Source organism: Odontesthes bonariensis, chromosome 7, assembly GCF_027942865.1.
Source record: "Odontesthes bonariensis isolate fOdoBon6 chromosome 7, fOdoBon6.hap1, whole genome shotgun sequence".
NCBI classification, from domain to species: Eukaryota; Metazoa; Chordata; class Actinopteri; order Atheriniformes; family Atherinopsidae; genus Odontesthes; species Odontesthes bonariensis.
In genome coordinates, this window is record NC_134512.1 from 34,146,236 (window position 1) to 34,284,366 (window position 138,131).

At 41.1% G+C, this 138,131-nt stretch overlaps 14 protein-coding genes and 1 non-coding gene across 22 annotated transcripts in view; 9 read left to right on the forward strand and 6 right to left on the reverse strand.

The window, feature by feature from the left end:
- Positions 1–8,565, forward strand: part of slc12a3 (solute carrier family 12 member 3) — a 13,797-nt gene extending 5,232 nt beyond the window's left edge. Inside the window, exons 13-26 of the mRNA XM_075471115.1 lie at positions 226–327; positions 2,032–2,187; positions 2,267–2,366; positions 3,913–4,024; positions 4,115–4,252; positions 5,188–5,294; positions 5,397–5,479; positions 5,686–5,757; positions 5,870–5,968; positions 6,058–6,169; positions 6,848–6,934; positions 7,782–7,920; positions 8,009–8,076; positions 8,221–8,565. Coding sequence (XP_075327230.1) covers positions 226–327; positions 2,032–2,187; positions 2,267–2,366; positions 3,913–4,024; positions 4,115–4,252; positions 5,188–5,294; positions 5,397–5,479; positions 5,686–5,757; positions 5,870–5,968; positions 6,058–6,169; positions 6,848–6,934; positions 7,782–7,920; positions 8,009–8,076; positions 8,221–8,362 — 1,517 coding nt within the window. The 3' untranslated portion in view covers positions 8,363–8,565. The remainder of the gene's footprint in view (positions 1–225; positions 328–2,031; positions 2,188–2,266; positions 2,367–3,912; positions 4,025–4,114; positions 4,253–5,187; positions 5,295–5,396; positions 5,480–5,685; positions 5,758–5,869; positions 5,969–6,057; positions 6,170–6,847; positions 6,935–7,781; positions 7,921–8,008; positions 8,077–8,220) is intronic.
- Positions 8,566–10,164: 1,599 nt separating this feature from the next.
- Positions 10,165–21,666, forward strand: herpud1 (homocysteine-inducible, endoplasmic reticulum stress-inducible, ubiquitin-like domain member 1). The gene is made up of 8 exons (XM_075470641.1): positions 10,165–10,533; positions 12,084–12,161; positions 13,351–13,428; positions 14,573–14,757; positions 15,399–15,509; positions 15,592–15,963; positions 17,868–17,988; positions 19,818–21,666. Exons 1-8 carry the CDS (start codon positions 10,189–10,191, stop codon positions 20,004–20,006), a joined length of 1,479 nt encoding a protein of 492 aa, XP_075326756.1. The 5' UTR covers positions 10,165–10,188; the 3' UTR covers positions 20,007–21,666.
- A 2,281-nt stretch (positions 21,667–23,947) lies between these two features.
- Positions 23,948–35,406, forward strand: cetp (cholesteryl ester transfer protein, plasma). The gene is made up of 17 exons (XM_075471206.1): positions 23,948–24,083; positions 25,513–25,627; positions 25,709–25,840; positions 27,650–27,720; positions 28,486–28,573; positions 28,665–28,734; positions 28,814–28,874; positions 29,018–29,109; positions 29,391–29,490; positions 29,978–30,057; positions 30,153–30,203; positions 30,283–30,435; positions 32,608–32,675; positions 33,889–33,931; positions 34,529–34,601; positions 34,953–35,038; positions 35,129–35,406. The coding sequence occupies exons 1-17, from the start codon at positions 23,948–23,950 to the stop codon at positions 35,204–35,206; spliced, it is 1,497 nt and encodes a 498-aa protein (XP_075327321.1). The 3' UTR covers positions 35,207–35,406.
- A 5,117-nt stretch (positions 35,407–40,523) lies between these two features.
- On the forward strand, positions 40,524–45,581 carry commd9 (COMM domain containing 9). The gene is made up of 6 exons (XM_075471116.1): positions 40,524–40,629; positions 41,160–41,276; positions 41,558–41,697; positions 42,176–42,210; positions 43,625–43,728; positions 45,148–45,581. Exons 1-6 carry the CDS (start codon positions 40,576–40,578, stop codon positions 45,283–45,285), a joined length of 588 nt encoding a protein of 195 aa, XP_075327231.1. The 5' UTR covers positions 40,524–40,575; the 3' UTR covers positions 45,286–45,581.
- A 2,813-nt stretch (positions 45,582–48,394) lies between these two features.
- sycp3 (synaptonemal complex protein 3) lies at positions 48,395–53,792 on the forward strand. The gene is made up of 8 exons (XM_075471118.1): positions 48,395–48,521; positions 48,610–48,691; positions 49,011–49,045; positions 49,137–49,254; positions 50,730–50,829; positions 51,690–51,788; positions 53,355–53,459; positions 53,661–53,792. The coding sequence occupies exons 1-8, from the start codon at positions 48,395–48,397 to the stop codon at positions 53,712–53,714; spliced, it is 720 nt and encodes a 239-aa protein (XP_075327233.1). The 3' UTR covers positions 53,715–53,792.
- Positions 53,793–54,285: 493 nt separating this feature from the next.
- On the forward strand, positions 54,286–61,914 carry LOC142384416 (uncharacterized). Of its 4 annotated transcripts, none has more exons than XM_075470645.1 (12): positions 54,286–54,363; positions 54,462–54,534; positions 54,677–54,902; positions 55,986–56,043; positions 56,126–56,546; positions 56,643–56,737; positions 56,811–56,903; positions 59,190–59,265; positions 59,371–59,462; positions 59,539–59,657; positions 59,742–59,841; positions 61,680–61,914. In XM_075470645.1, exons 3-12 carry the CDS (start codon positions 54,769–54,771, stop codon positions 61,749–61,751), a joined length of 1,260 nt encoding a protein of 419 aa, XP_075326760.1. In that variant the 5' UTR covers positions 54,286–54,363; positions 54,462–54,534; positions 54,677–54,768; the 3' UTR covers positions 61,752–61,914. The 4 variants fall into 4 exon arrangements, with proteins under 4 accessions (XP_075326760.1, XP_075326759.1, XP_075326762.1 ...); XM_075470646.1 differs by having other exon boundaries at positions 54,341–54,363; positions 54,465–54,534; XM_075470644.1 differs by lacking the exon at positions 54,462–54,534.
- lyrm5b (LYR motif containing 5b) lies at positions 61,793–65,809 on the reverse strand. 2 transcript variants are annotated; one of them, XM_075470648.1, is made up of 3 exons: positions 65,715–65,809; positions 64,286–64,351; positions 61,793–62,158 (listed from the first exon to the last, which is right to left on the reverse strand). In XM_075470648.1, exons 2-3 carry the CDS (start codon positions 64,328–64,330, stop codon positions 61,952–61,954), a joined length of 252 nt encoding a protein of 83 aa, XP_075326763.1. In that variant the 5' UTR covers positions 64,331–64,351; positions 65,715–65,809; the 3' UTR covers positions 61,793–61,951. The 2 variants fall into 2 exon arrangements, with proteins under 2 accessions (XP_075326763.1, XP_075326764.1); XM_075470649.1 differs by lacking the exon at positions 65,715–65,809 and adding an exon at positions 65,469–65,688.
- A 119-nt stretch (positions 65,810–65,928) lies between these two features.
- Positions 65,929–79,915, reverse strand: nedd1 (NEDD1 gamma-tubulin ring complex targeting factor). 2 transcript variants are annotated; one of them, XM_075470643.1, is made up of 16 exons: positions 79,834–79,915; positions 74,333–74,476; positions 73,095–73,189; positions 72,423–72,539; positions 72,191–72,331; positions 71,415–71,644; positions 71,006–71,207; positions 70,632–70,752; positions 70,356–70,484; positions 69,930–69,986; positions 69,751–69,840; positions 68,908–69,074; positions 68,641–68,824; positions 68,368–68,509; positions 67,575–67,641; positions 65,929–66,765 (listed from the first exon to the last, which is right to left on the reverse strand). In XM_075470643.1, exons 2-16 carry the CDS (start codon positions 74,466–74,468, stop codon positions 66,661–66,663), a joined length of 1,983 nt encoding a protein of 660 aa, XP_075326758.1. In that variant the 5' UTR covers positions 74,469–74,476; positions 79,834–79,915; the 3' UTR covers positions 65,929–66,660. The 2 variants fall into 2 exon arrangements, with proteins under 2 accessions (XP_075326758.1, XP_075326757.1); XM_075470642.1 differs by having other exon boundaries at positions 70,356–70,487.
- A 393-nt stretch (positions 79,916–80,308) lies between these two features.
- Positions 80,309–80,381, reverse strand: trnak-cuu (transfer RNA lysine (anticodon CUU)). The gene has a single exon. It is a non-coding gene; the product is annotated as a tRNA-Lys (tRNA).
- Positions 80,382–80,712: 331 nt separating this feature from the next.
- Positions 80,713–83,043, forward strand: pclaf (PCNA clamp associated factor). Its single transcript, XM_075471119.1, has 4 exons — positions 80,713–80,852; positions 81,741–81,824; positions 81,915–82,095; positions 82,890–83,043. The coding sequence occupies exons 1-4, from the start codon at positions 80,807–80,809 to the stop codon at positions 82,924–82,926; spliced, it is 348 nt and encodes a 115-aa protein (XP_075327234.1). The 5' UTR covers positions 80,713–80,806; the 3' UTR covers positions 82,927–83,043.
- A 343-nt stretch (positions 83,044–83,386) lies between these two features.
- Positions 83,387–98,293, forward strand: fcsk (fucose kinase). Its single transcript, XM_075470651.1, has 23 exons — positions 83,387–83,783; positions 84,420–84,571; positions 85,201–85,251; positions 85,343–85,468; positions 85,572–85,644; positions 87,203–87,300; positions 87,388–87,468; positions 87,724–87,843; positions 89,190–89,361; positions 89,490–89,596; positions 89,769–89,870; positions 90,721–90,894; positions 91,458–91,531; positions 92,386–92,741; positions 93,558–93,792; positions 93,872–94,038; positions 94,166–94,393; positions 94,478–94,621; positions 95,316–95,435; positions 95,513–95,700; positions 96,254–96,353; positions 96,977–97,200; positions 97,821–98,293. Exons 1-23 carry the CDS (start codon positions 83,705–83,707, stop codon positions 97,896–97,898), a joined length of 3,249 nt encoding a protein of 1,082 aa, XP_075326766.1. The 5' UTR covers positions 83,387–83,704; the 3' UTR covers positions 97,899–98,293.
- Positions 98,294–98,692: 399 nt separating this feature from the next.
- On the reverse strand, positions 98,693–104,696 carry actr6 (actin related protein 6). Its single transcript, XM_075471120.1, has 11 exons — positions 104,481–104,696; positions 103,746–103,863; positions 103,606–103,674; positions 103,380–103,503; positions 101,930–102,065; positions 101,793–101,849; positions 101,618–101,716; positions 101,174–101,252; positions 100,661–100,832; positions 99,724–99,862; positions 98,693–99,136 (listed from the first exon to the last, which is right to left on the reverse strand). Exons 1-11 carry the CDS (start codon positions 104,546–104,548, stop codon positions 99,007–99,009), a joined length of 1,191 nt encoding a protein of 396 aa, XP_075327235.1. The 5' UTR covers positions 104,549–104,696; the 3' UTR covers positions 98,693–99,006.
- A 535-nt stretch (positions 104,697–105,231) lies between these two features.
- Positions 105,232–114,673, reverse strand: LOC142384420 (protein FAM3C). 2 transcript variants are annotated; one of them, XM_075470652.1, is made up of 12 exons: positions 114,355–114,673; positions 114,010–114,111; positions 113,829–113,921; positions 111,581–111,619; positions 111,039–111,122; positions 109,724–109,768; positions 109,530–109,638; positions 109,263–109,321; positions 108,756–108,806; positions 108,601–108,685; positions 107,675–107,801; positions 105,232–107,213 (listed from the first exon to the last, which is right to left on the reverse strand). In XM_075470652.1, exons 4-12 carry the CDS (start codon positions 111,606–111,608, stop codon positions 107,124–107,126), a joined length of 678 nt encoding a protein of 225 aa, XP_075326767.1. In that variant the 5' UTR covers positions 111,609–111,619; positions 113,829–113,921; positions 114,010–114,111; positions 114,355–114,673; the 3' UTR covers positions 105,232–107,123. The 2 variants fall into 2 exon arrangements, with proteins under 2 accessions (XP_075326767.1, XP_075326768.1); XM_075470653.1 differs by lacking the exon at positions 113,829–113,921.
- Positions 114,674–119,219: 4,546 nt separating this feature from the next.
- LOC142384421 (uncharacterized) lies at positions 119,220–134,359 on the reverse strand. 2 transcript variants are annotated; one of them, XM_075470654.1, is made up of 13 exons: positions 133,857–134,359; positions 133,663–133,756; positions 132,107–132,194; positions 130,931–131,267; positions 130,020–130,113; positions 128,894–128,981; positions 128,415–128,721; positions 128,193–128,286; positions 127,889–127,976; positions 127,294–127,612; positions 125,987–126,080; positions 125,806–125,893; positions 119,220–122,435 (listed from the first exon to the last, which is right to left on the reverse strand). In XM_075470654.1, exons 1-13 carry the CDS (start codon positions 133,915–133,917, stop codon positions 121,857–121,859), a joined length of 2,331 nt encoding a protein of 776 aa, XP_075326769.1. In that variant the 5' UTR covers positions 133,918–134,359; the 3' UTR covers positions 119,220–121,856. The 2 variants fall into 2 exon arrangements, with proteins under 2 accessions (XP_075326769.1, XP_075326770.1); XM_075470655.1 differs by having other exon boundaries at positions 130,931–131,319; positions 133,633–133,756.
- A 2,361-nt stretch (positions 134,360–136,720) lies between these two features.
- Positions 136,721–138,131, forward strand: part of kcnj11l (potassium inwardly rectifying channel subfamily J member 11, like) — a 6,707-nt gene continuing 5,296 nt past the window's right edge. Inside the window, exons 1-3 of the mRNA XM_075470656.1 lie at positions 136,721–136,812; positions 137,612–137,774; positions 138,038–138,131. The exon at positions 138,038–138,131 is cut by the window's right edge and continues 146 nt beyond it. Coding sequence (XP_075326771.1) covers positions 137,616–137,774; positions 138,038–138,131 — 253 coding nt within the window. The 5' untranslated portion in view covers positions 136,721–136,812; positions 137,612–137,615. The remainder of the gene's footprint in view (positions 136,813–137,611; positions 137,775–138,037) is intronic.

Consider the following 138,131-nt stretch of genomic DNA (forward strand, 5'->3'; position numbering starts at 1 on the left):
TGTGTATATTTATTAAAGCTATTTGATACATACATTAGGTAGGGCATACCTAATTTATCTTGCTGCTGCAGCAGCTCTTCAAAGGTATTCAAATAACAAAACATGGGATGTTTTTATTGTGAAGCAATAAGAGGAAATTTTCACACAACAAAACACTGCCATGGACTGCTTCTTAAAGATGTGAATATTAGACATAATCATTTTCTCTTTCTCACCTTCTGCCAGCTGAGTTGAACACCATCGCTCCGATCATCTCCAACTTTTACCTCTGCTCCTACTCCTTAATCAACTTCAGTTGTTTCCATGCATCGATCACCAACTCACCAGGTAGAGCATTTGAACATGATCCATGTGGCTTTAATGGACAGACAGATGCTGTGAGTGAATAAATGGGTGAATGTTAAGAAAGCTAAATCAGCGTGTAAAATGATAAACTGCACACATAGATTGGTGACTCATCATCACTCCCACTATGCCATAATGTTGCAGAAATGAGAATTAATTAAATCAAAACTGGGCCAAAACTATTAGCATGTAACTCAAGTGTTCAGGTAAACGATTCTCCTGATGTCGATTAAGCCACTGGAATCCAGCGAATGAAACTTTTAGTGCCAGCACTTACAGTAATAATCCTCAGTGATATTGTACTCTATGGAGTCTATGGAACCATACTTTCTAAGTCACGGCTGCTGCCACTGCTCACGTCCCATCCATAGACTGCACAAAAATGATGAACATGGTCAGTCACTTTAAAGCAGTGCATCTAATGCAAATGATTCTTAAAGTGATGTGCTAGAGATGGATAGGGATGGGAATTGATAAGATTTTTACGATTCCAATTCCATTTTTCTATTCTGCTTAACGATTCCCATTTGGGGAAAAAAGGGACAACCAACAGGTCAATTAGCATCAACTTTGTTTAGTTTAGAAGTAACATGAGTCATGTTAGTTAAACTGTCTCTGTTTGGGGCTTTGTACTTAGGGTTGAGAATCTTTGTCATCTCCCTAGAAAATATATAATGGGAATGAATGACTGAGTGAAGCATCTGGTTAACTTAGAGGAAAACATGCAACTTTGACAAATATTGTGACTTAGCATTGAACACATTCAACTACCGAAATTCAGGGGCGTCCACTGGGGTAAATGTGTGCAAGCCTTTTACCACTAACTTAGTCACTGCTCTGTGACATTCGTTTATCCTGACCTGGGTCATTTTACTCTTCCCTGCTTCGTTGAAAGGAAAAGCTAGAGGTTGAGCCAGTCAGACTCTGTCTCTCGTGATGGTTATCTAAATATAATTCATGAGAAGTCATTAATTTAACGTTAACCATTACTAATAGCAGGTTTTACAATAAGGCAAATGACGCTAACATGATAGGCAGTGTTTGTTAGTTAGTTAGTGACCTGTTGCCGCTGCTGGGTTGAGATTCTCTAACAAGCAGATAGAAAACGCGACATTCATTAATAGTTATTGCATGCTGTGTGCACAAATGTTTCTGCATGTTGGTAGTATTTCCTCCCTTTGATGAAATATCCACTTTGCAAGTATTGCAAGTTGCCCTGTTGTTGAAGAGTTTTAATTCAGCTCTATAAAATGCAGGGACTGCTATACGAATAATATGCAGATGTTTAAAATAGTCCACACGTATATAGTGCCTTTCTAATTCTATATGTATATATGCAGCAATTTTTCTCTACACTCACACGCTGATGAACGTATTGTGGGCACGGTGATGCACCGGAGATCGAACCACATATTATAAATGCAAATCTGTGACATCAACAGAGGACAAAGGGATCTGGGAGACGACATGTCAACAAGTGGATGCAAAAGAAATGCCTGGAGAATGGGGAAAAAAAAAACATGGATATTTTTACTTATAATTGCATCCTTTTGCAGCCAGATTCTCTTTATTTATCTAACTCATGCCCACACAATAACATTTTTCCACCTGTGTCACCAGGAGGAGTATATGTATTATCTTTACGTGTGTGTGTTTGTGCGTGTGTGTGTGTGTGTTTGTGAACAGGTTGGCGTCCATCATTCAGGTTCTACAGTAAGTGGCTGTCGCTGCTTTGTGCTGTTGTTTGTATGGTCCTCATGTTCCTGCTGACTTGGTGGGCGGCCCTCATTGCGATTGGTGTTGTTTTATTCTTTTTGGGATACACACTCTACAAGAAGCCAGGTAAACCTACTCATGGTCACAAAATTGCAACAAGAAGGGTCGAGCCACATTGTTGCTTCATTCTCTTTGCTGTGTTTAGCTGTGAACTGGGGCTCATCGGTGCAGGCTGGCTCCTACAACAGGGCTTTGAACCATTGTGTTGGCCTGAACCTGGTGGAGGAACACGTGAAGAACTACAGGTCAGTGAGGAAATGCTTCAGCTGAAACAGAGTTTTTCTGATTTCTTCTGTTTGGAAACGGAATCACATGTAAAACTTGCCTTGAACATGACAGACTTGTATAGGTCATGATTAAAATGTTCTTAGTGTTTAATGTATATAAAAAATAAGTACTTTTAAATTATCATTAAACTAGGCTTTGGTTTATCAGATGTCAATTTTTGCAAGTTTCTGTATGCAAAAATGACATAATCTCGAGAATCCTTATCTTATTGGTGTTTGAAATCACAAGTATAAAATGCTTTTTTTGAAAGTGTAATGCATGGACATCTAGTGGTATTCATTTATAGTGTTTTTATTAATTAATGGATTGGTTGTAAGTGGCATACATGACCTAAATTTAATACGGGCACAATAGCTTAATTTAGAGAGATTAGATTTGAGTTTTTTTAACCATTAAAAAAAAATAAACTGTGCAAACAATAGTGTCCCTTTTCCGTTACATGATCTGCCTTAACTCAACTTTACTCTTGGGTTTTCTGTTGTAGTTAGTACCTGCTCCCAGGTATTTTTTTTTAGGTATCTACCGAGTGAGCTGAGCTGATCATATGTTAAAACAATCTTTCTTTTTCTTACTATATTAGCAAATTTCACCATTTTTATAAGATTAAGATCAGATTTATTGTGCATACAATGCATACATGAGTGATACACGAAATTTATCTTCCGCTTTCTTTTTGAGTGGCGAATCGAACCGCCAACCTTCCGTTTATTGGACAGCCCACTCTAACCAGGTGCTGTGGGAGACAAATCCAAAACTTTTGATTGATCAGCCAGGTTATTGAACTTGAACAAAGATATTTGATTATCTTCAATAGAAGAGTAAAATATGTGTAATACCTTGAAATAAAGATAATTAAATTAGACAATCTGGTTTATTTTTAGATCTTGATCCTGTTTTAATGTCTTAAGTCGTCTAATTGATTTGCAATTTGCGCTTCAGGTTTAAGCAAAAAACAAGTTGCAATCACAAAAGAGCTGATCTGAATATCCACGGGGTAACTGTCCAGGTTAACCCGAGAGAGCTTGATTTTTCCAGACAACGTTTCTGCCATCATTATGAAAAGATAATCCTGCATAGATAAGATTGTGACATGCAGAAGTAAAGGCTATTATATATATATATATATATATATAGATAAAAACTCCTCTGTCTGTATGCTCTCAAAAGTACCCTTTTATGATGAAAAATACTGTTCCAAGAACAGAGAGACTTACTGCAGACTAAGTGTGAGTCATTTTCTTTCTTTAGCTTGTTTTTTATTGGGAACAATACAGTCAAAAGCATTGCAGAATAACCCCAAAAGGTGCAGACAATTATCCCCACATAGCATGATTATATGATTATAGTTATCTTCTTCAAAATTGGAGCAATTACAAATTTCTCTGTCATGATCAATAATTTAGACCCAAAAAGCTGAGGAAATATGTCACGAAATGAAAAATGTTGACATTTCCCTTTACAAGCTGTCAGGAGCTCTGGAATAAACTGCTCTGATTCTTTCAGACCGCAGTGTTTGGTCCTAACGGGTCCTCCCAGCAGTCGTCCGGCTCTTGTGGATCTCAACAACTGTTTCACGAAACATCTCAGTCTCATGATGTGTGGTAATGTGGTTACTGTGAGTACAGCCTAAAATACAGACTCATCAAAGGCTCATGTTCCACAGCTTTGGACTGCAGCTATTTATTTTTGCTGCTCCGTTTCTCAGGGTGGTTCCTCTCCATCAGTGTTTGAGGAGGCAAGCAGCAGCAGTCACGTCACCTGGTTGAACCAAAGGAAGGTCAGGTCATTCTACAGAGGAGTGGTGGCCACAGAGCTGCGAGCGGGGGTTAACATGCTGCTACAGGTCAGAGTCAGTGTCAGTAAGAAAACTTGAGTTAAAGGGATAGTTCGCCTCTTTTGACATGAAGCTGTATGACATCCCATACTAGCAATATTATTTATGAACATTTTCTTATCCCCTACTGCGTCCTGTGAGCCGAGTTCCAGCCTCGTTTTGGTGTTGACGAAGGTAGTCCGGCTAGTTGGCTGGGGTCACAAAAATAAAGCGTTTCGCTTCTCAAAATAATATGCGTTCAAAAGAGTAATACATTTGCATCACAAAATCGTTCTCCAGGAAAAAGTCAGACCTCACAATCGCTTGGCCCTATTTTCTCTCCCTTCGTATCACTGCGTGCTGCCGCCTGCCGACAGCCGCACCTGTTACGGTGTTTACTGCTCGGAAGCAGGGGACTGCTCGGTCTACTATTTTGTGATGCAAATGTATTACTCTTTTGAACGCATATTGTTTTGAGAAGCAAAACGCTTTATTTTTGTGACCCCAGCCAACTAGCCGGACTACCTTTGTCAACACCAAAATGAGGACGCAGCAGGGGGTAAGTCAATGTTCATAAATGATATTGCTAGTATGGGATGTCATACAGCTTCATGTCAAAAGAGGCGAACTATCCCTTTAAAACCAACCTACAAGGAGCAGGTTTTTTTCAAGATTATGAGCTCCTAAAGGATTCCAAGATGGACAATTATTGAATTGACAATCAAATTTGGTGTTCAGAAAAGCATTACAAAGTACGGTTTCAGTTTAGTTTGCTTTCTGATGCATTTATTCAGGAAACTGAGTCTTAAAACTCAGACATTTGACAAAAAAAAGTGGTGCATTTTATGTTCTCACTGTTATATTTCAATATGTAGAGTGTTTATCTTCCAGATTAATGAGAATCCCACATGGAGACTTACCGTATATCTCTTTCTCCTCCTTTAATGTTGCTGACTGTCCACCAGGGCGCAGGTTTGGGTCGTATGAAACCAAATGTTCTGCTGATGGGTTTCAAGAAAGATTGGTGTTGTGACTCACCTCAGGCTGCACACAACTACATAGGAATCCTGCAGTGAGTACAGTGGAAATAACTACTTGTAAACTATTTTTATAAGCTTAATATTAAAAAAATATTTATCAAAACACATCTCAATACGCTCTTTGTGGGTTTCAGTGATGCATTCGACCAGCAGTATGGAGTGTGCGTGCTCAGAATGAAAGAGGGGTTGGATGTCTGTCACCCATCTCAATCACATGGTGAGAGGCTTTCTTTGTATTAGAGCAGGGTGCACAAACTAAATTAGTTAAACACCGTCAATAAACTCTTGACAGTTGTTGCTTTGTATCTCACTTTTGTTTGTGGTTAACAAGAGGTATTGAGAGAAGTGCAGTCCACATTGATCCATCATCATTTATCTGAATGACTGCAAGTAAAGCAGAAAGTTCTTCTGTTTTTATCTCAGTTAATCAAGGTTTTGATGGAGAATCAGACACTATAAACACCATCTCTTCCTGCATTCAAGCAAGCACTACATGTATGTATACACATGATCAAATCACAGTGTTTCACATATGTTGTGAAAATCTCTATGTATTTTGTGAACATCTGTAAAAATGAACTGATTGATGCATATTGATTTTTTTCAGCTTCGATTGTTACTGAACCCCAGCCTCAGATCAGTACCATATTTCAGAAAAAACAAGGAAAGAAGACCATTGATGTGTACTGGTTGTCTGATGATGGAGGTGGGACTATATTCATCAGTCATCTCCCTAATCACTCACTTCAGGAATATCACAGCAGGTTTCCTCATCTTTACGTGTGTGTTCTCCAGGTCTGACGCTGCTGCTGCCGTACCTGCTGACCCGCAGGAAGCGCTGGGCCAGGTGTAAGGTCCGAGTGTTTGTGGGAGGAGATTCAGACAAGAAGGAACAGCAGAGGGAGGAGTAAGTGCAGGTTTTTTTGCTTATCTTTCAAATTTTTAGAGGGTTTGGGTAAGGAATTTCTTCAGAATGCTTAGAGAGATGAATGAAGATCTATTTCACAAGACATTATGTCTTGTGTAGCAGAACATAGATGGAAAACGACAGGTTTTGACCACTCTTGGGGAGCATAATCAAGCTGTAAAACACACAACAGAAAATGCTGGCAATGCAAACATTTCAACAAATGCACATAATCAGCATTTGTTTGAAATACCAAAATAAATATTAGAGACTAAAAATAACTGCCCTGAAGACATAGAAGATTTTATAAATGTAACCACTCATAGCACGAAGCTGCACTTTTGCACGGCACAGACCCAGAATCAGAAATCGGTTCAGAAATTAGATTTTTTTTTTAAGTCAAGTCATCGGTACAGAAAATGAGCATCCATAATAAGAGTTGATTGTTTTAGCCCCTGCAGTTTGTCATAGTAAACAACAAGTGATGCCATATCTGGAACACCCCACGTTAACCCGACACAGACAACTCCCTCTGCATGTCCACGAAACATTAAGCACTGAGCATTAGTTTGTGATGAAGAAACTTAGGTTTCTAGTTTCCAAATATGAGATTTTGGAGAAAAAAAAAAACATGTCCAAATCTTTATTATATACTACAATTCTACATTCTCTTTTTAGGGTTCTGTCACTGATCAAGAGGTTCCGTCTTGGTTTCCAAGATGTTGAAGTGCTTCCTGACATTTACCAGAGTCCTCAGCCTGAGAAGTAAGACTACCAAAGCATGAGTGGGAGCATGGAGCAAAATAGAAAGAAAAGTTCCTACTGTGATGTCAAACCACTTGTTTGAAGGGCTGGTAAAAGTAAAAAAATGAAAGATCTTATGCTCCTTAAACCGATACTGATCATCACTGACACCTTGAATGAACTGATTGATGTTATATTTCAACTTCTAGTGAATATCGTATTTTAAACACATCCACACATGGTTTCCTTTTCTTTTTTTCTTTTGTGATCCTTTTCTGAATTTATGCACACAACTATGAGCGAAGCTTTTCCAAGTTCTGATCTTTTTTAATGTTTTTTCATCATTTTTTCCCCACAAAAACAATAGAAAATCAGTTAAAAGAATTTTGAGTAGGTAACAATCAGTAAAACGTCTTTTAATCAGATCTTGATTTTGGCTTCAGTGTTTGAACAGCCTTCATATCTGTTAGTGTCTAATCCACCCCTGGTACACTTCATCAGTGCTAAAAAAAAATCACGCATGTCTGACCTGTAGTGGTAGTAAGTAGAAAGACGATTTCATGAGTTATGTGGGACTTTTAACATGTTTTCTTCACTGTAGTTGCTCGTCGCAATGGTGGCACTTAAAGGCTCAAGACTGGTCACGATACAATGCATTATGATACAATATGTCATGACACGATACGATATGATACAGTACTACATGATACGATGCAACACAAGACAATGTGATTAGATACAATACACTTTGTTGTTTCCTTGGGGAAGTTTGCTTTGGGCTCAGATGACTTTCATTTGCACCCATCCCAAGGACACTAGTCTGTAATAATAATCTGAATCTTAACCCCTGCATGTATACTCATTCCAGCATTGCAAAGTTTGAGAACATGATCAGTAGCTTCAGGCTTGATTCGAAAGCCAAACAGGACTCAGACTCTGGGCCTCCAGGACAGCAGGAGGCGCCCTGGATGATCTCTGACCAGGATTTTGAGAGGAACAGAGCCAAGGTCTTACACAAGCTGATCAGACACATTCAAATGATTATTTTCCTCTTGTTCTCCTCTGTTAAAATTACACGCTTTGTGTGGACTTCAGTCTCTCCGTCAGGTCCGTCTAAATGAGGTGCTGCAGCACTACTCCAGTGAGGCAGCTCTTATTATCATGTGAGTGATATATGTCTTTGTTTTCTGCTTTTTTCATAGAATACAGACAATAAAAGGAAAAGGAGTGCATGTGGATGTTTGCAGTTCAGTATTCCAAGCAGAAAATAAACCACATTGTATAATCTTTGCTGTATCTCCTGACAGAACCATGCCAGTGGGGAGGAGAGGAGTGTGTCCCAGCACTCTTTATCTTGCTTGGCTCGATATGTTGTCCCGGGATCTTAGACCCCCTGTGCTATTAGTCAGAGGAAACCAGGAAAGCGTTCTTACATTCTACTGCCAATAAAATGTCAGCCTGAGTTTGTTGTTGATAATGACGCACATCTTACATTCCAGCATCTCCCAATTAATGATCAACTGATCCTGTGACATTTTTCAAATTTGATGTATTATCTCAATCATGTAAAATTTGTAATTTATCATCTTATATGTGCCAATGAAATTATTTCTTTCTCACTCTTAAATTAATTATGTAAATGATGAAATTCCCTGCCCTATCCAGGTCTGAGTTATATCGTTAAAGGAAATTTCTAAAGTATTCAAGCCTGGTGTGTGTCAATAACGTGTCAAATTCAAGTCACTGATGTTAGCCTTAATGGAACGGCTCCCATCTACTTGAATGCTCTTGCACAGGCTTACGTCACGACTTGATCACTCCGGTCAGATCCTACAACACACTTAAGACAATCCAGACTGTCTGACTGGTGTTTTCCTTCTATGTAGCTTATTATTAGCTTTGACGTTAGCTGTAATGTTATATCTTCATTTGCAAGTCACTTTAGATAAAAGTGTCTTCTAAATGCATGCATATAAACATAATAATGACAGAAAAGCACAATAATACCTTAATGATTCATTTACATGCTTATTCCGAGTAGTGCATTTATGTTTTTTGAGTTGTTGATTAACAACTCACTGAATGTCATTGGTAAAATGGTGAATAATCTTGGAGCTGATTCAACTTGTATTGTGTGGCCTTCTGACAAAGGGAAGTATTTTATGTGCAGAAGTGTCTGCAGTGCAGAAGTAATGAATTATATCAACACATTTCTTTTGTTATGAAACCATATTTTTGCTCTCTTTGATGCTGAATATTAATCTTTACTTATAATTTTAACTGGTGCTTTGAGTAGTTAACATGATTTCACAAACAATACAAATGGGGCCCATTTACCACTTTTTGTTGATATTTTAATTAATAAAATGACGTCAATTCAATTTGAATAAAAGGCATCAGTTTTCATTTGTTTTTCTGGCGTTGTGTTTGTTGTTTGTTTTTTCTTTACTTCACATATATGTCATTTTAAAAAATTACATAGAAAAGCTTGAAGTTATGTCACCGACTGGGCTTTTAACTTTTTAGCTCTTAACAGTAGGCTACAGCACTTATTCATACGTACATTATTGTGCTATTTTCTCTGTACATAGGCTCTTATATATTTTGCTTGAGAATCCTCTGATCTCCTGATAGTTGAATAATGTTACAGAATTATGTTGTTTATTTGTTTAGGAAATGTACCTAATTCCATCACGATGTTAATAAGAGATTCAGAGGTCTTCACTCGGTTTAGACCAAAGTTAAAATAGACTGGCTTTGTATCACCGTGAAGAGATCAGTGGAAATAGTGTTGATATGGAAAAACACACATGTATGATAAGTCAGTCTACATCTGATGCAACATTACTTATGTAATAAACAAAGCCCGTCCGAAAGCATCTGTTGTGAGCAGAGAGAATAAAAAAGAGTAAAGGTCTCACTCTGTCTTCTTTTTCCCGGACGGGAAACAGGTGATAGAAAAGTATCCAAAATGGTCAATTCGTTTAAGGAAACGTTTGAGGATTTTTTGTAACTCTGCTGGCTCTTTTACATATTTACATATTTCCTTAGTTTGTGTATCAGGTTTTATAGTTAAGTTGTCAAATTGGTAACGGAGTGTGCAACATCTCTGTTCGTTTTGCTTAGAAAACGATCTTCAACATTGTGGTGTATCACTGCGCATGCTCACAGAGTGACAATTCTGCGAGCCTCCACGTCTGAGCGCGAGCGGACAGTAACCAATCAGGAGCAGCCACAATGTGTTTGGCAACAACATTCCTCCTCTAAGGTCCCGTATGACAACCCGCAGAGACATTTGTACACCCAGCACAGTGCTGGGAGTTTTTCCATCGACCAGACTGTTTTCGCCGACTTTTTTCCCCCCCGTTTTTAGGCTAATTGTGTCAGCAGACTTCTCTGTTTTTGAGCTGCATTATTGTAGCAGTTACCATCCTCAGTTTGAGGCAACAGCGAGTGTGAAAGTGAAAATGGATGTGGGAGATTCTCAACAAAAGACGATCAGTCTTGTCATTAAAACGCCCAACCAGGCTCAGGAGGACCGAACCATCGAGGGGGTCGACCTGACGTGGACTGTAAAGGATCTAAAAACGCATTTGTCGAGTGTCTACTCTAATAGACCGGTGAGTTATGAGGAGTCGGCTAAGTTAGGTGGCTAATGTTAGCGGAACTAGCTGGGGGCTGTGTTGAGGAATGTTATGACACGAACCAGCTGGAAAGGCAGATTCCAGCTAACATCTGTCAGCCATTTCCCTGTTATCGTCCCTCTTTATGTCCCTCTGCTTACACCCTACATGCACAGCTATTACAGGACTTGAAAGGAGTCCCCATGGAGTCATGCTATTGTTTTCTCTACTCTTAAATCAGCTTTAATATAGCTTTATTGAGAGATTATGTTGGGTAAGCCGTCCTCAACAGGTAGTTAACTCCAGAGGAAGTGAAAAACAACTTATAACTGCAAAAATAATGGTTTAATAGGACGTGTATGTGCATTATATACACATATATCTTTACAGCAATGGCCCAGAAGTCAGCAAATATAGGCAAGGCAAGGCATCTTTATAGCGCATTTCATACCACAGGCAACTCAATGTGCTTTACATAAAGACGAGGCATTTAAAAGAACAGCATAAAGCAGCATAAAAACAAGCAATTTAAAGAGAAAAAAAATTGAATAACAATTAAAACACAGTTAAAAGCAATCAAAGAAGAGGGGGAAAAGAAACATAGGGAGAGCAGCACAGGGCACAATGGAAGACAAATAGAAAACAACTATATGGTGATCCCTCTTTAACATCTGTTTCAAGTTGATTCTAAAACAGTTCCAGTCCTGATCCAACTTCAATGTTACTGTATGTAAAGTTCAGACTTTGAACTTGAGCTCCAAACGTGGTTTTTCTGTAATAAACCTGTGGTGTGATCAGATCATCTGAGGCTCCAACACAAGGCTTAAATCAAAGCAGGGTGTAGCTGTTTGATAATGATTTATTTTAAGTCAGGCTTCTCTCATTCTCATCAGAGAGTTGGTCAGGTTTCATCCTCCCTGAGGGCGCCAAACAGCTGAGATGATAGAGAACAAATTAGAGGAGGATCTATGCTTGATTGAGATAAGGGTGTGCAGGCATGAAACTGAAAAAGGTCTCAGTTCACAAGAAAAGTTTCACTCTCAAGTTAATGATTACTGATCAATCAGGTCTGTCTAACCTTTGGGAAATTAGCCATATGTGGTAGCAGGGACATGGAACACATGGCATTTAAACAGCACTGTAATATTAAAATAGAAGATATATTGACATAATTAGGACAACATTGATTCTTTAGTTAGTTTAACACAACAATTTACCCAAAAAAATCACTATTTTTGGTGGTTTTAAAGCTTGTTTACTGTCTTGTTATGTGGAAAAACATCCTTTTAATGAGAATTATAAGTTTTACAAGTGTTTTGGATTAGCTTTATCATAATCATAAAATGCCCATTACTTTTAGAACAGTTTATTCTAACTCTGTCTTTAAACAGTCTTAAACAGATGGTCACACTGTGCCCATATTTGAAGATTTGGGCCTAAAGACAACTGCTACTGACGCTGTCAAGTCATGGGGGATATATGATGTGAAACTGCCTTTACCCTGAAGTTTTTTAATGAACTGAAACCTACTTGTTTGTTTTTCTCAGGCTGTGAGTGACCAGAGGCTGATCTTTGCTGGAAAACTGCTGCCTGATCATCTGCACATTAAAGAACTCTTCAGACAGGTGTGTATGAGAGTGTGCTTTGTGCTCCTGGAAGTTGTCAGTGAAGTTTAACGCGTACTTGATGCACAACTTGATATCTCTGGACATCACAAGTTAATTATACTTCTGCTTTTCTCTCATTGACATTTGTCTGATGTGAGAGAGCCTCAGAGGGATTTCCGTGGGCTGTGAAAGGGGTTTTCATCCTTTATAAAAACCTGGACAGGATAATATTTCGTATGTTTGGCTCATGGTTTTTGTCTGCGAATCCCATTAGAGGCTCATATAGCCACAGATGACACAAAAGCAGCTGTAAGGCAACTCCAGCATCAACAAAGAAGTTAAGCTTTGGAGGAGCATATTTTACAAAACTGAATACCTCCAATATGACTTTCCAATCAACCCAGGTTTCATGATTTCAGTATGTTTAACTAATACGTTCTTTCTCACAAGCTGTCCACCTTACATTAATACAATTAATTTCTTTAAAATACAGATCAGTACTTATCTTACTTGTAAAACAGACAGGAGGGGTGTGCTCACGTTCTTACCCACACACAGATGTTGTGGCATTGTCTCTCCGAGCAGCGACATAGGATGCTATGAGACACAATAATGGCAGCAATCATCAGTTCCCTGTTACAAAGGAGAAATGCAGCAGGTTTGTTTCAGTGTCTTTAAACACGAGCAGTATGCGACAGAAAATAAAACTTTCAGACCTGCTCTGTGGTTTCAGCTCTCAGCTCTCTTTGGTAATCAAATTTTCTTTGGAAATGCAAAGGCCTGCGGTGCAAGTGTTATCCAAACTTTTAACTTCCTGAAGTAAAGAGATGAAAAATCACCCTGTGTGTTTTCAGAAAAACCCAACATAAATAGGCTCAGTTTCACATCTTAGACTACAAAAAAATGCATTTTTCTTGGAAACGGTACATGTTTACCAGAACAAATCCATAACTTTCTGTACACGATTCAGTGTAAACAAATGGAAAGATGTCGTCCCTACAGATATATTACATACAACTGTTACTTGAATCATTTTAAAGACTTCAATTTAGGTGACCATATCACTCACATAACACTCACATAGATTCGCTGTGTTTAAAGTCGTGTTTCTGTTGTTTCTTGCTTTGGTTGAGACCATTTCACATGTAGAACATGGTTCTTACATTCTGTGTGTTTGAACAGTTTGCCTTTATGTTCACGTTTGCAGACTGACTCCATTCCCACTCTGCACCTGGTTTGTTCTATGAGGAATCCACCACAAGGGCCACTGGGAGCTAGACCTAAGGTGAGAAAAACATTCAAGAATAAATACTTCCTTGAATAAGTTTTTTCTCAGAGCCTCATGGTAAATAATGTGGATGCGTTGGCTGTAATCTTCTTTCAGGTTAGGAACGTGCAGGTATTTAGTGTCGTGCACTATGTAATAGATGCAACCTTATTTGATTTACATCAGGAAGCAGGTGTGTTTTGTTTAATCGTATACATCCATGTGTGAGTACAGACCACAGATGGTGTAACGTGAATCCTGTTGGTCACAGCTTGTGTTGAAAGTTACACCCACACACTTGTGTAAACGAAAGTGTGCATGAGACCATTTTATTCATTTCCAATGGCTTCTCTTAACAGCAAACTCGGATAGGGTTGTTCATCCTAAAGTGGATAAGTCTGAAAGCCAAATTCTGCATATTTTTTTCCATTTTTGCCCTTAAAGTTTCTGTTTAGAGAAACTTCTGCAGGTTTTACTTTTGAATTATGAGACTTTGTAAGCAAAACAAATATCTCTGAGTCCACAATGTGTTTCCACTGCTCATCATTTGTTTAGCATATTCAGCTTCCTTATGTGCTGTGCAATAGTCGGCTATTTTATAGCCTCATTTTTTCTTAATGAAGTTGCTTATTCAACTATGTTAGCTGTGAAGTTTGTGACCCCATCTGCTTTTCTAACTAGATTTTATTTTTTATTTGTTTAGATTTTAGAGGCTACTTTCAGTCAGATTTAATTTATTAGGTGAATTCTGCGCTTTATTAATACCAAAGCGGGGAGTTATTGTGTAGCATAAAGAACAAGAAAAACTGTCTTGCTGCGAGGCAGCCTCGGTGTTGTATTTCCAGACCCTGGTATCTGTGTTTCTCCACCATATGTCCATAAACAGGCTTGAACTCTTAATCAAATAAAACCCAAAACAGGTTATCTGGAAAAGCTGGGCAGCAGGTGCACTCCTTCACAGCCTCCTTTGTTACAGCGAAGGGGAACCGTTCCACTTCAGCTGTCGTCTTTAAGAAGTCTAAAGACAACTCACATTAGTTTCATAAACTGCTGTGCTTGAACTAACGCTCCAAAACCTAATCCTATAAAACAAACATCTCTCACAGCTGGTTTTATTGCATCAATCATCACATTTATTTTTAAACTCTGCTTGAATCTGCAGACCAAACAGACAGAGGAGCCACAACCCTCCAGTCCAAGGCCCACGCCATCCTCTGCCCCGCCGGTCCAGACTCCCAGTACACCAGAGCTGAGGCAGAGGAGGCCGACCTCTTCCCCCGCTTCCCCAGCCCACGCACAGACCACAGCGTCTCCACCAGGAACTCCTTCATGGCCTGCTGCTGCAATGTAAGCTGCCAAGGAATGTACGAGTGAAGGTGTATTTTAATCAGAAAACCAGTGTGAAGCTGCATGAAGATTATGTTCAGATTATTGAGCAAAGTGATGCAACCTCTAAATAAGTTAATTACAGAACATTTTTCTGTATGAAACTTCCTCTCTCCGCTTCCCTTCAGGGAATCTTTGTTGCAGACTTCAGTGATTGTCGCACTGAAAACTTTAGTTGGACTGAGTAAACTCAGATTTTAGTGAACAAGGGAATAATATTGCATTTCTTTGTTTGTTTGTTTTTTTTAAATCAAAACCTTTCAAATTCTGAATTTAGTAATAGCAAGCGTTTAGCAATTGAGATTAGCAATTTGAATGAAAGCTGATTCTAGTTTGCATCCAACAGTAGTCTATGTTCGGGCTCTTTAAGGTGCTTTAGCTTCGTGCTCCGTTGATTATAAACTCTGCAAAGATGCTGATTTTATTTTATTTTTTTTTTACTCTGACATTTCAAACTTTACCTAGAAACAAAGTATCTGTGAATTTGAAAAAGCTAAAAGTGACGCATTTTGCTTTTCCTCCCATTCAAACGGTCTCTCATGTTCCTTTTCTTGGACAAAAGTTCAAACACCGAACAGATTTCGTGTGATCTTTCCCTGCAGGGCTGGAGCGCCACAGATGACCCAACCAGCCTTTCCCCCCTACTCCCTGTACAGCCCTCAACAGCTGCTGTGGCTCCAGCATGTCTACGCCAGACAATATTACATGCAGTAGTGAGTTTTAAATCAGACTCTCAACATTTCACGTCACAGTCTTTGTTTTAATGGGTTCTAACGACGATCTTTCCACCAATAGCCATGCAGCTTTGGCAGCAGCAGGCTCTGCTCCTTCCCCGCCAGCATCAACGATCGGCCAGTACCCGCCTGTTCCCGCCCACCCAGTACCTGTCCCAGCTCCCATAGCCAATCAGAACCCAATCGACAACCTGCCAGCGAATCAGAACCCGGTGCAGGACGGCGCTTTCATCAACCCTGGGGAGGCCAATCAGAACATGCGGATGAATGCGCAGGGCGGGCCGGTAATGGAGGATGAGGAGGACATGGAGCGCGACTGGCTGGACTGGTTGTACTCCGCAGCCAGATTCGGTGTTCTGCTTATGATCATTTACTTCAACTCCAACCTGAGTCGCTTCCTGCTGGTGATGAGCACCCTCCTCCTCATGTACCTGTAAGTTCAGCCGGGTGCTTCCTACTTTAACAGCGGCCACTTATTGAACTCGGTTGAGCAACTTGACAGCAAAGTCCGCCCGCCTTTATCAGCTGCTCGTGTTGGCATCAGGATCTTTTCTCAGCATCAAGGCCAATCGCACCTAGAATGAGACGGTTATTTTTAGTTTAAAGTCTGCACAAATCTACACCTTACAGAAACACTTCGTGTTGCATTTTCCTTTTATTTCTGTTTTTTATTTAGCTGTTTTTCTGCCTGTTTGAAACTGTAACAATAGGCGCATTCCCACTGTAGGAACCTTCTGCAGTTCCTATAACCTTTTAATCCACGGGGCCGTTTTTTCCCGCATTCGCACACACAGGAACTCGGGACACGGCCCTCAGTTCCTGGAACCATTTTAGCTCCTTCTCCGAGGCTGGGGCTGTTCTGGTTTCCATAGGAACACATCTGACGGAGTTGTTTGGTGGTCGGTAGCTCCGCCCCTTGTCATGTTGTCACGGCTGAAATGTTTACTCATACGACACAGACACAACCGGCGCGTGTTTAATAAGTTAAACTTACACGTTGTGTCCTTTGTCTGCGGCGCTCTGCTCTCCTTCCTTCATGAAACCAAGAAGTAACTCCTGCCCTCGATTCTTCATCTCCTGACTCTCTCTGTGAGCTCTTCCAGCCTCCATGTGATCGTCCATGATTAATATCACCATCATGCAGACCATGAACACGGTGACCTCCCCGCTCTCCATATTAGCTTCTTTGTGGTGTTTTTTCTTCTCTCCTTACTTTTCGCGGGTTTTGTTTTGTTTTGTTTTGTTGTTGAATGTGGCGCTAAAGTAACACGACGCTGTCGCAGACGGTTGCGTCGCATCAGTCTCTATCAAGGTCCCGACTGTGCGAATGCAGACTGAAACAGTTCCCCTGGGAAAGGGCAGTTATCAGAACGAAATTCGAGGTGGACCGTTCTTAGAACTGCTCTGTCCGAATGCAGCTTATCAATCAACTCACCAGGAGGGGGCGCACAGAAGCAGGTGGCTGTGTGCACATAGTCCAGTCTTCAGGGTATTTGTCCTTCAAACTTGTTGCCGGTAAATCAAAATCTGTGTTTATTCAAACAGCTGAAGGCCATGGAAAAAGGAAATGTGGTCCTTCATCCACATAAGAAAACTGATGGTGCATTAAGCAATCATTATACAATCTTATAAACCACCATAAATATGTCCTGTAGTCAATGTTTTATAATAACAGTGGATAGTTTTGTGTAATCTGACAGATTAGTCCGTTACAAACTCAACAATTATCTTGTAGCTTATTTTAGTTTGTGACGCACAGTGTGAATCAGTCTTGTTCCTACCTGTGTTCATCAGGTAATCATTGTGGAGTGTTTCGCAGAGAACAAATGGAGCCAGAAGGAGAGCAAATATAGGACTCGAGGACTATGCTAAAAACAAAACTGACTTGTGACTTGCATTGCAAAGTGTTTTGAGCTGTTAAACACACTAGAAAAGTATAAATATCATTGCAGCCCGTCTTTTCATGTAATTGACACAAACCTCACCGAAACCACTCATACTGCTGCCTCCTCTCAATTGTCACATCAATGTGTCAGTGCATGCTCACCACTCTGCACCACTGGTTTGGTTTGGTTTGGTTTGGGCTCCTAAATAATGATCCATATTTTCTTTTAAGTCATGCTTTTTGAGCTCTCAACTGTAAAATATTAAGCTTTGTCTCACAGTGGCCAGTGACTCTGACACCAACAAACCTACACAAAAGGTCTGAGGAAGAGGTTTTGGTTTAATTTGTAGTGTCGGGCCCTTTAAGAACCTTCCACAGCACTTGTTTAATCCTGTTTAAATTGTTTTGTGGATTAACAAATGTATTTCCTCTTTTGTCTTCCTCCCCCACAGACACACCGTTGGCTGGTTTCCTTTCAGAAGGCGAGTTCAGGTCCAACAACCCAACAATCTAGAGCCTGCGGAGGTCCAGCACAACCATCAGAATGAGAACAGGGACCCAAACATGAACCCTGTAAGTAACACAGGTTTCTTCCTGATCTATTTTTAAAAAAATCTCACACCATAATGCTGCAAGGCCAGTGCACGACTGGTTTCTGGTCTACTCTCCTATTGGCCTGGTCCTGTTAAATATGCAAATAATGATTATTAAAGAAGCTCAGTCTATTACTAGAGCTACTGAGGCACGTCGGATGGCCGGTTGACGCGCTGCCTGTCCTGGCTTGCTGCTCTCGTACCGTGTTTAAATCAATTTCCACGCCGTCTTTGAAGTTGCCACCAGTGGATTTATTCTCTCATAAGTTTTAACAAACAAACAAACAACAAACAGCGGCATGACGACACATTTAGCTCCTACAATGATAATAAAATGCTTTATTAATCCTGATAGGTGAAGCAGTTTGCCACCGGATCAAAAGTACAATCACAAAACGTCAATAAATAAATAATTCTACCACAAGAGGGCAGTAAAAACATTAAAAAGCCAAAGAGACATAAATAAAACCAATGGGACTAGATTAAATTACATAATTACGCATAAGAAAATAAAAACTGATTAATTAAATAGAATTAATACCACCAGGAAAGCTGTTGTGGGATAATCCACATTCAACATTACTAATGCAATATTCAACAGCTGCTGGAACAAAAGAGCTTCTCAGTCGCTCAGCAGAGCTCTGACGCATCACTAATCGCTCCCCGAGAGAGCTCGAGAGTCCCTTTTAAAAGCACCGTCCATGGGATGGCCTTCAAAGTGCAGGACAGTTTTTAGTTTGAACCTCACGTGAGTCTGGGAACGACCATAAGCTGAGCCAGCCTCCTCCGTGATAGAACATAGAAGACATTTGGAAGCCTTGAGCTAACGTCAAAGGATCAGAGTTTCCTTAGAAAGAAAAGATTCTTAATTAAAATATCAGTGTTCACTTTCCAGCTCAGTTTACTACCCAAGTGGACACTTAAATATTTACATGACCCAACATTTTCTATCTGCTGACCACCATTGGGAGGACCTCATTCTTTTTCTTTCTGAAAACCACCACCAGTTCTTACATCTTTCTTACAGTCAGCTTTAAATATGTTGTGTCCCACCAGCTGGAAAAAGATGGGAACTCCATCTATAGACCCGCTAAAGCAGAATCATCGAATAATTTTTGGACTGACTGTCTGTAGTCAGCGATATATAAAGAGTGACTGAAAAGGGAGGTGACACCGTGCCCTGTGGCGCTCCTGTATTAGTTAAAATTGTGTCAAACTATTTGTTTTTCAGCCTAAGTATATTTAGCCTAAGTACAAAGTATATGTTATATTCTACATGATTTTTTATGAATTTTTATGTTGTAGAGTTGTGAATTTATTTTATCAATGGAGAAATTGAGCAGCTTTGCTTAGTTGTCTACAGTAGTAGATCAACCCTCATCTTACTTTGAAGCTCCCAGATCAAGGAAGTGACGTCGACGCAGCTTTAGCAGCAGAAAAGCTATCAGGCTTGTGTTGATAATAATAAACTCCTGGACTATGTACAAACTTCCAAATGCATCGTTTTGTGAGTACAGACCATATTTGTACTACTGTAGAAGTTTGGTGTCATGGCATGTGATTTTAGTGTGGTCATTTTGGAGATACTGCCAGGGTCCGTTAGCGCTTGTACTAAGCTATTCGGTATAACTCAGTAACTCAGCTGATGTTCAGCCAATATCTGAAAAACTTCAGGTGGGCTACTTGGCTGGATGTCACGGTTCAAATGACCCTAGAGTGAATCTACTCCGAACTATCACTTTAATAAACTAAAGGTGGAAATGTGGTGGAAGTTGTGCACCTTTTCTGAAAAAAAACTTTTTTTTTTAGGCTGACGAGCCGGCTGACAGACAGATGGAGGAACCAGCGGCTGAAGTTGAAGGATCAGAGCAATCTGGGTCGATGACGGCAGTTTTAGTGCCTCCCCACAGGGTGTCGGTCATGTGGACGGCCTGGGTCTTCCTCAAAACTTTCTTCTGCTCCCTCATACCAGAGGTTCCTCAGGGTGTGGCCAACTGAGCTCCTGGGACAGACGACTGATATGGACCACAACAGACTCGTTTTTTTTTTTTTTTTTATTGTTCAGCAGTCTTCAGATGCTGTTTGAAACGTGGGTGGAAGGATTCAGCTGCAGAATGCGTGAAAACAAGGGCGCCACATTAATCTGAGCAACGAATGCAACCTCCGAACAGCCTTCACGCTACAGAGTGACATGATCCTTCTTGTGAGCGGGAAACAGAAAAAGCCAGCATTGTAAAGCAGCCCTTGAATTGCCAAAAAATATCCCATTTCAAGCTACTGACCACAGGTTTAGGCTTTTTTACTCCTCCCGTATGTTTCTTCATCACAAAGCCTTGTAAGAGCTACGCGGTTTTCTTTCATTAAACGACAGTAGGCGGCACCTGAGAGTAAAAAATTAACTCTGCAGATGCAGTTTGGCCTCTTTCTGTGGGGAGGTTTATTGTACACTGTGTTCATTGTATGTTTCGGTTACCTGGATCTGATTTCAGGCTGTCTGAAGGGGTATGTGGGACGGATTTGGTTTTCTTTCTGTGGAAGCATAGGGACCAGCAGAGCGCCAGTGGTCACTTTAAAACATTTTCAGTTTGACAGTTTTATGCAGTTTTCTGTAGGTGATTCCCAAATGTGCCATTTCAGGAATTCTAAGTTCAGCTATTAGTTATAGTTTTTTTTTAAGGAAAAATATGCATTATTTTAACAAAAATGCTCAAAAGGTGACCAAAAATGGGATTTTATGGATTTCTTTTTATTAGTTTGGGGCCCCTGTTTGCTTCCAATTTTGAATAAAACTGAATGAGGAAGACACAATCAAAAGCCAGAAACGGAACATAACGCTGTACCTCTCGTTGTTTCCCAGATCTGTGGTCTGTTTTAGGTGGATTCTCCTCTTTTTAGTGAAGAGAGATTTGGGACCAAATACAATTCTTTCTGCCAAATTAATCTGTAAAATAGAGACGATCGCAAAAAGAAACAAAAAAAGTTTTGTAAATATATTGTATGTACACACAGCACTTTAGAACATTTATCTTATGCAAGCTTTTAAACATGAAGAGGGGTTGTGATTTCTTATTATTACTAAGAATATAACATCCAGAGGGCTCAGAACTGTAGAGATGGACAAAGTTCAAAAAGTCAGAATTAAAGTTAAAGAGTAAGTGAATAATGATAAGATTAAAGTTTATGTCTCAGCTGCTTTTTGTCTTCACAGGTCTTAATTGACATTAATTAATTGACTTCTACCGGCCGTCTTTATCTTTCTTCATCTTAAATCAGAAAAAATAATCAACTTCTGTTGTGAAGTCTTTGGCTTTATGAACCCTGTTCTGTTCTGAGTTCATTAACCGCATGAGATTTCAATCTGTAACAGTAAATAAGTGGATTTAATTGTCTAAAAATGTCTCTGAGAAACCTTTTAAGTAAAGAGAGAAAAGGTAACCCCTCATGCCATCCAGTGTATTCTGCATACAGCATTGAAGCTGTAAAGTTAGCACTCTGGTTCCTCTTTGAGGGGAAGGATGGTAGTTTGTGACATTGGTCACTTTGTATAATAAAAATGTAACTTTTTAATGTCTCATCTGTGCGAGTTGCCTGTGCTGTACAACGATGCGTGTGTTGATAAGGATTTGCAATAACGGATGCAATAAACGTTTGACTTAAAGGTGATTTATTGTGTTTCCTTATGAAAAAAGTTCACTTTTAATTGGTGATGGTACAAAAGAGAAAAGCACAGACAGACAAACCTAGCAGAGTAAATAAACGTAGGTCAGTGGGGGTCATTCTTATCCAAGTACAGGATTCCATTACCGCTCTCCAGATCGTGTCCTTTTATACGCATACAGGCCACACTTTTTAGGTCAGTTTTGTCCATTTATTGAAGAAGTAGTCACATTAAAGAAAGAAAGAAAGACCACATTTATTAATCCAAGTGCATACCGAGTCAACAGTTAAAAGAAGATCATTAAAAACTCTTAAAAGTGCTGTCTCATTTTCTTTGTACAGCGTTTTTACTTGCTGCATAATAATCACCAGAATTATGTTCCTCTGATATATTGTGCAAAAATCATTTCTGATCTTAAAGCACAATATTGAATTAATGATTTTTAATTAATCAATTATCACTTCAGTGAGGCTGAATAACTGGACAGTGCCAGAAGATCTCTGGGAGACCCTCCTACATTTGGCCAGTTCTATCATGCTTTTCCATGGAAATTCTTTCCTATGATCTGAACTTGATCAATGTTTATTCATTCCTACTCTGAAATTCTTATATTAGCTTTTTTTCCCCCCTCCCATTTTAATTTAAAATACAATGTAGAAGTCTCTTTGTGCGACTGTAATAAGTTTTTTGTTAAACTTTCATTTATTCTCGTGCAGATCTTGTGTTTATCTTTATTTTTTTCGTGAGAAACTGTTTCTGCTTCATTTGGGAACAGAAGGTACTACCGGAGGGCGTTGACTCCACATATATGTGTTGGAATATGCTGAAGGTAACAAGTCACTATAGCGCACAGGGGCTGGCATTTTGACCTTCAGTAAACTCAGTGGCTGAAGTGGCCTCTCTGTTGACAGCTGGTGTTAGCAAGGTCCAAATGTTCAAGAACACAGTGGAAATCTCTTTTTTCTTTTTGTTTATCTGGAATAATCAGAAAGTTCAAAGGAGTTCCAACCCGTAGTACCAAACATATGCTGAGTATTTCCTATTATTTATTATTTCTAGCTATCAAAAGCACATTATTGTCCTTCCTATAGAAGGACAGATTTGATGATTTCATGAGCTGTGCCATCTCACCCGCAGGTGCTCGAGGACAGTTTTAAGCCTGCGAATGCGCACAATCAAAAGCTAATGTACTTTAAAAACTAATCAGAAGCGCATAGTTTTAAGGTTCACAAACTTCTCTCGGGTGGTTCCCAGGATACAGAGGGTAGGTCAACTTACCATCCTCGCTAGTTTTCTTAGACTTTACGATGGTTACATAAGTTTTACATGCTTATATTTCATAGCTAAACCCCATTCACAGCAATTTTCCCACCATAGCAGCACAGACTTTCGCTGGGCGAACAGCTTCATTACAGGGATATTTGATGCCAACCATCTGCATACTCTTCATCAGATTCATCAGACCAGAATGTAACTTTTACCGTTTCGATGAACCTCCTGCAGCTGCTTCAGATTTCTGTTCCTGCTCATTTATTTTGTTTGTTTTTAACAACACAGGAAGAACTAATCAATAGTCAGCATATGCTATACGTGTGGTGGCTGTTGCAACACATTAACAAACACAGATACTCCTCTCAGAGCCCTTAATGACATCAGAAGCCCAGCGTTTGTTGTCCTCCCCCTTTCCTCCCCTCAGTCTGTGAAACATTCAGGTTCAATCCAACTCCCCCACCTGGGAGTTCTGGAGGAGAACAATCCCACTCAGTTCCTGCATAAATCACCTGCAGGGAATGAATACTTAGGTTTCAGCTCCTGTAGCTGCTCTTGTTTCACTATGAACCTGCACAAGTTGAGACCTTCTCTGTCAGTGTTGGACCTGAAATAGTGATGTTAGCCAGCTGAGCAGAGCAGGGAGATTAGAATGAAATTTGGAGTAAAAGTGGTCTTATTTTTTCCGTGTTTCTGGTCACTTTAACACATATTTTTGGGGGGGACGAACACTGTAAACTTCAGCCTGATACTAACAGAGGTTCTGCAGCTCTCACATCACACAAAGTTTGCACTTTGACCAGTTTTTTGGTGAGTCAATGTTTGTCCCTCTATTCCAAGTGTGAATGGTACAAGTTGTCTTTCTCTAATTGGATGAAGGAGTTTTTTCACTCAATAGTTGCAGGTTAGTAAACTTTATTTCTCAAAGCAGGGAATCGTACTTTAACAGTCAGTTTTTAGAGTTACAGAAGTAAAAAACAGTCTACAGGGTTTAAAACTTCGACCGAGCACAATGCCTGGTGATGTCTTCCCACTGCTGCTGCTCCTGTCTTTGTTTGGGATGACCCACGGCTGCCTGCAGGACCCCGCTTCGGCCTATAGATATTCTGGGGCTGTGTGCCGCCTCACCTACCCCGCTGCTGTTGTGTGTGAGTTTTGGCTCCTTTTATATATTCAATTGAATTTCAGAAACTACATTTATGTTCACGCAAATGACAAGAAAATGCTTGATTAGAGACTGTATCTTACAGAGGATATCTGCCATCCAGAGGCTTCTTTTGTAGCTCATCAGCATTGGATTCAAACCATGTCAAGTGAATGTGGAAGGTTTTAAAGGTGGAAGTGATACACAAAGCTGACATTGGTAGATTACATCATAAATACAGATGTACTCCAAGTTTTCAGAAGTTTGCCATGAAGCAGAATTGAACCAGTTAATTCTGTGTCTCTATTGTCACAAATGTAGTTCTTTTTGGATCTTCCAAATCAGATTAGAGTTCAGAGAAGAAGCACCTCTTCCCGACCAACCAGCTCTCTTCTACAACTACAGACTGTTGTACTTTATTTTAATCTTCTTGAGGTTTTATACTGAGCTTTTTTCTGTGAAAACAACGATTTTTCTGTGCTGGTTTGGATCTTGTGCTGCTGTAATAACAACTCTGGCAGTTTTTTTTTTTACATCCATTATAAAACTAAACCATTCAAACATGGTAGTTGTTTACATGTGGAAGCAGCTGATTTAACTTTCCAAAATACTAAGTAATACCTGGAATAAGACCCTAAATCCAGATGGGACAAAATGGAAAGCAAGAAAGAGGTAGTTTGGTGTAATCCTGGACATGAAACTGTGAAAGAGTCTCTGCTGCCCAAATGTTGAACTGTCGGCTATGAGTTCCTGTCAATGATGTCTACAGAGAGAGTTTTTGCCTGCCGACACTGTGAGTGACATCACCAGTTTTTACACATGCAAAAAAAAAGTCCAGTCCATTCATGGTGATAACCAAATATTTGTGCATTCATTTTGCAAGAATTCCAGCTAACCAGCTTTCTTTCCTGACTTTGGCTGCAGCAGCTGTGTTGCTTCCAACTTGTATCAAATTCAAATAAAAGCTTTTTCTGCCCAAACTACCTGTTCAGGGTTGCAGGGGAGGTAGAGTCTATGCCAGCTGTCACTGGTTGACCATGGACAGCTTACTAGTCCGTCTCAGCGAAAACAAAGAGACAAATGAGACAAAAAGAAAAAGACATGCTCTCACCTATGGTCTGTTTGGACTGACCAATTATTCTAAAATGCCCATTTTTGGACATTTCAAGCAAGCAAGCTGACAGTGCTAACCACTGTAACACTATGCTGCCCTCTTCCTATATCATATCCAAGAGACGCCTGCTGTTTTGCACATTTGTAAACAGGAAATACAGAAATGTTGTAATTCTCTGTACATGTGTGAAATGTGCTTTTATTTATTTATTTTTATCTCAGCAACATCATTGACTCTAGTAACAGAAACCAAATAAAGCTGTTCATCTCAATGTTTTTCCAGTATCTTTGCCAACATGTCCGTGTTTATCTGTTGGCAGTGAATGAGAAGACCACCAAAGTGATCGAAGCAGCATTTCAACATGCCAAATACCCAAGTATGCAGGGAGAAAAATCTCTGCTCTTCATCGGCAAAGTCACTTATGGCCTGGACAAGTGAGGGAAAACGATTATCAAGCACACGAATTTACACACTACATGCAAATTGTTTTGTAAATTTGTTTTTAACCCTCCCAGTTTGGAGATTCACAACCTGTCAATTGGCCTGAGCAATTTTGAGCTGCGTCCAGGAAAAGGTATTGCCCTGGAGATAAGCAATGTGTCCGCAGTGTTCAAAGGGACCATCCAGTATGGATACGGCAGCTGGCTGTGAGTGCATGAACAGACATTTTTCCTCTTTTTTTTCAGCTCAGAGATATAAACAGACGAGTGCAAATTGTCACTTGTGGGGAAAAGGCAGCAAGACCGATTGTTGCACAGTATTTTACACCTTATAATACATCCATGATCACCACCAAACTTTAAAGAACAGTGTGGTTGCTTTGGTGTAGCAGTAACACTATGGTACGACAACTTAAATAGAAAAAAAGGCCCTGCAGAATTTCCACAAGTGCAAAAAATGCTGCATAATGATTACTTGTATTTTAAGAATGTGATCCATCCGCATTTTGAAAATAATCACATCCGATCACCCTAACCCCACAGAGCCAAAAGCATTGATAAACAGTCTCATTCTGAGTTGAAACAAATGCACTTTAGTAGTGATATGTTAGTAGCTATTGTATTATGGGTTAATTAAATATTCACCAAAAAGGTAAGTGACCACCAAGAGCTTGACATCAGGAAAAGTTTGAGACTGTGGTGGGGTGGTTTGGTAGGACACGGATGCGGACTCAGAGGTGTAAAAAGCAAAACTTGGTTTATTACCAAACAAAGGTTAAACAAAAAACTTAAACTGTGGAATAAATACAATCAAGGTAGGAAAGGAGGGTATCAAGGTAAAGATCTGACAAAGAAACAGGGGAGCCTGGAAACTGGGTGATTGTGAATGAGTGCAGCTGATGGGGAAAACACAGGTGAAGTGAGTGAAACTAATCAGCTGGTAAGTGAAGTGAGGGGAAAAGCAAATGGCAAAACATGAACCCAAGACATAAAACCTAAAACATGATAAAACATTAAAACTAAAAACATAGGGAAAATCCCATGGGCGTGACACACAAAACAAATGGGTTCCTCATTGTTTCAGCCAAAGCTAATCACATACTCCCAAATGCCCAAGACATGCCAAGAATACCCGAAACAACTAAAAATGGCAAACAGATCCCTGCACTCCAGTATCAGAGCAAACATCAATGGCTTACCCACAGATTAAGTCCCTGGATTTCTAGATTAAGGCTATAAGACTGCCACAGTAGGTTAAATGGGGGAGTTACCCAATGGAGTTACCCCCAAAAAAAACAAAAAATATACAGAAAAAAAAAATTGTTAGACCAACTCAAACTGTAGGAACAGTGCACGTGACCCTCAGCAACTATAAAATAAAAATCCAAATGAACAACTTACCATTCTGAGTATTGAGATCATTTTAATGATCACGATTTAAAAACAACCTAAATACCAGCTTTCATATTCATCAGCTGCGACGTCGACATTCGGCAAATCTTGTGTGGCCGCACTGCAATGTCAAAAGAATTATGACATTAAAAAGGAGTACCTGAATCTAGTCTGATTAAGTTCATAAACAGCTTGTTTACCATGCTGACTAAAACAGAACGAGGCTCACATCATCACCAGCCTCAGAAGCCAAGTGGGACCACCCCAAACTTCAGTCTTTAATCTTTTAAGTCCTTTAAATCCTCTAAGTCTTTAATCCTCTCCCAATCAGCCAACAACTGCCAGGTGACACTTGATACACTAGTTGTATGTTGCTGCTATGGTTTCATAAACCTTCTTCCTAATCGTTATGCCTGTAAAGTTAGTTTAAACCCTACAAGTTGAAGGGATTGGTTGGTTTGTTATGTATAAAACCTTACTGCTGGTTAATGCCACAGATACAAGGTTCAAAGTTCACCAAAGTTGCAATAAATTCATGTAACTCTAAGCAAAATCAATATGAGTCGTCACAAATTGATTTGAATTAACTGCCTTTTGTATTTCTTGTGTTTCTCCCGTTTCTAGTGTCAACGTTGCACAGACTCTTGACTTTGAGATTGATTCTCAGATTGATCTTGGAATCAACCCAAAACTTTGTGAGTTACTTTTTTACATGAACTCTTGTACAACTTGAAGTGCTTAGACTTTATACTCTCCTGCGAATGTCTACATTTTTTTTGTCATTTTGAACTACAATTTAGGTTTCAAATTCTTTCCATGTTGAGCAGTGTTGGAGTTGGATGAGGAAAAAAATTCACTTTATTTACCAAAACAGAACAAAAATGCCAGAGAGACTAAACTAAAAATGCAAACTTAGCTTGGAGAAATAACAAAACAAGCACAAACATCAACAGTGTTTGGTAGGAAATCCAACAAATCCGACAAGTCCCAAAACACAAAATCCAAATAGTTTGAAGAACAGAATAAGTAATAAAGCAGACATGCATACAATGCAATGGAAATCTGGGGCGTTTATATACAGAGTGACAAAATGATTACGATCAGGTGTGGAGGGCAGGATGACAGTACGGTAATTAACTAAACACAAAACAGGTGCGAAGCAAATAAACATGGGAAGCAAAAATAACAAAAATGCACAAAGTAGAGCTACTTCAAACCCTAAGCATGACTCTAAAGACAAGCTAATATTAAATACAGAAACTCATAAACCATGACAATAGATTGTTCTGGATGAATCCCATTTTCCCTCAGTCTCATGCCATTTTTTGAGGATGAATGTTAGTCTACTTGCAGCCATCAAGTGGTGAATAATATAGACATATACTCACTTTCTGTCTTTTATCTCCTCTTGCATGGCCTGCTTTCTATGCTCTGTTACCTCCGCCTGCCTCCTTTGTCAGACTGTGGTGAAGGGAAGGTCGCAGCGGACACATCAGACTGTTATCTGAACTTTCACAAGCTTCGCCTTCACCTGCAGGGAGACAAAGAGTAAGTGACTGACGCCATTTAGATGAAGCATCCGCATCACACGATCACCGTGCCTGAGCCTGTTTTTGTGTGTCTGCTTGGCGCTGACCAGGCCGAACTGGCTGAAGAAGCTCTTCACTGACTTTATCACCTTCACTGTCAAGCTGGCCATCAAAGGACAGGTGATGACAGAAGATAACCGTGTTCATGTTCGTCGGTCTGATCAGACTGAAACAATGATAAATGTATCCCTAAATGCAGATTTGCAAGGAGATCAACAAGCTGGCAGATATACTGGCTGACTTCATACAAGACACAGCAGGTGTGTGCGCATATGAGAGGGAGCATTGTTAAATGTACAGCCTCAAGGTCAAAGCGTTTTGGTCAGTGAGATTGATACATGTGCAACATGTGTATTAAAGTGCCATGTATTGTATTACATCTCGGGTTTGTTTGTGTTGACAGCGCACTTCCTCAGTGATGGAGGCATAAGTGTGGATATCGGTGTAACTTCGGCTCCCGTCATCACTGCTAACTACATAGAATCATACCACAAGGTAAATATTACCTGTATATACAGTTTAATAGACAACATTGATGTACTTCTTTAAAATTTGTATCTTTCATTGTGAAGATAAATGTGTTTGTTTAATCAAATGCAAGTGATTTGGTTCAGATGAATAAAAGACTACAGTCACATGTGGTTTGTAGGAGACACATCAAACTTCAGTACATTTTCTTGTATCATATTTTAGGGTCCGTACAGTAAAATCACTGAAGTACTCATCTAATTGTATATTCTGAATGTCTTTCCATCCTATTTGCTTACCGCTTTCAGGGGCTGACCAGCTACGATAACACGACTTCTGTGGTGAATAACTCTGTTTTCCATCCAAGTCAGCTGACTGAAAACAGGATGCTTTACTTCTGGTTCTCAGGTCAGCTTTTGTCATCGTGTTTTGAGATTTTAAAGCGCAACAAAACTTACAAAAAAGTAGTCAAAACTGTTCCTGCTGATCCTACCAACAGCTCAGAATATTAACGTGACAACTGTTTTTCTTTAGTCCAGCCAAAATGCACATCATGATTTAAACCGAGAAGATGTGTCATACCGGTGCAGAAATTCTTCATACAGACTAAAGAGCTGAAGAGAAGACTTTGTGTCCTGAGTCAGACCTGCAACATCAGTGTTTACTCACCTTTTATCCAAGGTTTTATCCATTGGCATGAAGATATTCAACTTTCTTTCCAAAAAAAAGTTGGATGTTGTGAATGAAAAGGCTAAGAATAAAAGATAAGTTCATTAAAAATAAGACCAGATCAACATGAAAAAGTCAAGTGTCTCACTTATTAACCTTCTTCTTTTTGAGTGACTATGTGTGTTTTCACTGTATTTAAATGTAATAGCTTGTGTTTTAACCTCAGATGAGCTCTTTAACCCCGTAATTGCTGCTGCTCACCACGATGGCCGCTTCCAGCTAAACATCTCGTCAAATGAGCTCACTGTAAGTACGCCGCCTTCAGCATGGCCTGTAAACAAGATGTCACAGATGTTTAAACCTGAACTGTTATTTTTCTTATCCGATTAATATAATCTCAGGAACTCTTCAAGACGAGCCTCTCCAGTGTCATGCCTGAATACATTGAAAAAGTAAGAATAAAAACCTCTATGTCACTTATTCTCAAAATAATACATCCGAGCAGATAAATCACTTTGTGTTTGTGTTCAGTGTCTAATGGAATCAGCTTCCCCGGAGCTAAGAGTGTGGAGTTCATCTGTTCCCTTTGTTAACACCTCCACCATGGGTACCTCAGTTTGGGGGCAGGTGTCTGGAGAACTCCGCTGTGGGGGTCAAAGCACGCCGACGCTCTTCTTTCAAGCGGTACTTTACTGACGGGACATTTTCAACAGGCTTTTTTAAAGTTAAAGGAAACTAAATGTTGAGTTTAGCTCTTACGCCACATGATGAGTTAACACGGGGTTAGATTTAAGACAAAGAGAAACAGTTTATCATAATATTGGGGGAAAATTATATGGAAAAGATACTAAAAGCTTGTTGTTGACAGTTAATCAACAATATTCTGAAATAGTAAACAACCCTTTACCGAACATAACTATAATTTAACAGGTAAACAACTCCCATAACTTATGACAAATTTTTTTAGCTGTAAGTGGATCTTTGTCAGGAAGTTTTTTGTTACTGAGTGAAATCAGAGTCAGCTATGATGAGAGCTGTTTGAACTCCTTTAGCACAATAAACACCATTAAAGAAAAGGACATAGTTCTATCCCACAATTCCTGCAAATTTCAAAGTGACGCTCGATTTAATTTATCTGGTCATCCAACTGTGATTTTTGCATGGACAGATGTGAGGACAGGAAGGTGTAAGCAGTCTCTTACAGCAATATATTTTACATTTGTGCTTTTTTCTTTTCTGTTTAAATGACCAAACTTGAAAATAAATTAATATTTTATATTATATCCTTTTTGCTAGTATGATATATACAGTTGTTTAATCATATAGCTCCCATGTAACAACATAACATTGCATTAGATTAGGTATTTAAATCACTTTTTGTGGACTACTGGTTGTCCTCCTAAGGCCTTATGAGTTTATCCTTCCATCTTTCCTTAACCTCATGACGTTTGACAAAGTGACAAATTAGTGATGAAGTAAAGGAAAAGATGATAGGAGGTTATTTCCACCAGACCCTGGCTTCCCCCTTACACCTGGATTTAGTTTGCCAATAGCCGGGTTTCAGTCACGTGATTATGATGACGCGCGAAAGTGGCGCGAATTCAGGTGGAGGGCAGGAAGTTAAAATGGAGAATGCATCTATGTAGGAAACCGTTGCAGAGAGTCCGTATTGTACAGATTTAGAGCCAGTTTTGAGACAACGTTACAAACAAATAATGTGACCAGGACCGTATCTCATGAAGATGAGTGACTTTCCGACAGAACATAAAGATTTGCCAACAATCGAGGCTGTTGACATCACAGCAGCTAGGGCAGCCTAAAAGTCCCAATGAAGTCCATATTAGACTACCGGTAACTATATAATCATTACTAAGTAAATGAGCATTTAACGACAAACTAATGCTATATAAACACAGCCACAAAAACCGAGTTAGCGAGCTAACATACCTCTGACGAAATGGTCGCTGCGGGCATCAGCAGTCTCTGCCCCTTCCGACCGCAGACGTAGGTTTAAAATCCACTTTTTTTTACAGCGTTGTTCTGTGAGCTTTTTACATTTCTCACCTTTGTGAACGACTATCTTCGATACTCTAAGAAAACCTTTTTCCTTTTCTCGGTTAGAACGATTAGAGCAATCAAAAACCACACAACATAAGCATTTTTTCAGAGGGCAGATCCTCAGTTCACTTCCTGCCCTCCATCTGAATTTCCCGCTCTCACGACGCAGCAATGTGACGTCACGTTAAAGCGACCTATTACTACAGCTGCTCTGAGCTGGTCCTTAGCTCACGTTGTATAAATTCTCCCTGGTTTAATTTGTTTAGTTCCAGGCTGTCATTGCTCTGTTGATTCATGCCTCCGTTCATACTTAGTTCGTTTCTGTCAGGTTTTGCTGTCAGTAATTTGGGATTTTCTGTTTTTTTAGACACTTTGTATCAGCAGTGCCTAAAGTTTGGTTGAAAATGGAGTTCATTAGTCTTAACTGACTGATTAATCTTGGTCCTCATCACAGATACACACAACTTCATGTAACATATTTACTTTACTTCCCTTTATTAAAGACACATGTAGGTCCATAGGAAAAAAAAAAAAAAGTCACCCATGAGATAATCACTGAGATCATCATAGAGAAATGTTTGGAAGCATCTGGGGCAAAAGACAGGATTTGTTGAGGAAACTAAAAAAACTCTTTTTTTTAAGTTTAAGAACATGATGAATTTGAGTCAAAATATAATGGTTCTTAATTAATAATGAAATAACATGTCTGTGCTGTTGTTCTGTGATTCTGTACAGACGTAATGGAGGCGGGATCTTCCATGAGGGTCTCTGTTTAATTTGTTTGTTTCTGGTGTCTAGGATGTGGCTGTAGATGTGACGGCTTCCTATGCTGACAAGAAACTCTTCCTGCACAGTAAAAAGAATGAGTAAGACCTTTTTATGTTGATTTCTGGAAGAAAAAAAAAACAGATATTTGACAAGGATATAACAAACACACAAAGCCCAAAAGGCAACATTTCTGGTTTATTTACAACAACTTCCATCTTTAGTTCCATCGCCCTCTTCGCATATGGTCACAATTATGTCATCAATACAAACTAGTCCAACCACATTTAAAGGTAAAAGTGCTTCTAGTTGTTCTCGGTCCCGTCAAAAAGAGCACAGAATAAAGTCCAGTCTTGGCTTATGATGTTGTGGCTGGTTGATATAATGATAACGTTTCAGATAAATTCTCTTTAAGTCATCTCATCTAAATCATGTTGACAATTATAAAATGTATAGCTACTATTCGCTCTAAGATAAGAATACAGGTACCACATTGAGGTAAAAGTAAAACAATAGAAAAAAACGAGGAAAAAAAGGCATTCATCGTAGTATCAGGATAGCACCAGGATTCTATTTCTAAAGGCAGATTCTAATAATAAATCAATAGGAAAACAAAGAAAAATTAATTAGCCAAAACGGTACAACAAGCTCAACCTGATGTTCCAAACACTGGCAGAGCCTCAAGTATGGAGATCTGAAACTGTCAAAAATATATAAATGGCTAAATTAATTATTTTATATGATGATAAATACTACAATAGAATAATAGAATGTGAAATAAATAAATGTTCCTGCTTTAATTTTTAACTACATTCATGTAAGCTTGTGTTAATTTAGCTATTTATTTATTTTGCCTCTCAGTTTTCAGCTTTATTTGGAATATATTTCATTTCCTTCTTTGTTTATTTATCATTTTTGGATCAGACCCGTCAGTCCCCTCGCTTTGAACATGCAGTGTGAAAAGGACGACCAAGAGGGACAAAATGAGCTTATTAAAGCACAATTAAAGGGTAGACTTGCACTTTTCATGTGGTTATATAGACCAGACAGAACAAGATCCCCATTAAAACTAAATCTAGTGTATGGTAAGAAGCTATGGCAGGTAGAGTTACTAAAATCAATATTATGACTGTAGTGAGGCGGGAAAAAGGGCCTTATTTATGGTTTTTGATGAGCCATAGTTATACATTTGAGAAAAGACTAATTGTCTTGACTAATTACTCTTAAAACTTATGTGTACATATGATTTTGGTCAGTTTGTCTTACTGCCATTCTACATTTTACATTAAATACTAACTTTTCCCATCTTCGTAGGATCTTTATATTACACACTGAGCTGCACTCACAGAATCAACAGGTACGTTTTCTTCCATTGACAGTTCAATGTTCAAACATACTTTGTTCAAAGCATTTGTTCAAAGCATAGTTCTGGTGGTTTTTTTTAACCTTATTTCCATTTAAAGTAGCTATTGTTGTCCCAATGGGTTCATCTATCTGCACTGCAAAGAAATCAAGGAAATAAGGAGTCGAGTTACCTGAATTTTTCTTTTAAAATGAACATTATGAAATCATCGTTTATGTTTGACTGACGATAAATACAAAAATCACCCTTGATAAATTATGTTTTGCTTAACGTGTGCTTGGCAACATGTTTATGAGGTCAGCTGCATTGCAATCAGTTAATTACAAACAGATCAAATGAAAGGTTAACACAAATTTATAGGTGCACAGATAAGCGTAATTAAAGTTTGTTGTGCAAAGAATCGGAATAAAGTTTGGAGGTTAGACTCTGGTGCTGCATCAAGGTGAAACAGTAGAAGCAGAAATGGATCATATCTCTGTAACTGAACACTCGTCCGAGCTTCAGTGTGTTTTTTATGATGCAGCTCCTGCAGACAAACATGCAGTGTGTGCTTTCATTAAACTTGTTCAGTCACCTCTCCTTCATTTCTAGCTGCACGATGAGGCACAAATAGAGTTCCTAAGAGAAGCTGTGGAGAAAATAGGCCTTCCTAAAGTCCTGTCGGGTAAGAAACTCATGATCAAACATCAACCCTCTTACACTAGTCACATCTTATTTATACCTTTTATTCAATATAGTTTTTTACAGAATACTAAATTGACTAAGATCACAAATAATCAAGACTATTTAATTACTTAAATTAGTTCCATCTTTTTGATTACAGCAAAACAAATGCTCTTTAAAAGGCGGCTTCTTCATGAGTGTGGATGTCATGTGTCCACCATTCTCTTTCAGTCTCTTTCAGCTGTTCAGAAATGCTTTTTGTTTCTGTTTACATGGCACTGCTCTCCAGTTATAGGAGTGTCGGTACCTTACAGCGCTTGTAATGGCTGCTGAAATGTGGTGTTTGTTTCAGTTCTTGAGGTTGAGATAACCAGGCTGATGGACAAACAGGGGGCCAACTTATTTGACATCATCAACCCTGAAGTGCTTCCTCGGGATGTAAGAGCCGCTCTTTGTCCTCTTTTTGGTTTAGTTTCTGTTGTGTCTGCTTTCACATCATTTCTTTCTCTACCTCTGTCCATGCCGCAGGGCTTTGTGTTGACTCAGATGGACTTCGGCTTCCCTCACCACCTCTTGGTTGACTTCCTCAAGAAGACGCTGCAGTAACCTGGCAGCTAGTTTGGATCTTAACCCAGAACTGTTTTTAAGTCGGGCTAAAAGTGTTTGTTTGGATGAAAATCTAGCCAACAGGCAAGTTTGTCAGGGATGTTCTCAAGTGACCACCTCATAAAAGTTTTAATGGAAACCTAAGCAAGCTAAAACTGACTACACCACGACATAAAGCTGAGGAGTTATTCAGATTCATCATGACAAGCCCATTTCTTTTCATAAAATTATTAGTTATATCAGAGATAATTCATATAATTGATTATGTTACTTTGTCTGGAAATGAAATAAGGATTTTAACAAGAATGGAAAAACTTTTCTTAAAGTTTTTTGTGTTTGTGTAGTTTTGGAAACCCCATTAAAGTTATACTCTACATAGAGTTCCAATTCTTTTGTGTGTGTATATGACAGTAAAGGTGCAGTAAAATGAATTTCTGGCTCCCAGTGGCAAAGCATTTGTCCTGTATCTGCTCAGGGTGGTGAAATGCCAGGCTAAGGTAAAGGCAAACCTACAAACCCAGGTCCAAAAAGAAGTTAGCATGCTGCGTAAAATGTAAATATAAACAGAGAGTCATTATTTGCAAAGCTCACAAACCAATGTTTAGAACTTTTTACTATTTCCATGTTTCCCATTATGTAGCATCCCTTCTTCTTTTAACTACAGTCTGTAAACATCTGGAGATGAGGAGACCAGATGTTGAACCTTTGGCATAGGAATGTTGTCCAATTCTTATCTGTGACTTATTGTAATTTATAAATTACTCACACACTGACTCAGAAACAGTTAAAAACACAACTTAATTGAATGGACAATTTTCATTTTTTTATTTATGAAGTTCAGACATTATAACACACATAATTATTTGATCAAAAAAAGCTTGTTGATCCTGCATTTTTCTCTGTCGAGCACTTTGTGATTTTATCAGTGAAAAGCGCTATACAAATAGATTTTACTTACTTACTTAAAGATGCTTATTCTTCTTAAATATGCTTAGTCATTTTTTTTTAAATGGGCTCTCTTTTCAACCAGTTAGTTCTGAAGAAAAAGGATCAGTAAATAAGTCACTGCAGGATACATTTCTGTAAATAGTTGTTTGGTAAAAGTCCCAAGAAAAAGAGCAAATAAATGCTATTTATTTTTATGCTTAAATTAGTCTTTGCAGGCTGTCTGTTGGTGATATTATTTCCTGGTTTCAGACAGTTTGGAACTTCTGTCTGATATCGTGAAGCAGCTGATTTGTACTCACAGGATGGCATTATTATTAAGAGTGGAATAAAGGAAAGATAGAAAATTGGGTAAAAATGACTCAGGACGATGTGAATTTTGTAATCAACAAGAAGCAATACAACATGATATAGTGACGTGTAAGAAATACGAGACAGAAAGGATAAGGATGATTAAAAAGACTTTGTGAAATAAAAGTGAAGTGTGACCCAATAAACATTTCACAGAACGGTTCAGTTCTGTAATAAAATATAATAATGTTTCATTATCTGGCAGCATCTGAGGTCCGTTTCACAAACATGTCAAGTTCAAGCCTTATCAGTTTGGAGATTTGGTATGGATGGATGATCCCACTACACAAAGAAAGAAACTTGAACCTAACTGGACTGGACCTTACAAAGTCATCCCATCGGATAACGATGGACTTATATACACCCTCTTGGATTTGACACATCCTCAAGCTGCATCAAAAGTGATTCATTATGATAGACTGAAGCCTTATCGTTCCATTTGGGACACATCTTCAGCACCTGTGAATCACCTTGTAGCTCAACTACCTATGACCACTCTCTGAGGTATACTTCATTATCTGGTTCACTCCCCAGACACCCTCGATCATCTGAAACTGAGCAGGCTTCTGCCCCTGCCTGCCCCTCTGTTCCCCTAATGCGCAGACCTTCAGGAAGGATGTCACAAGGCCACTCAAGACAGAACCACAGGACCGACACTGTTCCTGCAGCATCTGCTGAGACACGCTCTGGGGCCCCACCAACAACACGTTATGGACGGATTGTTAGGAGACCAGAACGGTTCATCCTTTGAGCAACCCCTCCTCTGTTCAAGGGACAGATATGGACTGTTTACGAGCATTTATGGGGACGCTGGACATTTCTTTGCTGATTGAGGGTTTGCACTCAACATTTGCAGATGGACTGTGTTTAACCAAAACCCAAATATGAAATAAATAAATAAATAAATTTGCGGTATGTTACTGACTTCTGTTGTGTGTTGAAATACAAAGGTTAGATGTGTTGGTTTCATAATTCAGGTATTTCTGTGTTGAAGTACAAGTGTGAATGTTTATTAAATCTCTGTGTGGCATATGTGATAGCATATGGTACCATTTTCAGGAATTAATAGTAGATGGTTTATTTTTTTCCTCTGTATTTCAGAGTTAGGAAGAGATTTATTTTTCATAAACCTGATAAACTGAAATGAGGACATTTCATCTGAAGAAAGGGAAGAATGTAAGAGGATATTTATTTTGGTGTGAAGATATATTCAGCAGATTGCCTTATTTTCCATTGTTCATTATTTTGAGTCCACATAATTTAACTAATTGTTTCTACATTTATAAATATTATATTTCTTTGCTTAAGTGACATCTGGAACTATATAATATGGCGCACTTTACGTGCAGGTAATCTGAGTGATGATTACAATTGGCGGAGTGATATGCAAGATGTGAGAGTTGACGTTTTGTTTTGGTCGGACATTAAAGTTGATCGAACTATATGGCCGAAGTTGTCCTCGTGCTCCTAATTTAACCACAGTCCTCCGATAGTTTATGTTAGACAATAATTAGAACATCCAAAACCCGGTCTTACCGTAGTAACAGACTCTCTGAACCTAACCTGGTCGGGACCAGGTTTTTCTCAATGAACCTCGTGTTTCTCTCTGTCTCCGCCCTCTTTCAGCCACACACGCCATTTGATTTCCTCATTCGTTCAGTCAGCAGAGCGAGTTTTGGCGTAGCAGCTGGTTCTTCTAGTTCTTGAAGTCGATTTATAATTAGGTACAGTAAGAGGCGACTTGTTCCACGAACATGGCGTGTCCGTTTATCAACGACCCCGTGGATGAAGGTGCAGCATTACTGCGCAGAGAATTAAATATTGGCCGGGAGATGGTTATCAGACCGCGCATAGATGTTTTAGCGTTTCCAGACAAATTCCTTTTTGAGCGGTACCGTTTCACATCACAGTCCATCATTTACATACACAACCTAATCCGTCCTCACATTTGCAACATTACCAAGCGTAGCCATGCTCTCACATCCCAGCAGATACTGTGTGTTGCACTGCGTTTCTTTGCGAATGGAAGTTTTTTAAACAATGTCGGAGATGCCGAGCGCTTGAGCAAGGCAACTGTTTGCAGGTCGGTCAGAAAAGTGTGCCTCGCCCTGAAACGGCTTTTACCCATGTTTGTGGTTTTCCCTGGACATAAACCTGCCAAAACCATCAAGGAGGAGTTCCACAGGATTGCAGGTGAATGATGTAGAGATCTGTTCAATTATTTTAAATTATATTCTGTTAATGACATTGTGCTGCAACCTCAGACTGGGATTAGTAATTGTAGGAGCTATTTGTATAGTTAGTTTTTGGTTCTAGTTGCAAATTTAATTAGCTAATTATGAGTAACTTTATTTGATTAATTTCAGTACTTTATTTAGATTAGATTTTTCTTGCTAATATTCTTTGTTAGTTATTTGTTTTGAATATTTTGCTAATTGGGTCACACTGGGCACCTGGAGTACCAGCATGCACTGGGGTGGGCCAATGGTTTTTACCAGGGAAAGGGAGAGAGCAGCAGGTTTTCTTTGTTCTTTTGTTTGTTTTATGGAAATAAATCATCAGAAAAATGCAATAATTCATTTTGGACATTCATCTTCTTTTGCCTGTGTTAAACCACATCCCCATGGTGCCTTTTGATTTTGTTTGGTTTAAGTTTAATTTTTTTTTTTATGGACAAATGGCCACTACAGTAATTTTACTTTCTTTTAGGATTTCCCAGTGTGATTGGGTGCATAGATGGCACACACATCCCCATCACGGCTCCCTCACATAATGGAGCTGATTATGTGAACAGGAAGTCCATTCACAGCATAAATGTGCAGGTACATACGTAGACCGACTACTATTTCAAGATGTTAAAGACTGCATCACAGTTCCAACATCTCTCGTTCTCTGCACTGTCAAGATCATTTGTGATGCTGCAAACATCATTTCAAATGTGGAGGCCAGGTGGCCTGGGTCTGTTCATGAATCAAGGATTTATCGCGAGTCTAACCTGAGCGACAGACTGCAACGTGGTAAGCAGCCTAAAGATTTGCACAATACAATTCACTCGTCTCCCTCCTTTAATACACTCCAATGTATCCACTGTGCATTACAGGAGAGTTTGATGGCCTTCTGTTGGGTGACAGGGGTTACCCATGCCAACCTAGGCTGCTGACCCCTTACCCTGACCCTGAACCAGGCCCCCAACAGAACTTCAACCGGGCTCACTGCAGGACAAGAGCCCGGGTGGATAGGACCATAGGCCTGTTGAAAGCCCGTTTCCAGTGCCTACGTCACGTCAGGGTGACCCCTGAGAGGGCCTGTGATATAATTGTGGCATGTGTTGTTCTTCATAATATCGCCACTATTAGAGGAGAGCAACACCCTGCCATACAAATTGAAGACGCTGATGATGACCCCATCCAGCTGCCAGCTATCCAGGACGGCAGAGCAGTCAGAGACGCAATTTGCAATAAGCACTTTAAGTTACCATCATCACCACCACAGCAGTCAAATAAAGACATAATATAAATTTCATTTGGTCTTCTCTATTTCCTACAAATACAAGAGTTAGTTCAGTTAATGTGCCAATAGTTAACATAATTCCCCTGTGACCATGCACCCAACTCTAACTTGTGCTCCAGTATTTCAATTTCCAGATCTGTCTTCCTCATCTGGCGATCCAAGTAGAGCATTTCTTTATCAGGTTTTTTTTGTTTTGTTTTGTTTTTTAGCAGGTGAATTTTATAAACCTCTTTTGCCGTCAACTGGGAATACATAAGGACGACAGTAAATTATACAGTTGTTCAGAGTTCAGGAATAGAATCAGAGTTTGTTGAACCTGATTTGTGAAACGGACCCCTGGTCTGATTTTTTTTTTTTTTTTTTTTTTTTTTTTTTTTTTTTTTAATAGTTTTTGTTTGTTTGTTTTCTTTTGTTTCGCTGCGTTTTTGCCTTGCTGGTGGCGGTAATGCGCCAGAACACTGTTTGCCAACCGTCAAACACCAGAAGAAGAAAAGAAAAAAACAGAAGAAGAAGAACACGTGGGGCGTCATGTGTCACATGACTTATCGCAGTCATTTGTAAACATGGCTGCTTCGGTCTCCAACGAAGATTTTACCAATTTACAGCTTCTTTTGAAGGTATTATACTTTAATTTGGATGTTTTTAGACTGAAAAGCATCATGATCTACTTGTTTCATTTGGCTGCTTGTTGTTATAAAAAGCTTAAAAATTGTCAGTTAAGCTTTAAGCTGATCTTTCTTATTCAGTTTACACACTGTGGTTTGGGGAAAGTAAAATTGGGTTTTTGTAAAAGGTGAAAGGTTGTGTGTCTATCCGGACATGATGTGGAGGCATTTGAAGTTAAATTGTTACATTTAAGAACAGTTATTGGCCAAAAATCAAGTCATTTCCCCCCGAATTCAAGATTTTTAATCTTAAATCTGCAGGTTCAAACAGTCCAGACTAATTCAGATAAAACTTTTCTTTAGTTATGTGTTCATTCGCTCGTTTGGCCTGAGTTTTATGACTGCAGCGTTTAAATGACATTTTCTATAAATACACCCTCCATCGTTACCTGTGAGAGGCTGCTGGACAGCAGCAGCGCGTGCACGGTGTTGTTTACCTGTTTATTGTTGTTATTGACTTTGGGCTGCTCTTCTTTCCGGAGGCTCCGTCGAAAGATGCAGTGAGAGAAGTTTGTGTTCAGAGTCACACAGGTCCGAGTCGCCAGCTGACTGAGAGCACTGCAGCAACATTCAACATCCCTGCAGCCCAGGCTGCTCAGGTAACTCGCACACCTGCTCCCGTGTGTGTCTGTGTGTTTCTAATTAATCTGATTTGTTACTCTGAGGACTCAATGTTCATTTGTGGAGATAAAACCACAAAAATCTCAGTGATATCAATAATCAAAAGCCGAATTCATGTTGTATTTACAGAAAAACTGCAATAAATCTGTGATTGCTGCGGATTTACTTAAAAAGAACTTAGTGTGAAAGGACTTGACTCGAGTTTTTAAACAGTTTTAGTTTTCAGTGTGAACATAAACCTTGTTTGTGTGTCTGGCAGCTGGTCCAGTCCCTACACACTCTCTCCCATCATGTCCTCTTCTACAACCTCAACACCCCCGAGCAGATCCTCGCCCTCTTCCCCGAGTCCTTCCACTCCAGTCTGAAGAACTTGATCACCAAGATCCTGCTGGAAAACAGGTCAGCTCCACAGTAACCACCTCATAGTGCTGCTGGTTCAGGTAAAAAAACAAAACCTGCACACTCACAGATTTAACATCGTCAGTGCAACTTAAAGTGGATCTGTACACTGAATGTACACAAACAGATCTCTCAAAGAGCCATACAGAGACAGCTATAAGTATATTTAGGGCTGAAAAAAGGATCAGTTGATCATATAATTCATGTAGTTTCTGTCTCTCAACTGATTGTTGCTGATGTGTCGGACACAGATATTTCTTCTGCGTTATTCAGAAGATGGGAAGTTTTTACTATATTATAGTATTAGAGTGTTATAAATGAAAAAACCACAGAGATATAAAAATATAATGTTTTTATGTTTGTATCACAGTAAAAAATAATATAGAGAGATCTAAATTTATATCTTAAGTATTGGTTAATGCAGGGTGATGTAACAGCTGGGGGTAATGACATCATCACGTCTTCTGCTGTTTTTCAGTCCGGCGTGGAGAACGGAGGCCCTCAGTAATCAGAGTGAGTGTATTTCACTGCAGCTGTACTTTGTGCTGTTTGTCTCTGTGAGGACGGATGGGAATTTCACACGTCTCGTTCTCACTAGCCCCTTTCACACTGAGACCCGCTACCTTAGCGGGTCCAAATTGCACCTTCGACCCACGTCGAGCAATGTGAACGCTTGGCATGTTGGTGACCCGTGTCGCCTGAAGCCGAGTTCAGGGGGCGTTGCCTAGTGGCAGAGCGTCACACGAAACACATAAAATGCTGGGCGTGTACAATGACGTAGGCACAAGCCATGCGTCGGAGGTAGGGTTAAATACAGAGTGGCTTCCTCCCCAGATGGCGTGGCACATGTCAAAATATGGCCAGTCCAATCCCCCTCTGCCACTCCTGCCGTTGTGGTCATTAACCGCATGGAACTTTTTCCTCATGGCCTTTAGTTTGTTGGTCACCTGCGTCTTGCTGCGTGGGAAACCGCGCTCTGTCATCTTTCTCGCCAGCCCTTCCAGCAGAGGTCCATCTTTCACCGTCCCCGACATGTGGCGGTAAATAACGTCCTCTGCTCGGAGGCTGAGGAGCTCGCGGACCTCCTTGTCTCCCCAGTTGGCCATCTTCAAAAATGTCTCGAACTTGATGTAAAACAGAGTAAAACTTGTCCTCACCTGTCGCTGTTGTTCTGAATCAGCTGTCCATTCTGTCTTTTAAACTCCTCACGTCACGCCCACGTCCATCCCACGTCAATTGCGTTCACACCAAACTCGGCTCGGCAAAAAGACTAGGGTCCGACGCGGGTCGAAAGGCGAGTCGAGTTGACACGCCAGCCCGGGTCGTCAGTGTGAACGCAACAGCGGACACGCTAAATTGGCGGATTAAAGGCGGGTTATTCGGCAGTGTGAAAGGGGCTACTGTGAAACCCTCAGTCAGTAAAAACTGTTGCACTGAAATCAGCTCCTGAGCACGCAGATCACAGGCTGCGATGACTGTAGTCACAACCTTTAATAGTTATTTGATTCTGATCGTATTTAGAAAAATGTATATTTGGTCTGTGATCATTAATCCTTAAAGCAGCAGAACAACCTACCGCATATTAGTTGTTTTCCGACTGCATTGAGCTTAGATGGTACATTACAACACCTGGCAAAACATAAAGAATCACTGCTCTTAAAGGATGTTCATTCAGCTGTTTTTTATTTAAAAAAATGTTTGAAAAAACAACACAAAAATGCTTTATTCTGTTTTTTTAAAACTTTCATACATTTTCTATACCCACTTAATCAAATTTAGGGTCACAGAAAATTTAATTAATTTATTCTAATTTCATTTTTGCATGTTTTGAGGAATGCAGAATGTCCTCACAAAGATGGCCATTAAGCATGTGTGATAGATATGGTGTAAATGACTCAGTTTACTGTTTGTGTATATGTGCACGCAGTCTCCCTCCCTCAGCTGAAGGGCTTGGACTGGAGAGTCGACATGGTGATCGGCTCAGACTCGGTCAGTCGGATGTCTGTGCCGACCTGTTTGGTTCAGCTGAAGGTGAGTGGGTGAACCACACCCAGCTGAGGTCATATGACCTCCGAAATGACTCAAAGTGAGAACTGCGTCTGATGTTCAATCAATCAATCAATCTTTATTTATATAGCGCATTTCATACCACAGGCAACTCAATGTGCTTTATATAAAGACATAAAAAAAACAACACAGAAATACAGAGCAGGTAATTTGAGTAAACTAACAAAAGCTAACAAACATGGATAAACTTTCCTCTAAGAGGAAGCATTTAGAAATATAGCTAATAACAGAACGGTTGGTATAATAAATGATAACAGATCTTCAATATATGAATATGACTAAGTTCGCCTCCTAGTGAAGCATTAAGCATTAAAGCGATACTCCGGAGTAGATTCAACCTGGGGTCATTTGAACCATGATATCCAGCCAAGTAGCCCACCCGCAGTTTTTTCGATCTTGGCTGAACATCAGCTGAGTTACTGAGTTATCCCGAATAGCTTCGTACAAGCACTAACGGACCCTGGCAGTATCTCCAAAATTACCACACTAAAATCACATGCCATGACACCAAACTTCTACAGTAGTACAAATATGGTCTGTACTCACCAAACGATGCATTTGGAAGTTTGAAAATAGTCCAGGAGTTCATTATTATCAACACAAGCCTGATAGCTTTTCTGCTGCTAAAGCTGCGTCGACGTCACTTCCTTGATCTGGGAGCTTCAAAGTAAGATGAGGGTTGATCTACTACTGTAGACAACAAAGCAAGGCTGCTCAATTTCTCCATTATTAAAATAAATTCACAACTCTACAACACAAAAATTCATAAAAAAACATGTAGAATATAGCATATACTTTGTTGTCTACAGTAGTAGATCAACCCTCATCTTACTTTGAAGCTCCCAGCTCCAGAAGTGACGTCGACGCAGCTTTAGCAGCAGAGAAGCTATCAGGCTTGTGTTGATAATAATAAACTCCTGGACTATTTTCAAACTTCCAAATGCATCGTTTTGTGAGTACAGACCATATTTGTACTACTGTAGAAGTTTGGTGTCATGACATGTGATTTTAGTGTGGTAATTTTGGAGATACTGCCAGGGTCCATTAGCGCTTGTACTAAGCTATTCGGGATAACTCAGTAACTCAGCTGATGTTCAGCCAATATCGAAAAAACTGTGGGTGGGCTACTTGGCTGGATATCACGGTTCAAATGACCCCAGGTTGAATCTACTCCGGAGTATCGCCTTAATAAGATCAGAAACATGGATAAGCTTTCCTCTAAGAGGGAGCATTTAAGAAGCCGTTCGATGGTCCATAAATTAAATTAAAGGGGACTTGGGTAAAAAACTTTCATCTGAGAGGAAATATTAAGGTTTATACAGTGATAATAGGTCTTAATAAACCATGTTGCAGAATGATCTCACATATATGATGTGTTTTCAGTTGGAGGATCCATGTCCATCAGCAGGCATGGAATCTGTGTCCACGGTGACGGTCGAATTGAGCAGGGAGACTCTGGACACCATGCTGGACGGACTAGGACGCATCAGAGACCAGCTGTCTGTGGTGGCTGGAAAGTGAAGCCATCCAGATGTTTTTCAGTATTATGCTGATGTTTGTGGACCACAGACTGAATACAAGGACAGCATTTCGTCACTTTCACCATCCTCATCTTGATGTACTGTCTTGTTTGGACTGACGGTGCCTCTCGCTGATGTTTTGTGTTGATTACTTTTTGTTTTTTCTTGGATGTGACTCCAGAATTGTTTTGATGATTTACTAAAACCTTTTTATAAAAGCTGAAAATAATAAAGACGAACTTTACCTGTTTTTTGTTCCCCCTTCTACTAATATGAAAATAAACTTCCAACATATGATCTGCATCTCGACATTCATCTGCATTTTAAACTGTAGTCAAAGTTATTAAATGGCATTTTTCACTTTTACCTTTGTGTTGGGATCAAAGGGAGTCGTTTCTCTCCACAGTCGCCTCAGGCACGCTCAGGACGGGAGATTGGACTGAAGACAAGTTTCGGTGCAATCTGTTGGTTTCCTTTGCTCGGAAATTGTTTTTGAATTGGCTCTATATGAACGAATTGGATTATTTTATAAATAATTATGATTACAATTAATTGAATTCCATTTGGCTTGAATTGGACTTTATTATCTAAGTGCCTTGAGATGACATTTGTTGTATTTGGCGCTATATAAATAAAAATGAATTGAATTGAATTGAATCAGGTTTGAACCCAAAGCCTTCCAGCTGTGAGGTGACAGCGTTAACCACTTCATAAAGACACATTCAAACCTTTTCAATCTTGTTGCTGATGTGTTTGGACTGAACCTGCTTAATATTGAAGATCTCTATGTGAGCAATTTCAAATTACAAAATTTCTTCCATTCAATCGTGCACAAGAGACGTTAACTCCTTTAATTTATGTGGTTTTACATATGGGGTCTCCAAAATATTCAATAAATTAATAAATCACCTAGTTCTTTATCAAGTCTTGAAATGAAGTACATCCAACTTCAGATGAACATCAAGATATTGTGTAATTATTTATTGAACAAAAACAGACAAAATGCAGAAGCAGTGTGTGAAAAAACGTTTTCACAGCCAGGTGCTACTGATCAATGCACTGATTAATTGATCAGCAGTAAGTGTGGTTTGGTTAGTTTGCTGCTCTGCAGCATTCAGGTGTGTGTTAACACGATGCCAAGGAGGAAAGACATCAGCAATGATCTCAGAGAAGCAGCTGTTGCTGCCCATCAACCTGGGAAGGGTTATAAGGCCATTTCCAAACTATCTGGAGTCCATCGTTCTACAGAGAGAAAGATTATTCACAAGTGGAAAACATTCAGGACAGCTGTCAATCTTCCCAGGAGTGGACGTCCCAGCAAGGTCACCCCAAGGTCAGAAACCCAAGAGCTACATCTCAGACTCTGCAGGCCTCAGTTAGCATGTTAAAGGTTAAAGGTCATGACAGCACAGTTAGAAACAGACTGAACAGGTACGGCTTGTGTGGAAGGGCTGCAGGAGAAAGCCTCTTCTCTCTAAAAAGAACATGGCAGCACAGCTTAGGTTTGCAAAGCTGCATCTGAACAAACCACAAGACTTCTGGAACAATGTCCTTTGGACAGACCAGACCAAAGTGGAGATGTTTGCTCATAATGCACAGCAGCACGTTTGGAGGAAACCAAACACGGCATATCAGCACAAACACCTCACACCAGCTGTCAAGCACGGTGGTGGAGGGCTGATGATCTGGGCTGGTTCTGCAGCCACAGGACCTGGGCACCTCGCAGTCACTGAGCCCACCATGAACTCCTCTGGATACCAAAGTGTTCTAGAGTCAGATGTGAGGCCGTCTGTCCGACAGCTGAAGCTGGGCTGAAACTGGCTCATCAACAGGACAAAGATCCCAAACACAGCAGCAGATCTACAGCAGAATGTGTGAAGAAGAGAAGAATCAAGGTGTTGCAACGGTCCAGTCAGAGTCCAGACCTCAGCCTGACTGAGATGCTGTGGTGGGACCTTCAGAGAGCTGTGCAGAAACCAGAGCTGCAAACCTCAATGAGCTGAAGCAGCGCTGGAAAAAAGAGTGGGACAAGATTCCTCCACAACCATGTGAGAGACTGATAACGTCACACAGGAAACCGTTACTTCAACCCACTGCTGCTAAAGGTGCTTCTACAAGCTGTTGGATCATAGGTTTCACTTATTTTTTCACACACTGCTTCTGCATTTTGTCTTAGTTTTTGTTAATATAATGAAACAGTGTAAACTGTCAAGCGTCATATTAAGTCCTATTTTTTTTGTGCCAAATTAAAAGAGGGTGCACTTTATTTCTTTCAATTAACTAAACTTCATACATATTTATACAATATAAGTGCTCTGCTATTTTATGTGTCTTAACCAAAAATATTTTAACCATCGTACGATTAAATATTAAGAAATCCGGCAGAAATTTGAAGCCTGGAAATTCAGATTCAGATATACTTAATCAATCCCCAAATATAAATTAGAAGAAGTAATTTTAACAACAGAAATACATACATTAAAAACAATACAATTACACAACTATACAGTAGTTTTGGAAAAATAAATAGTGATATCAAACAATAAATAATAAGAAAAAACTACAAACTAAGTAAAATAGTAAATTAGAAAGTATGTAAACATAAAAACGTATTCATTATATAATCATCAGAAAAAAGTTCATGATGTACAGTAAGTGAATGAATTTCTGTATGATAAAAAAGTTTCCGTCAACCTTAACGACAAAGCTTGACTACTATTTTTCAAGCTACCGTAGTTTAGGTTTGATTTGGTGGTTTCCGCTTGACGGGCAGCCAGTTCTTGACACGAAGACGAAATTCAACGTTACACCTGTTGTGGCGGGAATCCAGCGTAATTCAGCTAGTTAGCCTGTTAGCTTGATTCAGGTTAGTTTAACCGTTTCTAACAGTCTGCTCGCTCACAAAGTTCAGCCAGAAGTCAAAATAGAGGTATGTTTGATCACGAGACTTTGTTCATTATGAGTTGTGTCAGTTTCTTTTTTCAGGTGATACAGTCTAATTTAATTTCTACCGTTCCTTTTAGCATTTTAAGCTAACATCGAATAACTTTTTTATTTTTGCATTAGCTAAACTTGCTAACTAATCTCCACCCACAAAACAGGTTCGGATAATGGCAACAGGGAGAAAACAGATGAAGAAAAAACATATGGAGGATAAACCTGATAAAAAGGTTTTCGATTTTACTCAAGAAGATGAAAAGAAAGAGCTGAGTGGTTCAGAGGATGATGTCAGAGAAGGTTTGTGAGCTAACGACTGGCTTGGTTATATTACGAAAAGCTGCTTTCCAGATACTAATCTTGAATTTCTTATGAATGTTATCCCAAGATGAAACTCCAATAATTGACAAGGTGGCAAAAAAGAGAACCGCTGCTGAATTTGAGGAAGAGGGAGTAGCATGTGCTGTCGGGTACAGTCTCTGTTTCATGATTAATAGACATTTTACAGAGTTACTAAAAATAATTGCTGTAATTTCTAACACATTGAAAAGACACCATTAAATACTCTTATTTTTGACCAACAGATATATTCAGTTAACTATCATGTGACAAAGAAAATCACCAGTCCTCTTGCAGAGGCTCCAAACAACTGATATTTATATGACTTAAGTCATATTAAAGCTTCATACAGCTGTATTGAATGTCTGGTCATGTCGGTGCAATAGATACCATTGTACCGGTCTAATTTAGTTCAATATGACACCAACTTTTCTCTTTTCACTGATTCAGAAATGAGGTGCAGTCTATGTTGGAGAAATTTGGGGGTAAGCAGCTGTTCTTATTTTTTGTTTCTAGCTTTGCTTCTCAGTTTAACAGGATTTTAAAAAAGCAGTGCTGTCTCTCTTGTGGTTTCAGCTGATATTAGCAAGGTGATGCAGACCAAGAAGAAACGCCTGGAGTGTCTGACAAAGAACTACATGAAGGGAAGCCAACACAAACTGGAACAGCTGTGGACCAACTATCATGGACAGAGGTTTCTCCTTCAATAACTTAAGAAAAACTGATGAAAAATATAAAGGATTTGCCCCCTAATTGTCGACTAAGCCTTGGCTACAAAGCTGTATAATCATTATGTATGGCATTGATAAATCTCTATGCCTGTGTTTGAAGCAGAGAAGGGCTGTCCAGCACAGAAAATAATGTGTTTGCTAAAAAAAATTCTACATTATTCAGTAGGTGCTTTCATAAAAGTAAAATCAGTGCTAAAATGGTCTGAAAGAAGTCTCAAAGTCTTTAAATGTTCACTGCGTGATCTAGGGCTGTCAAAGAATATTCTAAATTCAAATAGGTTTTAAAAACAGACATTCTGAGGTGAAAATTAATATTCAAATGTAGAAAAACACATCTGCACATGCTATGCGAGTGGGCTCACTGCATGACGGCGCACTGTCGTCATGCAGTGACGCACTGTCTGGCACAGGGTCACTGCTGAAAGTTGAGTTACGGGAAGATGGCAGAAAGTTCAGAGCCCAACTCGACAGAAAAAGTGATTTTCACCCCCAAAAATATGAAAAGCCCCGTCTGGAAATACTTCAGATTTTGGTCGCTTGATGGAAAAATTGTGGACTCTCGAGACAAAGTCGAATGCAAGCTACAGTTAGCTTATCATTCGACCACCAGCAGCATGAGGTTACATCTTGAAAATGTGCACCAGAATGAGCATAATATATGAAACTCCAACTAAACAGCCACGTCTCGACACATATTTTGCACCGCCCGCCACAAGCTCTTTGTCTGCAGCACGACAAGAAGCCTGCACACAGAAATTAATTCCGTTCATATGTAAGGACATGAGACCGATCAGTGTCGCTAATGGAACAGGTTTCAGGGAGTTCTGTCGAGAACTAGAACCGAGGGACCGTATCCCACTCTCAGTCTTGGCCAGACCATGTTTAAACTTAAATAAACTACCTATACAAGTAGTTATGTCTCGTTGTATTAGTTTGTCATGTTATTTACGTAATGCTGTCATCGCCTGGCAGTCCTGCTGATTGAAAGCCCGCAGATGCAGCGGACGTAACGCACCGCAGGTGCGTAATAGCCTCATTGACATAATGCGCAAATACAGATATTCAAATAGTACGAATATCTGTATTTTTTTTAGAGGGAATATTCAAACGTCATTTTTTAGCAATTTTGACAGCCCTAGCGTGATCTGATTAGCATACCTCTGTGTATGATCATGTATTTATTCAGTGTCTGAAAGAGCGGTGAAGGCACAGCATGCAGCCATTATTTGCGTTGAAACAGCTGAATAACTGTAAATCTATCATAAAAATGCAGCAAAGAGTCGAGTTGTGGCTTTAAATTGCAACTGTTGCTCAAACAAGAAAAGTTTTGGTTGGTGGCGGTCCTATGAAAAAACATAAAAAATGAAAAACTTTTGGCTTTGTGTACTGTAGAAAGTGTATTTATGTGTTTGTGCTAACCGAAACGATGTGTGTGCAGGAAAAAGATGACTCAGCAGTACTCTCAGCATGTGTCCTCTGCACTGCAGCAGTGGGAGACCGAAGCCCAGCGAGCTGAGGAGCAGGAGGAGAAGCTCAATGTCAGTTCACTCTGTTGGTAGTTGGGTTAGATCATTTCCACTACATGATGGGGCTCGACTGCACTCTGCATTAATCTCCACTATAGATTGTACAACCTCAGTATCGGTGGCACTTGTGGCTGATATTCACTGCAGCTCCGTGCAACTGAAAACAATCAAGAACACGAAAGGCGTGATGTGCTTGGTTCTCGGTTGTTGTGAAGCTCTAAGGAGACTAACTTTGTTTTAAAAAAGTAAAGATTTTGAGTATGATTTTATGACCATTTTTGTTTTTCTTAGGATTTTCACGTTACTTTTCAGCATCAGCTTCGCTAGCTTGAAATTCTCAGCCATTCACATCTATTATTCTTTTTGTTACGGAAGTGTATTTAAACGGACTGGTTGCTTGTGAACTCAACACACTTTGTTAAGATAAACCATAACTACAGCGTTGTTGTCTTGACTTTCAAAGTAATTATTCTGATTTCAAACTACTGTGGGTGTTTCCTCATTCTGTGGGCGTTTGGTTCAACATTGTGCATTTTGAACAGTTCACACTCTTAAGATGACAACAGTGGAATATTTGGAAATCTCATTCTGTTATTTAGCATGCACTTATGTCCTGTTGGCATGACAACGGGTAAGTCAAAGTGCTTCAGATTGATCCCACTGTTGCCATCGTGCTTCAGTGTTAGCCGTGTCCCCTGACGGGTTCCACATTCACGATGTGCACAGTGAGGAATCTGTTTTCTGTTTTTAAAGCAGTTGGATCATCCAACAGTACAGATCCCAACAGCTTTCTTCGGTGTTTAATAAGAAAAACCGATAAGGTCTGAGATGTACACTGCGTTGGTGTTACATTTTGCTCTCGGTGTCCACAGAATCTGTTCCGGCAGCAGCAGAAAATCCTGCAGCAGGCCAGAGTCGTTCAGAACCAGAAGCTGAAAACTGTCCGAGAGCTGTATGAGCAGTTTGTGAAGGTGAGGCGTTTCATTACCCATCGGAGCTCTGACAGACACCAAGGCTCACCTGGGAAGCCACATGAATCTAAAACTGTGTTCCTCTCAGTTTGTGTTTTACTGAATTAAAAGAATAAGAAGTCTGAAGAAAACAATACTTCAAAAACCTGTCTTTACTCCACGGACCCCTGAAAGCTCTGTGCAAAAAGTTTAGAAAGTTAAGTGCTCTGTAAACTTTTGTCTTCTGTCTCTTGTTTAACAGACTCCGTCATGTTTAATTGTGTGAAGGTTAGATCCTCTACCGTTGGGTTCTTATACATGTAACATGCAGGATGTTTGTCTTTAAACGTGCATTAAAAATGCCTGCATGTTATTGAGGTTAACAGAATCCTTTATATTGTAAATGGACTGTACTTTATTATCTTTTCGAGTCAAGTTGACAACTCAAAGTGCTTTTACACTCCAAGCTACATTTACCCAGTCACACACACACTTATTCAGCACATCTTAGTCTATACAGTGTTAATACTACATGCTTTTTGTTATCTATCACACACTGTTGGCAACATAGGCAGTCTATGGTTCCAAGGACACTTCAACACTTTGTCCGGGGAAGATGGTAGTCAAACCACTGGCCATCCAATTCTTAGATAATTGAGTATTTTAGGCTACGTGCCCACGACAACGGTAACGACAGATAAACGCAGAACATTTCGACAGATGTGCCTATCTTGCACACGGCGACGGCGTTTTTAGGAGTTCAAAACGGAGAAAACGCAAACGCCCTCCAGAGTGGAGATCTTGAAAACGATCCAACCTCTCGTCGCCGTAGGAACAGTTCAAAACGCAGAAGTGCGTTTTTTGCACACGTTAAGTGGGTAGTTCTCCATGAACGACTCACATATCTCACTATATTTATTTTGGACACTCTCCCAATCCACATTATCCACTGCCTTCCTGGCTTTGTAGTTCAGTGTCGTGTTCAGGAGCAACTGGACCTCATCATCTGTCCAAACAAAGTTTGAAGGCGTAGCCTACTGTTGCCGCCGCGCTTCGCCATTTTCTTCCAACTGACGCGGAGGAAGTAGCCACAAAACAGGCATTTCTCAAATTTATTAATATATAACTCATATAACAATACCAAAGGTATTGTTGCTACTGCCACCTACGTCTGGGGCGTGCATACTACATCGGCAAACTGCGAATTTTATACGTTTTCCCTGTTCCCATGGATAGACAGATATCCACCTCAAGACGCTCGTGAGAACGCAGATAAATTGTGGAGGAAAAAAACGGACATCTGCGTTTATGCTTCAGAGCGTTGTCGTGGGCACGTAGCCTGAGTATTTATGATACAGACATTGTTACCATCACATCCACATTCTGTCAATCTTGGAACGGCTTCTTCTTCTTCATAGGAAGACTGTTTGAGTCCATTTCTTTCTCCAGATGTGCTCCATTGACATACCACATAAACTACCTCAGCTTTTTCTTTTTTGACTTGAATGATATGACCCAGCATGCATCTGTCACCCGAATGTTTAAATGTTAACGTGAAACAGGAAGTCGTCGCTGTGTTTCCTCCAGAACATTGAAGAGATGGAGAAGAGCCACGATTCCTTCCTGCAGGGGGCGCAACAAGAGCTGAGGAAGGAGATGGCCACCCTGCAGAAGAAGATCCTCATGGACACGGTGAGCTCAGTGTCAAATCGTCCTTCATAAAGCAAGTGTTTTAAATTAAATTCAAATTCAAATAATCCAGCTTCAGTACAAAGTTGGCTTGGCTATAAAACAGCAGAGTTTTGGGGATCCACACTGATGCTTCTTCTGTAACATGCATATACGGAAGTTTATGATGCCACATCAAGTCCTATTATTGTTTTGTTTCCACAGCAACAGCAGGAGATGGCAACCGTCCGCAAGTCGCTGCAGTCCATGCTGTTCTAGCCTGCTGTTACCATGGCGAACCCTTCCCGCTTCGTGGATGTTTAATGCTGAATGTTTGTTCTTTATTACAGTAACATTTAATGAGTTCATTCACTTCACGGTTTGTTACTGTTGTGAGTCTAGTGAATATTATGTGTTCATTACTGAGACGAGACAAAGTTTACGTTGCGTAAAAGTCCAACAAACTCCGCAGGGAGTCGCTGAGCTCAATAAATAACAGAGCTACCACCGGTGCTTTAATTTATAAACAACAACAAATAAAAGTCTGGAGGCTTGATCCAAACTTAACTGTGAGTATTTATAAAAACGTTTACATCAAATTCAAATGATTAGAAGTATTTTAAAGGGCCTTGACATTTAAGAAATATTCATATATTATATATTTTCCTTCATAATTTTGCATAAAGGAAAATAAAAGTGTCCACAGAGAATATATTTGGTGTGTGATTTGTATTCATTCTCCTGGTCACAGGATGATAGAATCATATTTAAATAAAGATTCTCATATTAAAACTGAAAGAGATTTCGGTACTTTTCAGACTGGCACCGGAAGTACGAGCTCTTATTTTGAAAGACGCTTCCTGTTGTGACTTCAAACGGCTGTTTCTTTTATGTTGGCTAACAAGTCGGAAATAAAGACCACATTGAGGTAAAGTTGTCTGTTATCGTTTATATAATGTTATTCCAGTTGGAAGCAGTGAAGTTGAATTGATTTCAAGTATTTTTGTCGTCGCGTTTTATTTGCAGCAGCTTCCGTAGCTTTTTCTTTGAGCTAACCGAGCTAACAGTTGAATGGTTTTCACTGGATTCCTGAAGCCGGGTGGGTAAAAACAAGTCTGGTTTTGCTTTAGACGGTGGAATGTTTATCGTGTTTTTTTATTTACTTGAATCTGTAGGTGTCAGCTAGTCGATCCATGTTTTATTTAGTAATAAACTCTGTTAGCTTACCTTCTGTGTTTTAGGTAAGCTGCTCTCATGATCAGGGTGACATGAGTCTGAATCTCAGGTGATTGAACGACTTGGGGTCAGGTGTGAAACGAGGCTGGAGGACACCATGGCTGAGAGGCTCGCAGACAGTCCCTGCTCGTCAGAACCGGACAGTCCCGCAGGTTTAAACCGAGGCTGCCTCCTTGAACACGGGGACGTCCTCTACCCTGATCTCTCAATCATGGTCCCAGAAACCCCCAGGTACTGCGTCAGGTGTTTAAATCAGACATAAACACGAGGTTTAATCACTGTGTGGACTTAATGATACTGATGAATACTGAGAAAATGTGGATGACAAACATTAAGTTGAATTGGGACTTTTCCTCGAATAAAAATAAAATACTCTGAAAAATAATACTGAAATTAATAAGATTAAGGAGCTTCAAAAGTAGCTGAGTGACATAAAGTTAGTTTGTTTAAATACCTGAAGGATACGACAGCCATATGTCAGCCCTAATTTCTTTATATATATCAAGTAAGACAGGAAAAAGATGCAGCAATTAATTGAAACATGGGTAAATGTAAATGCAGTACATGAGGCAAAAAGAGAGTTTGTACAATTCCAACGAGCTTTAAAGTCAATATTTGTTCAACACAGCCTGACCCTCTTAGACAAGCTTTCTGTGGAAAAAGCAGCCAATCTGCAAATAAAAACTTAAGAACTATTTAAAAGATTAGACAAAGCTGCTTGGAAGAATATATAAAGAAACGAGGGCTGGATCGGGACTTTAAGCAGTCTCCAGTGTGAGTGAGACTATTGTTGCTCTTGTACAAAGCTCAGACTTCTTCGTTAATATTGTTTGGTCTGTCAGTCTGTTTTGTTCTTAGTTATTTCAAAGAAAGACAAAAAAAAACTGCATTTGTAAATAGTTGGATAAAGTGAAACAAAGCAGATCAAACTCATACACTGTAAGTAAAGATCGTTTTCCTTTTTTCTAGCTGTTTCACTTTATAACTGCTGTCTGTGTGTGTTCTTTCCTCCACAATTCAAAAGTGTATGTGTGTAAACACAATCTGTTTTGTGCAAAGCTTCAGTCACTCTGTTTCACTTTCAGAGAGGCAGTTTAAAGTTCAGGGACTTCCATGCCACTGACTTCCAGTAACATCAAACCAGAACAGCTTGTTTATTTTCACATCTCATGAACACATTTGTCCATTAGCAGGGAGAAAAGAGGAGAAAAGAGACAAATACTTCAGACACAATTTATCTTGTCTGATAAGTTATTAGTTTTCTTGTATCCCAACAAGCTGTTGTCTTCAGAGCATTTCTGTCTGTTTTTTCAGCCCACAGCTCGGTAAGCGGAGGAGACGTCATCGTACCAAAGAGGAACATTTCAGCCCTGTGAGTCGCCGTACTGCCTACATGCCGTGGTGGACTTCCCGTCTCTGTAGTTGAAAAATTATTGTGTGTTTCTGGTCCTCAGGTGGCGGTCGGTGGCTCTCCAGGACCAAAGCAACAAATCGGCAGTGAACGAGGTTTTGCACACAAATACAAACGCCGGCGGCTGGCTGAGCAAAGCGCCGGCTTTGTTCCAGCTTCCTCTCTGAAGACTTTCCCTCTTGGCACCTGGCTGGAGGCTTCCTCCTCCTCCTCTTCTTCTTCCTCCTCCTCATTCTCATCCTCGTCTACGTCATCGTCATCGTCAACCTCCTACCTCACACCTGTTTCAGTCCTTCAGTTGAAACAGATTCAGACGGCAGCTTCAGTGTCACCCTCAGCAGCAGCAGCATCAAGTTCAGACTCTCTGTCCTTCCTGACAGAAGAGGAGAAGAGGTGGCTGAACGGAGAACAAGAAGACGCCACAGCAGGTCAGGAGACACTTCAGCTGAACTTGATGTCCGGCTGTAAGTGGGAGCTCGACATTCTGATCTTCAGGCTCTGTTGGAGACAGATCTCTCTGCAGCAGCAGTGTTATTTCTGATTGGTCGTTTCTTCTGCAGCGGCGGTGGAGCAGATCATCATCAGCGATGATGAGGAGGCCGTCGTTCGCACACTACAGATGGAGGAAGACGAGGCGCTAGCTCGAAACATGCAGGTAGAAGCCTTTATTACGCAGCTACAGACACGTGTCCAGGTGGAGCCAACTTCATCTTTGTTTCTTCGTCCAGGCTCAGTTTGACCAAGAGGAGTCAGAAAGCAGACACCATCATCACCATCACCATCACCATCATCAGCAGGAGCAGCAGCAGAGCGACCACAGGGTGAGACAGCCAAACTCTGCGGGGTTTCTGAATGAAAATGAAACTTTCTTTACATCTCCCAGGTCCTGATCTTAAACCAGTTCTTAAACATTTAACGGTCAGGTCTGAGCTGGTTCACCCTTCTGAAAACTATCGGTCTGATTTTTCCACAGAGCATTACTTCATTTAAAGGTCTGAGTTTCTGTAGAGCACCACTGTGATGCGAGACATTTTACCTCCACAGATCCGTCTGTTTTTCCTTCCAACTGATGTCTTTACATCACCAGTCTAGTGTATGAACGTGGTTTCAAACAGCAGTCGGCGTTTGTGAATGCTCTCTGCAACGCTGAACTGAATTTATGAACCGTTTTTAAGCAGAATCTATAAACGGCACCTGACGGTGTTTGTGAATGTTGCTTTATGCAGCTCGTTGGGCAGCATTCACAAACATGGCCGCTGATATGAAAACATAAAACAGCTGTAAAAAGAGAGAACACTGAGCTCATGTTCCTCCATGTTGAAGCTCACTTTTTATTCTCTCTGGGATCCGACAGACTAGACGCGACTCGGGCTGGATTTCATTCCTTTGTTCTGTCCCAGGAGAGAGTCGGTGCTGCTGTGGCAACAGTTTTTGAGGGATGGAGTCAGAGCGTTCGACCAAGTGCTCAGCTGGTGTTAACCTAAACTGGTACTGCTTTTATTTTTAGAAAACCCAACTGCTGTAGCAGTGGATCCAAATTAGCAGCAATGTTCCTGGTCTACATCTTAGAACCAGAGATGGGACCAAGTCACACATGTGCAAGTCTCCAGCAAGGAAGACGCAGATATTTTCCTGCGGTTTGGCCTCTCATTTACACCAAAACCCCGTTTTTATCACAGAAAACGATTATTTCTAAAACCTCCGGCCACAGTGGAGATTTGATAACGCCGGTTATGTGTTGCCGTGTCAACTGGGAGAAACGGCGTTTTAGGTTCTTAAACGTCACATTATGCGCCAGAAAATGCTTAACGTCATGCGAGCGCCTTATGTTTACAGTTTGTTTGGCTACTGATCAGGATTATCATGGATGATGTTAAAGTTCTACTAATGTTTACGTTTGTGCAAACGGTTCTGGCCTTATTGCATTTGCCATCCCAAACCTGCTCGCACAGTTCAAAATAGAGGAGCACCACTCTTCCGTGGCCGCTCCTGCGTCCAGTATCCACTGACTGTCTATATTTCCCTCTTATTGCCTTCAGTTTTGTTGTGATATTTGCTCGCGTTATCTCCTCCTTCACATGAGGAAAGTCCTCGATTCTGAGGATTTTGATTGGCTTGCATGGCTTTATTCCTTTCCCTACACTGCCGCCAACAGGTTTGGCATAGTTATTATGGCGCTTGACGACGTATTTATGCGGGTTGACGTAAATGACAAGTTTTTTGAAAACGATGTTGTGTGCACGATGTTATTATTGAAAACGGAGGGGGAGAAATATTCGTTTCTCTAAATACCCGGCTATGTGTAAATGTGGCCTCAGTCTCAAGTCTTAGCTTTCAAGTCCCAAGTAATTTTTTCTTGGGCAAGTCAAGTCAAAGTCACCTTATTATTGCAATTTTACCTGCAGAATCTGATCTTAATAAAGTGAAAAGACAAGATATAAGTAACTGTCAGTAAACATCATTGGCCAATGTGTCCACCCCGTATCATATCAAGCTAACGTTAGCTAACTACCGACTAGGCTAACAGGTTAATATTAGCTAACTTGACAAGCACTTACTGGTTAGAATGGAGCTTCAAATGACGAACAAAGTTCCAAGTTATGCTAGATGCTTAACACTCAAGTCATTCAAGTCATCATGTCTCAAGTCAAGTGCCGAGTCTTTAACTTCCAAGTCCGAGTCGAGTCACAAGTCTTTTTATTTTTTGTCAAGTCACAAGTCATCAAAACAGCGACTTGAGTCCCCATCTCTGCTAAGAACTGCCTACATCACGGAGACCAACTAAAGCTTTGTGACATGTAGGTTTGAAAATCCCGAGCCAGTGTGGCGTCCAGTCTGTCTGGTCCAAGAAAGAATACAAACTGATGTGAAAATGAGGAAGAGCATGAGCTCAGTGTTCCTCCATTTTCCCCAAGTTCAATGTTTTTATAAAACGCCGCCCAATGAGCTGCTGTTTATTAACGCTCAGAAACTCGGGTTCAAACCACGTTTACAGGGATGTTATGATGTGGCTCTGAGGTGGAAAACCAACCTTTTCATTAAGTTAAACTGGAAGCAGAACCATGTTGAAGTGGAGGTGTGGTGACTGCGTGGGTCTCTGTCTGCAGCATTATACCTACATGGAGCCCAGCTGGATGTCTCGGGTGTTGGCTGCCGTCTCACCTCTGGGGGGCATTGAAGATGGTACGATCATGCTCTTCTGCTTTGAATGAATCGGATCACATTTCAATCCACGTGTAATAAAAACTTCCGTTCACTTTAACTGATGCAGCTGCTGTGTTGTCACAGATGTGACGGGTCAGCGCAGGCGGCGGGGGCGGAGCAGGAGGAGGAACGTATTACCCGACCTTTCTGACGACTTTCAGGGAAACGACTACGAGGTGAGGAGGAGGAAACTCTCTGGGTGCCAAATCTTCGTCCACCCACAGAGTTATGGACTTTCTTCTCGTCTTTCAGGCTCTTTTGGCATTTGAGGAGCGACAGGGTGCCGTCGTGTCCAAGAAACTGACCCGCAGGGAAATCCAGAGGTTTCCCACCAAAACCTTCCAGTCCACCAGCAACGCCGGCAACACGCAGTGAGTCCAGCAGCCGGTCTGAACCGGACCTCTTTGTTTAACATCACTTGTTCGTCTCTCACGCCTCTGATGATCGATCTGCAGGTGTCAGATCTGTTTCTGTGACTACACCGACGGGGAGAAGCTGAGGATGCTGCCCTGTTTCCATGACTACCACGTCCAGTGCATTGACCGATGGTTGAAGGTAAGAGCTCACTGACTCCAAACGCCTAAATTGAGTCTCACAAACCCCCAGATTTAGAGCAACGTAACCAACGTGTTTCACCAGGTTTGTTTCTGCTGCACAAAACCTGAAACAAACAAACACTTTGTGGAGTTTCTGTGTGAAGCGGTAACTTCCTGGAGGTTTTATCCCACTTTGATGTAACTTAGCTGCAGAAAACACAAGTTTGAACTTGTGTTTTTTACTATAATAAACATGAGATATATATCAGGGACACATTTATCATTGAATGAGTGGAAGGCATCGTACAGGTAAGGAGAAGGAAGCAGCAACTCTTAAAGGAATGGTTCGGCGTAAATTATAATTTGAGCATCACATGGTCATGCCACATAATTTATATGGGTGATGAGCCTTTCTCCGAAAGACCGCGGCATTCCGAAGTTGGCTATTTTGAAGTGTTTTGTTAGAAACGCAGCCAATGCAACTGTACGGGGCCAATTTGGAAAATATAAGAAATCGGTTGTTTTTCCGCGATAAACAAGCTCAAAAGCGCTACATACTTCAGCTGTGTCATAACAAAGGCCTCGTCAAGCAAACCGAGGCACAGAGAAGTTCATCGGCCCACACAGCCTTTCACTGGCTTGTGTTTTTTGAGGCATCACCGGTAGTTCCAACTCCTAGTCTGACCCGGATGTAGGCCCACTGCTTGAAGTTATCAAAGGGAGGCTGAGACGCAAATGTGGCAGAAGACGACCATAATTTTTTCGAAGACGAGCCATTTGCGTTTGAAGGCCAACCATACTTGTTTGAGCCCAAATATACAAACGAGGAGTTGCGGGAACGGGAGGAACAACAGAGATGTGCGGAGCAAGCGTCAGTGGGCGCTTCTGCTCGGTCGCGTACTGGAGGTACATGGTGGAGTAGCTGCGAGTGCTGCGAGGTGATGCCGTCAAAGGAGAGCTTCTGTTGCCAGGAGTGGGAACTGTTAGGCACAGATATGCCGAATGAAAACACCTGTTTGTCATCTAAAAGACATTTTGTGTCGCTAATAGACAAAGGTGATTTTTTTTTTGTTTTGTTTTACATTGCATTTCTTATATTTTCCAAATTGGCCCCGTACAGTTGCATTGGCTGCGTTTCTAACAAAACACTTCAAAATAGCCAACTTCGGAATGCCGCGGTCTTTCGGAGAAAGGCTCACCACCCATATAAATTGTGGCATGACCATGTGATGCTCAAATTATCATTTTACGCTGAACCATTCCTTTAACTCTGAATGTTGCAGGACTCCTGTGTTTGTTTAGAACATATGTGTCACACTCAAGGTCCGCGGGCCTAATGTGGCCCGCCATGTCATTTTATGTGGCCCCTGAGAGCTTAAAAGGTCTGATTGTCTAAGAATAAATGAGTCAAATACCAAAAAACGACCAAAAAAAGTGACGGCATCCCGCCACTGGACTGCAATGTTTCCAAAAAGCTAGCTTTGTTTGATATTTCAAGTTTTGAAGAAAAGTAAATCTCATAAATTTTTCTTCATCCACTTGGATAGTTTGATCGTTGATTGATGGAGTGATGTGGGTTTCATAACCTGACAAATTAAAAGGATTTATGATATAATAACAGAGCAACAAGCAAACATATTTTTTACATCTATGCAAATATATATGTAATATTTGTAACTTGAATAAGTAATAAATTAAGAGTTATTTAACATTAAGGAGTAGTTACATTTAATTTGCATTTATAAGTTACATCTGGCCCTTTGAGGGCAACGCTTATGCTGATGTGGCCCTCGGTGAAAATGAGTTTGACACCCCTGGTTTAGAATAAGCCTCTAACCCGCCCTCCTCCCCTGACAGGACAACGCCACCTGTCCGATCTGCAGGGTCAACCTGGCTGACGGAGCCTCTCTGGCCCCCCCGGCCCTCTGACGGCTGGAGTTTGTGTTTGAAGGAGGACTCGTCAACTCGTCTTTGTATTTTTTTTATACTTTTATTAAGTCACTATTTTCCTCGGCACTGACGGGACTGAAGCTGCTGCTGTCGTGTTCTGCTGCTCAGACACATTTAGATCAAATAAAGAGGATTTTTCTTTTCTCGTTTTTTTTGTGAGTCTCTGCGGGGGGGGCGGGTCACTCCTCGTAGTATCGCTTCTTCATGGCTCTGTATTTCCTCAGGTAGTAAAGCGCCTCCAGCTCTCGGGACACAAACTCCCCTCGAGCGATCAGGGCTTTGATCTGCTCCGGGTCCTGGACCGACTTGTTTTTAGCAAACGCCGCTCTCAGACGGTCTCTGAAGTAGTCGCCACCTTTGGGGTACTCCCGCCCAAGGTAGAGGAGCTGTGGAGGAAGAACAGGAGGATTATCTGCATGCCACCTGGTGTCTGCTGCACCCTGGTTGGTGGCGGTGTGGCTCCCATCATTCCTCCACTTACATTTGGACATAAAACGTTCAATTTGAGCCGTAATTTAATGCTTTACTCACACTATAGTGTGAATATTAGTATGTGTTTCATACCATTTATACCACTGTTTGTTATACGGTAAAAAAGAACTATACATCTGTATCTTTTTTTACTTCACTGTCCTAAATCAGATGCTACAGATGTCTATGATAGCAGCTAAAAGATGATTTCAGTCTTCTTCATGTGCACCGAGGTCCAAAGTTCAGGGAAGACTCTGCGAGTCGTTGGAAGTGTGAATTGTTTTGTGGCTGCGGTACCGTCGAACCTGGACTAACTAAAAATCTGTTGATGTGACACATTTATGGGTTTTTACGTGTAACTTCATAGAGTTATTCATCGAAGCTCCCACAAACAGACGTGCTACAGCGTTTCGTGCTGTGTCCGTATTATCTGTGCTGCTCGTTTGTTTTAGTGCCGTCGTTGGTCCTTTAGCTCTATTGAGATGAAGTGAAACAAAGTGTTAAGCATTCGATCCACATGTATAATCATCTTTATGCCTTCTAAGCTTTTAGGGGGACCTCACATCTGTCCATCGGGCCGTCTGCAGGACAGAGAGCGACGTGAGGGATACTCTGAAGGTAATAAACGGCCTTCAGAGCAGAATGGGGCTCAGGACCTTATGGTTCATGAGTAACCGAGTGGGAGGTCTGGAGATCATCTCCAGAAACCAAATTAAATTGAAAAATTATTATTTATAGCATATTTTCACTACACTTGTTGCAGGAGGTAAAAACAGTCATAAATGGATAAAAATAGTATTAAAGATGTTTGTGCTTTGACTTATCGGTTTGAGTTTGAAAGTCCCTGAACTCCAAACCTCAGTGGAAACCCAACAGAACCAGGCCTGAAACACATGTTCCGCTCCCGGAAAGAACAGAGAGGACGTTTGATTTCCGAATGCTGTCGGGTGAAATGCACCTTTGGGTTACATCCGTTTTCCCCACATGATTCTGATCCAGTGGTCTTCTGCCCCGTTAACTTTTCAAAAATCAGTCAGTTTGAGCCGCCTCCTTTTAGACTTTCCTCTCTCATTCCCCCACCAGGCACCTTCTTTTTGTACCATTTCCCTATTTGCACATATTCTGTTCCTCGCTTCTTCATCCTTCTCCCTGGGATGCGAGCGGAGGAGGAGAGGAATCTCCTCAACAGGCTCAACCTTCGGGTCGTCTCTTTGAACAAAAGTCCTAACAAAGCAGCATCGTCCGTACTCTTTCTGCTTTATTGTATGAGCTCCGTCAGACTAGTTATTTATTAACGTCTTATTTAAACTGAAAATGGGACGTCACAGGTACTAAAACACAAGGAAGTATCCTCTTCATAGCTCCTCCCACATCCTCCTCTCGCTTCGATCTTCTCTTCCAGCTGCCTTTTAGGAGCTGAAACATCCTTTTTGTTTTAATAAAATAAATTTCTGGGTCACAACAGGAAGAACGAGGAGATGCAACTTAAAAAACTGAAAGGAGCCTCCGGCCTCTCCCACAACCAGCATCTGGAAACCAGGCTTCCATCTAATAATCTAATCTTTTCAATATCAGAAAACTTTGTTTAATTATGCAAATGTAGGTAAAAGGAGCTCACAGATGCTCAAAATACAACAATAACATGGTCACATGACATCATATATTTTGAATACTTCCTGTATGTTTATCTGTGTCTGTTACTCGACTGAACGCCGTCTGTTCTGTTGGAGCTGCTCATTGACCACAAAGCTGCTGGATCGATGACTCCACATTGATTCTTTTCAGCTCTAATCTTTCTACTTAAGATGCTTTTATGGTTGATTACGGATTTTTTAAAGCTGTGACTGTAAGCAGCTGCTGGATTTTAGTTCCGCAGTAATCAATAAAACGTCAAAGATTCAAACGTAACATCCTGAATCCCTAAATACGACATTAACAGTTAAACGAGAACCCACTCGTGGATCCTTCAACCAGACAACGATGGTGACCTAATTGATAATCTGTCAACTGATTGACAGATTAGTTGTCAGCAGAAGACTCACATTCTTGTAGAGTCGAACAACTTCAGCTCTCAGGGAGTTCGCCATCGTCTCAGAGAGCCGTCAGAGCTGAACAAGAAACACAAACACATTTAATTTGTTGATGTACGTCTTATTTTTTATATATTTCTGGCCTGTGACACTTTTTTTTAAAAAGCTTGTGTGGGGGAAACTTCGGGTTTGTGTGTCAGCAGGTGACTGTGAGCATAAATTCATATAAAAGCAGCCTCAATGAAAGGCAAAGATGGTCAGAGGATGTCCAGTTTGTCCACAAATGTGTGAGAAAATCAGTGAAGTGTTTAAAAAACAATGCTCCTCAAAGAAAGACTGGAAGTGATTTGCATAAGAATGGGACAAAATAACACCTGAAACTCTTCATTTGGTATCCTCAATGTCAGAACATCTTTTAAGTGCTGGGATAAGGAAACATTAACTGGTGAAAGATTTACCTCCCATCTTTTTCTGATTTTGAGTGTCTGCTTGTTTTAAAGTGAACAGCAGAAGATGTCAGATGTGATTTAACTAAATAAAAATAACTGCAAACTCAAACTTTATGGTGGACTTTGATCCTGTAGTGTTTTATGAACCTGAATTCCGCCTTTTCAAGAGTCCAAACTGTATTTTTCTACAAATATTTGCTTAGTTTAATAAACCATTTAGAATGTTACATAAAATAATACTAACAATAATTCACATTGTCTTGGGAATTGTTAAAGGAAACTTAATCAGCAGAGAAGAAGATCATGCTTCCATCGCTATTGTCATCAGGTTTAATGAAGGAACTGAAGTTTTCTCTGTTTTTTAAGTATTAACTGAAAATATATCCTGATTAAAGTTGTTTTGAACATTCGGTCACTGAGTTTAACTGGTCTGACTCCAATTCAGATTTACAGGTTTATGTATATTATCCATTATCTGATCCATAACTGATGACCCTCTGGTCACAATAACTCTCACTTTAAAAATAGCTTTTTTTTTATCTAATCTTCTAACTAACATAAATGTATTTAATGGCGCTGCACCTGTCTGCCAGATGAGAATCAGATCAAGTTCACTGTTCAACCCAGTTAAACATCACTCTGTAGACTTATACAACACACCTGATAAATATTAAACTTTATAAACTATTATATTTATTTTAAAAAATTCAATTATTCAATTTAATTTAAAAAAAATTAGAACTTACTCAGTTTTCTACTGCAGAATCAGATTTCTGGCTGAACTTTTTCTTTGTTAAACAACTTAATGATCTGACTTGTAGCTTCTCAGAACTTTTAACAGTGACAGCAGGAAGCTAACTCGGCTAACAGCTTGTTTGCGTTCTCAGATAAAAGTAAAGTGGTTAATAAACCGACAACTAACTAATAACTTAACCCCGCTTTCTTATGCGGTGTTAAAACACCTAACAATCACATTAATGTCAGTTCCCAACCTGTTCAGGTGACCTCTGCTCCCTGCAGCTACTTCTCCGGCGAACTCTAACCCGAGTTAGCCAAGAGTGAACTTTAACCCGGTTAAACCCGGGAAAGAGTTCACGGTCGGTTTGTGTCGTCGGGTCTGTCAGAAAAAACAAACAAACACTGCAACTGACGTTAAAACAAACTTTTGCATTATTTTTTATTTGAATTAAGCTGAGTTTGTAGCAGGTAAACAATCAAAGAGTCGCACAGGTAGAGATGGTGAACCCCAGCGGACTAAAGCGCTGGTCTGGGCATGCGCACAACAGTGCACAAAAGTGAATTTTGAGACACAAATCCAGTTTTCTGATGACCTTTAATGTAATTGTAAACAGTTTTGAGATTTAAAAAAAATGTTGAAATGTGTTCAAACTGAACTAAATTGTCAAGCTGAAAAGAAAAATAATTAAAATATGGATAAATGTATTCATGCATTCTTACTGAGCAGGTTGGACTACTGTAGCATTAAAACTATAACATGAATTGTTACATTTTCTGAGATTGAAGTGACCTCAGAGCTGAGCGGCCGAAGCTAAACTTCTGCTGCAAATAAAACGAACTTGATGCACAATAAACTTTTTATTTTTTTCCACACAAACTTAATAAAAACTTGATTCAGGCACACATGAACCGACCGCTCACACTTACAGGCTGTGGAGTTACACATGTATTAAATTACAATAACAGAAGATGTTTGACCAAAGATTTTGTTTTATCAAACGAGTGATTTAAGGACACGTCGGTCTCCTTCCAAAAAGCACACACCAACGTCACACACATCACGCAGGAGGCCCTGCAGGTGACCTCCTGAGGACAGGAAGTGATGCGTCACTGCTGCAGAGCCACAGATCCAAACCCTGGAGCTGCTGCAGCCTGCGAGGCTTGACTCAGGGCGCCACAGATACGATTGGCTGCAGCGGGTCAGTAGTTGGCTCTCAGCCGGCGGTTCTCCTCTCGCAGCCTCTCAATCTCCTCTACCAGAGAGTCGTTAACGGAATATTTATCTATCAGGCCGTGGATCTCCGTCTGAAACACAACAACACACGTCACATGTTGTCTCGTAGTTCTGATCTGTTTCTACACATCTGAGCTTAAGTTACACACACGTGGATGAGATGAAATACAGCTGTTTACCATCCAAATGAGGATCTGAAGCGGACCAAACAGGAAATCTACCTGAAAGAGGTGCTCATAAGTCTAATTAAAAAGGAGAAGTGAGGAATAATCAGCCACCCAAACAAACTAATAAGCAGCACATGTGGAGTGTTTTCCCTTATGAAACTCTTGCAGCTGATTTTTTAACAACTTTAAACTCCAGCAGAGTTTCTATCCACCAACCCTGCCGGCTGTAGGTCAGAAGAAAACTGATTGTCCGAGCCGTGCTCAGTGTTTAAACGCGCTGACACATAACGAACAACGCTGGGCTGAGAGCTGATGAGTTAAGACACTGTAACGGATCACTTGTGTGCTGGAGATAACCTTCAAACGAGGGAAAGTGTTGAAAAGTGTTGAAAAGTCATTAAACAAGTGTGCCTAAGAATGATTAAAGAGTCACATTCCTGGTTGGCTGATGACACCGAAACCAAATCTCTGGTGAACCATGCAGAGATCTGAAAGTGCAGCACAACTTAGGCTGCTCGTCTCTCACGAGGATGATGAAGCAAAGGTAATCTTAACATCCGCACTACTTTAATTCATTTTATGTCATCATGGAATGGAGTTTGAGGTTTATACTGTTGGAGGCTTTCCTTTACAGGTTTAAGTAGAACAAAAGGTTATCGGGGTAAAAGGTGGAAGCTGAGAATGTGTTGAAGTTAATCTGTGACGCTTCGTACCAGCTGGATGTAAAACTGTCGGACCATCTCCACCTGGAGGTTGATGATGTCTTTGTGACAGGCGTTCCTGAAGAAGAAGAAGAAGAAGACCAGATGTGAAGACTAACAGGGCTACATACACCTTTAAGGTCTGGGTTGTTCTATTATCTTCATAATAAGTCTAATGGCCACAGGATGAGGTTTTTTTAGACGAATCGGATTCATCTGAGCCGACATCATTAACCATCAGACGTTTGTGTGCTTTCGCCTTTAAAGCCTGCTGGGAAAAACTAAAAACCACGAATACCCGGGTCAAAAAAAAAGGATAACATCTGGCTTTTTTTAACCTGTGTTAAATGGCTGTGATTAATGTAGATGTTATTGAAGAAGACTCACCCTCCAAAACAACTGCTTATTATTAACTTTCACTGTTTTTATCTCCTGGTTAAATGGAAAATATTTTTAAAATCTCAGGCCACCATCGAGAGCCTCTCCAGCTGCACAGCAGAGGCAAAGGTGGCTGAGACCACATTAGAGCCACTAAATTAAATATATGTTGGTCGACTTTACAGGAAAGCCAGCTGTATCACAAAGGAAAGGACATGGACTATTTACCCCTCATACATCCACTATTTCTGGTGTAAAAACTGTTCTTTCTTGTTATCGGACAGACTAGAAGCCACACTGACACTGGTTTTTAAACATGGCTGGTTGGTCTTCATAGCCACACCCCTAGCACCTTCTGTGAGAAGCTCCACAGACAAACTTTATCCTGAAGCTTTTCTGAATCTACATCCAAAGGTCAGAGGCGAACCTGAATTCCTCCAGAGTTTCATGGATCATGTTCTGGATGAAGTGGATCTGCAGGGAGGTGAGAGGAGCAGCTCCGCCCTGTCCAACCACGTCTGCGATGTTCTGAGACAGCGAGGAGGACACGGCCGTCGTCACCGCTGGACCTGAAGGTTCAACCACAACCGGGAGCATCACTTTCTGCCAACCCGACCCAAACACTGTTCAGTCTCAGACAGAACCCACACCCCTTAGCAGGCTGCACACGCTCCACTGTCCTGCCGACGTCAAGCTTTACCTGCTGCGGTGGTGGGCGGAGTTCCGTAGACAGGAGAGACGTAGCTCAGCTGAGCTGGAATACCATTGGCTCTCCGGAGGCTGGGCTCTGGAGTGACGAAGGGCGGGGCTGGCTGACTGTGGTTGGTCTGTTGGGACGTGGACTGAACTTCAGTCTCCAGGCTGGGACTGCCGGGCTTGTCAGACTGTCAAACAAGAAGCCTTTTTAGTATCAGTGTTAAAACCAGTGCGCACGTCATACTGTCAGGGGTCTGAACCAGGTCATCACCTTCCTGGAGTCACATGGCTCTACAGCTGCAGCTGTGATTGGCTCCTCCTCTTTGATGGGCAGCGGGGACTGGAAGACGGACAGTGGGCTGTAGCACCGCCCCGCAGAGGCCACCAGCTGGGTTCCCAGAGGGGTCCGACGCTGTGAACTGGCACCTGAGTGAGGGTCTGAGGCACAAGGAACAGACACCTCAGATCATCTAAAAGCTATAAAATTAACCGTGGTGTCCCTCAAGGATCAATTGTAGGTCCAACACTTTTTAATCTTTATACGGAACCCTTGGAAAATATCACCCGGAGACATGGCATTAATCTCCATAGTTATGCTGATGACACCCTTAGTTCTGAGCAACATTTTTGAGGTGCAATGAAGACTGCTTATCACCATATAAATATCAAGCCAATGCAGAGACACTTTATATTGCTCTTTTTTCTGGGCTCTCCATCAGAACTCAGCTGCACGGGTTCCAACCCAGGCCAGAAACAGAGCACATACAGTTTAACACCAGTTTCAAAGTCTCTGCATTGGCTTCCTGTCAGCTTCAGAAGAGATTTTAAGATTCTTTCACTTGTTTTTAAGGCTCTTAATGGCATTAGTCTCGGGTATTTATCAGAACTGCTTTTATATTCTAAGCCGGTCAGAACCCTTGGGGTCTTCAGGGTTTTTCAATTGTCCCGAAAAAAGTGGACTAAAACCCACATTGAGACTTTTTTTATGTCACTATTGTCCACATCTGGAACAGCCTTCCAGAAGACCTGAGGGCAACAGAGAATGTTCATGCTTTTCAACACTTTTAAAACCAAAGACCCACAGCACAACTCAGTACAGTGATGTGGTTCTGACCTTCTCGGACCGGGGAGAAGATGTCCAGACTAGCCCGGCCTATCAGCTGCTGACCCTCCCCTTCTCTGGACAGCATCTCCAAACTGGAAACTATGAAAACACAGCGTCAAAAGTCAGTCCAGAACCAGCATAGTCACTCCGAGTGACGATGAAGACTGAGAAGTGACTTCCTGTTTTACCTGGTGTTCTTCCGATCGGAGTGTCTACGGTGAACCCATGAGTCCCAGACTCTGGGCCTAACAGCATCAGGACAGAAAGGTGGAGGTTAGACAAACCTTTCTTGACTTAGCAATCAATCGATGCATCAAACTAACACAGGATACGCGAGGCAGCCATAATAAGCATGCGTACGGGTAGTTAACAGCAATATATTTTCAGCCCAAGGCTTTCCGATTTCTTGAGAGGTCAGGAGTCGCTCCCCGTTGGCCATTAGATGAAATACACTTTTTAGGCAGCTGCACGGCATTTCTATTTTCAGACTCAGAGGCTACATCTGTCTTTTTTATACATCTTTTCAAGAGAATATTCCTGATTTCATGACTGGATTTGAATCAAGTACGGTTTAAAAGAGACAGCATTAGCTTTTAGCCAATCAGAGGACAGACCTTCACGAGCAGGAGAGAAGACATCCAGACTGTTTCGTCCAACGCTGGTGAACTTCTCCGCCGCGGGATGTGGCTCCGCCCCCTGCTGACCCTCAGCCTCCCGACACATCACCTCCACACCGGCGCCTCCTGCTGGACACAAGACTGCCCTTACTGTAGGAGACATTTGTTCATGGTCCCTGACCGACGGTGATACTTTACTGTTTCATGTTAGAGCTGAAAAAAGGCTGACACGATTATCGTGATATTAGCGATGACATTTTCACAGCGACCCACCTGTGCTGGTCACCTGCCTGTGGGCGGTGGTGCCTGTGGGGGTACCATCGAGCTGGCTGCTGGACAGCTTGGAGCTGGATCTTTTTGTGGTAGAAATTTTGGTGGCTCCCAGTTTACTGGACTGAGGGGGAACAGAAAGAGAAGCTCCTGATTGATGATGATGATTTTTAACTTTCTTGGTCATTTCATCATTGACTCAAGCTTTAAACTTTCTAAAAGATGTTTGAATATTTTGGTAATTAGTGTAAATCCGTCTGTTGTACATTTAACACAGCCCCTGAATATGTTCAATTCTCACACTTTAAATAAAATGTAACCCCCACCCCTCCCTTAATGACACCACCACGCTCCTCATGTTCATGGTTGGGGGTTACCTTGTGCCTGCTGGAGTTGCTCTGGAAGCGCAGGCAGGTGACTGAGGTTTTGTGGGCCACAGTGATCCTGGTGGGGGTGCTGGAGTTCCTCAGGTCGTAATGGTAGATCTTCCCCTGAGTGGACCCAACTACCAGACCGGTACCATCCAGAGTGAAGTCCACCGAGGTCAGAGGACTGTCTACCCGGATCGACCGCAAGATTCTACAGACACACACCAACACATGACGCTGCAGAAGCTGTATTTTTCTGAGGTGGAGTTTGTTTTGTCAGGAACATTATTCTAAATCTGACGGCTGCTGCGGAACCCGAGGCACCAACGCCGACATAAGCAGGCCTGACAGAAGCTGAACAAAACGTCCTGAATGAAAGTGGCGTGCACGCGCGCTGCCGCAGTGTGTCCTGACTCACATCTTGCTGGCCGTGTCGTAGCAGACGATCTTTTTGTCTAGGCCAACGCTGACCACGAGCAGGTCACTGGTGGGGGAGAAGGAAATACCGGAGCCCGGGGCCTTGTGAGCGCCGTCGAACACGTGGAGCTCCTTCTGGGTGTTGGAGTCCCACAGCACCACGGTGCCGCTGTCAGAGACACTGCCCATCAGCGAGCGCTTCACCATGGACAGCCTCAGGTCGTGGATGGGCTGGAGAGGAAACAGAATTTAGTGTTCATGTAAGAAAAACACGGCCGCAGAGGTTCTTTGATTTTCTGCCTCATTATGACGACGTCCGATAGTATTCCCTGTCTCCAACATGCAGCTTTTCCTTTTCTTATTTTTCTTTAATCAGACTTCTAATACTGGGATTTTGGTTTCAGGAGGCTGATATACCGCAGTTCACGACTTTGGTTTCCATGAGTTACGGTTGGCTGACAATACATGCGCATGTCTCTCCTTGTCCTTGTGCAAAGAGCAAACTATTTGCTAAATTCTCCAGTGATACATCAACTTTTGTACTGCAAATTTTATATTAAAGGAATCCTGAAGGTGTAACTGGGTCCTGTTTTCCAACAGTCAGGATTAGAGTTTTTAATAATCATTTTAGAGCTTGAGCAGCACAAAAACAGGATTTAAAAGAAGATCTTCTAACTGACTGACTGAAAGCATTTGGGATGCTCCGTGTTAGGTCTCCAGGTGAGAAATGCAGAATTCAACACAACAACCAAACGGCAGCTGCAGTGTTTGTCTCACCTGGTTGCTGCCGTGACCGAATGCTCTGCTGGACAGGTTGGTGGTCAGACTGTGGAGGACCAGATCCCCGCTGGTGGAGCCAGAGGCGATGCAGCTGTCGTTGGTGTTGAAGGACACACAGGTCACCTCTTCTTTGTGGTCCTGAGAAATTAAGATTAATCCTTTAATTGCTTGTTATGGCAGCGGATGTTTCAGACCGTCATGTTTGAGGATGCCGAACTGCTGCACTTACTTTGAGGGAGCGGTGCAGTCGCTTGGTCTTCAGGTCCCAGATGTGGACACAGTGATCCAGACCGCCGCTGACCAGAAACTGGGACGAAGAACTCAAACACACCCGGGTTTGCTTTTTCTGAACACATCATCAGAATAACCAAAACTGAACAGTGAGTTTTTATTCAAGTGAGCAGAAAGACTAACAAAAAATAATTACAAAAATGTTCCCAACTCTAATGTGATCTCAGTTCGACTGCTCCGGCTTTCCAATGCATCATGGGGTCAGATTGTGGAAACTTGTGAAGGTTTTTAAAAATAAGCTGCAAAGAAGCCTAAAAACCTCCATGTAGGACCACTGAGGATAATGCAGCTGTTATAAACTGACTTCTTACAAGTTTAACACTTTAAAAATCAAATTAAATAACTTTTCCACATGAAAATATGAATGTTTTTTATTGAATGTTAACAAAACACCTGGGACCAGACTGGCATTGAACACTGGATGAATTAACCAACCAGAAAATGATGCTGCTGAGTTATTCTCTTTTGATCAGGGCTGCTTCAGTGGCAGCATCTGGCATTGATGACTGACACTCTGCAGACACTAACTGATCTGCATCGTGCATTACATGAAAAGAAACGGATGAAACTCTGTGCTGTGATGATGACAACATGTCCGCTGTGTACTCACCCCGTCGGCCAGTTCCACCACCGGAACAGGAGCAGACTTGAGGCTTGAAACCACCAGTTTGTCTCCACTGCTGCTGGCGCTGACCAGGTACTGATCTGAGAAAACTGGTCAAGGCTCTTAACTGTCAGCTTCCAGTAGGTTAGATATGACGCAACAAGTGAAAGCTCAAAGTGGTCACAGTATAACCTCTAAGATTTTGTGATCACAAAAACTCCTCACTTAGTTAATTAGCACAAAATTGTTTAAGTATAATAATTATCACAAACAAAAAACCCAAGATAGAAATTAGTGAAATACCCCAAACACAAACACAAAGGGATACATTTTTACTAAGAAAGTCATTTCTACTCCAGCTTCTACACATATTGATAGAAAAATTGCATTTATAACAATGTTAGCAGACCAAAAGCAGCCTTTTAAAATGCATGTAAACATGTCAGTGTGACCAAAATCGTACAAAATTGAAGCTCTCAAAGGGATAAGGGGGATACTGGGATAAAAATTAAATGTCCAGGTCAAACTCTAACCACAAGTTGACTCATCTCTCTGTGTGTGGACATATGTACGGTCAAATGTTCACAACAGGGGGTGTGCATGAGTGGATAGTGGAAATAGAGTCATAGATGTTCAACAATATGATACACACAGACCTAAGAAACTGTATAGGTTTTAAAGGACAGGTTATGTAAAAAATCACTTTTTTTTGTTCCTGGAACATATATGACGGTGTCTGAAGTCACCAACACGTGTAATACCATGGAAGCCTCCTTTAATGAGCCATTCTGATTTTCATTTCAAATATACGTCACTCCTCTTCTGTTGAGCCTGGCCCCCACCCACTCGCATCCATTCTGCTAAACTGAGGAAGCCGAGGAGCATCTTACATCTACCACCAGACTCAGAGGATATGAGAGCCCAGTGGATTGGATTAGGACAGCTGTCACTGAGCGAGGGGCTCACTCCTAAAGAGTGAGGACGATTTAAAGTCACCGCAGTACCCAGAGAGAAACGGTGCATACAAAGGGAGAACGGGCTAACCACCAATCAGCCCTAAAGATGTAGGGCTGCAAGTATAATTGTTCAATGACACTAATATATACAAAATGTTTAAATGCAGTGATTAAAAATACACATGCATTACTACAAATGATGCTGTGTTAATCTCAGGCCTCCACTGCAACCCTAAATGTTTGTATTATACCACCAGGACAGCTGTGTCCTTCTATCCATCTGGATACTGTTGGAGCTCCAGCAGGCCTGAGCAACAGGGTGGGTGCTACTGTGCGGGTTAAACTGCTCCAGCGGCGCCATGGAAGCTGCATCCCAGATCTTCACACAGTCTCCGGTTGACACCAGGCGGGTCACCTCCTCCATGGCAAAAGCTGGAGACAAAACAAACACCTCCATGTAAAGAAGTTTTGGAAACAAAGGGCATCACTCACTACATTGTGACCCTCTTAAACGATCGGTCGGTTAACATTTCATCTGAAAACATTAAGATCAATAAAGGAAAATCCTCAGCAGCTGCAGATCGATTCTTGTTTTGTTAAAGATGCTCTCAGATGGATTCAAAGGACTTCAGGCAGTAAAACAGCCTCATTTTCACTGCTACAACAAATACTAAACAAGTGAAACACACATAAAACCACAAATTACACTAAACTCTCTGAGCTGACAACAATTATAAAACAGATAAGCATGTTCACTTTAGACAATTAAAGAGTTATTTCCATTTTAACAGAAAATTAGGATTAAACTGCCCAAAGTATGACAAGAAATCAGCAGTTAAATCAGGAATAATTACTCATTACAACCAAAGTAATTATAATTTTAAAAAAAAAATTGTACCAGAGTGGAAAATGCTAATTAAAAACTGTGATTCTTACATTCCTCATTTCATAGCAGAGAGTATGAACTCAAGATATTTCATGTTTTGTCTCATAAACTTAATTTAATTTGTTAATAAACATTTCTGCATTACTCTGGAAAAGATGTGGTCTTTAAGGCAGCATATGTTGCTGTAAAATCTCTGTGAAATTTTCTGCATTAATGCTGCCGTCACAGAAGCGGAAATGAGCTTTGCTCATTCGGGCCCTGATCCAAGCCCATCCCATCCCAGAGCCTGGCTGCAGGGACTGGTTGCTGACAGCAGGCTGGATGCTCCTTTTGCTCCATTTCTTCCAAAAAAGACCTGGAACACTGATCGCTCTGACCACAGCACACGTTTCCACCGTGTGACGCTCCATCCCAGACGCCTCCGAGCCCAGAGAAGTGGACGCCGCCTCTGGACCAGGTTAACATCAGGCTTCTTTTCTGCACAGTTAAGTTTGTGAAAGTAACTCTGGATCGTAGTGCTTGAAAAAGGTTTGAGGGATCAGAGATATCGGGGGTCTACTTTGGGCTTGCTCCCTTGTCCTTTACTCACTGAAGTTCCTCCAGATTCCTTCAATTCAATTCAATTCAATTCAAATTCAAAAATACTTTATTTATCCCAGAGGGAAATTAAATGTTGATGTAGCTCAATTAAATCAAAGAGTTATTATAGATGCTGATGGCTGTGGGCAGGAAAGATTTCCTGTAGCGGTCCGTTTTGCATCCAAACTGAAGAAGCCTTTGACTGAAGAGACTCTGTTTTCTGATAACAGTCTCATGGAGAGGATGTTCAGGGTTGTCCATAATTCTCTTGATTTTATGCAAAATCCTTCTTTGCATTATTGTCTCCAGAGGTTCCACAGTCGTCCCCAGAACAGAACCAGCCTTCCTTATCAGGTTGTTGAGTCTTTTTGGGTCCCTGGTTCTGATGCTGCTGCCCCAACAGATGACGCAAGAGGAAATGACGCTCTCAACAACAGACTTGTAGAAGATCTGCAACATCTTGTTGCAAACCTTGAAGGACCTTAGCTTCCTCAAGAAGTACAGTCTGCTCTGTCCTTTCTTGTAGATGGCTTCACTGTTGTGTCTCCAGTCCAGTCTGTTGTCCACATGAACACCAAGGTATTTATATTCCTCAACCACCTCCACTTCTTCTCCCATGATGGAAACAGGGTTTGATCTGACCTTGTTTCTCCTGAAATCTACAATCATCTCCTTTGTTTTGTTAACATTCAAGATGAGATGATTGTTCCCACACCATGCCACAAAGCGGTCCACCAGCTCTCTGTACTCAGCTTCTTGTCCATCTCTGATACACCCGACAACTGCAGAGTCATCTGAATATTTCTGTAGATGACAGGAGTCTGACTTGTACTGGAAGTCTGAAGTGTACAGAGTGAAAAGGAATGGTGAGAGTACAGTCCCCTGTGGTGCTCCTGTGCTGCTGATCACCTGGTTAGACACACAATTCTTCAGTCTGACAAACTGTGGTCTGTTTGTCAGGTAGTCATTAATCCAGGTGATTGTTGAGGCCTCCACCTGAGTCTTCTGGAGTTTCAGACTAAGCAGACCAGGCTGGATTGTGTTAAATGCACTGGAGAAATCAAAGAACATGATCCTCACAGTGCTGCCTGCTTTATCCAGATGACAGTGGGTTTGTTGAAGCAGGTGTATGATAGCGTCTTCAACTCCAACTCCATGGCGATAAGCAAACTGCAGGGGGTCCTGATATGTGCTGGTTTGCTTACACAGGTGGGTCAACAGGAGTCTCTCCAGGACCTTCATGATGTGGGATGTCAGTGCAACAGGTCTGTAGTCATTGATATCTGAAGGGTGAGTTTTCTTTGGTACCGGAACCAGACAGGATGTCTTCCACAACAGTGGTACCTTCTCTTGGGTCAAGCTAAGGTTGAAAAGGTGTTGCAGAATCCCACAGAGCTGCTCTGCACAGGCCTTCAGGACTCGGGGGCTGACACCATCTGGACCTGCAGCCTTGTTCCGGTTCAGTCTTTCCAACTGCCTCTTCACCTGACTTCTAGAAACAGAAAAGTGGGAGGAGGAGGCAAAGGGGACAGCAGCATCTCCTGATTGGGTTGATGACAAACTAGTGGAAGCAGAAGAATCCATGACTGAGGTGGAGGTGGAGATGTTACAGGAAAGCTGTGGGTCAGAGGAGGATGGGATGTCTCTTTGGCTGGGAACAGGATGGGAGGATGGTGAGCTTGTTCCAGAACTGAACCTGTTGAAGAATGTGTTCAGCTCATTTGCTCTGTCCAGACTTCCATCCATCCGATCCTCCCTCTGCTTGAGGCCTGTGATCTTCTTCATTCCTGACCACACATCTCTGATATTGTTCCTCTGCAGTTTACTCTCAAGCTTCTTTCTATACACCTCCTTGCTCTCTCTGATCTTGACTTTGAGCTGCTTCTGTATACTCCTCAGTAACTCCCTGTCTCGCTCCCTAAAGGCTCTTTTTTTCTTGTTCAATAGTTCCTTTAGCTCACTGGTGATCCAGGGTTTGTTATTAGGGAAGCATCTCACTGTTCTGGTGGGGATGGTGTTGTCCACACAGAAGTTTATATAGTCAGTCACACACTCAGTCATGGCATTAATGTCCTCTCCATGTGGCTTACAAAGAGAAATCCAATCGGTTGCATCAAAACAACCCTGTAAGGCTTCTTCAGCTTCATGTGACCACTTTCTAACAGTCCTTTTTGTGACAGGTAGTCTCTGGACAAGGGGTTTATATGCTGAACAGAGAAAAACAAGGTTGTGATCTGATTTTCCCAGGGGAGGTCTTGATTTGGAAATGTATGAATCCTTGACATTTGTGTAAAACAAATCCAATGTCTTGTTTTCTCTGGTAGAGCAGCTGACAAACTGTTGAAAAGTTGGCAGTGTAGCAGAGAGTGAGGCATGATTAAAATCACCAGATATTGCCACAAAAGAATTGGGGTGTTGAGTCTGTATCTTAGCAACAACGGAACTGATGACGTCACATGCAGTGTCGGCAACAGCTGAGGGTGGAATGTAAACAGCCACCAAAACAACACTGGTGAACTCTCTTGGCAAATAATATGGACGAAAACCCACTGCCAATAGTTCAATGTCAGGACTGCAGATACGACTCTTCACAGTAACATGTCCTGGGTGACACCATCTGTTGTTGACAAGCACTGCCAATCCACCCCCTTTCCTTTTCCTGCTACTCTTTAAATCTCGATCTGCTCGTACAGTCAGGAAGCCCGGCAGAGAGACGCTGGAGTCGGGTATATGATCCTGTAGCCATGTCTCAGTAAAACACATAATGCTACATTCCCGATATTCTTGCTGAGTCGTTATCAAGGCTTAAAGTTCATCCAACTTGTTAGCTAACGATCTTACATTTCCCATGATGCAGGATGGCAGAGATGGTTTGAACTTCTTCTTTCTTTCTCTCCTCTTTGCTCCTGCTCTGCATCCACGACGCCTCCTTTTCAATTCCAGTGGGATTTCTGGCTTCAGTTGTCGAATTATTTCTGCTTTTCCAATGTTATTCAGCTGCTCCCTGTTGTAAACCACCTTGTTGCTATGGTGATGCATCATGACAAAAGAGTAAAATATGCAAAAGTATTGGGAAAAATTAATCCAGCTGCACAGCATCCAAGGTAGGAAGGAACAGTTGTCCAAAAAATGCAATTTCTTCCAAGAAATAACAGGAATGAAATTTAGAAAAAAAGAAAAATCTCAATGTGAGGTACAGAGCTACTCCAACATGCTGCCACCCTCAGCAGCGCATTCAATCTTGAAAGTTTTAATGATATTCTGCTCTCTAGAGGGAGAAATATGCAAATCCCTTCCAATCTTTCTCTGAAGGATGTTGTTTTTAAAGACTGCAATAATTTTCTCACACATTTGTTGACAAACTGGAGATCCTCTACCCATCTTTGCTCCTCAGAAATTCAGCCTTTCGTGGATACTGCTTTTGGACCAAAACCTGGTTACAATCACGTGTTTGAAATAACTTTCTCAAGCTAATAATAATTGCTGATTTGTCCCACTCCCAACTTTAAAAAAATATTTTGGAGACATGAAAGTTAATGAAAAGAAGAGGAAGCAAAGGCAAACATTATATATCTTGGGTTCATACAATCTGAAATTGAATAAAAGACAAAAGTAAATCTAAGAATGACAGTATTTTCCTTATTATTATTTTGTATTTTTCATGCTCTTGTCCTGGCTCGGAGTAGTTCATCATATTTCAGCTGTTTCTAATCATCCTTAATGATGGGATTCATCTTACTGCTGCACCCAGAAACTCAAGGAATAAAATACGTGATTGAGTAACTACAAAGTAAGTTATGTTGGCATTTTTTCATAAATAACAGCAGACATTTTTCAGTTAATCCTCAGTTAAAACATTTTATAAGCAACATTACTTACCGAGGAAGGTTAGGAATATCTTCATAAGTTAGATTGAATGTGTTTCTGCCTTTGAAATACTTTTTTTGTGAGCTTACATGAGTGTTGTCGGGTCTGCGAGCTGCCATGCGAACAGCTGACACACAGATGTTTTTATTTACATCAAACTGACCTCAGATCAGCTGCGTTAACTTCTAAAATACCAACAACCTGCATGTGTTCTCCTGAAAACCAACTGTGGTCCGCAACCTTGTTGAACCAACCTGAATTTAATCCCTTAAACTAACTAGCAGCTACAGATAGTTAACGCTAACTAGCAACCAGTCAACACTAGCTACTGACAGAGCGCGAGCGTCAGCGGGTTCAAAGTTACCGACGAGTCACTAAAGAGCAGCAAAACTACACGAAACAAGCGGAAACTTGTTGGAAACGTTCAAGAGTTTTCTGTAAGAAGTGTCATACAAACCCGGAGAGAAGAATAATCACTGAAAACTGATGAAGATGTTGGGTTTGTAATCCGCCTGCTGGTAATGAACCGCCACTACGGAAACCCAGCAGGGACAAAAACCCAAGTACGACTTTTATTCTTGCTCGTTTATATATTTTACTTAAATAAAGTTAGGTCAAATTTATTTAAGTATTTAATATTTTTTAGTTCTTTATTTTGATGCCACTTTATTCCTGTACACCGGAAAAAAATGTGCATTTTACTGGAAAACGTGCATGAAAATGACAGCACAGTCATAAAAAGACGGTGTTGTACTGATAAAATTACATCACAACGGGATGGCTTCAATATTTCTGATAACAACCATTGTCACCAAATAAGGTTTTCACTATTTCACATTTCTTTATAACAAAGACAGTCTAAACTTAATCTTGCTCCCAGCAACAGAAAATATTTTTTATCTTTACGCACTGTGTCTTGAGAAAAAGACTTGCGCCCAACGTGGGGCTCGAACCCACGACCCTGAGATTAAGAGTCTCATGCTCTACCGACTGAGCTAGCCGGGCTGTGTGGAACACCATGTAATATTTTAACCCAATCCATGATATTACTACAGAAACTAGTTCAGATTTGAAGTCTGTTTGTCAAGTGCCGATAATTCAGCTATTCTAGGTCAGAGAAGGCTAGTATTACTGCTATACCACTGCAAGATTTCTACCAGATTCCTGGTGTATTTCTCCAAGTCTTTGTTGTGTACATCTTCTGCTCATTCAATCAACATACAATTGGGGCTGCAGTAACAGTCTTTGACCACGCGGGGGAGGCAGTATATAATCTTGTGTCTGAGTGTGCCTGAGCGGCACAAGAGAAGAAGAAATCTCCCGCCCCATCCGCTGATCTTTTTAAACCAAGGCGGGAGCCTTCGCTTCATTCATAGTGGTCGGTGTAGTTTGCACTTCAACGCCTTTTGACGGTACAGGACGCTGCCAGCATGGTGAGGACTAAAGCCGATAGTGTTCCTGGATCGTACAGAAAAGGTACAGTAACAAACTACAGACAGTTGACCTGAATCAGCTTTTAATACTTAGTTTGTGCCAGAACACGGTTGTATTGTCACGCAATCTGGCGGGCTGAGAGCAGTCAGCTAAACGATGCGTCTAAATGAGATATTACAGTTTCATTCTTTAACAATCCCTCAAATTAACTATATATTTTCTGATAAACTTAGCAGTTATTGGCATGTGAGGGTCAATAGGAACGTGTAAATGTGTTAAAGCCCCAGCTGGTCCTCCCAACAACATCCTCCCGCCAATACGGAGTCTGGCTTCGTGGTTCTTCCTGAACAACATGGATTTAAACTCTTTATATAGTCATGTTATGATCATAAGTTAGTTTTATCTAAACATTCTGACCTGTCCAACAAATTGTCAGATTACAAGGTCTTTCTCCAGGTTTACGTCTCGCTTTCTGTAAACTGGCGCCAGTTTTTAGCGCTGCAGTGCGGCTTTGTGCAAAGGTTGCACCACACCCCATTAAAAAGTTGCATAATTAAAGGTGATGTGGCTTATATTAGATTGAAAGTTTATATGGGGATATTATGTACTATATTTCTTTATCTTTTTTGATCTTTCGTTAAATTCGGCATACATTCGACCTGCAGTTCGTCCCTCTGGTTAGTAGTAACCTTTAAACCCTGTTTTGACAAGCCCCTCACTCATGCAGATGCTTGTGCAAATTCACACTGCAGCCTTGCATACTTCTTAAAACAAGTCTTTAGATCCTTCTGATATGGGATATCATTTCAGTCAAATCCTGAAATGGAGAAGGTGCTCTCTGCTGCTCCTTTCTCAGGCTGTCGTCAAGTGTTCCTGCTTTATTCATACGTTGTTTGATCACTCATCGGACTGTTTGATCTTGTTTTGCAGCTGTTGCAGCTACTGCACCCCGCAAGTCTTTGGGCTCCAGTTCAGCTAACTCTGCCTCCTGCAGCAGCCAGGCCTCCAACCTTGGTTAGTCCGAGTTTTACCTCAAACACAAACCGTAACACGCTTACAGCACACAATCTCACTGTTGCTAAAGTTGTGGTTTGTGGTTCACAGCAAAGAACAAATATGCCGGCGGAAACTCGGTGTGTCCCCGTCCCACCCCGACCTGGCAGAAGGGGATCGGGGACTTCTTCGGTGGACCCCCGAGAAAGCCTGAGAAGGAGAACCAGATGCCCTGTGGGGTTGAGGATGGTGAGGAGGCTGGAGGCAGCGGGATGTCAAAGGCTAGCAGGAAGTACGTTTACTGCATTAATGTTATTTTTACTTCCAGGTTTCCAGAAGTTTTTAAACTGTCAGTCTGACCTCAAATTAAATCCAGATTTAAATAAATTATCTGACGTAAATCTGTGGACTTTCCATCAACCTATAGAACAGCTTGTTCTGTTGTTTTTAAAGTAAATTTGTCACACATTTGCTGTTTCCTACCTCTCGGATCACGTGGCAGTAAGCTAAATATTTTAGGAATTCATAGCGTTGGTCAGATGAGACGGATTCTCTCACAGGGTTCATGGAAACAAAGTGAGCACAGAAACATTGGGAGCTTTATTTAGAATTTAAATCATCACCCATTGCAAACTCGAGTCATATCTACGATAAAACATCTTTAACGCAATTACAAATATCTCATGAAGTTTGTGGGGTGTTAGAAGGTTAAACTGAGCATTTTCTTAACCCCACGACACTTTCCACCAGTTCAGGAAAGAGAGGATGGGAGAAAATTCTTCAAACTGAACTCTTAGGAGTCAAACATCAGCCGTCTGAGACATTTCTGTCGGTTTATTTCACCATTAATGTGAAGCTGACTGGAAACCACTGCACAGAATTATCATGACTGTCTCAAATCACTGGGAGAGGGGATTATTAGGAAATATTGTAATGAGTGATTAGGTTTTTTTTAAAGGCTTTTTGTCTACCAATCTATATTTTAGATTGTGTGTGTGTGTGTTCGCTGATCTTCGTTGCAGGCTGTTCTCTGTTTAGCTGTGGATTGATTGTCATGTTTGTTTGTATTTGACCTGTTTGCTGCAGGTCCAGACCTCTGCCTGATGAGGAGGATGACGACTGAACGATGAACAGATCTGTTTGCTGCCCCCATACAGGCTTCCTAATGTACATCTGTATATAATTTCTGCTGAATTCACCTTTTGTATAGTTCATTAAACTGGTTTTAAGTTGTTTTTAACCTGCTGTCTTGCGTTTCATTGATCGGTGCCTCGTTATCAGTTGATTATTTTTATTTAAAATAGAAATGATGATGATCGGTTTGTCTGGATGGACGTTTTTAACTACTTTACAGACTAACAAAATAACTGAAATTAATTGTAAAACCGGATTTTGCCGAGATGTTTTGAAATCTGCCCAAAACCCCACAATTGAATATAACCAGTAATTCCAATTTCCAACCAGTGAAGACCACGTTTGTGTATCCATTACCTGTATTGGTTAATCGCCTTGACAGGAGGCGCAAAGGTTGAAATCAAACGCTAGTTTGTAGCGTACGGAAGCCCGCGCAGTCAACACTCAAGTAGCTCTAGCAAACAAAAGTGACACCATCATTTGACTTTATAACCTGTGTCATTTTGAAGCACAACTAAAAGCCGAGTCTTACATCAATTTAATAGGTTCGTTTAGTTTAGTTTTATCTACCCCCTCCGCGGTTAACTCCGCCCCACTGCTGCTGTTCGTTTGATGACATTTAGCTTTGTGATCCGACTTAACCGAAGACGCTGCGGTTGTTTGGTAAAGGTTAAACGGGTTGAACGGTGTCTGCAAGCGGCTGCAGACTTTGATATGACCTCCTGGGTAATTTAGGACCTTTACAAACAGCCTCGAGCCGACGGAAGATGGGCAGTGGCGAGTTCCAGTGGACGGTGGTCGTCCTCACTTGCCAGCACAAAGACAGCGTGTACTCCTTTCAGAGAGGTGAGGATCATCTACTCATTAGACGATCTTTGAGGCCCCTGCAGTACCCATAACCGGCCTTACGATGTCGCTGATGGACCGATTAGAACCGTGTCTGAATTAAATGTGTCATTGGAAAAACTAGTTGAACCAAACTACCCTTTTCATCATATGTTTGTATTGAATGTTGTGCAGTTTGTTACTGAAGGATGTGTTAGTATTTAGCCTGTCCTAACTGATAGGGGAAACACTTTAAACACACTCAGAAATCCACTGATAATTATTCACTCAGAGGAAGGATTCAGGTTTTGTTTGACAGTCAAGAGGTCTCAGTTGAGTTCAAATCCTGCACTTTAAATTCCAAGCCCTAAACTAGTCGGTATATACACCAGCAAAACACTGAAATAATGATTAATTTCAGCATTTCTAATCAACGTTAGATGACTAAAATGTTGTAGTTTCAGTCTGTTCCAGGACAGAGAGGCAGGTGAACACCTCATCATACCTGGATGCTGAAGTGACCATGTAAACTTCCCATGTGTGTGTTCAGATTGTCTGGTGTCTTATTATATTTCTTTTGCAGTGTCTTATCCTTCAGCTGTTTGCTGGGTGTGGACCCTCAATAAATGACTCATATTGTGTGTCTTTGTGCATCAGAGCTGGAGTTGCGGCAGCAGCGTGGCACTCTTTCTCAGGGCGCGTTGGTTTTGACTGTGCGGGATCGCCAGGAGCCGCTGGGCAGCGGCGGGGCCACGCTGAACGCTCTGCTGGTCGCGGCTGAACACCTGAGCAGCCGAGCCGGACACACTGTGAGTCACACTGACGACACGCAACTGTTTCAGGAGCGTGCACCAATTTCACACCTGACTGACAACAACAAACTGGTTTTATTTGTTGTTGTTAAGACATAACATCCTGATGTGGTTTTAGAGGAAGTTAAACACTTCTCCACCTAATCAGATTAACTGACTGCAGGATTATTGTTTAGAAATCCCTCTGAACAGATTTAGGGTTATTTATCCCTCGGATTATCTCTGCAGGAACCACTTGAGGATAAGAGGAAAGTCTACACCAGACTCCACTTTAAAAGTCAATCTGCAGATTATTTCCTTTCATAGTTCATGATTAAGTTAGGCCCAAAAATAAACTAACCTTTATGATACTTTATGACGGGGGGGGGGCGTGTCCATTGGTATCTCAGTGAACCTGCTGCCTGAGTATTCCTCCTGACCACAATCGGTCACAACCCTTCCAACCTTTATCAGAAAAGTCAAACACACACACTGTGATGTCATAGAAATGTAAAAATCTAACAGTAGTGATCGGGCTGGATCGGTGAGAGCATCATCCACACACTTTGGCACAGAACGCTCTCTGCAACCTGTCAGATAATGTTCGATTATTGATCACAGGGTCCACATGGTGTTTTTTTTTCCAGGTGGTGACGGCTGACGTCCTGGCCGAAGCTCACATCCTCATCCTCCACACAGTGAGTCCAGCAGTGTGCTCCGGTCAGAGCTGTTTTTTTTTTAAGGAAGTCTGGTATTTCTTAATGAAGACGGCTGCTTTCCCTCCTCCAGGGTCGGGATTTTCCCTGGAGCTCCTGCAGCCGGGCGTTCTGCTGGCTGCCTCAGGAGAAGCCCGAGCAGAGCGTCCAGGCTCCGGTCTGCTGTCTGGACCTGCTGCTGGAATGCCTCAGTACTCAGGTCTGCTCTGACCAAGCAAAGAGCTTCACACCTGACTGAGAAGAACATGCAGGAGCCGTAATGAACATTAAACCCTGCTGGCTTATTTCTGCACCTCACTCAGATCTGTCCTGGTTCTCCTCCTGGTGTTTGGGTCTGCAGCACCGACATGATCCTCTCCGTACCTCCGAACTTTGGTAAGTGTGCAGTCACATATTTCAGCTCACTCTGATGCCGCTCAAGTATTCAGAGCGAGTCGGAGTACCTCAAACTACCAACACTTCTAGACTCTGATCACACCCGGTGTAGTGAGTCCTCACTATACAGAGGACTCAAAACAGGATTAGGGGAGGACATTTTTCATAAGAATCTACCAGATTTTCACTCCAAAAAAAAAAAAGGTGAACGTTTTATTGACTAAATAGAAATAAGCTTTCATGAGTTTTGGTTTGTTAAACTAATCAAATTCAGTGCTGGAACAATGAAAAATGGAAGCAATTTCCACAAATTATATTGCTTTCTCTCAGGAATAAGTCATTCTGTTTTATCAAATGATGTGTTTGGGTTGGGTCAACATAATCTACAAGAGCTGATTACATTTATGCACTTGGGCTGCGTCTCAGGTCAAGTTTTAAGCCTAGTCTTAAAGATAGAGAGGGTGTCTGCTTCCTGAAGCCAAACTGGCAGCTGGTTCCACAGAGAGGAGCCTGATAACTGAAGGCTCTGCCTCCCAAACTGGCAGCTGGTTCCACAGAGAGGGGCCTGATAACTGAAGGCTCTGCCTCCCAAACTGCTTTCAGAAACTCTGGGAACTACAAGTAAACCTGCAGTCTGAGAGCAAAGTGCTCTGTTGGGAAAATATCCAACTATGAGATCTTTAACATATGATGGAGCTCGGTCATTAAGACATTTAAGAATTTTAAATTATATTCAGAGTTTAACTGGGAGTCAATGAAGAGAAGCTAAAACTGGAAAAACATGATCTCTGCTGTTAGATCTCATCAGAACTTGGCTGCAGCGTTTTGGATCAGCTGGAGGCTTTTCAGAGGATTTTTTTGGGCCGGCCCATTCAGCTCTTACCATGTTGGTCTGGTTGGAGTTCGAGTAATCCGATTAGACAAACCACTCCTAATTTGACTAACTATTTAAGGATTGAATTATTTTCAGAAGTATTACCAGCACGCTGATCAGAAAGAGTGATTAAGACTAATGCAACCATAAACATTTATTGAGGGAAATTATGCTCTAAAAGGAGTTTTTGAACCACATATGGCTCCAACGGACACTTAACTCAGCGGCACCAGATGACGTTTTTTCTTCTGGGTCCAGTGTGTCACGGTTCATGATGAGCTTGATGCAAAGGAGCCAAATGCAGGACAACAGGCAGAGAAGCTTAAGATAGGCAGTAGATGATCAAAGGTTTTATTAAAACTAAACATAAGTTTGCTAGGAGACAGCTGTGAACAAGGCCAGGGGACAAGACCAAGAAGTCTGAGGACATCTAGGGGTAAAGACAGGAAAACAGCACTGAGGACTGAAAATAGAATACAAGGAAAGAAGCTCAAAATACCCAAAAAACCAAACAGAGACTGAACCACGGCACAAATAAATAACTGAACCAGAGCAAAGACTAAGGAGCCAAAAGATGGAAAATCAAAACCCAAAAAGCATGGACCGGACAGAAGAAGATGAGTTTCTTCTGTTTTTTCTGGTTGTTTATTCATAACATTCAGAACACATGTGTGTTTGTGCCAGTTTTGTCCTGGGAGGGTTTCTCTGGTGTTCGGGTTTTGGGATTACCAGGTGACGTCTCCTATGCCGCCGATCACGGAGTCTACCTGTCCGACCCACAGGTGCTCACTTCATTCAATTTTTTATTTTTAATTCCTCCTGTTTCCACCTCCTTTATTTGTTCACGAGGTGATGGATGTTGTTTACAGGGTCGGGTCCGTGACATCATCTACAGGGGAACCAGGGAGCAGATCCAACAAGCTGTGATGCCCGATGGGAAGGTTCCTCTGGTGCGTCCTACTCCTGTGAAGTAAAATCAAACGCACCCTTTTCATGAACAGAGATGACTAAAAACAAACTGTAAACCACTTAAAACATGATGAGATCCATGTGAAACCACCTGCACTGCTGAAAATGAATACTTTTTACTTTAATTTGGGGAGATTTTAATCAGACAGGCCCAGCAGGTTATTAACGTTTGCTGACTGAAGCCTAACAGTTTGTTTTTCATCTTCAGTTGAGATGTTTGACGTGTTTGTCAGTAGGTGTCGGGTCCGGTTTTCTTCAGCAGCTCTGTGTCAGAGAAGCTGCTGCAGACTCATGTCACTCCTCCTCTGGACGGCTGCACCTACCTGGGCCTGGACTCTGGAGCTCCGCCCCTCCAGGTGCCTGCCATTACCCCTGAAGATCACACACTTTACACTCTTAATTATAAAACCCCATTTCTACCAGTAGGGGAGAAGTTACTCATGATTATTATAAAAGAATATTCTTAGTAAGTGCGAATTTAGCCTTTCTAATGTTCTATTTCAAACGTAGGAGATAAAAATCTATTGGAAAATATTGTTTAAATATGGAAGAATTATGGAAAAAATACTCAAAATGTCATACGACAACACAGTTTGAGGTAACATATCAAAAGTTTTAAAAAAATGTGAAAATACTGAATAAATACTTGAAAATTTGACATAAAAAGTCTAAATTCCAAATGAATATGTTCATAATATATGATAAAGCGTTATTATTTCAGTGGTTAGATACATGAGATTAAAATTCTTTTTTAATTTAACTCTTTCGGTGCCATTGACGTCTATAGACGTCAATTTTAAAAAAAAACGTTCACTGCCAAAGACGTCTATAGACGTCAATTGCGTTTTTTAACGGAGCGGGCTGGGGGACAATCTAGCGGAGTTCGTCACTAAATCTTAGGCTTGTAAACACTAAACAGAGAATATACTGGCAAAATTACCCGCAAGGTGGCAGCAGTGCCACTTTGCACAAAAAAAGAAAAAGCGTGTTTTCTCCGTTTTTTGGGTCAAACAGCTGATTTTGGTGAAACCAACCTATGTTCTACTGTCTATTACTAAAAGACTGAAAATGGTAGAAACAAACTTTTTTTTCCCGATCAAAGAAGAGAGTCTACTCTTTCTTTTGGTAATTTCGGTGTGTACATAGTCATAAGACACACTCTTTTGTGGGTGTTGGAAAATCAGTCAAAATACTGAAAAACACTTGGCAGTATGGGTCTCTCTGCACTGAAAATGGCTGGCAGCCAATGAGTTAAGAGAAGAGAACTACATTTTATGAGGGTTATGAATATAACGTAAGATGTATTGTAGAATATAGATGTGTTTCAATTTTAGGGGTTAAATTAGGGAATGGTAGCTCAATGTAGATGGGAAAAAATGCTTTAAAATCTAATATGGTTAAGGAAAATAATGTAAATTGACTAATATTTCTAAAAAGTGAGGGTTTTAAGGCAGCATATCATTCAATCTTGTGTTATTTTTAGTCTTCTGTGCAGAATTTCTGTGAGGTTGCAGAAAAAGCATAACTAAGCCATTAACTGTGACACAATATGAAAGGATAGTTGTTTTTAAGGTATTTATAAGCAGAAATAAATAGATTTTTGTTTCACCAAAGCAGAGGATTCCTGTAAAATCTCATTGCTGTGGTTTGCTGTACTGTCAGCTGTTTCAGAGTGTGAACAAACCTTGTATTTCTTCCTCAGATATCTCTCTTCCTGGACCTGTTGATGTGTCTTTGCTCAGATCTGACTCAGGATCAGTTTGTGGGTGAGGAGAGAGCCGGCTGCAGTTCCACAGCTGGGCCACAGGGGGCAGCGGTGAGGGGCGGCAGGGCAGAGCTGTGGAGGATCCTGAGAGGAGCTCCACTCACCCTGGGTTAGCGACTCCTTCTTTTTCTGACCTCTGTTAGATTTAATTCATTGTTAACATTTTTTTGTTCATGTTACAGGTGGGAAATACTTCTAAATAATGAGCTGAACGTATAAATTCATCTTTGTTCTCAGTGTACGTCCCCGGCGGTCACTATGACTACCTGACGCTGTCCGGGAAGCAACACATCGACCGTCTGACCTGTGATTGGACGGACGGAAACACTTTGTCTCACATCCAGGTGACACCTCTTGTCCCTCAGCAAAATCTTCATCCCTGACACTTTCAAACGCTGTCACACTTCAGCGTTATGACATCGGGCTGCTTTACAGAGTAAAAACCAGAACAAAAATCACAGCTCGCTTCTGCTCCCTCATATCAATGACGGTTTAACACTTCCTGTTTCCCTGCAGACACGGAGCGTAGCGAGCGAAGGAAGTCGAGTGATTAACAGCGTTCTGGAGGGCAATGTTGGCGTGGCAACTGGGACAGTGGTGCAACACTGCCACCTACAGGTCAGCAGGAGTCTGGAACAACCTGCTCAGAGTTGTTGTAACTCGATTGTTTTGATGATGGTAAAAGGCTTTTTTGCATGAAGTTGCTGCTGGTGGTTTCTTGTCTTTCCTTCAACAGGAGACTCACAAACACTCAGCCATTTATAGATTCCATTTTACTATTCAACCAAAAATACACCCTTATGCTGATGACACTATCATTTATATGCATGCTCCATCTATAATACGGGTTGAATGAGATGATGGGAGGAACTAGACTCTTGCTAGTCCAAGCAGGCCACCGAAGTCCAGTCCTTCATCCAAACAGGTTGAATCCATTTCATTTAGATCTGCTCCGGGGATCAGTTTTACTCTGGATTCATGTGGTTCTTGAACCAATATAAGCAACATTAGACTTTTAGTTCCTCGTCCATCTGTGGTGCTCCAGGTTGTCTTTGTTAGCTGGCTCTGTCCCTCTCACAGGTGTCTCTAATTTACCATCTCCTTCCAGTCCAGTGTAGTTGATAAAGGACAAATCTGTATATTTTCTGTTTTTCCTTAATATAATGTCATGAGGTTTATTGTTATTTCTTCATACTTTTCCTGGATTGTTAAATGATAACTTAGTTTTTAAAAGTCTAATTTGCTGTGATAAAAGTAAAAAATTCTCTTTGGATCTTCTGTGAAATTATCTGATTAATTAAGCTTATCATTGCATTTTAGAAAATGCAATTTTGTGTGTAGTTACTACAGATAAAATCAGCCAGAAATATGTAGTGAATGCAAATTAAAAAACTAGAAGTACCTTAACTCTGTCCTGAGTGCAGTACAAAGTAAATGTACTGATGTATTCTCCACTAATGTGCTTCAGGGTCCTCTGGATGTCCCGTCAGGTTGTTTGCTATCGGGTCTCGATGCGTCGACGTCCCCGTGCATCAGGCAGCTGACGCTAAGCAGTGACATCATCATCCAAGGACATCGAATCGTTCTGGGGCAGCTGAAGCTGAATGTGTACACGGTGATGGGAGCACAAGACGACCTGCAGGTAAAGAGCAAGAAATCAAGGTCCGTGTTTTAATCTCATCTGCAGCCTTCAGCTGGACCTCATCTTCTTCTTCAGGGATGGAGATGGATCATGTGATGATGTCCAGTGACTTTGAGTTGTTTTTGGTCAAGCTCGAGTCTCATGTACACACTCCTGTTTAGTTTATCCTCTTACTGGTATGCCGCTATCTTCATGAGATTCTGCTATTTCTGGGGATCTCTGCTGGTTTAGACATTTTTCTGCTTCTTTTACCAACAACAATTGAATTTTTATAACTAAAGAAACGAGGAGTTACGCTTAAAACACGATGAAAAGCTTTGAAATTCTGAAACATGGTGTTTTCATTCATTAATCTCAGTGAAAACGGAGGACCTTGACATCACTATCTATTTTTAAAAAGCTGAACTTTGAGATGATCTTTTTGGCATAACAGTGAGCTCATTAAAGTCTGAATGATGATAAAACTTCCACACTTCTTTCTCCCTCTCGTCTAAAATCCAGAAGGTTGCGATGTTACCGTGACTCTAATCCTGATTCCTGGCCTTCCTCCTCCTCTTCCTCAGGTTTCCTCTGATGGCAGCAGCGCCTCCTTCCTCAACCAGAGATGGAGCATCCTCTACAGCAGAACAGGAATACAGTAGGACGCTAACTTAGACTCTTAGAACTTTTCTGCCTTCAACAAGCCAAACAAATCTTCCAGAGTGGGTCTGACTTATGTGGGACAGAAACAGACAGATCGGTTCAGTAAGCTGCAGTAGTTCGGCAGAAATGAATGTTTAATTTCTTTTTTCATCTCCAGTTTCCATTTCATCCCTTTCCTTTCTTCTCTTCGTGTCTTTATCATTTTTACTTTACTCTTCTCTCCACTCCTTCCCTCATTTCTTATTTTCTCTTTACGGTCATTTCTTCATTTTTCCTTTTCTTTAATATCCAACATTTCTTTCAACCCTTTTCATTTTATTTTGTGTTCCTCTTCTTCTTTCCTCTATTGGCTTAATTTTTCTATCCTGTCATTTCATCCCTTTCTTTTTTACCTTCTTTTATTAACTTTACTTTCCTCATCTGCTCCATTCATTATTTTCTTTTTTTCTTCATTTTAAGTGTCATTCCATCTTTATTTTTTCTCCTTTCATTTGTCTTTTCATTTTCTTCCCTTTCATTATATCTTTAATAATCCTATCCATTTAATTTGTCTTCTTTTCTCTTTTTCTTTCTTTTGATCCTTCACATTTCCTTCCTCTTTCCTTTTCTTTAATTTAATTTACTTTCTTTTATTTTCTTCTTCATCCCTTGTCTTTTGTATCCTTTGTATTCTTTCATTTCACCCACTTTCCTTTTCCATACCTACTTATTTTCCTAATTTTCTTAACTTTCCTCTCTACTGCTTCATTATTTTTTCTTTTTTGTTTTATCATCCCTTGCTTTCCTTTCCTTTGATCCTTTTTATTCATCATCTATTTGCCTCCTCACTCCTCTCCTCTCTGTTCTCAGGCCGGAGGAGTTGTGGGTCAGAGGAGAACAGCGCTCCCTCCTGGAGGCTCGTCTCTTCCCGGTCCTCCACCCCAGAGGAGGCGCCGTGGGTTTGGAGGGAGGTGTCGGCTGGCTGCTGGGGGGACCCGGCTGCCTGCAGAAGTGGAGGGAGGCCTGGAGGCTTTCTCTGAGGGAGGTGTTGTCACTCACTCACCAGGACGTGGAGCTCCAGTGGAGAGAGGAGCTGCAGTTCCTGGCGGGAAGGAGGAGAGTGACTGACGCCCTGCGGAGTCGCACTGACGTCTGCCTGCTGCCTTGCTTCAGGGCCGCGGTGCTGGGGGGCCAGCAGGGGGCGCTGCTGGAGACTCTGGACAGCAGTAAGTTATGTTTCATTAACAATGACACAGTTTCAGGCTCGTTGTAGATCACAGGTGTCTCTGAGACGCGTTTTATATAAATCAGTGTGGCTCATATGGCACCGTTTACAGACACTGCGTAAGACTGCCTGTAGCTCACCCAGGAAAGATTACAGATCTGTTTATATTCATCACATATACTGCCAAATATGAAGAGATGTCCTGAGAAATAACAATTAAACTATCACAGAGACAGACGTATAGCCTGAAAACATGAGCTTCACTGGTTCATGCTGGTCCACCGCAGCTCATAAGCACACGTAGATAGTTGTTGCCAAGCCACCAAAACAACAGCCGATTCTGTTATGTATCTATAGCAATGATTTACACTGCAGCAATATAATTCCCCTTCAGAAAGTATTCAAGTGTTATTAAATTGAGTTTAATGGAATTAAACTGGACTTCTGTGGGTTTGTACTGTTATAAAAGTTGAAAATAAACACTTTCGAATACGATCAGAGGATAAATTAGATGTTCCTTATTATAGACCTGACAGAAAAGCAGGTAAACTACAGACATCAGTACCCAGAACATTTGAAGTCCAGTGAGCTTTGTAGGTGGTATTGAAACTTACAGTGTGTTTAATAGTGCGAACAGCAGAGAACACACAGTTAAAGCTCTGGTGTGTTGGATGTAGTGACACCTAGTGGCCAAACAGCAAGCTGCAGTCAGCTGAACACTCCACACAAGAATATTGAGTTGCAGCTTTAAAAGACATTCTTTTAAACTGAAGTGCATCAGAATATGAACAATATCCAAAAAAAAATCTGTTTTCAGTTGCAGCAGGAAGCATAGAGCAGGGGGCGGAGCCTGGAGCAGAGCTGGGTGTGGCCGCCCGCTGTCTTTCCTGCATTGCCGATGTGTTGGTGTGCATGGCAGGCAGGAAGGGGGGTCTGAGAAGTGGACCGGCTGCTAATGAGGCCTGGAGCTCCGCCTACCGTCTGTTGGAGGAGGGTAACCTGAGGGGTGGAGTCCACGCCCTCGCTACACAGAGAGAGCTGTGGCTCAGCAGGTGGGCGTCCCGCTCTGACTTTCCCTTCGCGCTGTTGTGTTGGTGGATGTACGACGACCTGTGTTACTGCCCCCTGCAGGCCGGACCTCCTGGTGCGGGCTGCGCGGCACTACGAAGGCGCCGGACAGGTGCTTCTACGGCAGGCTGTGATGTCCTCACAGAGGTTCATCTCCATTGGGCAGGGAGAGGCCCCGCCCCCTGAGGAGTGGCAGGAGGTGCAGTGTCCGGCCCGACTGGACTTGGCAGGTGAGAGAAGAGTTTCAGTTTTAGCTCTTGTTGGTCAGTGAACACCTCTTTAACGTGATTTGGGGCGTTTGTGTGTAGTGTTACATGCTGGAGAAAAGACTTTCAGTAAACAGTTTTCTTGTTTCAGGCGGCTGGAGTGACACTCCACCAATCGCCTTCGAGCACGGCGGCTCCGTGACAAACATCGCAGTGAAGGTTGATGGGAAGCGTCCTATCGGTGCCCGGGCCCGCCGCATCAGGGAGCCCCGCCTCCTGCTGGTCAGCTACACCGGAGGACGGGACAGTGGGGTTTCCTCGGAGACGGTGTGTGACAGTCTGGACGACCTGAAGGACTACTGTCAGCCTCATGCTCCCGGTAGAAAACCGACGGTTTACTGGTTACTGAGGTAAACAGGAAGAGCGAAGGACTGAGGTCTGTGTGCGTTTGTGTGCGCTGCAGGAGCCCTGCTGAAGGCGGTGTGTGTGTGCAGCGGTCTGGTGTCTCTGTCCTCCCAGGATTCTCTGAGGCATCAGCTGATGCAGAGGTGGGGGGGAGGGCTGGAGCTTCACAGCTGGTCGGAGCTTCCAACCGGATCTGGACTGGGTGAGAAACCAATATTCACCGAAACCAAACACGCGCCTACATGCATTAAAAACTGCAGAGAGGAAAAACGCTAAATCCAACATAAAAACTGTTAAAATTGGCTTTGTTCTTAGACATTATAAATGAAATAGTCTCTGTACTTTTCCACGATGACCTTAAGTGATCCAGGCATAGTGAGACAAAACAATTAGCCTGGGAAAGCAGGTGCAAGATTCACACACACACATTGTTTGGCTGATCCAGAGAATATGACGAAGCATGTTGAACCTACTCATGTTGAGTGTGAGTCCATTCTATGTGAAATAATGAAAGATACCCGGAAATCGAGGCTCAGTCTCAGGGATTTCCACTGAGCCCAGCGCTGATATGCTTGACGTGTGACTACCAATAAACACTTTATTTAACTTGAGATTCCTTCGGCTTGTTCTTGAGCTTCCAATGAAAGAATCGAGCTAACAAAACCGTCTATAAAAAGATTGGCTAACAGATTTGTAGATAAGTAAAAACAAATAACAATAACCCTAACCCAACAATAACAACAAATAAGAAATGACATCTGAACTAACTGAATCTGAAAAAATGCAGCATGATGAACAAAAGAGGAACAAAACATCTGTCAGTGTACTGATGAATTTGAAAGACGGACACAGATGTTGGGAGAGCTTCAGGAGGTTGATCAGTCCTTGTCCTGCAGGTACCAGCAGTATCCTGGCGGGGGCGCTGTTAGCTGCTGTCTACAGGTGCACCGGCCGAACCTACGACACTGACTCTCTGATCCACGCAGTCCTGTACCTGGAGCAGATTCTCACCACAGGTTACTGTTTTCTCTGCACTGCACATCTACTTCTTCCTCTACCTCTTCTTATTCATCCTCGTTTTGTCCTCCTACAGGTGGGGGCTGGCAGGATCAGGTGGGAGGTCTAGTAGGAGGAGTCAAGGTTGGCCGTTCTCGAGCGTCTCTGCCCCTGCAGGTGGAAGTGGAGCGTCTCAGTCTGCCGGAGGACTTCCTGGTGTCTCTGGAGCAGCATCTCCTGCTGGTTTACACCGGAAAGACCCGGCTGGCTCGAAACCTGCTGCAGGTTGGTACCGTCAGTCAGAGATTTATCTCTGGGAAGATGCTCCACTCTTCTCAAGATAAGAAGCTTATGTTTTAACCTTTTAGAAATAGAAAAGTACTTTATTTATCCCCCAATGGGGGAAATTCAAATTCGTCAAGTAGCTCAACATTGTTTTAAATATTTACAATGATTGAATTAACAACAATAAAACAACAATAATACTACTACTACTAACTAAATAATAATAAATGACTAAATGGCAAAATAAACAAATAAATATATATAAATAAATAAATAAATTAGAGAGTAAAGCTCAAGTCTTCCGTTTTGTTCAGCCTTGCCCCCAGAAACCAGAATGTGACACCGGTCCAGCTTCTTTTATTTATTCATCATTGTGGGTTGGGTCAGAACCGCTCTGTCTGGTCAAATGTAATGAGACGCTTCAGTGTAGCTGAACTTTATTGAAAAAAAAAAAAAACAGCAGTCCAGTTGAGGAGGTGGATTGTTCAGAGCTCTGCTGTCACAGCTTGATTTGGAGCCAGGCTCGTGATGAGTACGATGCTTGTGTCTGCAGGATGTGGTTCGCAGCTGGTACAGCCGACTGCCGTCGATGGTCCTGAACGCTCAGCAGTTGGTGTCAAACTCTGAGGAGTGTGCCAGAGCCTGTTCAGACGGTGAGACGCTCCACAGCAGCAGAGTTTCCACGGGAAGGACAATCTCCAGCCAACAGTCATAATGACACAAGGCACCCAATTACACCCAGTTAGAGTTTAATCTGCACCACGAACCTCAGCTCTACAAATAACTTCTAGACACTCTCTAAAGGTTATTTAATGGCAGAGGCATAGTGGCATCTGAAACGTCGTGTTTGGGCTTCTTCAGTCAGAGTCAGACAGCTTGATTGGACTCCAAGGTTCACTCAAATGAATATCAGAAAGGATCCAGGAAATGTTCTTACTTTGTAACTATTTTTTGAGTTGAACTTCTGGTAACTTTCAAACTTAATCTGTCAGTTCACCAACAAGCTCAGTTAAACAAAATCAGAAGTGTCTGAATAGTTTGTGGTGGCTGACTCTGAATGTAACGTTTCTGTGGATTTATTCTGCCGTTAACCAGTTTCAGGTGTTTTCATTCATGTGTTAATCACATTTGAATAATTCCGCATCATAAAGTCAACAGATGTAGAATAAAGAAGTGCACTAGTTTAGCAGCCTGTCAGAAACAGTAATTTCCTACATTTCCCACAATTCCAGCAGGTTTTTCATTACCGGGAGACTGACAGATGTGTTCTCACCAGGTTCGCTGTCCAGATTGGGTCAGTGTCTGGACCGCTCGTGGCAGCAGAAGAAGCTGATGGCTCCTGGCTGTGAGCCGGCTTCAGTGAGGGCCATGTTGGAGGCCCTGAGGCCGCTGGTCCTGGGTCAGAGCCTGGCTGGAGCCGGAGGAGGCGGCTTTCTGTATCTGCTGACCCGGGAGCCCTGTCAACAGCAGGCGGTGCTGCGGGTCCTCAACAACACACCGGTAAGAACCAGAACAGATAAACTAACACAGAAAAAATTTAATATATATATATATGAGATGATATGATATGATCTTTGTGACATGGTGCATTATCCTGCTGGAAGCAGCATCAGAAGATGGGTACTCTGTGGTCATAAAGGGATGGATATATAAATGTGTATATACACAAGGGCTGCAAATTAATTCATTAATGCTCACTTGTGTGAATATATATATCTATATAGGTATGTATAGATCTGTTAACGCGTTAAATTTGAAATATTTATAGAACGTACGCACATTAATCTGGCCTAAAAAGCAAATTTTGCATCCCAAAATGTTAAATTTTAGTTAACTTACAGTTAACTTGTTTTTTTTTCTGTGGTCACATGTTTGCACTCTTTTCCCTTTCTCCAGAGGAGATGATCCATCTGATTAGATCCTTATTTTATCTTTAATAACCTTCATTTAATTATTTTTAATGGACTTTTCTGTCAAAAACTTAAACTTTGTGGCATCACAATGTTGATAGAAGAGATACTGTTCGCTGGAAAAGAGCGACAGGACGCACGTGTAAGAATATCCTGACTTGTGTTGCATTGGAACTGGTGACATCCCATAATGCAACTGGTTTGTTTCAGGGTCTGGGGGACTTCAGCGTTCACTCTGTGGAGCTGGACGTGGATGGGATCACAGTACTGCCACCGTCCTTCACTTAATGGAGGAAAAACATGTTTCATGGGTAAAATGAAGTGTTTCTGCTGGTGAATGATGTTTTATTTGGATGGTATTTAAGCTTTGATAATAAGTATGATAACTGATTGTTGTACAGCAGAGTAAAGCCATCATTCAGGCATTCAAGTCTCTCTTCAGATGAAAGAACCAAAAGCCAAGTTGAAAGTTAAAATCAAATAAAATTAAATTGAGTTTCACAGATACGAATGAGTGATCAATCAGAATGTAATCACTTATTGATACTAACTGAAAAGATGGTGACAGCTCTCTCTTTTCTCTAAACATACTTTGTTTTTTACACTTCAGGAATCTATTTTTGATAATTATGTTGTAGAATTTATCTTAATATTCGTTTCAGTATTTGATTGAATGTATTGATCTGTGATTTGATTAAATAAATTCCCAAAAACTCATTATTTGGAATGTTTGTGTGTCTGTTACCTGTTTGTTTAAGTGTCAAATCATTTGGATCTTTACTCACGATGAGAAATGATGATTCAAAAATCCAAACATACAGTCCAGATCATAAGTATGTGGGCACTTACATGTGTGTTTATTATGTTTTTTGTGAGTATGAATCCACCAAAAGGATCCAAGACGGGACCAAACATAGAGCTGAGGAACAAAACAACCACAAGTACCCAAAGTTTTAGTTTTTCTGATTGAGTGTAAAAAGTGATCCATGAGAAAGAAGCTTTTTTTTTTAATCTAGAAAGTTGTTTCCAGATGAAAATTTATTTAAAAACTATTTTCAAGCTTTTAACAGAAATACTGTAGGCAGATTTTAGAAGTTTATTTTCTCTACATGATTCAAAGGCAGGAGAAATGCAGTGAAACACAAAAAGACAACAACAGCAAAGACGGCAGATGAACCTTAAACATGTTACAGCACAGGAACAATCAGCACATGTGGAAAGACAAACGCTCTCCTGATACGATGTCCCGAAACAACGCGTGACTGGGGTAGAAAAAAAGCATTTTTACCTTCGACTCGGACTTACTTTAAAGTCAGTTTCTCATGTGAATCAGATTCTGCTGAGATTCTGATCTCAGCTGTTTTTAGAGATAATCAGAAGAACGAAGAGTTTCCGTTCAGATATCAAACTTTTCTTCACAGATACAGTGTCCATTCTCTTCATAGTCCTCCCTCGTCACAACCATCTCGTCATAGTCCGGACTGCGAGCCAGCAGCTTCCCTCCTTCCCACGAATAGCAGACCGGGCTAAAAACAAGACAATAACACAGTTAAAATTATCTTGAGTAGAGACGTCCGAGCACACGCATGTTAAATTTCTTCCACTAGCAATGTAAAAGAAACAAAAACAGAAGCAGATGTGTTTAAAGGGCTGTCTGTGCTTGAATGTCTCCAGCTGACTGGTCTGCATTACAAAGAGTGTTCCCGAATACTGCTTTTTCCAACAGTGTTTCTCTCTTTTAAAAAGGTACTTTGGGTCCTAGTGGCCTTTATCCAACAGTAGGTAGACAGGAAAGGGGGCAGACAGGAGGAAGACATGGAGCAAAGGGCCCCGGACCGGGACTTGAACCCAGGCTGGCTGCATAGAGCAACTACAGGCCGCCTGCTGAACCAGTTGAGCTGAACTGTGCCAAACAATGTTTCTAACACAGACTGGTTATAGTGAAAGAAAACAAGACAAAAACTGATCTTTGGGGACAAACTGTCCCTGCTCTGCAGAAAGGTTCAGACCGCACACAACCAATGTGAGAACAGCGAGGATGATGTGGTTCTGTGGTGGGAAAAGCTTCTAAAGCTGAACTGGAACCAGAGTCCTGTACAAGCTGCTTTCTTACTTTGAAGGTAGAAGCACTGACACAGGGAGGTGGGCGGGGACGAGGGATCGGAGCTCCGCCTCCAGACGCTCTCTGAAGCCTGGAAACAGCGTGTTCCCTCCGGTCAGGACGATGTTCTGGTAGAAGTGAGGCTGCATCTCTGATGGACAGAGGGAACTGTTAGATGTTAGACTCTCCATAAAAGCTGCACACAAACTAAAGTGTAGTTGGACACATCAGAACTGAACACAAACTTACAGTTTAGTTATTTTATCCTATTAACTGATCTAAATGGTTCATTATTTGGGCATACGGTCCGTGTCTGCTTTGCAAGTTTTACAATTTAGTGATTTTATTCTATTCAAACTGAAATACTTCACCACATCACCACTGTACGTTCTGTGCAGCTGATCCACTGGAGGTGAAGACTGAGCCACAATATGAGACAAACACCTCAAACTCTGACATTAGTAAGCCATATGTAGGCTTAAAGGAATATAATAACGGAGTAACTGAGCAGCTCTGGGATTTAACCACACCTACTGTAACCCGAGTTTGAGTTCTGTCAGAGTTCTGTGGCTCAGCATCCAAAAATAAAGGCCCCTCCAGGAGACATCTGGATATCTGTCGGATTGCAGACAGAATCTCTGAGTTTTCCTGTTTATTACTCCTGCTGATGCAACTTGTGTGTCCACTTCTGTTTGTTTTAAAGTAACTCAGTTCTTGGTTCAGTACCCTGTCAGTAGTTTATCCCAACACATAGCAGCTCTTTTTTAGTGTGAGTGGGACTTATTTCACTCACTTTCTGCTGCTTTTAAATGATCTGACCAAAGCTGATACCATTATAATGTTCCTACACATCATGTTTGATAAAGTCCCTGTTAGTAGTTTTTGTTGGTTTGTTTTAAACTAAACTGCAACAGTGTTTGCGTTCCGTTCAATGTGCTGTTGAACGAACCCTGTGGCAGGGACTGGATGGAGTCTACGATGCCCTCAGGGATGCCCATCTCCTGGATGCCGATGTCTGACGGATGGAAGAGCATCTCCGGAACAGCGAAGCGCTCGTTGGCCAACCTCAGGATCTGCTCACTGGTTTTGTACTTCCCACTGAATACCATCTCCTCTCGTGGCTGATGAACAAAGACACCAGAGAGGAAGACCTGAGCTGGCTCAACAGACTCCCAAAAAGCAAAATATCTTCATCCATAAATATCAATATCTAATGGAGATGCATCCATTGGTTGCTTATTACTTTCAATAAGATCTCTGACAGTTGCTTAGATACACTGAGGAATTCAGATTAATATCTAAAGACATCACTTTAGACTTCGTCATTTTTATTGACAAAAAGATCACAAGATTAAAAAATGAAAAAAAAAATGGTGGATTAATCAATAATCAGTGGTTATTTCTGCCCACAGCAACATACTTGAATAAGATAAACAACACAAACAGGCTGACGCCGTCTCACCTTGCAGAAGCCTTTTTTGATGGAGCTGAAATCTGGAAGAACATAATCCCTCATCAGACTGTTTTCCTCACCCTTCATCCTGAAGTCACAGAAGAACCGGCCGTCAGACACTTCACTTGCACAACACACGCTGCTTTAATCTGAGTTTTTTGTCCAGTTTAATTTAAAATAGATCAGTCTTTTTAATCTTAAAGATGCTGCTTCTTGGGTTTTGATGGCATTTGAGATCCAGAGGAAACATCCAGATATCCACAACCATTAACATTTCTCAGGCTACAAACGTTAGTTCGATGAATGGCTGTGCTTCAGTTGTATCTCCATTAAGTCAGATTCCTCTAATCCAGGGTCAAATATAAAGGTCCTAGAAAAGAAAGGCTTAACAACAAATCCACAGTGTGTGTTTTAAAGGGGATCAGCATCATAAAAGCTGTCTGTGTGTCTTACTGAGCGATGTCCATGTCCTTGTAAAACTGCTGCGAGACATAGCAGACGTCTTCCTTCACCTGGTTGATCACGTGAGTTTCATCCATCACATGTAACTGGCTGGAAAATTAAAGCAAAACCTGTTTTATTTTATTCAACCAAGAAACACAAAAACAGCATGAAGTTGTGGATTTACCGGTATGAGATGATCTCCTTCAGGTGATTGGTCAGCAGTTTCCCTCCAACATTGATCCTGAAAGACAGAATAAACCAACAGGCTGTTAGTGTTGTTCTTACTGTCGTTGTCACTACTGCAGGTTGACCTTCTCTGACCTGCGGATGCCCTCCTTCAGTTGCTTGCTGCGGCAGTAGGGGGCGATGTGGGTGAAGGAGAACCCGGAGTCGACCACCAGGCAGCAGAGCTCTGAGAGCTTCGTGTGGAAGTAGTGATGAGCGCTGAGGGAGCCGGCTGGAGGGAAAAAATGAGTGCAGAGAGGATGTGTGATCCCAGAACAGCGATGACTCACAACAATCCCATCATTCACTCAGAGAAACTCCAAGTCACAGCGCATTTTACAGGGACAGATCTGTCATTTATGTGCTAGAAAAGATCTCACTGTCCCTGCGTTCATTCTGAAAGTAAAAAAGGCGCCTGAAAGGTTGATCCTTCACTTCCAGGTCAGAGAGAATAAACAGAGTTCTGCTCTCATGAAGAGGAGAATCAGACTCTCTGTGCATACACCCGTTTGTGATGAGCACATGAGTGAGACCCTCACGACTACATCTGATCCTTTGTGCTATAATCTGACTCAGCTCTTCCCTGGCCTCATTAAAATGTTGTGTTACTGCAATAATAATAATAACGAAACAACCAGATCAGCCCATGACTGCTGACCTCAGTTTACACCAAATCAAAATAAAATCCCAAATCCAGATGTACACTTAGACCCAATTCCAGAGACTGTTGTGTAGGATTAAGGTGCCACTAATCCACAGAGTCAAGTTGTGGTGGTCATTAAGACAAATGGTCCCTAACACCCCTTGTTGAAGAGGTAAATGACAGCCAAAAATAAATGGGGCGCTTTACCCTTGCAAAAACAGAGGGGTAGAGCCTAAAGGAAGTCCATACTGTCTCTCAGATCAACTGCCATACAAATTTGTCTTGAACTTTTTGACTAATCCATCAAACAAAAAGACAAATAAGCTATACCAACAATAAAACTATCTTTGAGTAAGTAATAGTTATCATGACACCACTTCTTGCTAAAACTTCTTAAAGATTTTTATATTTTTCGATAAAGTTCTAGTCAGACGAAAGAAGAGAATGCAGACAATCTGTCATTTATGCTTCTTATGCTCAGCTTTGTGAATGGCGACATGCTTTGATGTCAGTTTGATCTCTACGGGCATCGATACAATCCATCGAAACCAAAGTAGTTACAATTACCATAAACTTGACAAAACTGCTGCTGCTGAGGAGTAAAGCAGAGTAGTCCTGAATGAGTTTTTTTTTTGCTTTCGTTGTCGTGAGTTAATGTTGTGCACAGCAGTTTTGTAAACTCTGGTTAATTCAAAGGAGCTTTATAAATTTAACTTTATAAATTAACTTGATATGATCTGAAGTTGAAATTATGTTTGTTTATGAACACTGTAAAACTTGTACGACATTTGAGTGAAATTCACCTCAGACATTTTAACAATTTGCACACGCAATGACTAATGTGGCGAGCACAATCAGCCCTAAACGTCCCTTTGCCGTCTAATTTACTCCAGTTTGACTCACCATTGATCCTGAGAACCGACTGGAACTGGTACTCTTCAAATAGGATCTCATTCATCGACTCCTGGATGGATGTGAAGTTAAAGTAAGGCTCTGTGATGATGATGCTGGTGTCTGCAAACTCCATCTGAACAGAGAAAAACAGTCAGTCACTGGCAGAGAAAGATGGAGGAGAACACATGAAAATATTTCCGTCTGAGATAAAAAAAAAAAAGAAATGGTTAAACACCTTAAACATCTCCTTTCCAAACAGGTGATCCCACACTTTCCTCTGGACGTCCCAGTTGACCAGATAGCCCTGCACAGAGAGAGCAGGTGAGACGGAAGCAACGGCCTGATGCGAGGCTCCACCTCCTGATGCTCACTCACCTTCTGGAAGGGGAGGATGTAGAAAAGGCCTGAAGGATCTTTGATCTCATCCAGCTGATTGGCTGTGAAGGTTTTCAGTCTGGATGTCTTTGAGCGAAACTGACAGTTTGGGATGACGCTGAAGGAGGATAGAAGGAAAATAGCTGATCTGAGAATGCTACAGTTTCAAGAAATGATTAAAAGCTAGGTCCATTTCTACATTCTGAGGTGGTTGAAGTCATTCAGTATCTATTGGATGATGCTCAGGATGTTTTTATGAGTCTGTGGTGCTATCCTCTAAGTTACTGCATGCTGGGCCAGCAGATTGATGGCAGTGGAAATCAGCAAACTCAACAAACTGATCCTAAAGACCTGCAACATTGTACTGATGGAACTGCACTCTCTGCTAGAGATGCCTTTGGAGGTTTTACAGGCAGGTCCATTTGGGAGGAGTAGTGCACACATTACAGAGTAACTGCAGCATCAATTTCCCCTAAAATACACAATTTCTCCTCTCCTCCTTTTCAACAGTATTTTGTCAATCAAACGTTTTCAGGCAGTAGCAGTAGTTAATGCATTTACTCATTGACTGTATTTAAGTCTACTTTTGGGTACTTTGGTGCTCAATTCAACAACATTTAAAATATTAAACAAACCCAGCACGTAGCTGTTCTCCCTCTCATAGTTTTAAATGTCGGAAAATTCACCATAAATGAGACTGACACCGTTGTTTTTTTTAACGTTATCCCATCTTACCTGACCTTCTCCTGACTGTAACCAATCTTCGCCGTGTAGGCTCCATTATCCAAAACTAACGTCGCCATTTTAAAGCCTGAATTATTCAGGTGGAATTAATACATTTAACTTATTTCACAAATAAAATAACGTAACACATTTTTACACTTGCGAACACAAAGATCCGCCATTAAGACTACATTAACTCCACCAGCCAATCTGTTCACTCCTCATTTCGTTTCCGGCCGTCGAAGAACCAATCACAGCTTCTCTTTGGTTGCTTTATGGTCACGTGGGTAATTCTTATAGCCAATCCCATGCGAGGTGTAGGGCTTTGCACAAAATAATTCGAGTGGAAACACGGTCTTATTTTTGTTCCGCTTCTCCGTGAACACAGAAAATGCACAGGTTTGCTTTAAAATGATTAAGTATTTACAGACAATGTTTTGTGTAAACAAAATTGTGCTGTATTGAGTAAGGAAAATAGTAAATTTACTCTACCTGAGAATTGTACTTTTATTTTTACTGTGACTACAGTTTTGCAGTGCTTGCATATTTCCATCCCATCTTTCCTTCTAGTTATTCATGCAAACTACAAACAAATAAAATAATGCATAAAAACGTAAGAATATAATGAAAGCAGTAACATTCTGTATTATCTGAATTTTAGAGAGGCTGAATTTGGTAAAACATGAGCATCATTTACCTAATCTTAAAGGAGAATTATTAATTACTTTAAAAACTTTTAGAGAACTTAAATAATAATCAATAATATATTTTATTGTTTATTTATGATGTTTCCCTCATACACTGCAATAAGTGTGCATTAAAAATCTTGTTCTACAGCCCCAAATCATAAAATGTTGGGATGATGTGAAAAATGTAAAAGAAAGAAAAGATAGTTGACCTTGTCTATTTTCACAATATTTGAACCCAAGACATTTCATGTTTAGTCTTGTAAACGTCTTTTAATTTGTTAATGTACATCAATTTTACACTTCAGGCCTATAACACATTCTTAAAACAGTTAGGACAGTAGGCATGGGATTACTGTGGGAAACCTTTGTCAAGCACTACAATACAGGGCTACATTAAAAAATGCCACTTCATATTGTGTGGAAAAGAGCCTTCTGTTGACCTTGTCCAGAGGCGCCAGTGACTTCTCTGGACTCTGAGGCATCTGGGATGGTCCATCACACAGTAGAAACGTCTATCAGTATTCCAGATGTTTGTTGGAAGGGGTTGTATCAGTGCCCTTGACAAAGCATTGTCACTTCTGTGATGGCACCATCAATGTAGAAAAGTTCACTGAGATTTTACAGCAACATATGCTGCCTTCAAGACCACATCTTTACCAGGGACGTCCATGCATTTTTCAACAAGACAACGTAAAAAATATTTTGAATTTCCCCCATTGGGTGATGAATAAAGTATTTTTCTATTCTATTCTATTATAAAACCACATTATGTGCACATTACAAAGGCATGGCTGAGGAAGAAGAGAGTACGGGTGCTGGACTGGCTGCCTGCAGTCCTGACCAGTCCCCAATGGAGAACACTGGACAACAACGACCACCCTGTTCTGTTGCTCACCTTAAGACGTGTTTGCAGGAATAAAGTGACAAAATAACACCTGAAACTCTTCATCATTTGGTATCCTCAATGTCAGAACGTCTTTTACATGTTGTCAGAAGGAATGGAAACATTAAAAAGTGGAAAAAGCTTTACTGTGACAACTCTTTTTGGAATGTGTTGCTTGAAATGCTTGAAATGCCTGAAGTTGATGAGATAAATCATGCAATTTATTTGGTTTTTATTGTCTGCAGTGAAACAAGGCTCAAAGGAAACTGTGTTTTTATTTTTAAATTAGCATTTTCCAAATTGTTTTTCTAATTTTGGGTTGTATAATAAATTGTTACAGTTGGCTCTTGAACCTGCTGTCTCATGTTTATTGGATGTGGACTGAAACCAAACAAGGAACAGGAACAATAAGGCTGGTACAACAGGATGTAAATAATGAAGGAAACACTCTGTTTGTTCAGTCAACAGGGATTCTGTGTCATAATCAAACAGTTATAAAGAAAAGCAAACTATGTTGAACAGTTTTTTGTAACATTCCTTCACAGAAACAGTTTCCTCTTCAGCAGCTTAAATGTTGTTATGAAAATGTGAATCTAGATCAAACTAGGCTTGGAAGGATTTTGTTTACTGTATTGGATTCTTTCACCATGTGCACGACAAGACCAAACAAAAAAAAAAGTAACAAAAAAAAGTATTGTTGCTGCTATCTTTAAATAGTTTACACAATAGCAGATGCTGTCCTTTCCTGTTTCCAGTCAAACCTTCGAGTATAAGGGTTTCACTGTACCCTAATTGTATCTGCAGTTATTCTGTGACCAAAGTTTAAAAACCCACCCTTCTGTAAAAATTAGTAAAAAGTTAATTTTCCTCTCGTAGTCATAACTGCTGACCTCATCTTCTGTCCGCAGTCAGATGAGGAAAAATCCGATCAGGTGGCTTCACCTGAATCAGTAACACAGCACGCTGTTGCTCTTCATCAGACTGTCAGGCCGAATCAAACAAAAAGTTCTGAAAAATGTGCAGATTTCTTTAGCTTCACACTCATGTAGCTGGTGGTTACAGGTTTCAGGATGAAGCCGCAGGTCACTCCAGTAATTTGGGTATGCAGCCATCTACATCAAGCATCTCAGGCCAGTTCTCGTATTTATTTTTTGATTGATCGTTCTTTATGTACTGAAACAGACAAACAGATGGATTTAGTTTCACAGAGGGCAGGAGGACTGCTGTGCAGAAGACCTGTCTGAGATGGGAGCCAAATCAGCTCAGGAAGAGACTTTTGTTGTTGAGATCCATTATCAGACCAAAAGTGGTGGCACCATAAGTCCTAAGATAAGAAACTTTATTTGTAAAGAATTTTTCAGATCACAAAGTGCTTAATGTTTCAAATAAATCAATTTTCTAATAAAACAAGCTGAGGAGTTCAGCCTGAAACTGCTCAGCCCTCTTTAGTCTGGAGTCAATTTCAGAAAAATATATCGATAAAAATACAACAGTCAAAGAAATTAGCAGCAGTGAAGTTATATCACCTGTAGAGTGAGATTAAATCCTAAAACACTGCTGGACTAAATGAAACATGTTAAAAATGAAAAACTCTTACTTTAGCTACTCCATGCCAATATTAGTGATACATTTACCTTCTCAAAGTTGCTCTTCATTGTCAGTCCTTTTGCTCCAACAAACACCCAGCTATCTCTGAATCCCACCAACTTGATTGAGGAGCTTCCTAGTTCTGCAATCAGCTGTCTTGCTTCATCATTTAACCTGTTAAAACACATCAATATTCAGAGTTGAGGACTGTTTCAAATTAGTACGAACAGCTTTAACAGTCGAAGCAGAAATATTATAAACAGCTGAATCACCATTACTCTGTAAGTCTTTACAAACTGTCTACAAGGCCTCAGCAAGTAAAGCTCACTGGTGTGTCCAAGTTGCTCATTCACAAAAAGTCCGTGTCACATGTATGCAGCTCTCAGAATGATCAGAAACGTACAAGCTGCAAATATGTGGAAGCAGAAGTTCACAAGTGCCGTTGTTTCGTATTTAATGGAAGTATCTTACAGCTTTGCTTTTCTGACATTTTAAGCAATTTAAATGTATAGAAAATGTGTTGCATGTGATTTATTTCCAAACAGAGATATTGGAAATGACAAATGACAGCATTTTTTTGATTAAAGGATGAATTCCAACCAATCCAGTTTGTTTTCTGGGTTCATTTAGCTGAACTTTCTTCACTGTTGTGAATTTAAATGAATTTAAATGAATTTATATTATTTTATTTGTTTCTCTTTATATTCTTTTGTGTATTTTTAATGCTTCTTACACTCCCTGCTGCAATGCTTTTTTTTTATGTGAAGCGCTTTGAATTGTTTTGTACATGAAATGTGCTATACAAATAAATTTGATTTGATTTGATTTGATTGGATTGGATTCATTCGTTGTGAAGCAGGATTGTTGAGAATGTTGATTTTATTAACCACAGTAGATTTTATTAACCACAGTAGATTAAACATTAGTTATGCAAACAATTGAAATAAAAAGTATCTCAAGAAGAAACATTTACTTTGAAGCTGGCTCGTCGAAGGACGCCACCAGCACCACAGAACCAGTCTCAATGCTCTTCAGGAACTCGATGAGAGGTTCCACTTCTGCAACACAAACGTGTCACTCAAACCTTCCGTTACATCCTCTGAAACAGAAGCTGTTTTTGTTACTTACCACCAGCATACATGTCAAAGTGACCTTTCTTCAGGATCTCTCCTGTTTTACCTGCCAGAGAATAGTAAAAGAATAAGTAACAATACTTCGCCGGCGTTTTCTTTTTCATAATATCAACAGTAACCTGTAATTTTCTGTGCTTTCGGAATATTTAATGAGCATTCTTGAAGTGAGGTTTGTTATAAAAGTTTGATTGAGGGATGTTTATTACATGCATCATATTTATAAATAAAGATATCTTTTTAAAAAGTTACATTTTAAACTACATTTATCTGCTTTTGAACAGGAATTCTTCGGCAATCCATTATAGCTTTTAAAAAGTATTTTAATATAAGAAACATTTTCCAGTTTCTGATAGATAATGACTGAAGTGAAACTTGGGAAAATCCACAGAAGCCAAAACAAATTTGCAATAAAAATCCTAATGAAGATAAATGCTGCAACAAAAACATACAGTGAACTTCTACACTGTGGTACGCCATCCCCTGTTTACTGTTCAACACTCACCATTTATTGTCACAATGTTTATTCCAACACCAACGTTGTTCAGAATTGTTCCAAGAATCCTGGGAAAATGACCACGAAATGAAAAACAACCACAAAAAGGCACACAACCTGAACAACATACAGAAATACTGACCACAAAGAGACCAAAAACACAACATATTGCAACTAAATAACTACAAAGGCAAAAACACAGCATAAAAAAAAGGAGACTAAAAATGATCGAAATGAAAAAAAAAAGCTGCAGAAACACACAAAAGAAGCACCTACAAGTTGTTCTGGACACAGATTTTTGGACCCACGGCGTTCGCAGCTCCGCTCTGGATGTAGAAGCTGAACTGATCTTCTGGACAAACTTTCTTTACAGAACATGTTCCAGCTGCACAAGAAAACACTGATTAATCCCCCAGCACCTTCATCAGGTCGACTCCACTGACTCCTGATCAGCTCTAATGATCACTAACCTGACCGCTTGGAAACCACGTTGTCGGTCTCACGGGCAGCTGAGTCTTTGGTTAAATCCGGATGGACAAAAGAAGACAACAGGTTACTCCAAAAGTTTCTTCATGGTGACCTTTAACCTTCAAGACCACATCTAAAAATGTAAATTTTACCAATGTAAAACCCCATTCTGCCCACATTACAAAGGCATTATTTAAAATCTAAATAGAGGCTAGTCATCCAGAACACAGACATGTCACATTCATGGTTTATTTCGATTTCTTACCTTCAAACACCTTATAAACTAGATCATCTTTGAGTAATACTTTAAATTTGAATTCATGGAATTCTCTTTGGGGAAGTAAACAGGCCTTTGACCTCTCACATAACCAAAAACCGATAAGGAAAAGAATTTGGCATCAGGATTTGCATTATAATCTAGAAATATTCAAGTCTATTGTTGTACTTTGAACTTTTATTTTTTATATTTCAGAAAAAGTGTCTGAACAGTGATCAACCTTAAGCTGAAATTTAGCTTAGTTTGTTCTCTTTTTTCCTTCCGAGTTGTTAAGAGGTCACTGAAATTTCTCTTCAAACTACTGAATTCCTCAAATGTGACAAATCTAATACGTTTTATTCGTTCGTGATCATTGTCTCAAAGTTGGCCAGATGACTGAATCCCGTTCTCAAACCAGGAGGGATTAAAGAAAAATGTTTTAACCGCTATGTCCTTATTATTCTAAATAAAACATCTGTGGGGACTTAAACTGTACAAGAGACACATGTGAACAGAACATGTGAACTTAGCAGTATTTTTCAAAGATTTTTATGAAAAAGTGAAGACTTCCAACCAAGTTAAATAAATAATGTTTATCTATTTGACTTAAATACATTGTTTAGGGTGCTGTTGTCCAACTTTATTTCATACCCTTATAACATAAAAAGTTATCTTAAAAATAGAAAAAACACAAAATGAATAATGCAATTTGTTTATTTTGTTTTTATGTAAATTATCATTGCAATTTGGGGTAGTTTAGATCGACAGATGTTAATCTTTGATCTGATGTAGAGTTAAGTTGTTTCTTGTTGGACAACGACATTCTTCCGCATGTATATTTCACATATTCAGCATCAACATCTGGCTGCAGCTTTTGTTGCCTTTGCAATGTATTTGCTGTGAAAAATGATTTGTATAAAGATGTAATTTGTTGGAGATCAACATGACAACAGCCTCCATGGATCACATGTCACTGTCAAAGTGCAACAAATGTGTTTCTCCCAACAGAAAAGAAAAAGACTCTCAGACATGCTGAGTGCAGGATGGATAAACGTGGCTACCTGTCGACGGGTTGATGTACATCTGAAAGCCGACGATGATAAGAAGGAGGATTGGCACTAACACGAATGCAACCTTCAAACACCCTGAGGGAGGCACACAAACAAAGCATTTATGTAAAATGAGTCATAAAGTTATGAATGTTTGGATCAGAGTAGATCATGGCCTCGGCTTACATGAACAATGGAGGCAGAACATTCTTCGAGCTGGATGACTAAAATGTGTCTGAGAGGACAAATCGGCCCCTCGATTCTGTTTTGTCTTTAAATCCTGAAGAAATTTTTCTTCTTTGTGGAAACTTTGTGGAAGTCTCTAAAATGATGCCTCTTACTGAGAACGTTGTGTTTTTTTTTATCCACAGGCTCTAAAAACAGCAGGTCCTAAAGTGATCAGAATTTAGAGTAACCCTCCACTGCTGCGTGCTTGAAATCTTTCTTTTTTCCGTCAGGTATTTTAATTAAGATTAGTTAGTTAATTTAGCGGTGACCTTCAACAATAATCAAGGAGAGAGTGGCTGTATTATGCATGTATGAAGAAAACTTACATCTGAGGAGACCTGTTTGACTCTGCATGTTTGCTTGTCCTGAATCAAACAGACAAACACAGAAAAGATGAGTAATATAAGACAAACACATGGCCGTGATGAAATTCCACCGAGGCAACAGCAAAACTCTGACACATCTTTACTCAAAGCAGCTTAATGAATAATTGTTTATTACTAATTAATCTGAGGATTAGAAAGTTCCACTCTGGTAGTTAATGATCCGCTATAAAGCAGTACTTTAAGATAAAAAGCATAAACAAAACACCTCGTCTTCCACAAACACACCATTAAATGCAAATTTAGTACAATCGCATATCACCCAGACTGGAAAGGAAGATGGTCACAGTTCTGTGAGGAGTTCAGAGTTCTGAAGGCTCAGGAAGAAAATAAGCTGTTTGTTCTAAATCTAATGCTCATATACAGCCTACATGAAAGCAGTAAAGTACACAGGGAGTTGCCCGGCTCCTGTCTCTGCAATAACGATACCAAATTTCTAATCTCAGATCATAAATCTAACAGGATCTCTTTTTTGGGAGACACCAGCTGCTCAGAGGTCCCTCTGTGCTCTCTGAAGACGTGCTCAGTCTGGAGCCCATGGCTTTTCTGATCCTCTAATAATGCCTGATCATCCGTCACTGGTGTCTTTTATAAGTTTTGGCACTATTTCACTGATTTCTAACTAAACATAATTATCAACGGAGCGATAATAATTTGAAGAAACAAATTATGCACATGCATGTTGACACTGTCTCCGGTGACTCCAGCAGTTTGCAGTTTTTCCCTGTTGAAACACTCGATTCTGTTAAGCAAGTCAGAGCTGCGCTTATATTTGCACACCTTCCTACAACTTTGTAAATTCCTCACACAGGGTGTGAATATTCTTACACACTCACTACACAGGCACTGGGCTTTATCTTTGCTCAGACCAGCTATGATTAAGATTTGCATATCTGCGTCTTTTGTCCTGCATTTGACTTCCTGCCAGAGCTCATTCAAAACATGAGGACTCTTTAAATCTGCATTTACATATTCAAACAGCTTTAGATTGGATCTTTGGAACAGAAAACTTGTTCTCAATGGTTTGCAGACTTCAACAAATGCTCTAAATGGGAAAAAGTTCAAGGTAACTTTTCACATTTGGCTGAAATTATTTTGTCTTCTATTACATTGTGTTCCTTTCTTTGATGGGTTGCATTGATCAACCATATGTGGTTGACATGCGATAGTGTTTTGTCCTTGTAACAAATGGAAAACATCCTGAGTTATGAGTGTCATCCTTTTAGCTTCATCCAAGCTAATATCGGCGATGATATAAGCATGTAATTAGTCCCAGATGTGTGGTGCTGGAGGAAGAATTTGAAGAAGATGCCCATGGTGGAATAGAGGGAGGATTGGACTGAAACAAGATGTATCAAAACTGATTTAAATCCTGAGCAGGAGGCGAGCAGATTTATGCAGACAAAAGAGGAGACAAAGAGCTTGTTCATTAAGTAAGTAAAACATGGGGTGGGAAGTGACCAAGATGGGGTTTGGAAGTGTTACTCCTCACAGGTGGAGGCTGGCTCGTGTCCTGCAGAGTCTCCCTATTAGTTGCTGAATTTCTGCTGCGTTGTATTTTTGTCTTCTTGTCTTCTTGTCTTCTTGTCGTGACTCCTCCTGTCTCTTGTCCTTGGTGGAGGGACCAGATTGGCGACGTAGGAGGAAAACAGTTTGTGTGAAAACTATTTTTCTCCTGACTTGTTAGAGCAAAGTTTATCAGCCTCCGAAAGATGTCAACAATCCCAGATAAAGGTGGAATTCTTCTGCGTGCAAGCCACACGTACAATCTCTCAATCTAACTTGTTACCAATGATACGCAGCAGATGGTTGTATAAAAAGTTTTCACTTTGATTAGAGAGAAACAGTTCCCAAAATATGAATTTGACTCGCATGGATGAAGGAGAAGAATAGCAGGAGAGCCTCAAAGATTAAGCCAGAGGCAGCAAACATCTGATTTGTCTTTGTTGTATAGGCTGTAAAAGTCTTTGCTGGATAGTTTCCAAATTAAGTAACTAAAGATTATTTCAGCTTGTGGAGCTGAGAAACATTGGCTCAAACACTTTTATGGAATATAAATAATGAAAAGTCTTCCGGAGCTGAAGTTATCACAAATTTAAATAATCTAAAGTCACATGCAGCAAAGCGACAAACACTCACACATGAGAAGCCGCAGACCTGAAAATGTTTGGAATATATTTAGAGGAAATACCTGAAATGATACAATGAAACACTTCCTGTGAAGTACAGCTCCTTCATTCAGAGTGTCAGCAAAGTTGAACAAGCACCTGAGTGACTAAAATTCCTGCTTAAAGAGAGTAAACACCCGGCGTCACAGCTGGCAGAGGTGAACAAGAGCCATAAAATGTGAAAAAAAAAATAAAGGAACTGACCGACTCTGATGATGAAGATGTCTCTGATGTCCTGCCAACATTCACACTGAGGAGTTCCGGGAGGCCCGTGGAAGACAAGACAAGCTGATCCTGTTCTGCCACCTGCAGCCAGATAACCAATCAGCAGCAGCCAAAATCAAAGTCTGTGTTATATAGCAGAGGTGGCTGAAGGAGGGATTTGCTGCCTTTTATTTAAAGATTAGACATAAGAGTCTGTGGCAGAACTGAGACAGCTGAAACACTTCCTATAAACCTTAACATGTTAAAAGTACAAAACAAAGCAGCCATGTCAAACAAGGCTGAGGAAAACTCCAGAGGAACAGACCACATTACACCCATACTGACCCCAGCTGGGGTCCGTTTCACGTAGCAGGTTCAACCAACTCTGAGTCTATTCCTGATCTCTGAGTTGATCTACTCTGAGATAGAAAACCCTGAGTTTTCGGTTCCAGAAACGCTGATTTGAGTGAGGTTAATCAACTCTGAGTAAGTTCACCTTGAGTTTAGCGCGTGCACCACAACTTTAAAAAGCCAGCATCAACGGAGCCCCGATTCGACGAGTCACCTTGGCAACGGGGAAGAGGAGGGGCTACGTTTTTCACCAACCTCGAATTGGAAATCTTAATGCGCTCATACGGCGAGTTTCAATACGTTTTTAGAAATAAGTGCAACACCGCTGCAGCAGCAAAAGTGTAAGTTTAAATGTAGTCCTTTGCAATCACAATAATATTACAGGGAAACTGCTTGAATGGTAGCCCATTCATTTATTTAATTTAGGTGCAATCTCGCGGGGGAGAAGCGCACTTGGCAGCAGTTTAAGATGAAATATAAAAATATTGTTCAAACAGGTGAGACCTCGGCATGGAGGTACCTCATTTTGATCATGTTTTACACTGTAAAATAAATATTAAGCGGCTATTTGACTGTGCAGTTATTTTATTCCCAACATAATGCTGTTTTCACACACATAAACTATGTCTTCTCATCTATACCATCCCTCCATCCATCCATCATCTATACACCGCTGAATCCGTCAGTCGGGTCGCGGGGGGGCTGGAGCCTATCCCAGCGGTCAATGGGCAAGAGGCGGGGTACACCCTGCGCCGCCAGTCCATCACAGGGCCACACAGAGACAAACGAGACAAACAACCATACACACTCACAGTCACTCAGAAGGACAATTTAGAGTCATCATCTATATCATTTTCTGTTAAATAATTAAGCCTATTTAAACTAACACAGATTTCTACTGAGCCAACAGAAAGAAGGCAGATGCCCGTAAAACGGGTGGCCACCACCTCTAACGGGAGGGCAGTGGCTGAGGGAATCCACCCCCAAGACACGAGTGCCTTTATAAAATATAATAGGCCTATATATGTCTTTTTTAAGCCTATTCATACAAATATTTATTTGTCTTTTATGTCTTTTTTTTCTTTTGTCCCAACACATTCTGATGGTGCCGCTCAAAAAGATAATTGTCTGTAAATGCAAAAATCTATGCGCGGTCTGACCATCTCCGACGAATATTTATTTCTCTGCGCAATAATGCTGCACCTTCATCCACGGGATCATTGTCAAAAGGACATGTTCGTGAAAAAAGTTGCCTCCTACTGTATCTAATGGACTTATAGAAGTAGAAGAACTCGCTCTGCTAAATGAATGAATGAGGAAATCAAATGGCGTGTGTGGCTGAAAGAGGGCGGAGACAGAAAGAAACTCAAGGTTTCTTGAGTAAAACCTGGTCCCGACCAGGTTAGGTTCAGAGAGTCTGTTACTCCGGTAACTGACCGTGAGGTTAAGTTACCTCTCTTTGTGAAACAGGCTAGAGTTACCCCTCTTTCTCGGGGTTGAGTTACCTCCCTTTGTGAAACGGAAAACTCAGGGTTTCCCTCATTTCAGGGTTAACCTACTCAGAGTTTTCACTAAACCTGCTACGTGAAACGGACCTCTGGTCTCTACCTTTGAATCACTGAATAGGTCAGAACCAAACCCAAACTCTTATCTATAAAGATATAGAGATAAAGATTCCTTTATCGTCGCTACACGTAGGCATCGTACAGTGAAACTGGGACAGAGCTTTCGTTTCAGCAGACTAGTAAACTTACATTCTTACGTGCTTCCACTCATGCGTTTATTCTGCAGAATAGAAATAATCAAAATAAAAAAATATAAATACACACAAAATACTCATCAGTTGGAAAGAAGAGAGGAGAAAGCACACCAAACTTATTCAAATGAAAGTTTATGTAACATTCAACCAAAAAAAGGGCTTGGAGAATTGTGGAAGCGTAAGAAGAGAGCGGTGTGAGAGATGACAGATCTGACTGTGCTTTTAAAGATGGTAAACAAGGAAAAGGATGGCTGCACACAAAGACAGGGTCTAGACTGTGAGAAGAGGATTTTATCATCTTAAGCCTTCCCACATCTCAGGTACAGTCACATCCCTGACCACCCACCTGGGGAAGAAAGGAGGCAGAGAAGGCCCAAGGAGGTGAACTTCCTGCAGAGAAAACTGTTGGCACTACAGGACTAAATATGCTGCAGCAGCTTGAGATCAAATATCAATTTCTATGAAAAACATCAAAGATAACATTTTAAATTGGATCTTTAGGCTCTTTGTTACCAGCAGCCGGTCACAAAGACGTATCATTTGTTCCCATTTCTTTAGTTGCATCTGTGAAAAACAGTAAAGGTGATTCCCAAAGAGATGTTGGCTGAAAACTTGGCATATCTCAGCATGGTGTGCAGTGTGTCCTCAAAACATTTGAGGAAACTGGACAAGTGGAGGACAGAAGAAGAAGTGTCAGGCCTAAAGAACTATCTACAGCAGATGAACAGGATCTGAAAGTGATGTCCTTAAGAAAGAGGAAAACATCCAGCAAAGACCTGACACAGGAGCTGAGAGATGCATCTGGACCTTCAGCTGATCCATCTGCTGTTGGCCCAAGCCTCATCAGAAATGGGCTCCATGGAAGGGTGGCTGTCAAGAAGCCGTTCTTAAGGAAGGGAAACAGGGAGAAAAGGCTGAGCTGTGCCAAAGGACACAAGAAGTGGGCTGAAAATCAGTGGCAGCAGGTCTGATGGAGGGATGAATCCTCCCCAGAGCCCGGAGCTCAACATTACTGAAGCAGTGTGGGATCATGTTGGCAGAGAACGGAACAAAAGGCAGCCCACATCCAAAGAAGAGCTTTGGGATGTCCTTCAAGAAGCCTGGAGAACTATTCCTGAAGACTCCTTAAAGAAAGGACAGAAAGCTCGTCTGAGAGGGTTCAGGCTGTGTTGGAGGAGAAAGGAGCTCAGAGCAGATGTTCACTTTAAAGCTCATTAGAACTGTACAAACTCTGCTTTGTTGGTTTAAATGCTGGATTTGCGTTTATGTTTTACACAGTCATACATACACATTCTATAGATCACAGACACGATGGGTTGCTCAAGATTTTTGCACTGCACTATGCAAAAAATTGAGAGATTTTGGAGGGCAAATGAGGCCGAGACCTCACAAAACCAATAAATATATACATACATCCACACATACATAATCTTTACGGTTATTCAAGAATTCAAACACTAATTATGATCAATTTCACACACAACTCATGAAGAGATACAGGGATTGTCACCCTATTTCACACTAGGTCAGATCCTTAATTGTAAGCCCAGATAATAATTTCCTTTTCGCTGTAATGTAATTTTTCTTCTGCTTAAACAAAACATCCACTTGTCAAACAGGTTAGTCTAGTTTTTTATCTCAACTTCTTTCTGTACAGTCATTTCAATCGTCAATTTCTGGGTGTGTGCTCACCCTTTTGTCAGTATATGAGCAGGTAGCTCTGCCTTGATGATTTCAGACCTGCTTTTCCTATTTGGGTGACAGTTGTCCCAGCTCTCTGTGATTATCCAACAGATTGTTATTGTTATATTATTCTAAGCAAGATATCAAGAAACCAGCAGGCAGCAAACAGCTGAAATAATCAGCTCAGTGTTAGTCAGCAATGGTACCTTCTACTAACTTCTGACTTTTAATAAACTAAACAATCATTTATCTAATCAAATCTCCTCACATGCAACCGCCCCACTGGCTGGATTTGTTATAAACAAGACGTTATCCACCCCTCCCTTCCTCCCTCCCTAGGATTGGCTTCTCTATCAAGAGACCAAAGGTTGCCAAATATTCTCTAAATGAAGAGTATCTATCACACAGATAGAAAAGGAAGACAGGTTTTTTGCATTTACTCCATATGCTAGAAGAGGCTGTTGTGCTACATTTAGTTTACCTTGGCTTATCGTTCCATCCAAAAAAATATCAAGATTAAAAAAAGTATTTTTCACCTTCTCTCCAAAAATAAGACTGTAAGTGACCTGGGTGTCAGCTATCTGACGTTGTAGCTTCTGTCACCTTATACAGGCCATTGATATCTCTCACCTTGACTACTGTAATGCTCTTCTAGCAGGTCACTCTGTTTGCACGGGGAAACACGGTGAAACGGTCCAACTCAGCAACACATTAGGTCGGCCCATCGACCCAAAAGGTCCCGTCACTCCACTATCATTGACCTCCATTGGGTACCTATAGCTGCCTGAGTCACATTAAAGTCACTAATGCTGCATTAAGATCCGATTTATTGGTCATGCATACATGCATACACACGAAATTTGTCCTCCGCTTTTAACCCATCCAGGTTGGCACCTGTTGACACACACATGCACATGCACAGGGTCACACACTCAGAGACAGATGCCAACCTGGAGCGGTGGGCAGCCATGAAGCGCCCGGGGAGTGACGTCTGGATGTGTAGCCAGCTATTTAAAACTCAGTCATTGTTTTTTTTTTTGCTCCTTCTCGACCAACCGTTTGTCTTAGGAACGCTGTAATCACTTGTAAGTTGCATTGGTTGTAAGTGTGTGCTAAATGACTAAATGTTGTTTTTCATTTTAAATAAAATTATTAATTAAATTAAAATGCATTACGTTTAGCCGTTTTGTTCATTTTTCTGTTGATCGACTGATTGTTCAAGCTTTGGTTTTTCCCAAATGAATAAATAAATAAACGAATGTACCGTCTGCAGCATGTTCAAGCAGCTGTTTTCTCCTGCTTCTTTGGGTTAAATTGCTGATGTGTGAATTTCTGCTCGTCGCTTTTCAAAGTTAAAAATTCAGGAGATAAAAAAAAAAAATAAAAAAAAGCACGTGGACTTTTGTGTTGTGATCATCTTATCAAACTGTTTCAAAGACAGAATTTTAATCCTTCACTGGAATATTTACATAAGCAGACATGTAACACTGAGACAGAAAAAACAGAAGGCATTTTTACATTTCTGTAGAAAACATTCAACAGTGTTTAAAATGAATGTCCCACCAGCAGAGGTCACATGTTCCTTTAAAGCACTTCATGACTGAAAACTGAGAAGAAATGTGTTTTACACTTGAATCACAGCTGAACATCTGATTTAACAAAAAGAAATAAAAAAAATCTAGCTTCTCTTAGAGACCGACTCATTTCGTCAGTTGACGCAGCATTGTTTCATCTGCTCCTACAGGTTAGACTGGTCTCATTAAAACAGAGTTCGTGAGAAGAAAACCATCAGAGCAGCTGCAGCTTATTTTCTGTGAAGCTTCCCTCTGTGACTCAGATGTTACAGAACACACGATGGGAGGAATAAAAACATCGCTGCAGAAAAATGTGATTCTTTGTAAATAAATACAAACAGTCCAAGTAGATTCTGTGTGGATTACAGGATGTTTATGAGTCAGTTTGGCTGAAACCTTCTGAAAGGAAATTAAGTCACATCAAGAGTCCAGAGTGGTTCAAAATCCCGTTTTTTTTTTAGTCTACATACAGTGGTTGTCATGGGGAGCATCGGTGTGCACCTCCAGGATCAGAGAAACTGCATTCACCAGTTCTGAGCAGGCAGAGCTGCACAATCAGCTGCACCATCACACGTTTTTAAGAAACACCAACATCTTTAACTTATAAACTGGCCAGAGATCAGCTCAGATACTGCCTCACACAGGTATCCTCCTATGTAAACCAGTTCAATCTAATTTAGGTAAGTTTGTGGAAATCAAATTAATACTGAGGGCTGTGACAGTCTGAAAAGTGCTGAGCTGTTGGTGAAATCGTCTGTGAGAGAGCTCACTATCAGTCAAAAATAATAAACTGAATATGGTTCAGATCAGAAACTGTGGCCCAACACAGCCTGGAGGAAGTGTAGAGTCATCCCTTCATGTAGTCCTAGTTACAAATTTGTCCCCGAAGAGGTAGTGGTTGTGACTGTGTGTAACTCCAGTCAGTGTTTGTTGTAAAGACGGAGGGCAAATACACTCCTATTGGCAGTATGAAAGGATGCAAGTAGATTGTTTTAGCGGGTGTGTGCTGCTGTTGGAGTAAAAGTGAACATGAGGACTTGGTGAAATGCCCTACTGGACTGTACCAGTATCTGTGATCCATGCCCCTTTAACAGACTAATGAGGACATTAATGTGACCCGTCTCATGTACTAAGTCTGTGCTGATCCCCTGTTTCGGTCTTCTCTCGACATAAACTGATCCCAGATCTGAACCAGATCTTTCACCAGTGTTAAAAAAAAAAAAAAAGACAAAATGACTAAACCAGAGTGCAGGTTGATATGATGATTTATCATTATTTCTTTTTCATAATGAGAATGTTAAAGTTCTGCATGAAGGTTCCCGGTTAGAATCTAGAATCGGACCGTTCAGTGTGGAGTTTGTTAGTTCCCGCTGGCAGCTGGGAGAGGCTCCAACAGTTTAGTTTCACAGAGTACGACAGCAAAGTAATGTTTCACTTAAAACACCAAATTGTGAGACGTTTGCACTCGTCAGAACCTTTCTGGCGTCAGAACTCCTGCAGGTTGGACTGTAAACAGTTACATGTACAGTTGTGTTGAGCTATGGTTACAGCTCGACTTGGCCAGTTCATTGAACTACTGTTCTTGTCCCTGTACACGCGCACTGGAGGAGAACTGAGATGTTAAAATGTTCAAGCTTCATCTAACTTTCTAGTATTTTGGCTGTCTGACATAAGAAACAGAAAAATGGCCGAATGAGAGCAGCTTTACTGGGAATTCAGCTGAAATAATATACACATACACTGTTCTCATAAAAAGATGCAAGTAGATGGAACTTTGAGCTGAACACATACATGCAGGAGAGATATGATCCCAAACTGTTTTCTTTGGGTGTGATAGTCCAGCTTTCAGAGTTTCAGTTGTGTATGATTTCGGTCAGATTAAAAATGTTTGTAGGCATTTTTAAAAGTTCGATTTTGAAGTTCGGTTTAACACAGGAATTTGATTTCTTTCGTTCCTACTTTTCGAGCTGATCGACTCAGAAGGACTCACAAAAAACTACATCTTCAATTAGCCCTCAATTCAATTCAAACACAACATGTTCAGGAACAGCAGTGAGTGTGGGACACCTGTATGCTCAGGGTCTGGCTTGTAATCTCTGCAGATATGAATGTTAAACAGAAGAAAACAGGCTCTTAGTATAAAGATACGCGTGAGGTTTTGGTGCAAATGGCTCTGCTGAATAAACTAAAAAAGTGGACCTTTGTGAAGTGAAGCTTTTTGCCTCCAAAAGTCCAAACTTTACCCTCACTTTAAACCTCGTCGCTGCCGTTCCGATTTATTCGGATGGCACAGCCCTCCTGTTAAGATGGTCTACATCCCCCAGGAGGTGCTCTTGTCCAGGACCAGCCTCCCAGCACGCTCAGTTCTTCACCCAGCGTCCACCATCTGGATCCACAGAGGTGCAGCAAGCCTTCATTTCCTCCACGGCAGACCACCAGGGTGTCTCTACAGGGACGGTCCGTGTCCACACAGCGCTGGTCTACATGAGGCTACTGAGGTGTCCCGAGTGTCCCACAGAGTTCAGCATCAAGGCTCTCTGGTCCAGCACCTCCCTCTCTCGGCCCAGCGCTACCCTCTCCTGCTCCACCATGGATCTGTCCCGCTCTACTGCCGCCCGCTCCCGGTCCAGCCACAGCCTCTCCGCCTGCACCGTCACCCTTTCTCTCTCCACAGCCTCTCTATCTCTCTCCACCATCTCCCTCTCTCGTTCCAGCGCCGCCCGCTCCCTCTCCACCATCTCCCACTCCCGCTCCAGTCCTGCCAGCGGCCCATCGCACGGCTCCGCGCCCCTCTGGCTCTGCTCTGTGCCGTCCCTGAACGCCTCCTGTCCAAAGTCAGAGGAGGAGGAGGCAGGGTGTGGGGGAGGGTTAGGGGCGGGGCGGGGCCGGTGTCTGGGGGCGGGGTCCGGGTGCTGATCATCATCCTGGGTAACAGGGGTGAGGAGGGGGGCGCCGTTCGCCAGCCTTCCCTCCATGGCTTCATTCATCAGGTGAAACCACGGCCAGGAAGAGGCACTGTCTGCTACACTCTCCATCCCAACAGGAGGATACTTCAGGTCCTGAGGAAGGGGAAGGGAATTTAAAGACACTCACATGAGTCAAAGAAAAACATTCCCTCTTCAAGCAGAGCGTGATATTCAAAAACCACAAATAACACTCATCAGGCTCCTCTCCATCAGCTGCTTGGGAGTGAATAAACTAGAGCAGAGGTCTTCAACAGGGGGTCCGCAGAGGTACTGCAGGGGGGGGGTCGCGAAATCTTTGGTTGATTAGATGATTTTTAACTTTTTTTCTCACAAATTGTGTGCAAACGTGTGCCATCCACAGATGGTTTGAGGATTCATTGTCCCATCTACATGCATGTTTAAAGTTAAAATCTGTTGATTATTTGAATAGCTCAGTGTTGTATGCAAGATGTTTGTTTATAAATGGCAGTGGCACGGCCACCCTGTACCTTGCACATGTTTAAAATAAAAACATGAATATATTAACCTGTGTATTATTTGAATAGCTTAGTGTTGAATGTACAATAACAGAGTAGCTATGTTTATACACGGCACTAGGCCCCGTTAAATATAAAACACAATTGTCTGCCATATAAATAGTAGGGGGGTCCCTGCTCCAACTCTCCATCAGTTTGGGGGTCCCTGGCCTGAAAAACGTTGAAGACCTCTGAAGTAGAGTGTTTAATGTGGCCGGCAGGAGGCGAAACAGGCTGTGTTCTATATGGCTGCAATAAACAGAGTACTGCTCACTAACTGGAAACAAAACTGGGATGAAAACAAACCAAAACCAAAAAAAGAGAAACGTGGAGAAGGGTCTTCAGGAATTAACTGCTGTCGTTATTCTGTCACAGAGAGTAGAGGCCATGTTTTTTCTCGAGAGGCAGAAATAAATCATGTGATCAGTCCAGTGAGGAAGGGCTCATAAAGACCAAAGCAAAGACCAAGTGGCAGAAGAAGACACAACTTTGCCGTGCAGAATGGAGCTGGAGCCTATAGCAAAGCAGTGTTTGTGTAAAGTCAGGTCAGTATTACTTTAGTTTTTCCTAACCAACATACTTTAGATTTAAAAAAAAACAACAAAAAAACTGTGTTTCAGTTTAAGCACACACATATTTAAGCTTTATGCACAAAAACAAAGAACAGTTAATGTTGCTTTAATTTACTATAGAGTTAATTCACTGCTCTGAACAGTCAATCAGAGTTATGTCTGTCACTGCCCGCCCTGACCGTGATTTAACGTGATGAATAGGCTGTAAAAAACAGCTGAGCCGATGGTGTATTACACACAAGAAACAAGAGACAGATGTTAACAGAAGCTCCATATGTACCCGTCGGTTAATGTTGGATTGGTGTACAAGAGCCTGGAGATGTTTTCTACGTCAGAACTGACTCACAAAAGCCGTTTCCGTCCTTCTTTAACCCACCTAAACAACCCTGTCTTGGAGGTAGTACTTTTAAAAGTACCTGATACTTTCAGGGTGAGGTTTGCACCTCTGAACCTTTTGACTGGTCTCATTCACCTTGTGTTTAATCTCCATCACAGCTCATAAAATCTGTTCACTTCCAAGTTGTTTCCGTTTGTAAAGAATACGTTAAAGCTCAGACTTTCATGCTCACATCAGTGAGTGGTGGAGAGATGTGGAGAATGAATGAGGAGAGAGAACAAAGCAGTGATTGTTTCAGAGTAGTTAAGAAAATCCACAACTTAAAGGAGAACTCCGGGGCATTTGAAGCGCAATCCCATTGCTAGAGGTTGTCAAATACTGACGGTAGGACACAGACTGGTGCAAATCGGCGCTCCCTGTGCGGCGATAGCGCTGTTTGCGCAGCCTGTCATGCGAGGCTAATACGTAGTGGCTAAGGGGCAAGTGCTAACCCTTCCACGTAAAACAACAACTTGCACACTGCAGAAACGTCACACCACTTTATAAACCATCCGACAATAAAGTCACAAGCCTTACCATCAAAACCATATGCATGGTTCTCACATTACTGGCATGGGGACGTTACAAAACAACTTTATAAACAGCATGTCACTCACCGGCTGGTTGTAGGCTCGCGCATGTGAAAGCCCAAAAGAGTCGATGGACGATAATCCCATATACAAAACAATTATCTTCTCTAGAAAAACTGCGTTCAAGTATTTAAAACATTACAACAATACATGCCCAGTAATATTGTTGTAATGTTTTAAATACTTGAACGCAGTTTTTCTAGAGAAGATAATTGTTTTGTATATGTGATTATCGTCCATCGACTCTTTTGGGCTTTCACATGTGCGAGCGTACAAATAACCGGTGAGTTACATGCTGTTTATAAAGTGTTTTTGTAACGTCCCCATGCCAGTAATGTGAGAACCATGCATATGGTTTTGATGGTAAGGCTTGTGACTTTATTGTCGGATGGTTTATAAAGTGGTGTGACATTTCTGCAGTGTGCAAGTTGTTGTTTTACGTGGAAGGGTTAGCGCTTGCCCCTTAGCCACCACGTATTAGCCTCGCATGACAGGCTGTGCGAACAGAGCGATCTCCACACAGGGAGCGCAGATTTGCACCAGTCTGTGTCCTACTATCAGTATTTGACAACCTCTAGCAATGGGATTGCGCTTCAAATGCCCCGGAGTTTTCCTTTAATACAACCCCACAGGAAGACGCCACATTGCTGATGTGTGTGTCTGTAGGTAAAGCTTCACTGAGGCAGAGTAGAGGACTCATTTACCTCATTTACCCAAATCAGTCAAAAGTACCGTAAATTCCGGACTATAAGCCACTACTTTTTCCCAGGCTTTGTGCACCGCGGCTTATAAATGCTTTTTTTTCTTTTGTTTTCATGCCGCCAAAAACATTTTGCACCGTAACATTAGACCAATACAATTAACAAATAGTTCACAGTGGTCCAATGAAATTGTACGATAAATCAAACACACTTACACTACTAAATTATTGTAAATCGGTCATTTGTACTCACTCTCAACATGGAAAACAAACGAAATGCGTATGATGCAGCTTTTAAATTGAAGGCGATCAATGACTTTTCCTGGTAGGCTAGTCTTTTTTTTACCAGCTGTGTTACAGGCACTGTTCGGAAAAAAAAAAGCATTTGCAGTTTCTATTCGTTTGTTACCATATACATTTAATTAAAAGTTTAAAAATCCTCACGTGTAACATTTTTCTGTGTAAATATCTCATATTACTATGTGGCCACCCGCGGCTTATAATCCAGTGCGGCCTATACAAGTACAAAATGGATTTTCTTTTTAAAATGAGAGGCTTATATTCAGGTGCGCTCTATAGTCCGGAATTGACGGTAATCTTTTCGTTTCTTCTAAAATGTAGCTAAATAGCACCTTTCTGTATCAATATACTTTTGAGTCTGAATCAATTCAACAAACATTCAGCCAACAGGATGTTAGTGAAGATTCTACCTTGTATCTCCTCTTCAGATTGTCCCACTTCTTTGCCATCTGGTAGGTGGAGACTTTCCCCTGCAGCCCGAGCTCCTTCAGGATGGCTCTGAGTGCGAGTCAGGACAGACAGCGTGAACACCACAACTTCATCTACACCGCTGTAAGGAACTTCTGCTGGCACATTAAATATCCCGCTCACTTCCAGGCAGCTTTGGCAGCATTCCTCCTCCCAGTGAACAACATTTCGTTAGCAGCTCGAAGTTTGATCATCCTCCTGGTGTCCTGGTCTGTCACTGTGACAAACACAGATGAATTATCTCAACTGTTGCAAAGACATGTAAGCAGACACAAGTTCACCGAATAAACATAAAGGTGGCAGTTTTAGGACACCCGCTCTGCCTCGTATCCACTCTAACCTTTACTGTCAGACACAAAAACAGACAATCTGGTTTCAATCGCATATTTTCATTACATTACAGCAACGGCCCGATAAACAACTGGCTCAAATTTAGTTTGAATCCTAACTGAAATCAAATCTTATTCACTTACTTCTACTGACAATGAAGTTTTATGTGTTCACCAGAATGATACAGACTCTGGAGTATAAGTGCCCCAAATTAACCAGGAGACACAAACATAGTGCAAAGAGTGGACAAAAGATGAGCATAAGAATTTCAATTCTAATTTTTAAAGATTCAGAATCAATTCACCAATGAGAGAAATCACTCCATTAACACTGCTTTGCATTTCTTCAGACTAACATAGTGAGCACATTTATGTGAAACTAAAAGAAAAAGTAATTATTGTGTCAGTACGACCAAAGCGGGAACATGCCAGTTAGAAAAAAAGTCCCAGCCAAATTACTCCTGCATGAATACGCTCGACTTAGACTCAAATGGTCCGAGGCGCTCTGAACATGCTCCAAAATTCCATCTTTTTTCCATCCAAAAGAGTTTAATATGCAAAAATATCAAAACTGGCATCATTTGAACATGTTACATTAACTAAATCAAATACATAAATAAATAAAATAACGTCCACTTCACATTTCAGACCTATGCCCGTATGATGGCGTTGGCCACCTCATATCGCCATGACGCTGTGTGCATGTGTATGTTTAGCACATAATTTCAGATACCTTATATAATTCTAGCATGACTTAATAAAATCTCCCTTCAGTGTAACCGAACACATATTCTGTGTTAGCTGTCATATTTAAATGGATATTCATCCCCGTACTTCTCATTTCATGCCTCTTTTAAATTTGTGGAACCAGTAATGTTATGACTGGGCAAATATTCTGAGAAATAAAAGGATCTACTAGCTTAACTTTAATAATCTTATTTAGTGTATTGTTATTTTCATATACAAACTTTTTAAATACGTAACTTCTACTACTCCATTCTGCTATTTTTGCACATTGGTTGGTTTGGAAGTCGGTGCTCTTCTGTACCAAATAAAAAACCTGAGATATGAGACATGAGATCTTTGATGTTGAAGTCTTACTTTTGTATGAGAGTTCTGAGGGTGTCGAACACTCCTCTCCACTGGCGTCGATGTAAGTGATGCTCCCGTCGGCTTCAGGGTTGTCTCCGCCCACCATGCTCTCCAGCTCCGACACGCTGCTCCTCTCCGCCATCAAACAGTCTCTGTCAGGGGGAGGAGATGAGACAAACACGTTGTCCTCCTCATTGGTCCAGACCGGCGTCACTCTGGGAGCTTTTCCCGCCAGACGTCCCTCCAGAGCGTCGCTCATCAACTGGAACCAGGGCCACGAGGCCGGGTTGTTCTGACCCTCCATCCCCCGAGGAGGAAACTTCAGGTCCTTCAGGCACAAAGAGACACACGGCCGAGCCGACGAGGCGGTTATAGATGAAACAAAGCTGCCCTCCAGAGGCTTCTGACAGCTAAAACTACACTGAAAGGTTTAACAGCTCCTCTTTCCTTTTCCTTTCTTAGTCATAGTACTTATAAAATGAAGCCAAAACAAAATTAACACAAAAAAACAGGCTTCACTGGCTGATCCAAATATTCAACACTTTAGATTGTTTGGCTCGCACTGTAGACAAAAAAAAAAAAAAAAATGTTGAAAGTTTATCACCTTGAATTTGGTCTTCAGGTTGTCCCACTTCTTGGCGACCTGGTCAGGTGTTATCTTCCCCGACAGACCCAACTCCTTCACTATTCCCCTGTATTCACATTGTGAACGGACGATGCTTTTTAACAGACGTACAAGCAAAACCTTCAGAGAAATATCCCTTAGAAACACGCTGTTCTTTTCTGGCCATGACTGATTATCAGAGCTAACTATCACAATAAATCCCTTCCAAATGACACACGATACCAAACTCTTTAAATGAAATCTTCAGTTTACATGCTTTAGAAATCCTTGGGATGCCCCTCACCTCCAGGCAGGTTTGGCAGTGTTCCTCCTCCCAGTAAACAGAGACTCGTTAGCAGCTCGTAACTCAATCAGTCGCCTTGTGTCTTCCTCCGTCACTGCCAACAAACACAAGAACTCAAAGATTAAACATGGGTTGTTTGCTAGTTTTGTCTTGATCATAAACTTTAAATCAGATCGCTACACAGGCTACATCCCATCTGATTCACGAGTAGATCCTCGTTACATTTGTAAGTGAACTCAGATATCCGCTGCAGATCTCCCAGGGCCGTGGATCCGTTTTTCTCCTCATTGTCAACCAACAGGTCCATTTCAGATTCCGTCAGGAACTCGGCCATCCCCCCTCGGCTCCGACGGGCTCGTTTCTTTGGCGTTGGCGACAGCGACTCACAGTCTTCGTCTTCATCCTCCACAATGGGGGTGAGGATGGGCGCGGCACCGGCAAACCGTCCCTCCATGGCGTCATTCATTCTGTAGAACCAGGGCCAGGAGCTGGGGTTCGTCTCAACGCCACGAGAAGGAAACTTCAGCTCCTGGAGGAGACACGAGCGACCATATCAACATCAACATGTAGAAACACTCCAATTTCAAGACCCACTAAAGTGTTTGCTCATCCGATTCACTGGATGCTGTTAAAGACCTGTGTGCCTGTAGCCCCGCCCAGATGAATAATCCCCTCCTGCTGCCAGAGGTGGGTGGACGTACCTTGTATCTCCTCTTCAGGTTGTCCCATTTCTTAGCCAGCTGGTCTGTGGTCAGCTTTCCCTGAAGACCCAGCTCAAACAGAATGGCTCTGTGGGACAAAACTAAATCAATCTTTCATCATCTGTAACTACCAAAAGCAGATTTGGGATCAGCTGCATTAGATTTAATGAAAGCACCTGCAAACCACCTGAGAATTAACCCAGCAGAAGATACAACGGTCCAATAGTAACAATACAAAAAATATGAGAAAGTGTAAAAACATTTTTATCTTGAAATAAACCATTCCTGTCCATGTGATACTCAAAGTAAACTGAGAGCAGTTCTCAAACCACACGATGTTCATGCTTGGTTCTGAAAGCACTCCAAACTTTTCCCTCCCTCCAAGTGCCACTGAGAATGTGTAACAGATGTTTTAACACATTAAAAAAAGAATGTCCATCTGAATGTTTCTACAGATGCCTGAAGATTACATCTTTAAGCTATTAAGCTGGAAAACATAATCACACTATGACCTAATGCCTTTACGTCATTGGCCAAATGTGAGAACAATAGCAGGACAATGAATATTCTACAGATTTTTCTAAAGTCCAGGCGTTCTTCAAAAGCTCCACCTGTTCCTCAGATATGAGGCTCTCTGTCTGACTCTTCGCTTCACCATGACTCCATTATATCTTAAAGCATTGATTACGTTTTGCTGTTATTTGTGCTACATCTGTGAGAATATTTGATAGAAAAAAGCCAGGAAATTACTGATCGGAGGATTAACAGGACAGTAAACAGGTGAGTTGTGAGTCGATTGTTGTGTTTGTTGGTGTTTACGTGAGATATTCATCTAGTGGTTTTATGTTTCATTCAGGCATTCTTGTTGCACTTTTAGTTTTATGTAAACTTTGTATAATTCTAATGAAATGTTTAAAGGTGTAACTGTGCTGTTGCTGCCGTCTTGGCCAAGACTGTTTTGCAAAAGAGATATTTGATCTCAATGAGAGTCTTTCTTGGTTGAACTAAGTTAATAATAATATAATGATAATTATCTGCGGCAGCTACAGAGAGGCGGTGTTTTGAAGATGCTGTGATAATTCCCTACCAGAGAGAGCAGCTGCAGCTCTGAGCCATGTGAACTCACCTCCAGGCCGGCTTCGCTGAGTGTTTCCTGCCAGTGAAGAGCGCTTCGTTTGCAGCTCGAAGTTTGATCATCCTCTCTGTTTCTGGTTCTGTCACTGTTCAAAAGAAGAAGAGAAATCATTGCACATCACAGGGCAAGATGACATGCCGTCACAGTGGGGGCGATTAAGCCGTCTGTTTGAGACATGATCCTTTTACTTCATTATACTGTTGTATTGTCAAAGCTTTTGAGCACATTTTGAAATGTCATTAGAAAAGTTTTCTGCTCTCTTAATATATATTTTTTTCAAAAAAAAAAAAGAAAAAAAAGAAAAGAGTTTTCCTACAAAATAAAAAAGCTTAACTTACACCCTCCAAGAAGGGTTTTGTATTTTCTGCCAGTTGTACACATACGTATCGAGAGCTCTGCTGGTTGTTTGATGGGAGCTTTAAGATGAGATTGACACAGAAAAGACTGAGAAGCTCAAATCAGACAAAAATCAGACTAAAGACCGAGTTCAATAGGGGCCGAGGCTGAGTTAAAAAAGACAGTGATGAGGAGGAAACATAAGTAGGTGTTTATAGAACTTTTTGGTACAAAACTATTTAATTCACTTAATTTACAGACCACCAAATTACCATTTAATTATATCAAAACTATTCTGAGTAGAGCCGCACAAATGGGTGTCAACTTTCTTCTTAAGCAGCTCTACTCACAGGACCAACAGTTGGAAACCAATCGGACTTGCCTGCTACAGCTCTGACGGTGCAGAGGCAAGCAAGCAACCTGACTGTGACGCTCTTAATTTGTTAAACCTCTAACACAGAGAGTAGGTTAGACAAAGGTCTCTCAGTGTGCAGCATGAACTGAGGGATGATTAATAAAAGTTAACCATGTGTCAGAAGATTCTTCAGCCAGATGGATCAACTTACTTTTGTACGAGCACTCGGTCATCCTCCTCCAGCCCATTGGGACTCCCTCTACTGGTGCAGCCTCTGCGTGAACCGTCCCATCTAACTCTGCTGTTTCTGCTGCCACCGTGTCATCCATCTCCGTTTTGATGAGGAACTCCAGGATGTCCGTGTTCTCCTGGTTCTGGTTGGGCTGGCTGCTGCCACGCTGAGCAGCAATGCAGGCGGTTTCCGGACTCAGCACCAGGTTGCTGTTGTAGAGGCGACCCTGCATAGCTTCATCCATGATGTGGAACCAGGGCCACGACTCCACCACGCCCCCGATGTGCTCCTGACCTTGGTAGGGCTGCTTCAGGTCCTGGAAAAGTAACACAGTGACCCCTGCAGGCTGATACAGGAATGTGTACTACCTGTCAGAGGTGAAGTGAGAAGCTCCTGTCACACCAAATTATAAAGAAAGAAAACGTCTCATATATTTATGTACTGAATATTCGTTTAATTTCAGAATTCTAACTTTAAGTATTCTGATAAAAAAAAAAAAAGTAGGATAGATGAATCAGAGCTGAAACAATCTGTCTATCGAATGATTCAGGATCAATACGGAGCTGAATGTAGCTGTGAAACATCCATTTGATGTAAGATGATGTTTCAGCATAGCTTGAAGGATCTGATGACCTTTCATGTTGTTGTTCAGGTGTTTTTAGGTGCGTTGACATCGGTCTGTAACTTTGAGAGATCCAAAATACTCCTGAGTGCTGCTGCCACAGAGGCTATAAATTCACGTTAAGTAGAAACGAGCCGAGAGTCTCGCTGCATCTTTTCAGCAGGAATGGAGCAGATGTATCATCTGTCAGCCAAAGAATCGCAGCTATCACAGATGAGAAGCTCAAAAAGCTGCAGTGGGTCGGTCAGCTGACTGGAGGCTGCATAACCTGCCAAACATCTGTATGACCAGTTTATAGTAAGTGGCAAAATACTGTGAGACTGTTAAATGCTGAGAGGGGGACAAAGAGAACACGTACAGATAATAATCCAAAGTTAACATCAGCTGAGCATCTAAATCCTCCAGAAAACTCTCAAACATCTTCTACACACAGGAACAATTCAAATCTCCTCAGTGTTTTTCATTGGGAGATTAGATAAAAGTAAATTAGGACACATGACTACAGTCGAATCTGACGCAACATCACATCTTACCTTATATTTTGTCCGCAGGTTGTCCCATTTCTTGGCGATCTGGTCTGCTGTCAACTTCCCTTCCAGCCCCAGACCTTTCAAGATGGTGCTGGTGAGGCCAGAAGAGGAAAACAACAGCTCAGCTGGGACAGAAACTGACAGACTGTTGTTTATCATAAAATATTACCTAATATAATCGGCTGTTTCACCGTGGGAGCTTTTAAAAACAGAAAGCCAGGATGAAGAGTCCAGGCACAAAGGGGAGAAGAGACGATCTGAAGACGGATGATTAACAATAAAGCCGTAAACTCAACTGATTCTGTTTCACACTCCCCTCTATAAACATGGTCCCTTAATAAGTCCTTCAAAAAACAATATGTGTGTTACTGAAACATGTTTAAGACTTAAACATGTCCCTCTGGAGCAGAAGTGAAAGAACATTTACTCCCATATAGAACTTTTTTTTTGTAAACTGTGTACAACAGGATGAAAACATGGATGCACCTCACTTACGAGGCCGAGCGCTTCCTTTATGAGCAGCGGACACAGAGTGACAGAACTCAGTGAAGGACAACGTTGTTGATGTGCAACAACTTTATACAAACACTTTTTTTGGTTTTAGAGTTTATTCTTAGTGGTTAACTGCACAGAAACTCTTCACTGAGGAAATTGTGAGGTGTGTTTTGATGCATTTATGCTGTGCAGCTGCAGCATTGTCTGCCCAAATCAAACTTTCCCCTCAGACAATACACCCTTGTTTCCTCAACTGGCTTATCCCAAAGTGCTTTCTACACATTTTGACAAAAAAAAAAAAAAAAAGAGCGATAATAACTTCAATGATTTATGACAATTAATAAGCTGTACAAAAGAAAACACCGACTTGGTGCACGATATAAGAAACACATGCATTATTGTGGTTGAATACTTCAAAGATAATATGACTTGATTTCCAGCTCAGGTTTATTAACGAGGGCTGATTTCCACATCTACACCTGTACATGCAGGTTAGTTGTGGAACATGCAAAAAGCAGAACTTCCACTAAGTGGAATGCAGCCTGATATTGCAATGATGGTAAATATGCAAAATAATGTGCAGCCCTGCTCTGGACAAGCAGATCCCATTCCACTTTGTGTTGTTCAAGTTAGGATGTTATCTATGGCTTTATTTCTGTTCTGTACACGAACACGAGGCGGGTCACAGTCAGTACCAACCAACCTGTACAGAGTGTGAATCTGTTTTCTGGCTCCTGAAGGTATTTTTTGGTTCAGTATGTCATTTCAGTTCATTTGAGGAGATTCGGTCCAGAGAGTTTCATCAATTTTTAATCTGATTTCATGCCAGTGTCAATTAGACAACATGTTTCTGTTTCAGAAAAACTGACTTTCATCCTCCATCTTCAGTAATGGGAACAATAAATACTAGAAAAATAGAAACTTTGGCCTCGTCTGGTCCCCTTTGGGCACCGTATGAACTAAGAGTGTTTGTCGCTGTAAACAGCCATCCCCACAAAAACTGTTTATATTTATAACAGAACAAAGTTTTGCACCTTCAGCAATATCAGCATCAGACCTCATACCTCCAGGCTATCTTGGCTGAGTTCCTCTTTCCTGTGAACAGAGACTCGTTTGAAGCCCTGAACTCAATCAGCCTCTTCACATCGTCCTCTGTCACTGCAGGTGGAGGGGTCAGAGGTCACAGGTTAGCACTGGAGAGCTCTTTTACACAGCACAGTTAACTATCTATCCAACACACAACTCTGCAGGTACTCACTCTTATAGGAGTTCTCTGAAAACTGTGGTGGCGGATTCAGGGCTGGTTCCATAGTGATCATGAAGGAGTACAGCTTGGAAGGAGACAAGGAGGTGTGTTGGTATTCAGGCCCGATGCTAACCAGTTAGCGGCTTCGCTTCTCCTGCAACGGTGCCCCTACCCATCCTGCGAGGGTCAGTCTGGGCCGAGATAACGCCCCCTTGACCGGGCGGCGGTTAACCGTGTCCTTCGGTGCCGACTCCCGGTAAACCGTTAAAGGAAGCAGGCTGCTAGCTAGCTCAGGCAGCTAACCCTGCACAACAAACCGACACAGAACCGAGCTTCCTGCCGCACAGCGACGCCTATTCCCGCTAGTTTGGACTGGTTCTGACACCCGCTGCCTGCCGCGATTTTAAGTCCTCGTTCCCGAAGCGTATAGCGGTGTAAATAAAGCCATTATCCTGAACGGAGCTAGCTGCTTCCCATCAGCGCTGCTCTGAGAGAAGGGAGCGTTCGATCGCTGCACCCAGGCCTGCTCTGCGTCACGTGATCTACAGCTGGGGGAGGGCGGAACAGGACATAAACAGTTTTTATTTCATTTCGTATTTTAGAAAACTTTAAAACGCTCTATGTGTATAAAATCGTGCGATAGATTATTTTTATTTTCTGTTTATTAACAGTAAATTTAGTATTTTTTTCCTTTAAGACGGGTCGATTTTATTAGAGTTTAGTCCTGCTGATGTTGCCAGCTATATGCATGATGTAAGATGTAGACATGTATGAGATACATGGAAGACTAGAACCAAGTACCTGCGATAGTGGATTCAAACATCTGTACTGAGTATGATGGGACTTTGTTCTGCAGTGCAAAGTCATCTATTAAATAATTCAGATTCATCAGGGAGGCTTCACTCTTATTTAATTCCTATATATTCCTCTTCTGAAATCTCCTTTTGTCTTATACGCCATGTTTTGTCAGATTCTGTCTGCTGTGGGAGTTTTACTGCACAGCTCTACACATCTAAATTACTTTAGTTGTATATACAGTATTTATGCCTGTTAATGGTGCAGAAATTGTGTGTTCACTGTTGACTAGAACAACATTTAATTAACATGTTACAAATTCCCGAAAAATATGAACACCACTCATGAACCCGTTCATTTTAATGTTTTCATGCACACTGGAGACTGCCCCACATCCAAATGAATCAATGAAAACCTCAGATATATGGTTGAAGCATTAAACTGTGTGACTGACAGGCCACAAATCCTTGATCAAGAGGTAGCCATGCCTTATAAGGCATAAACTTATAATTTGATACTGCTACAGCTGATGTTTCAAACAAGGATTCATGATTTTTAAGAAAAAGTTCAGCTGTAAAATGTATGTGTACCTGATATTAATATAAAAATGAAAGATTGCTGATACAGTGATATCTTTAATGCTTTTTTTTACTTAAAGCTGTTGTTATTTCGTGTTTAAAGAAAAGATACAATACGATATATTACATTTATTTAGATTTGTCTTATTTTTGTTTATTTTACAGGGTTGATACCTGTGAGCAATGTTGCATGAAGACACAATTGTTGCAGAGTTTGTGGCATTTTCAGGCATGACTAATGTTCAGACTTTTTCTCTGATTTGGCTTTTAACTATCATTAAAATAAGCTGGAACGTTCAACTTAAAGTAATTAAAACGGACAAAGTACCAACTTATGCAAATTAAATTTGTAAAAATATGTGACTGAACGAGTATGTATGTACAGATAATGATCCCTCCAACACAGACTGGACAGACAAACTTTGAAACCTTGTTTTAGGTTCACTTTAGGCTTTTAAGTTAAGAGGATTGACCAAATGTTCTCATTTCACTGGTTTAAGCCTGCCCCCCCTTGTAATGACTCCTTAATATACTTGTAAAATATTTTTCTGAATACCTCCAAAGTAGGGCTGTTTGTACACTTAAATATTACTTTTATATTCAGTAGACTAATTCAATTCTTTAATTTTGATAGATATTCTACAATAGTACTGTTACATTTGATCGAAAAGTCCTGATGACTTTGACATCTTTCCATCTTTGGGAGGTAAACGGCCCTCTGCTGGCAACAGGAAACCTGTGCAGAATGAACCTGATCAGCATCCTGCAGCACAAAGTCAAGTTCAATAAATTAACACAGAACAAAACCGGAAAAGTGCTTTCAAAAAGTCTTCTCAGTCAATCAGGTTCCCAGAAAGAAATAAAAAGCCTATCAGAAAATTGTGACATATGATAGAACTTCAAGAGAAGTTGAAAAGTTTAGTAAAGTTAACGATGAAATGTGTTTAGATGTGAAAACTCGGTAAGATGCTAAAGCTGAAACATAAAAAAAATAGCATCAGTGTCTTAAAATCTGTATAAGTGATTCATATCAGAACCGATTTATATTAAATTATTAAAGACGAAAACAAGTTTCATATTACTGATTTTTAATCTTTATTGTCAAACTCCTGGCACAAATATGAATAATATGGGATGTTCACCCAACTTCAAATTATTCTCTTCATATCCAAATTAATAGGTATCAACATGGGGGGCACTTTGATAATCAATGAAAACAGTAAACAAGTTTTACTACACAAACATTTCTTTAAAAAAAATAAGCAAATCCAGTCCATCCATCCATCCATCCATCCATCCATCCATCCATCCATCCATCCATTATCTTCCGCTTGTCCGGGGGTCGGGTCGCGGGGGCAGCAGCTTGAGCAGAGAAACCCAGACGAAATCCAGTCAGCGTTCAGTATTTTATTTTGAAGATCCTGAGCGGAAGCCGCGTTGCATCCCATTTTAACCTGACCCGGGTGGTGTCCGGCTGTGTGAACGTCCTGATGCTGAATGATGGAGTCCGTGCTGCAGCTCACGTCGCTATAAAGATCTCAGAATCGTCAAGTTCACCTGGTTTTATTGTGTCCGACCTGCTGATTCCTGCACAGGTGAGATCACGTGACTGTGTGCTGCTGTGTCACGCTCAGACAGATGCGTTTTTGTCGCTGCTGATGCTGATGACTTCGGTTTGTGTTTATTATTGCTGATCCCAGTGGAAGTGATGCTGCATGTCTGTAAGATTAGTTAGATTTTATGATCGTAATTTGTAGCATTTTCTAATTATCTGCGGTCATTATATCTGGGATGTTACACATTAACATGGGAAAGAAGAGTTGCAGGAAGTACTCAGATCCTTGAACTTCAAGTACCACTGCACGAAAACACTTCATGAAGATTACTTGGACACCCCCCCCCCCCTTTTTTTTTTTTTAAATCTTAACCTTTAACCTTTTTCACTTGCTCACACATCAAGAACCAAACCAGCACTAAAGACTAATGGTTTGGGTCCAGTTTTCAATTCAATTCAATTTTCAATTATTTTATTCTAATAGCACCAAATCACAACAGATTTTATCACAAGGCACTTCAAAGAAACAGTCCAGTTCAAGCCAAGTATAATCCAATTCATTGTAATGCGATCATAATCCAGTCAAATCAAAGTAAATGAATCAAAATCCAATTTAGTCCAATTCATACGTTAAAAAAAGCTAAGGAAACCAACAGATTGCATCAAAGCTTCTCTTCGATTCAGTCCCTGTCCTGAGCGTGCACGAGGCGATGGTGGAAAGAAAAAACTCCCTTTTAACAGGAAGGAACCCCCATCAGAACCAGAACCAAGGAGGGCCAAGAGAGGGATATTCATTTGTGTTTTTATCCTGAACTTATAATGTAATTCTGTGTGTGCAGCATCATGTTGGCCAGGAAGGGCCTTCTGCCGGATGGTTTCCTGTTGACCCGCCTGGCGGAGGACCAGAACCAGCCGAACCGCAGCCGCTTTAGGTCTCAGAAAGCGCGCTTCATCACCAAGAGTGGATCCTGTAACGTGGCTCATAAGAACATCAGGGAGCAGGTAGATGAACAGACCATCAGACAGAGCAGACAGACATAATTGCAGTCTCTGCGATTATGGTTAAAAAAATGAGCAGAAGCTTTACATACCTGCATACCTTTCTGCATTTCAGTGTGTTATTTCAGGGGTTCTTCCCATTTCTGCTGTCTTAAAAACTGAATACAGCCATTATACACAGAGAGCTTAGACAGCAGGTGTTCGGTCTTCTTACCACCTTCACGGTAAAAAAATTATAAATTCATGTTTTTGTCGGTGTGTCTCAGGGTCGCTTTCTGCAGGATGTCTTCACCACCATGGTGGACCTGAAGTGGCAGCACTCCCTCCTCATCTTCACCTCAGCCTTCCTCTGCTCCTGGA

Excerpts from the sequence above, each read along its gene's own strand:
- LOC142384416 (XM_075470645.1), top strand. The coding sequence starts at position 54,769 with ATGGCTGAGAGGCTCGCAGACAGTCCCTGCTCGTCAGAACCGGACAGT. Across the intron at positions 56,547-56,642 it reads GCTGAACTTGATGTCCGGCT|CGGCGGTGGAGCAGATCATC; the intron begins GTAAGTGGGAGC and ends TTTCTTCTGCAG. Across the intron at positions 56,904-59,189 it reads AGCAGCAGAGCGACCACAGG|CATTATACCTACATGGAGCC; the intron begins GTGAGACAGCCA and ends CTCTGTCTGCAG.
- LOC142384421 (XM_075470654.1), bottom strand. The coding sequence starts at position 133,917 with ATGATCACTATGGAACCAGCCCTGAATCCGCCACCACAGTTTTCAGAG. Across the intron at positions 133,757-133,856 it reads TTCAGAGAACTCCTATAAGA|TGACAGAGGACGATGTGAAG; the intron begins GTGAGTACCTGC and ends CTCCACCTGCAG. Across the intron at positions 128,982-130,019 it reads TCAGCGAAGCCGGCCTGGAG|AGCCATTCTGTTTGAGCTGG; the intron begins GTGAGTTCACAT and ends TTTGTCCCACAG.
- commd9 (XM_075471116.1), top strand. The coding sequence starts at position 40,576 with ATGGCTGCTTCGGTCTCCAACGAAGATTTTACCAATTTACAGCTTCTT. Across the intron at positions 40,630-41,159 it reads ATTTACAGCTTCTTTTGAAG|GCTCCGTCGAAAGATGCAGT; the intron begins GTATTATACTTT and ends TTCTTTCCGGAG. Across the intron at positions 41,698-42,175 it reads AAGATCCTGCTGGAAAACAG|TCCGGCGTGGAGAACGGAGG; the intron begins GTCAGCTCCACA and ends GCTGTTTTTCAG.
- herpud1 (XM_075470641.1), top strand. The coding sequence starts at position 10,189 with ATGACAACCCGCAGAGACATTTGTACACCCAGCACAGTGCTGGGAGTT. Across the intron at positions 13,429-14,572 it reads CACTGGGAGCTAGACCTAAG|ACCAAACAGACAGAGGAGCC; the intron begins GTGAGAAAAACA and ends TTGAATCTGCAG. Across the intron at positions 14,758-15,398 it reads TCATGGCCTGCTGCTGCAAT|GGCTGGAGCGCCACAGATGA; the intron begins GTAAGCTGCCAA and ends CTTTCCCTGCAG.
- fcsk (XM_075470651.1), top strand. The coding sequence starts at position 83,705 with ATGGGCAGTGGCGAGTTCCAGTGGACGGTGGTCGTCCTCACTTGCCAG. Across the intron at positions 85,469-85,571 it reads TGGAATGCCTCAGTACTCAG|ATCTGTCCTGGTTCTCCTCC; the intron begins GTCTGCTCTGAC and ends CACCTCACTCAG. Across the intron at positions 85,645-87,202 it reads CTCCGTACCTCCGAACTTTG|TTTTGTCCTGGGAGGGTTTC; the intron begins GTAAGTGTGCAG and ends TGTTTGTGCCAG.
- nedd1 (XM_075470642.1), bottom strand. The coding sequence starts at position 74,468 with ATGGAGGAGGTGACCCGCCTGGTGTCAACCGGAGACTGTGTGAAGATC. Across the intron at positions 72,540-73,094 it reads TGGTGGAACTGGCCGACGGG|AAAAAGCAAACCCGGGTGTG; the intron begins GTGAGTACACAG and ends TGATGTGTTCAG. Across the intron at positions 68,825-68,907 it reads AGCCATGTGACTCCAGGAAG|TCTGACAAGCCCGGCAGTCC; the intron begins GTGATGACCTGG and ends CTTGTTTGACAG.
- LOC142384420 (XM_075470653.1), bottom strand. The coding sequence starts at position 111,608 with ATGCAGAGTCAAACAGGTCTCCTCAGAT. Across the intron at positions 111,123-111,580 it reads TCAAACAGGTCTCCTCAGAT|GGTGTTTGAAGGTTGCATTC; the intron begins GTAAGTTTTCTT and ends TGCCTCCCTCAG. Across the intron at positions 108,686-108,755 it reads CTTTGACATGTATGCTGGTG|AAGTGGAACCTCTCATCGAG; the intron begins GTAAGTAACAAA and ends TTTGTGTTGCAG.
- pclaf (XM_075471119.1), top strand. The coding sequence starts at position 80,807 with ATGGTGAGGACTAAAGCCGATAGTGTTCCTGGATCGTACAGAAAAG. Across the intron at positions 80,853-81,740 it reads TCCTGGATCGTACAGAAAAG|CTGTTGCAGCTACTGCACCC; the intron begins GTACAGTAACAA and ends CTTGTTTTGCAG. Across the intron at positions 82,096-82,889 it reads ATGTCAAAGGCTAGCAGGAA|GTCCAGACCTCTGCCTGATG; the intron begins GTACGTTTACTG and ends TGTTTGCTGCAG.
- lyrm5b (XM_075470648.1), bottom strand. The coding sequence starts at position 64,330 with ATGGCGAACTCCCTGAGAGCTGAAGTTGTTCGACTCTACAAGAAT. Across the intron at positions 62,159-64,285 it reads TTGTTCGACTCTACAAGAAT|CTCCTCTACCTTGGGCGGGA; the intron begins GTGAGTCTTCTG and ends CTTCCTCCACAG.
- cetp (XM_075471206.1), top strand. The coding sequence starts at position 23,948 with ATGCCTGGTGATGTCTTCCCACTGCTGCTGCTCCTGTCTTTGTTTGGG. Across the intron at positions 27,721-28,485 it reads TGGAATCAACCCAAAACTTT|ACTGTGGTGAAGGGAAGGTC; the intron begins GTGAGTTACTTT and ends CTCCTTTGTCAG. Across the intron at positions 28,875-29,017 it reads CTTCATACAAGACACAGCAG|CGCACTTCCTCAGTGATGGA; the intron begins GTGTGTGCGCAT and ends TTGTGTTGACAG.
- sycp3 (XM_075471118.1), top strand. The coding sequence starts at position 48,395 with ATGGCAACAGGGAGAAAACAGATGAAGAAAAAACATATGGAGGATAAA. Across the intron at positions 49,046-49,136 it reads TATGTTGGAGAAATTTGGGG|CTGATATTAGCAAGGTGATG; the intron begins GTAAGCAGCTGT and ends TTGTGGTTTCAG. Across the intron at positions 51,789-53,354 it reads TGTATGAGCAGTTTGTGAAG|AACATTGAAGAGATGGAGAA; the intron begins GTGAGGCGTTTC and ends TGTTTCCTCCAG.
- actr6 (XM_075471120.1), bottom strand. The coding sequence starts at position 104,548 with ATGGCGACGTTAGTTTTGGATAATGGAGCCTACACGGCGAAGATTGGT. Across the intron at positions 103,504-103,605 it reads TTGGAAAGGAGATGTTTAAG|ATGGAGTTTGCAGACACCAG; the intron begins GTGTTTAACCAT and ends TTCTCTGTTCAG. Across the intron at positions 100,833-101,173 it reads TCAAAAAAGGCTTCTGCAAG|CCACGAGAGGAGATGGTATT; the intron begins GTGAGACGGCGT and ends TTTGTTCATCAG.